This window comes from Centroberyx affinis, unplaced genomic scaffold (genome assembly GCF_046629955.1).
Source record: "Centroberyx affinis isolate AG114_WGS23_722 - 3 ecotype Tasmania unplaced genomic scaffold, CSIRO-AGI_Caff_v1 ptg000645l_1, whole genome shotgun sequence".
NCBI lineage: Eukaryota > Metazoa > Chordata > Actinopteri > Beryciformes > Berycidae > Centroberyx > Centroberyx affinis.
In genome coordinates, this window is record NW_027279271.1 from 164,800 (window position 1) to 292,893 (window position 128,094).

The 128,094-nt window shown below is 44.7% G+C and overlaps 4 protein-coding genes across 7 annotated transcripts; 1 reads left to right on the forward strand and 3 right to left on the reverse strand.

Annotated features, from left to right (window-relative positions):
* Positions 1 to 4,398: 4,398 nt before the first annotated feature.
* desi1a (desumoylating isopeptidase 1a) lies at positions 4,399 to 10,326 on the reverse strand. Its single transcript, XM_071518940.1, has 6 exons — positions 10,236 to 10,326; positions 9,723 to 9,744; positions 8,707 to 8,776; positions 7,095 to 7,204; positions 6,034 to 6,156; positions 4,399 to 4,489 (listed from the first exon to the last, which is right to left on the reverse strand). The coding sequence occupies exons 1-6, from the start codon at positions 10,324 to 10,326 to the stop codon at positions 4,399 to 4,401; spliced, it is 507 nt and encodes a 168-aa protein (XP_071375041.1).
* Positions 10,327 to 11,336: 1,010 nt separating this feature from the next.
* flii (FLII actin remodeling protein) lies at positions 11,337 to 31,534 on the forward strand. Of its 4 annotated transcripts, none has more exons than XM_071518934.1 (31): positions 11,337 to 11,443; positions 13,076 to 13,186; positions 14,606 to 14,677; positions 14,930 to 15,010; positions 15,803 to 16,050; positions 16,879 to 16,982; positions 17,305 to 17,480; positions 18,156 to 18,313; positions 18,932 to 19,016; positions 19,406 to 19,559; positions 19,783 to 19,910; positions 20,383 to 20,490; positions 21,078 to 21,182; positions 21,492 to 21,671; positions 21,856 to 21,938; positions 22,205 to 22,279; positions 22,576 to 22,659; positions 23,070 to 23,241; positions 24,037 to 24,144; positions 24,379 to 24,570; positions 24,844 to 24,942; positions 25,479 to 25,568; positions 25,700 to 25,839; positions 26,097 to 26,319; positions 27,206 to 27,360; positions 27,526 to 27,586; positions 27,730 to 27,858; positions 28,409 to 28,515; positions 28,797 to 28,902; positions 29,113 to 29,178; positions 29,344 to 31,534. In XM_071518934.1, the coding sequence occupies exons 1-31, from the start codon at positions 11,381 to 11,383 to the stop codon at positions 29,476 to 29,478; spliced, it is 3,798 nt and encodes a 1,265-aa protein (XP_071375035.1). In that variant the 5' UTR covers positions 11,337 to 11,380; the 3' UTR covers positions 29,479 to 31,534. The 4 variants fall into 4 exon arrangements, with proteins under 4 accessions (XP_071375035.1, XP_071375033.1, XP_071375034.1 ...); XM_071518932.1 differs by having other exon boundaries at positions 19,406 to 19,553; positions 19,780 to 19,910; XM_071518933.1 differs by having other exon boundaries at positions 19,406 to 19,553; positions 19,780 to 19,910; positions 20,386 to 20,490.
* A 3,895-nt stretch (positions 31,535 to 35,429) lies between these two features.
* Positions 35,430 to 67,626, reverse strand: llgl1 (LLGL scribble cell polarity complex component 1). The gene is made up of 24 exons (XM_071518931.1): positions 67,546 to 67,626; positions 65,059 to 65,156; positions 51,733 to 51,814; positions 51,498 to 51,658; positions 50,752 to 50,898; positions 47,816 to 47,978; positions 46,864 to 46,999; positions 46,415 to 46,469; positions 46,119 to 46,273; positions 45,738 to 45,958; positions 44,611 to 44,678; positions 43,818 to 43,992; positions 42,090 to 42,194; positions 41,243 to 41,535; positions 40,476 to 40,626; positions 40,231 to 40,369; positions 39,801 to 40,114; positions 39,524 to 39,715; positions 39,331 to 39,403; positions 38,679 to 38,793; positions 38,313 to 38,377; positions 37,200 to 37,335; positions 36,802 to 36,884; positions 35,430 to 35,776 (listed from the first exon to the last, which is right to left on the reverse strand). The coding sequence occupies exons 1-23, from the start codon at positions 67,624 to 67,626 to the stop codon at positions 36,806 to 36,808; spliced, it is 3,204 nt and encodes a 1,067-aa protein (XP_071375032.1). The 3' UTR covers positions 35,430 to 35,776; positions 36,802 to 36,805.
* Positions 67,627 to 69,443: 1,817 nt separating this feature from the next.
* Positions 69,444 to 110,861, reverse strand: myo15aa (myosin XVAa). The gene is made up of 64 exons (XM_071518926.1): positions 110,779 to 110,861; positions 110,207 to 110,270; positions 109,918 to 110,027; positions 109,387 to 109,461; positions 105,281 to 105,371; positions 105,088 to 105,093; positions 104,075 to 104,178; positions 103,890 to 103,953; positions 103,560 to 103,673; positions 102,895 to 103,056; positions 102,606 to 102,719; positions 97,330 to 97,388; positions 96,601 to 96,724; positions 96,276 to 96,371; positions 96,040 to 96,171; positions 95,769 to 95,894; positions 95,490 to 95,567; positions 95,129 to 95,286; positions 94,677 to 94,722; positions 94,459 to 94,583; positions 93,290 to 93,407; positions 92,926 to 93,101; positions 92,262 to 92,346; positions 91,944 to 91,997; positions 91,706 to 91,787; positions 89,654 to 89,784; positions 89,066 to 89,161; positions 88,209 to 88,444; positions 87,579 to 87,769; positions 86,902 to 86,974; positions 86,145 to 86,336; positions 85,743 to 85,855; positions 85,182 to 85,276; positions 83,643 to 83,784; positions 80,743 to 80,807; positions 80,486 to 80,614; positions 80,309 to 80,384; positions 80,057 to 80,207; positions 79,809 to 79,902; positions 79,458 to 79,578; positions 79,145 to 79,260; positions 78,917 to 78,976; positions 78,122 to 78,197; positions 77,792 to 77,907; positions 77,569 to 77,687; positions 77,223 to 77,364; positions 76,998 to 77,109; positions 76,738 to 76,812; positions 75,879 to 76,081; positions 75,540 to 75,664; positions 75,255 to 75,315; positions 74,978 to 75,050; positions 74,466 to 74,539; positions 73,943 to 74,025; positions 73,528 to 73,658; positions 72,903 to 72,997; positions 71,851 to 71,928; positions 71,396 to 71,492; positions 71,129 to 71,289; positions 70,902 to 71,035; positions 70,466 to 70,599; positions 70,161 to 70,294; positions 69,736 to 69,876; positions 69,444 to 69,545 (listed from the first exon to the last, which is right to left on the reverse strand). The coding sequence occupies exons 1-64, from the start codon at positions 110,859 to 110,861 to the stop codon at positions 69,444 to 69,446; spliced, it is 6,993 nt and encodes a 2,330-aa protein (XP_071375027.1).
* Positions 110,862 to 128,094: the final 17,233 nt, after the last annotated feature.

Consider the following 128,094-nt stretch of genomic DNA (forward strand, 5'->3'; position numbering starts at 1 on the left):
CAGGGCCTATATAATGTAGAGCCGCCGAGTCGCCCCTTCTATGTCACGGCGGGATTTGTCAGCGCAGCGGGAGGGCCCGGCGTGACTCAGTGGAGTTTTGTCACTGAGGTAGTGCCGCGCTAACAGCTTCCGCCCCGGCTCCGACGCTACCCTTGGCGTCGGAGGGAAGGTTAACGTTTGTCAGCCGTCACGCGGGCCGCTCGTAATTCTGCTGCCAACCGAGCTGATTCAGCTGCTTCCCCGCAGAGAGCGAGGAGAGAAAAGGCCCGCGCGCAATTCATTATCCGCTCCCGTCTCAGGAGGAGAGATGGTCTAAAGGCCGCCGACCGAGTCTGCTTGACAGCTGTTTGCAGATGGACAGTTTTGCTCCGAAATGAGATCATACACCATTTGGAAAGGTGATACCTGCTTTGACAAAATGATTGATATCACAGAATGAAAAAAATGTATTCATGTTGAAAGGATGGCAGGTAACCTAAGCCTTTAGCCTGACAAAATGATAGTGTAGAGACAAGATATGGTATATTTTTGCAATAAATGATTGAATGATGAAGTTTTATTGTTGTGAACTTATGCCAGATGTGGAGTACTCCAGAACATAAACACTTGGATTTAAAGGACAAGTTAGCTGAACCAGGAGGCAAAACATTCACTCAATTAATGCCAGCAGGCTTCTGATATTCAAACTATTTTAACTTATTCTCACTGGATTATAGGCCAGAGGTAAACTCACATTCTCAGAGCTTTAGTGATACACCGGTAACATTTAAAGGCAATGTAGATTAGGGAAATGTCAAGGATTTTTTTCATTATGTCCTCTCGCTCAGGCTTATCATCATTCCTCATTGATTTGGTCCTATTTGTCTGTTCCCAACTCGGATGAAAGCATTATTTTCTATTCACATTGCCTCCAAAAGTTGCCAGTGAATTTTTCTCTTTTAACCTTTTAAGTTTCCCAGGGAGTATTGCTGAGCATGCATGTATTTTTTTCAGCGATACCTCATTCACACCCAGGAGCTGCCCAGTATATCATCAGTTGTCTATTGCTGGAGCAGCTGGGGGCTCAGTGCCTTGCAGAGGAGCATCTTGATAGTAATTGTTAATAGTAAGAAGCTGTTACGACAGCATTACTCATTCACTTTCCTGGATCAGATTTTCATTGTCAGTCCTGGGATTTGAAATAGCGACCTTCAAGTCAAACCCCACTACTATACTGTACTACCTCTCCATCCACAACATGCATCACTAGAGATAGAGCAACAGTGCCTATTGGTGGATGCCTGAAGAACTGCATTAAAGCTACAATCCAATTATTGGTCCAGTCCAGCTCACCAGCCAAAACCTTCACCACGCACCTGGCATCTCACACATCTGAAACATCTTAAAAACTCTGTGGGTGTGTATTGGAGTCTATGCAACCGTGAACGTGCATGTGCTTGCTGGCATGGCACTGTCTGTGACTGTGTTTGTATCACATGTCTCCAGGCGGTGAGATTTGTGACCTTTGTAGTAACACTAACAGAAGTCATGCACGTGTATGACTTCAGACTTGCACATGAAAACATGGTGACAATGGCCAGAGGCCGATTGAAACCGTCCAAATAACACCAGAGAGGGTAAAATTTGCAGTCGATGGCTTTATGTGTAGATAGAATTACAAAAACCAATTCCACAAACGATAAAAACAATATGCATAAACCTAACCTAACAGAATTAAATGACTGAAATAAAGAATAACATATTATTCATTAATATCTGTTGCAATTTCACATTACAGGTAGCAGCCAGCAATTGGATTTAAATAATAAACAGTAACATACAGTAGGGAAATAAGGGGTGACTTGTGCAATAATACATTTCAGTGGTCAGGTTAGCTTGTCATTTAGTTGGATAGAAGGCTGTTGACAAATACAGGCCCAGGCCCCAAAATCACCTTATCTTTCTGGCTTCTTAAAGGGGAATCCCTCCGCAACTTCACCTTAAAGCTGTTATTCTCTGAAAGTAGACCGATTCCTAAGAATTTTAGGGTTATCTTTTTGAAAACGTAGCCTACTTTTGCAGGACAACACGCTGAAAGTTCATGTTGCGTTAGTTCCCCTTTAAGATTTCCTGTTTTTCTGTGCTTTTTCTTTCATCCCGCACACCTTGTTTTGGCAGGGATATACTCATAAGGTTCAGGGTTACTGGAGACGCACACCCAGATACTTTAGGCGAGGTGCAGACTTGAAGGCGTCAGATGAAAAAAATTGAGACGTTTTTTCATCATATGTCTACAAATGTACCATGCATTAGCTTAATCAGGTATACTGTAAAACATGTGATCTGTCTATGCATTATTTGAACAGCTATGTGTTCCATCTGGTGGCACACAACCAGAGGCATTGTAACTGTGAAAAGTAGAGGCTGTACTAAGCATTACTGGATCCAGACATGGCGATGGTCCAGCATCTATAATTTGTCACTTACTATGATGTTGTTTATCCTGTAAGATTTGCTATTGCTATATAGTAGTTTGACTAGAGTTAAGAATTATAAGGGTTATATTGTATTACAGAGTCAGATATTGATCTTTACTTATATGTGTGTTATGGAGCTGACAGATCCTTATTAGTTCTAATGTCTTTCATCTAATATGTGTTGTCAACAGAAACAGTGTAGCCAAGCAAAGGGAAGTGAAGGCACAGAGGTGTATATATCAAACACACTCTGGTGGCTGTTATAGGATTCAAATAGGTCACTGTTAAGTTGACAGTACACAGGGCAACGTTCCCAGTCAACATTGCCCAAGTAAGTTGCCCTGTGTATAGTCACCTTTACAGTGAAAAAAAGCTGCGGATGTGCTCTAATTTAGAATGACTTTGATGGCAAACCACTGGAAAATGACAGCAAACTCCTGACTAGATCAAGAACAACAATCTGCAGGCTTTCAAGTGCATGGTTCAAATGCATGCTTTCAAATTATGGTTTCCAATTTCGCGTTCCCAGGCAAACGCCACCTCCTCCAGGCACATGACCTCATGGCACCGATCATTTCAGAGCAACAATGTTTCGGGGGGTGGGGGTGGGGGGTGCTGATCGTGGATCGCAGATTGCGCATCCTGCATCATCGCAAAGTAAAACAGATCTAGGATCAGCACTCCTCCTCTGGGGCTGAAAACACAGGTCCTATGGAACCCATGGTGACTGATCTGCCATACAACAGGGCTGTGGTTCAATTCAGTTTGAATTCAATTAAATCAGAGAGAGGATTTAGGCTGACATATCCAGCCTATTGAGAAACAACTTAGAATGCTGGGAATTTAGCTTGGAGAATGATTTTACACCATTGTGCCCGCCATACGCACAAACTTGTTATCTCCTCTGTCATTAATAAATGATGCAGTGTTTACTTACATGCAGAAATAACTGAATTTATGGTGAACTGACCACAGCCCTGATATACATAGATATAAACCCTAGAGAAGACATTATGACTTATGATGTCCCCTCTAGTCTTGTAATCTCTATGCTGTTAGGCATCATTTAGTACATGGCTACTGTATGTCATATCAACAACTATAGGGAAAGATAATGTAAGGTCAGTAGGCAACCACGAAAGAGTTGAACTAAACTCAAAAAACAGAAACAAATATTCCAGGTACAAAAGCATTGCTGGTGGGAGATAATCTACCAGCTACCAAATAACAAAAAGTCAAAACAAAAACAGAAAAGTACAAAAGCAAAATGATTGACATTAATAGACCCGCTGAGATTCAACCCTCCATTAACCCACATCCATTGAAAATCAATATAGTAATTAAAACATATCTATGCAAGGGCGGACACTCAGGTTCATCCCATTGTAGTTGGCAGCAGACGATTCTCACATAGACAGCTGTCTATCATAAAAAGACAACCACATCATATGATGCATCGCGGCTATTGTGTGAAACCTGATATGGTATTAATGAAGTTATATTGATCGGATATCTCACTTCCCTCCCGATAATAAGAGCCAACATTCAGTGGAGGAAACAGTGTTTTGTCCACAACTTCACAAATTCACCAGCCTCTTTCAATATTTACCAACCAACTACATTTTAAGGAGAAGAAAGCATCTCCACATGATGGTTGGTTAGCTGCCAAAGTGACTGTTTGAGAAACTGACAAATTTACCAGCATTTGGCCGGTGGCTGGTGTTACTTTCCCATCCTGCCAACATGAGGTTTGGAAGGCTTAACTGGCCAGTCCGTGTCTCAGTTACAGCTTCCAACATTGCTATATGCTTCAATACCAGTGTGCAATACTGTTATAATAACAGAGAAAAAGACAGAAAATATGAGTTCCAGACTTCTTCTGGCTGTCTGACTACAATGGAAGAGACCTTGAGAGCGCCCTGTGACTTCGGATGCACTTCGTTTAGTTGTTTCTTCCCCCGTTGATGACGTTCCCCCCGGGAGGGGCGATGTGGATGGAGTCCAGGATGGGCCGGAGGATCTGGCCAAATGGCCTACAGGGAGGGAGAGGGGAGGAAAAAAAGAGAAGGAGAGAAGGTTTGATTCCTTTTTTCAGACTGAAACATGTTTTGGCTTAGCTGCCTTAAATCCAAACCTTATTCAAATGTGGCTGCATGTGTATCATCTGCATAGTGTGTGTGTTACTGATGCAGGAATGGATTTATTACTATTACTGTATAGCAGTGTCTCTCCTACAACTGAAGTGACAGGACAGGCCAGCTCACCAAACAGACCTGTCCTTCCACTTAAAAGAATTTAATTTGTTTTGGCTCTAATAGTGCGTTTTAGAGTCACAAGCTGTAAATGTTTCAGAGACTTCCCAGCTGCCAAGACAAGGAGGAGGAAAACACAATAGTGCATACTGGTAATACAATACTTTAAGCTTACTTTTCCACACGATATTGCATTGTGCTGCCATGCATGTGAGCATCTCTTCAGACAGTTATGTTAACTGAACTGTCACGTACTGTATAGAGAACTTCTCAGGGCAGCTTATGGAACATAAGCACATTTCACTGGTACTACAGTGCAAGTGCCAAGCTGTAAGGACGATTAATCTAGGAAGGTTGTATGCTAACTGCAGGGGTAGCAAAGGTAATAGTTGCCCATTATGCATCTACCGTATCCTACTGTGTGTGTGTGTGTGTGTGTGTGGGTGTAACTGCGTGTGCGTTTAATATGCTTTGTCTGCATTCTCCTTACCTGTTTCTGTTCTGTGCAGCACTTTTAACAAGTGCAAGCACTGTAAAGCACTTTGGAACAAAGTGTAAGAATTTGTGTTTAAGTGCTCTATAAATAAAGTTGACTTGACATTAGGACTACAGCAACTACTGCTGCCTGTTTTCTCTTAAGTGTAGCAAAGTCAAACTGAATGGGCACATTGTAGCAGAAAACTATCAAATGACTGGTGGCCAAACCATTCCTTGTGCCGTGTGACAGCTGAAAATAGAACAAAATGAGTTTTCAAAACAGTTTGTCTGCTGTATGGTGCGATACTGAAGTATTACTGCAGCAGTGTGCAGGAAAGACTAGAACTTGACCGAAATACAATAAATCAAGTTTGTGATTCATCATGAAGTGCAAATAAAATTCAAAATTTAAAGAGAGCATTTTGAAGCTAGAATGAAGTTGAAGTTAGAATGTTTCACATTTTGATATTAATTCTTAAGTAATGTTAAGTTAGTTAACCATCCAGGCAGTGAAGAAACATGAGGAGAAGTTTGCATAAGTTTAGAATCTATCGTTTGTGTGAAGTCAGTGTGACAGGCAGCCAATCAAGAATCTGCTTTGATTTGATTGGCTCACTGTCACAGAGAGTGTACGGTGGCCAGCAAGGACAAAGTTTGAGAACAGGCAAAGACCAAAAACTGTGTATAATAAAGGCATTAAGTGAGCAGTGGGTGACCCTTATTGATTAAGAAAGGCCAATTTTATCGCCATCTGATGCATGTCAGATACTAACTTCGGACCCTGACTGCATCTCTGTATACTCAGTTAAACCACAGGCAGACTGAGACAGACTGAGCCACACACTCACGTGGAGAGGACTTCAGATGGAAGGTCGGTGATGTAGGAGGGGATGGGCCTGCCTGTGAGGAACTGAGCCACCTCGTTGGTGAAGGTGTTGCAGTTGTGCTCAAACAGCCGATACCTGTCACCTCTGAAAGAAAGAAAGGAAATATTAATGAATCAGATAACAGTTTCGGAGCATTGTGAAAGATAAACCTATCACTCACCTAGACTGAACTGGTCAGAATTTTGAATTTGGCGACAAATAACCCTTTGAAAATTAGACAAAATATATCCAGACTCACTCTTTCTTCAAGCATTAATAGATACTGTAAATTCAGTGAAACTCATAATCCATCATATATATAACCTCATTTAAATGGTTACATAACGAACAAATACCGGTTGCCAGTCCTGTCTGCTAGGGGGCAGAGCGAGGGAGAGGAAGATTAGTCATCAGAGCACAGGCCGAGGTCGAGGTTTTCAGTTTTATTTTTATGGTGAATATGAACAACAGTTATCATTGTTAAAGCTGTTATCGCCTTCACCTAGACAACTAGTATCTTTCCCCTCTGAGGGAAGGAGGAGAGAAGGCCACCACTAGTTCACAGTCACCAAAATATTTCTTAGACTGTAGAATTATCATCTTCATCTAAATCTCTTTTTAAAATGCACTTTTATAGACTTGTAATGGTTCTGATGTTTTGCTCACTTGTCCTGTTTCTAATGTTTTTTCATATTTGTTTTAAAGTCTTTTTGTAAACTACTTTGTAAACTAAGCTTTTAGATCATTTATATATCAATAAAGTCTATTATCATTATTATTATTATTATTAGTAGTAGTAGTAGTAGTAGTAGCAGTAGTAGTAGTAGTAGTAGTGGTAGTAGTAGTAGTAGTGGTGGTAGTAGTAGTAGTACTAGTATTAATAGTAGCAGCAGTAGTATTGTTATTATCTGATGGATGAGAAACATAAGATTAGACTTTAAAATGGATTTAGGGCCAAAAATCAAATAAATGGAAGCAAATCCTGTGCAGGCAAATGTGAGTTTGTGTATGTGTGTGTGTGTGTGTGTGTGTGTGTGACCGACCTGTATGTGCTTTCTCCCAAGGAAGAGAGGTAATCCATGAATATCTCCTCTGACACCTCAGTCTCTCCCAGCTCCACCACTGTGTCTGGAGGGCCGAGCATCGTCCCACCCTGACAGACACACACACACACACACACACACATACACACACACCATTTAATGATCATCTAAAATTATGAAAATGTCTCTCAAAACTAAAACATTATTCAAGGACTATTCAAGGACCCCCAGTAGTTACTGAGGAGGCAGGCAGGAACTCCATTACACAAAGAAAGATACATTCAGAAGTCCAAGGATCAACTGAGCTTCAATAGTCTAATGTTTTTTTAAGACAGAGGAAGTCAATTTATTGATTCGAAGCGGGGGAGACTAAGGAGCTCCAAAAGTGCGACTGCTATTGATGAGCCAGGAAGGCTAATAAAGTCCAACTCCCAATGTTGCAAAAGTCATTGCAGAGCCGGGATGAGCCTTATAGAATATCTATGACCTGTGCTTCCTTCTGCCTCTCAATAACCAAAAGTCAACCAGGGACCTCCAAGCACAGCACACACAGTTCAATATACTGATAACATAAGAGTGGACTGGGTTCAAACACTCTGATTAAGTAAATCAATGAAACGACAAACAAGCACTAGGATCTCAAGCTATTCACTGCATACTGACACACTAACACATCCATTTCTAGAGCCGCCATTTTACACCGACAACCAACAAGCATACAGGAAGAAATCCATCGTAGAAGAGGAAGAGAGACCAATTTCTCCACTGACAGCAACCTCAATAGACCAGAATGCAATGCAGCCACAAGACATGTTGTAGTTTTGACCAGAAATAGTCTCGCTCCACTATAGCTACTGCTCTCTCCACCTACATGTATAACCCACAGCTGAATGGAACAAGTTCAGGCTCGTTCTCTGGGGGCTGACAAAAGGCATTCTGGGAAATGTAGGAAATCACTAACTGAAGAGGAGGTAGACGAGGAAGGTTGGGGGAAAGTGGGTTCACCAAAGAAGTAAATAACTCTTGCATTGAACACCACAGATTGATGATATCTAACAGTGTGAGAGTATCTGAGGGTGGATTTTTCCTTTAAGTACAGCAGTGCCATAATGCACAGTGCATCACTCGTGTCTTATTGCTTATTTATTATACATGTTTAGTGCGATGAAACAATGTCTTTTCAATGATTTAGTGATTTTCCAGGAGGCCTTCTAATGAACAGTACACCTCAAAACAATGAACTAGCAAACCTGGTGATACATTCAGTCTCTCCTCATCACTTTCACCTTCAAGATGCATCAAAAAGCAACAAGATCGGCACTTTCTTAGAGTGCCGGGAATCAAACCAGCAACTTCCTCAGGTGTTAGCGGGTCTCTCTACCTCTACCGTTTCCAGGCATGATGCGGTACACCCGTCTAGAAACTTTGCGTACCTTGGGATTTTTTCTGTCTTGCGGAAGTGGGCCACAGCCTCAGCACCGAAAAGTTTGAAACTCCCTTGCCTGCCTCTACGTGCGCAGCAGCGCGAGGTAGCTGGCCTACATTTTCGTCATGGGCTCGTTTGATGAAATATGGGAAACGAGAAGCGTAGATTCCCTCGTGGCGGTCTTACCGGCGAACAGCTGGAGATCCCCACCCCTCCGAAGAAGAACTCGTCTCCGTACACGACTATGGCCGTGTGCCTGGAAGAGGAACACAGCAATATCGAGAGGATAAACACAAGTCTACAAAACAACTCTTCAGTACAGTAGTCAGTGTTTGCAGTACAGATGCTACTACAGTAGAGGCACTTAAAGGAAAAATCCACCCTCAGATACTCTCACACTGTTATACATCATCAATCTGTGATGTCAATGCATTCTAGGAGTTATTTTGTGATGAAGTGTTGTAATTTACTTTTTTTGGTGTACCTACTTTCCCCTCAATCTGCTTCCTCTACTTCAGTTATTCCTACATTTCCCAGAATGCCTTTCAACAACCCCAAGACAACAGGAAAGAACTTGTTGCACTCAGCTGTTAGTTTTATGTGTCGCTCCCCTTACTAAAAAAGCAACATGTCTTGTGTCTACATTGCATTCTGGTCTATTGAGGCTCCACTTCCAGTGGAGAAATTGGTCTCTCTTCCTTTTCTTCAATGGATTTCCCCCTGTTCTCCCTGTATGATTGTTGAATGTCGGTGCAAAATGGTGAGTCTAGAAAGAAGGAGCTGTTCGAGATAGTGGAACAATTTTCTGCTACCAAACTTCATTGTAGCTGCGAAAATATCGCAATGTGACATCACAGCATCTACATTTGGCCAGTTATCCGCAGGCGTAAGACAAATACACCACCAAACAACAAAATGGGCCCAGAAAAGTACAAGGAACATCTCCAATATCTGTTTTTAACACTGTTGAAGTGTTTTAGTGTGGATTTTTCCTTTAATCCCTGGTTTCTTAACCTCTGCGTTGGGACCAGAAATGGGTCACTGGCCTATTTCTGATGAATCTGCACATAACATGGGAAGCAATACGTTTTCATCATAACCCAGCAGGACTGACTTTTATTAAACCTCTCATTTAGGTCAAGGCCAATAACCCTGGACTTACAAAACCAACAGTAATAGTCAGAAGGGGGGTAGATTCATACCAAATGCCGTCCAGCTGCTTTCCTGTAACAAAAAGGAGTATTGGTGAGAAGAGAATAGCAAATCAATGTGTTATCAGCTAGAGACACTTGCAAACAGGTATACAGTACAAGTGGTCGATTTGCATTGTGTAAAATTACATAACATCCACATCTAACAAGTGGATGCATTTAACAGTTTGTGCACCCAGGATGGACGTCAACACCCTTAATATCGACCATATATCATCCTATGTACCTGGCAATAAAATGCAAATCAATCACATTAATCACAATCACTATATAAATGCAGTCCATTTACAATCTTTTTTTTTTTTACATCATTTGCATAAAACTTAACTGGACCGTGGCCAAACCATAGTAGCCGAGAATTAGGCCTATACTCTACACGGTAATACAAGTAAAGCGACTTTACGAGGCACACACAATGGAGAGAACATCATCACCCGGTATTTGTCGTTATCAAGTGAAATGTCCCCAAGGCCAGCGGTGGAAGAGATTTTTGATGTCACTCACCTAACATGATGGGACTGAGGCTGCGAGCCATTCCTCTTGACAGGTCGTAAATATACAGCTGTACACTGTATCTCGTGGCATTCTTGTCCATAATGTAAAACCCAAAATACAGCTGTCTTTTTTTCTGTTAGCTGGCGAGCTAATGTTTGCTAACGGCACAGCTGACAGCTGAGAGAGGTCTTCTCTGGTACCAGTGTCAAACCAACCAGAACAAAAAATACACCATATAAGAGTTCCGGTTATAACTTTCAAAATAAAGGCCTTATTAACAAACGTGTTACAAACCTGGTTACAAAGTACTTGAATAATACTTTTATTTTGAAGGAGAACGTTACATTTCCGGTATTATTCTGGCTATTTCTAATTGGCTTGACACAACTTGGTCGTGTAGCACTGATTCTGACACCGGCTTCCGTGGAATGTGTCACGACCAAAGAGGTTGTCACAACGAGATAAGCAGTTCAGTATCTCGGCATTTTTCTACACAAATAACGTCGTCAAACATGAATCTTATCTTTCATAACCAGACACAATGGTTCCTTTGTGTGAAGCAGTACGACACAAATTCATCGAAAGATAAAAATGCACATCAACCTCGGCGCCCCCAAGCGGCACCTCGTTGTGTCCGATATTATAATACTTCATATGGTCTGTCTGTCCCGTTATAGAGAAGGAGTTAATTATTTAATTTCCTTCTTTTCTGTCGCATTTGATCGTTTGATTTGACGACGTTGGACTTGTGTAACTGGGTACATTATAATCGTGTGTAAGGCGGAGGTTCCAAAAAGGATAACGTTATAGATAATCTGAGTGCTAAAACTTTGTTACTGCTCTCAAACTCAGCTGGTGGAGTACCCGACAGTTTGGGGGTGTTTCGGTAGCAGCTGGGAGTGGACTTTTCTACGCAGCCACCAACGACAGCCTCGGAGTAAAATACAGGAGAAGACAATGACATCATAGCCAATCAGAGTCGGAGGGTAAGGACCATGCGCAGTGAGTGAATGACATCACCAACTTGAACCGTTCATGTCTGGTGACGACGTGTCCTCTCCTGCATATTTTCACAGCCACCAGTCAACCCACCCTGCTACTTCCAGACCAAAATAGACTGGCGAGAGCGGAGCGGCTGACATTCTGAACCAGAAATGGCTGCCACCGGAGTTCTCCCCTTCATAAGGGGGGTAGACCTCAGTGGAAACGACTTCAAAGTAAGGATTTTAGGCAATATTATTGGATTTAACATCGATAGCTATGTAACAAACACTAAACTTAGCTAGCTAGCTAAAGCTAAGCCCAGTAAGTGGCACAGGACAACACAGCGACGCTAAGCTAACGGCTGAGCTCGCTAAAACATTAGCTTACGAGTTTAGCTCACTAGCATTGGGCGTTAGCCAGTTGTCATATGTGTGACATGACTAAAGTAGAGTCAGTCATGTCTTGACCACAAGCGTCCTGTCCGGCGTTTATCGGAATGCTAGTTCTGTTTTTTGGGAATTGGGGTAGCTAGTTTATTTAGGTTGCTTGCTCATGTTTGATAGTTTTGGGTACAATTAACGTTAGCTGTTATTCTAAAGCCAGGTTAGCTAATTCAGCCTTATTGTTGGCTAACTCTGGTTATCATGTCTGGGCTACAAGTCAGAAGCCCTGTGTCAGAAGCTATCTTAAGCTAGACATTTAACCAGTCAGTTTTATCAACGTTTAGATAAAGTCATGTCCAAAAAAAACACTACAGGGTGTTTTGGGTGGCTGTAGCCAGCTAATGTCGTCATATTTTTATATTTTGACCCACATAGCAAGCTTAGTTTGGGAGACAGGAAAAGCAGCCCTGGCAGCAATGACAGCTGGCATGATTTGGCATGTATCTGAACTGAACTGACAGAACTGTTTGTGTACTGTGTGCATAGCTGCCATGTCAGTACCACAGCTGTACAAGCAGGGTGGGGAGTAACTTTTTCAATTGCTAGCCATCAAATGGCCGGTGGATTCAAAACACGTTTCAGTGTAAGGTGGCATTATTTAACTTGCCGACATTTTATTTAGATATTAAGCACTGCAGTCTGGTTAGTTACCCAACCTGAGCAAGACAATGTAACGTAAGAGGCAAAACATCACAGCTGGCTAGATGTCTGCTGTCTAGCTAACTGACTGAAGTTTGCCAGATTTGTGCTGTCACACCCACCCACAATGCCACTGAAACCAGAAAGAGGGTGATGATGTCATCTCTAATCTTGTATTGACACACACACACACACAAACACACACACACACACACACACACACACACACTAAATGGACTATTCTCATTCTTGTATATTAATGAGGTTAAAATAGTCTGTTTTTGTAAGATATTGGATTGATGTGCCCTTTAGACTACCTGTTGGATTTTGTTGACATTTTAGAGCAAAGATAGAGTTTACAGTTGAAGGGCAAAGCTCTTTCACTTGGAGTAGTTATTTGCTGGCCTTACCCCTAGTGGTTACTGCCAGTTGCAGTTACACAAATCCCCATCTTTTATGAGTAACGTCTAGGAGCTTATGTCAATATTCCAGGCTCAAATTATTTGATAAAATAACTATTGGCACTATTTTCTGTAGGCCATGTCACCTGGGTTCAGTTGTCATAACCCCACCACCTCCACCACAGGCACAGAATATTGTTATTGGTAATGCTGGCAGTTGTTTAGAGTACATCTCAGCAACTTATTTCACACTGATATATTGAGAAAATATTGTACATAGCTTTGATCAACAAAGTCACTATCAACATTGCTGTTGTCAGATGTCATTCTCTGTCCTGACAGTTGTCACTTTTTCCCCTCTCTTGCTCTTCTGTCTTTACAGGGCGGTTATTTCCCAGAGCATGTCAAGTCTATGAGCAGCCTGCGATGGCTGAAGCTCAACAGAACAGGACTGTGTTACCTCCCAGAGGAGCTGGCCTCTCTGCAGAAGCTGGTGAGACTCTCAGTCCTATTTGCTAATTATTAGCTGGGCAAGGCACCTCTATACTTGGGGGGACTTCAGTGTGGATTATAATGAATGAAATGTCTGGGGCCTGGTCTGCGATTATACAGGCTTCCTACATAGGTCTTCAAACTCTGGAAATGTGTGGAATAGTTATGGATATGGATGGGTAATTTTGAAGTCTTAAAGTTTTACAATTGGGCATAAAGCCTAGATAGATAGATACAAGATGTAAATATGATTTAAAAAAAAGAAATATGAGGAAAACCTTGTTCAGTCCCAATAAAAACAGGACTACACATTTTATGTAGTTGCAGACCCACTGTCATTTCAAACACTAGTACGTTTGTGGCTGCTAAGATTTCACCACACTACCAAGCTTTTTGGCTAGTGTTCAGCTATCATTTGGTGGTCCTAATCTATTCTAAAAAATCTAGGAATCTAGCTGGCAAATCAGTAATGTTGGGATCCACAGTGAAAGTCCACAGTGCCGATGAATGTTGAGATGCACCAGCCACTGTGGGCTTTCAACAGAAAATACTTTCCTGCCCCGATAGGGACCATGATAAAAGATGATGGCCAGTATACATACAGTTTCAAGGAAAAGTACTGATCTATTTGTCAGGATACATAATCACACAAGGAGTCAGTTGGTGCCTGGAAAAGAAAACCTAGGAAAAAAAAGATAAAAATAAGAGCTTAGCAGAGAGGTCAAAAGGATATTTTTTTTTTAATTCGGTCAGTCAGTACCCCACTCTATCCCCGTTATCAACCTAGATTTATCCAATCCAATGTGCCATTCTCCATCACCACACTGCTGAAGGCAGTATTGTCCCTCTCTGATTAGTCAAAAATATACCAGTGTTTCCCCTTAAAAGTTTGAGTCATGGGGAGGAGATCATACCAGCAATTCGATGCATTCCAGTTTTATCAGTCAAACTTGTGAAACCCCACCTGGCTGAGAACACACACACACCCCCACACACATGCTTTAATCCTGAATATCTCTGATAGGATTATCTAATCTAAACCTCCTAAATCTGTGATCAGCAGGCCATGGTGAAAAGATGATCTCTATGCTAAAATGCTTGATCTTACATGGTGTAGATAAATAAGATTAGTCTGCTATCTCTGTTAGCCATCACAGTGTCCGGTGTGTTTACCTGAACATCTGCCTTGCATTTTATCCTGTTTGCAGTGAGATAATACTGTTAGGAGATAACAGGGCATTAGTGCAAGTGGTACATTTTACAACACAGTTCAGTACACCTTGTAGGGCATACTTGTGTCAGTGTGGTTTTAGATAGTGTGTGTGTGTGTGTGTGTGTGTGTGTGTGTTTGTGCACTTGCACTTGCAGTGCTCTGTGTATCTGTAACTGAAACCTATCTGTGTTTTTCCTCCCTTTTCAGGAGCATCTTTCAGTGAGTCACAACAGCCTGACAACCTTACATGGAGAACTGTCCAGCTTACCTAACCTACGGGTAACTCTCTCTCACACACACACACACACACATAAACATACCCATAAGACACATGGAGATATTGGTATAAACAGCATTTTCTAGACTATTGGTTTTGATTGAATGCTTTGACAAGCTCACTTGGGTTTTCTGGCCCAAACACCGTTCTGTTAACTTGTGTTGTCTTTGTGCAATGTTGCAAATTTCTTAGACAAATCTATAATCTACACCAAGATATAATAATGTACTAAATGTGTTTCATTATGTGTGCAGGCGGTCGTGGCCAGAGCCAACAACTTGAAAAACTCTGGAGTCCCAGATGACATCTTTCAACTGGACGACCTCTCTGTGCTGGTACACAAATAAAATTTTATATGTCTTCACTCACCAACTCTGTCCCCCAGTGTCCCCTTCTCTCCTTACCACACCCTTGACTTCCTTGCAGCCCGCCTCCACTTATCCAACAACACCCTTTCCTTTATTTCTTATGCTCCAGTGCCTTTATTCTTTACACCTCTATCTGGCCTTTCCTGAACCCCCTTCTTTTTCCATAGCCATACTTCCACTGAGGTGACTCATTGCTGTAATTGCTTTTCGCCACACTAGTATATTTACTTTGCCAGAGGGTACGGCAAGGCACAGTGAAATATGCGTAGGACAGTCAGCAACTTTTACTATTGGCTGCGCCATTATTCTCCTGCCAAGCCATGCTCGATAAAGCAAGGTCAGTTTGGAAGTGTGTTGGCTTTTCAGTCAGTTTCCCAGGTGTCAATTACAGGATCAGTCCTTAATCCAGTTGTATAAAATAGGATCGTTCCACTTTAGAGACCCACAACAGGGGACCTATTTATTCTGTTCTCTCTCAGTTAACCCTTGGTGCAAGGCTTGATGGTATAAGCTGTACATCTGGCTACTGTGTGAGACTTGGAAGTGATTCAGACTATTTAACAGAGGTCCCTTATATGTGTAGCCCACTTTTTCTAGTGCTTGTATGTATTGTTTCTCTTTATACTCTCACTTTCTTTTGATCCCTCTTATTTAATTCAATTTGAAGCTTTGTCATCCCGAAAAATAAATGTGTTATGCTGACAACAAAAACACAGTGGACAGGGTGTTCACCCAACACATTCCCTTCTTGTCCTTCAGGACCTGAGCTACAACCAGCTGACGGAGATCCCCAGGGACCTGGAAAACAGCAGGAACATGCTGGTGCTGAATCTAAGCCACAATGGCATCGACTCCATCCCCAACCAGCTGTTCATCAACCTGACAGACCTGCTGTATCTGGACCTGAGCGACAACAAGCTGGACAGCCTGCCGCCCCAGATGAGACGCCTGGTCCACCTGCAGACACTCATACTAAACAACAACCCACTGATGCACGCCCAGCTGCGGTAAAGATGGCAGGCATGGGGGGGAATTCCCCCCTTAAGTGCTTCACATAGGGGGGATTTATACACTTTTGGGGGGGGGGGGGGGGGGTCCGTCCGTCCGTCTGATGCAGCGCTTCCGGCCAGTCGTCCCGCATTCTACACTAGATTTGTGGGAATCGATGAAATTATGTGCAATACCCGCAATCCCGCACTGAAATTCAGCCCCTGAGGAAGTGACTAATACCACCACTAAGAAGAAGACATTTATGTCCTCGGAGTTTGCAGTTTGCTGAAATTATGTTAGGTGATTGCTGGGCACTGCAGTCCTCTAAATACAAGGAATATCCTGCTGCTATTTGTGTGAAATTGACTAGTGCAGCTTTAATAACCCATATTTATGAACTGCTACAAGGTTCTAACTTGTTATTATGTGCTTGAGAGGATCACATCAGTGAGAGCTGAGCTCTGTGTGTTGGTTGGTTGGTTGGTCCGTGTGTGCGTAATGCTCTTTGCAATGTGCAGTACTTAGGGGAATTACGATATGTGTTCTTTAGGCCGTGCAGAGCCCTGTGGGCCCTGCATAATGGAAATGCAGTGTGCACTCATACACCAGGCAATAAGGTAGAAGTCACACAGGAATGAGCCACCTGTAGGTTGGTGCCCAGTATATAGACATACTAGGAAATAGATCTGTGATTTTGTAACTGTTATAGCTAAGTCAACGCATGAATTAAAAATATTTTGTTCAGCAATTCTAGGTTAAAACTTAATGGTAAATTGAGTTACAAAGCAACATTGTACCCTTGTTTTTGAGTGCTAAGTGTCGGCTCTGTGTGTGTGTCTGAGCAGCCAGCTGCCAGCCATGGTTGCACTACAGACTCTCCATCTGAGGAACACCCAGAGGACCCAGAGCAACATGCCCACCAGCCTGGAGGGACTGACACACTTAGCAGGTAACACTCATACGCACACACACACACACACCATTCTCTATATACATCAGCTTATCTCTCCCAGGCCACTTGTGTAACAACCTGACACATTTTCCAGCTTGCCTTTACCTCTTGGCACACTTGGCACAGACCAATACTTTTTGTTCAGATATAGATTTTCACAAATGCATACTCCTATATGTATCGTCACTCTCTCTGTCTCTCACTATCCCTGACTCGGATACTAGACCACCAGCGACACTCACACACTGTGATACACTCCTTTGCTTAAACGTACAAACACGCTTATATGCTCTCCCTCTCTTCCTTGTCTCTCTCCCAGATGTGGACCTGTCATGTAACGATCTGACTCGGGTGCCAGAGTGTCTGTATTCGCTGGGCAGTCTAAAGAGACTCAACCTGAGCAGTAACCAGATCTCAGAACTCTCCCTCTGCATCGACCAGTGGACTCAGCTAGAGACACTCAACCTCAGCCGCAACCAGCTCACCTCACTGCCTGTAAGGACGATGCATCACACACCTGTCTCTGCAAAGTACTTCTTCTCTAATTACCAGTGCTGAGCACATATTTTGGGGAAGTTGCGTAACAGGAGTACTTGCAATATTAAAAATTGTGAAATGCTTTTTCTGTGTTAGTGTCAAGCCCCATCCTCCGCTCACATCCTCTCCATTAAAATAGTGAATGAAAGAATATTGGACTGTAGCTCTTTAGTGTCCAGTGGGAATGATGCTTCCTGCTCTGTTCTCTTTCAGAGCTGTAATGGCTCCATTTCAGTCTGCATGGCTGTCTTTCTACTACTACTGTCTATTGTTTTGTTTTTTATCTGCTAATCTTTCCTACCTATGATCTTTATTCTTTCTGCACATTATCGGGCGGGAGGGTGGCCTAGTGATTAAAGAATACATCCTATAACAACAACACCCTAACCCAAACCCTAACCTCTTTTTGTTTTGGATATGAGCATCACCTAAATGCCTAAAAATTTAAATGTAAAATATCACGTCTGCCCACTTCTCCTTTATCCCTCTTTTAGAGAGCAATTGCTAGATTGGTTAACAGAGTGATTTACTAATCTGATGGGCTGTGTAGCTGGAATACTAGATTTTTCCTACATTTCCAGTGCAATTTCTGCAAGCTGAAAAAAATATCTTTGTTAATGTGTCTCAATCCAGTCTGCAATCTGTAAGCTGTCCAAACTGAAGAAGCTGTATGTGAACTCTAACAAGCTGGACTTTGACGGGGTTCCATCAGGAGTGGGCAAGCTGGCCAGCCTCACCGAGTTCATGGCTGCCAACAACAACCTTGAGCTCATTCCCGAGGGGCTCTGCAGGTGGGCTTAAAACACACACACGCACACACACACACACACACACACACACACACACACACAAAGATTAGCTATACTCTGATTGATCAGCTGCCAATCATCAAAACATCCAATTTTCATTCTACATTGTTAGATTGGTAGTCTCTAAATTGGCTGATCATAAGAGCCAATCCTCTGTTATAAAAAACACTGACATTTAGCTAATGGCAGGTTTTAGCACTACAGTCAATTCTTTATTCATCAAAGGAAATTGCTATAATGGTTGCCTACAGCATGTCAACGTTTGATGGTAGCTTTGGCCATGGCCTTGTACATGGCATAGCATAGGCTAGTATTTATAACATGACAGGGTTTCTTTTTTTCCCTTATAACCTTTATAGACTAAAAAGAGAATAGGTTATGCTGCAGCACTTTTTGATAGCAGATTCCCTCCTCTAATATGCTTTCTTAAAAAGCAGTGCCCATATAAAGCACCATTTTCTACATTTCACGCTGCCGCATTGCACTGCATAGGTTGATATTGGTATTGGCTGATTCTGTTTTCTTACATATTTTATCACTGAAAGCAGCACAAGAATATGAGTTTATGTGATTACAGTATCTCCTTTTGTTGTTGTCTAGGTGTGGTAAGCTGAAGAAGCTGGTGCTGAATAAGAACCGTCTGGTAACGTTGCCTGAGGCCATCCACTTCTTGACTGACTTAGAGGTACAGTACTAAACCCACTCACAAAGTACATGCATAATACTACACTCAAGCTATCTTAACAAAGAGCATTTATACTGGGTTAATGGTGGAGCTGATTTGGATTTGATTACTGTATAAAGATGTCAAGCCTCAGAAAAGGAGGATTAAAATATCCTGGTTCTGACCCACCTCACAACCTGGTAGAAAAGTAGGGGAAAAGCTCTACCTTACCTGGCATTTGTTATATGTAAAGTAAAGCTAGAGAAACTGACTCGAGACCTTTTCTGAAACGTTGGGTTTCACTATTCAATTGTGCATATATTGCACTCAGTAAAATCTCAAATTTTAGAATTGGTTCTCACTGCCCACTGCACACACAAACTGTTTCCCTCTAATGCACCTCTCTGTAGATCCTGGATGTGCGTGAGAACCCCAACCTGGTGATGCCTCCTAAGCCAGTTGACCGGACAGCAGAGTGGTACAACATCGACTTCTCCCTACAGAACCAGCTACGGCTGGCCGGGGCCTCACCCGCTACTGTAGCTGCCGCTGGAGGAGGTGTGTGTGTATGTCTGTGTGTGTTTGTGTGTGTGTGTTGGTGCGCACGTGCGCATACATGTATAATTGTGTACATTAATATGTTTAAGGAGTGTTACATTTTGAGCCAGTGCCTCTGCTACTATCATAAAGCCAATGCGTGTGTTTGTGTCTTTTCTGGAGACTGAACTCTGTATCTTTATGTTGGCAACTGTGTTAAAATGACTGTGTTTGTGCGCATGTCAAGGAGCCAGCCCACGTGACCCCCTGGCGAGGAAGATGAGGTTGAGGAGGAGGAAGGATTCTGCTCAGGATGACCAGGCAAAGCAGGTGCTGAAGGGCATGAGCGACGTCGCACAGGAGAAGAAGCACATGGAGGTAAGCAGAGAGATAATGGAGGAAAAAGGAGAGTGGAAAGAAGGACCAGGAACAATAATCACATAGAGGTCAATGGTTTCCATTTATGCAAAAGGACATGGCAGTATCAGTGTCAAGGTTAGGGATTTGTTTCCTACTGGTGCCTGTCGTGCTAAAAATACCTGCAGTCATGATACTGTAAGGTGCTTTGGATAAAAGCGCCCACCAAATTGGGGGATTGGCTGTTGTATCACATTATGTTTGTTTTATTTCTGTTCCTCTTAATGCATCCATGGTTTATGCAGATGATGACACTGCTCCCATGACTTTGTTTACATTCAGAAGTTTTACCCATGCAATAATGCTTGACAATTCCTTGTCATGGTGTTTGTAAGATATAAGAAGAAGAGTCAGGAAAGGATCAGAAGAGGAGTATAGACAGAATAGGGTGGTTTTCTGTTTTATTAAACTAGAATTCTGTTGATTTTTGCAGGAGAATGGGGATCTGAAATATGGCGATCTAAAAACACGGCGCTGGGACAAGAGTCTAGAGAAGCCTCATCTGGACTACTCTGAGTTCTACATGGAGGACGTGGGACAGGTATGTGTGTGTGTGTCAGTGACATCTATTAATTGCCAGGATCTGATGTACCTCTCTGTGGGGGTATTTAGTGTGAGTGCCTGTGTATCTCTGATGTGAGAGGAAAGGGGAGTGGGTCAGAGCAGGTATGTCATTGGGATTGCTCCTATCACAGATTGAATGTGGCCCAAAATGCCTTCAGGAGGATCAACAGTTATTGCTGTCATTCCAGAAAAGTAAGTTTAGGCACATAGTCGAAGTTTCAGTCACCTTTAAATCCATATGAATGGCTCTAGCCTGAAGGGTAAAGAAGCAGTAACCAGAATGTTGCTGGTTCGACTCTTTGCACCAGCTAGGATAATTTAGATGGGGAAAGTGAATGAGGTGTGATGCTTTCCACTCCCTGATCACATCAATCCCATCAATACAAGACCATGGCAGCACTGGGCAGCTAATACCCCAGGTGTGCTTTTAGTCAACCAGCAGGGTTATAAAAGTGTTCAATTCAAACTTAAAAACAAATTGTAGTGATTGTTGATATCTTGGTTCAGGTTTTGCTACCTGTCTTTGTTCAAATGTCAACATTTCTGTCCCACTTCTCCCTACAGGTTCCAGGTGTGACAGTGTGGCAGATAGAGAACTTTGTTCCCATGCAGGTGGAAGAAGCTTTCCATGGCAAGTTCTATGAGGCTGACTGCTACATCATCCTCAAGGTAACACATCAAATCTACTGTCACTTAGATAATCTGTCAGTCATTACTTGGGTTTGCATGGATTCAACTTGGCTGGCGTTGGAATGTCTTATGTTTTCTTGTTGGTGCCAAGTCAAAGTTTACCTTTAACACATTTCACATAGATGCTGCGCTGTTTGCAAGCTAGGGAATTTTAGATGTTTGTATGTTAACTACAAGACTTTATCCAGCCTCTTTCTCCTACTGATCTTACTGTCTCCCTCCACTACACCATTCCCCTCCTCCCTGTATCCCTCCATTTTTCTCTCATTGTTCTCTCTCCCGTTGTAGACCTTCCTGGATGATAACGGAGCGCTGAACTGGCATATCTACTACTGGATTGGCCAGGATGCCACGCTGGACAAGAAGGCGGGCTCTGCCATCCACGCCGTCAACCTCAGGAACCTCCTGGGAGCCGAGTGCAGGACGATACGGGAGGAGATGGGAGATGAGAGCGAGGAGTTCAGTGCCGTACGTGGAAACATACACATGAGCAAAGATGTCAGGGTGCACACAGACATACAGTACAGACAGATACTGGATACTTGGTGAAAGAAGAGCAGCTAACCAAGAATCCTTCCCGGTTTATGCAACTGCTACATGCTGTTCTAATTGACAGTGTCTCTTTGTCTATATCTGCTGTGTTTGTGTGTAGGTGTTTGATAATGAGATCTCCTACATTGAGGGAGGAACAGCCAGTGGCTTCTACACTGTGGAGGACACAACCTATGCTGTTAAGTAAGATGAGAACAGTTTTTTCAAAAACCTATTCCTGTTGTACTCTATTTGCCTTTTATCCTTTTAAGCCTGTTTATGAAAGTCGTGTCTGACTTTTTTGTTCTTTTCTTTTTCTTTATGTAAAATCTGATTCTTGCAAATTCAATCTAGAAGTATTTGAGCATCCTGTTATTTCAGCTACTTAGTCATTAGCTACATGTCTCTGTTCTGTTAAAGATTGGTCTGAAAGCTTCCTTACCAGGTCTTAACCCCTGCGTGTTTTCCAGGTTGTACAGAGTTTATGGCAAGAAAAACATCAGGCTGGAGTCTGTACCTCTGAAGGCCTCCTCCCTCGACCCACGGTGAGAAACACACCTGCACACACCCCCCCCCCTCTGGCACACACTACATGATACACACTCGCATGCGTACTCTGGCACACCCTCCAACACACCCACTCTGTCCCTCACAAGCATGGATCTCTCCTTATTAATTGTCTTTGCATCCCTTTCTCTCTCTGTTTGACATACACACTGCATTGATTCTGGATTTTCTGTACTTAATTTTTATACCTGTTTTCTGATGTGTGTGCCTGTCTCGCTTAGTGTGACACCGAGAGTGTTGTGTAGCTAACATCCTGTCCTTCCTTCCCTGATAGTTTTGTCTTCCTGTTGGACACGGGGCTGGAGATCTTTGTCTGGAGAGGAGCCAATGCTACGCTCAGCGGGACCACCAAGGCCAGGTAAGCGCATAGACACATCACACTATTATGATTTGTGTTTTTTTTCTGTTGGGGCCAATCATACATCTTCGCTATGTAATAAAGTTTTGTACTGTTAATCATTAAGGAGCACAAACATTTTGTCCACCTAGCTACCCTCAAGAACTTGACTAAGAAAATAAAAACTCAAAATTGTTACATAGAAGCTACAGAGCTGAGGAGGAGATACTAAGCGTATTTTATTGGGATTCATTCCTTTGTCAATTGTACGTATTTTTTGTTGTTCTCGGTCATATTGACATTTGTGTGTTTATTTTTCACAGTTAGGTCTGGGTTTAGATTTAAGGTTTGGCTTAAGGCATGATTCCAGATGAGAAGTGCAGTAATTCAAACCTGTGTGTTTGTGCGTGTGCATTGTTCTCGTCCCCCAGGCTATTTGCAGAGAAGATCAATAAGAATGAGCGTAAGGGGAAGGCAGAGATCACTACCCTGGCACACAACCAGGAGCCTCCAGAGTTCTGGGAGGTACTGGGAGGACAACCAGAGGAGATCAAGAAACACGTACCAGACGACTTCTCTCCTATCAGACCTAAACTATACAAGGTAAACTTTAAAAATAACATTCTTTTACAGTAATGCTACTCCATACCTGACAGTATCTTCTGAATTGCAACCGATTATAAAATAAAGTCCTAGTTATTAGATTAGTTTATGGTGGACTAGATGCGATCAGTGTTGATAGTAGGTGTGGAGAGGGATGATTCTGTGATGCCAGGATATACTGTTGAGCTTTCTGGAGGTGTCATACGCCTAAATCAACGAAACATCAGCAATAACAGGCGCCCACTTGAGAACCGCCCCCATCATCCAAGCTAATGGTAGGTACTCACCCTGAGAGAGAGTTACAGCAGTAACTGCGTATTTATAAGTTGTCCATAATGACGTACATGGGATGGGCATCTCATGGAAAACGACTTCAACTTTGAATTAACTGAATCACAATTAAAAAGGCAACTACACAGGCTAATTGTATTAAGTTGAATGCCATTTAATTGTGTCAGCTTTAAAAGAGGTCTGATCATCCTCATTTTTATATGTGCATTTTCAAAGCTACATGAGGTAACTAACAGTGTTTCAAGGCCAAATAGTCTGTGGTGTAATTGCACGTGCATTGGTCACATAATTGCAAAATTATTTGATGTGGCAAGTGGAGCAGTCTCAAAAATCATGATGACAAACCACAGTGGCATAGGCACAATGATCACAAGTCGAAGCTCGCAGACAGGGATACACACTTGACAGCGTAGTTGCTAAACCACAAAAATATGAGTTCCAAAATTACCTCAGAACTGAATCATCACCTGCATTGTATGTTTGTTTGTCGTTGTTTGTGTGTAGGTGGGCCTGGGGCTGGGCTACCTGGAGCTGCCTCAGATTAACTACAAGCTGTCAGTGGAGCACAAAGACTGCAAGGTCAAACTGGACACCATGCCAGAGCTTAGACTGGTAGGTGTATCTGCTGCGTAATCACAAGACAGTATGGTTTTATTGTGAAATAATGACACAAGGATGTGTTTAAAATGCAAAGCAGTGCAGACTGCAGGTCAGTCACCAATGTGCCTTTTCTCCCTATTTCCCTACCTCCCTTCTTTCCTCCTTCTCATCCTCTCTTTCTCTTTGCCTGGCTTCCTCCTTTCCTCCCACTCATCTCTCTCTCCTATTTTCCTTCCCTCCCACCAGCTGCAATCTCTGCTGGACACTAAGTGTGTGTACATCCTGGACTGCTGGTCTGATGTGTTTATCTGGATCGGGAGGAAGTCTCCCCGTCTGGTCCGAGCCGCTGCTTTGAAACTGGGCCAGGAGATCTGCTCCATGCTGCACCGGCCCAAACACGCCTGTGTAACTCGCAACCTGGAGGGCACAGAGTGCCAGGTAACAGCATACAGACAGAAAATATACAGACACACACACCACCCTTCATGCTGCACCAATCACACCTGTGCTATTTTTGCTGGTGTGACCCCTAGACTATGAACAACCTTCCTGAAAGTGTTGGGAAAGCAGAATTCACTGCTATATATAAAAATCAATAAGATCCACTTTTACCCTATGGCCTATGTGTTTTACCTGCATTTTTGTAATGTGCTTTTTCACTTGAGCACATATTAAACCTTCCCTTCTCTTCTCTTCTCTTCTCTTCTCCAGGTGTTTAAGTCTAAGTTTAAGAATTGGGATGACGTGTTGAAGGTGGACTACACCAGAGCAGCTGAGACTGTACAACGGAAGGACAACCTACAGGGCAAGGTCAGTGATGTGTGTGTTTGTCAGGAAAGGAATGTGAGAAATGAATACGCTTGCTCAGATAGCAGGCCACCAGCCAAATGCTAGTTAAACTTTATCTTTATCTAAATGCACTTTATCACAACCATTGTTTAGTGGTCCTGTTCTGTTCTGAACGTCTAGTTAGCTATCAAAATAGGTCAAGTGTCTCACAAAGTTTGAGATTTACCAGTGACACTGTGGTGTGTAGTCTAAAAGCTGTGTTTGCTGCCCTTGTAGGAAGTAAACAGTTTGTTGATATCAACAGGACTAATACAGATAAATAAAGGTTAAATAACACATTACGAGTTACTATTAAATCAATGACTCATCTTAAGGCTGTTGCTCACAATACAGTCATGTTTTTGAGGATGGGATCATCTGCGTTTTTGAAATATTGACTGATGTGTTTGAGAATCAAAGCCCTTGTACTGTATGTGTGCATTTGTGTGGCGTGCAGGCATAGCTGCTTGTGTCTGGTGAGTGCAGGAAGTGTGTTTTATCTGCGTTTTCTCTCCCAGGTGAAGAAAGATGCGGAACAGAAAGACCAGATGAAAGCTGACCTCACAGCTCTCTTCCTTCCCAGGCAGCCACCCATGGCCCTCACTGAGGTAACACACACACACACACACACACACACACACACACACACACACACACACACACGGCCTTTCCATATAAATCATTATGAGTGAGTTTCTGCGTGAGTTTCTGCTTCTACAGAATGACATTTTCTCTCTAGGCCGAACAGATGATGGAGGAGTGGAACGAGGACCTGGATGGGATGGAGGGATTTGTGTTGGAGGGCAAGAAGTTTGCTCGTCTGCCAGAGGAGGAGTTCGGACACTTCTACACACAGGACTGCTACGTCTTCCTCTGCAGGTAGGTGTGTGTGTGTGTGTGTGTGGGTGGGTAGGTGGGGTGTTCAAGCAGGGATGAAAGGTGGGGTGGAATTGCAGCTCATTTCAGTTCTTATGCATTTCAGCTGAATAAAAGAGTGTGTCTGTATGTCTCGTTGTATATCTGTGTGTGTGTTTGCAGCGTAGAGACATAGAAGGAAAATGACCTTAATTCTGTTCTATTATTCTATTCTGTTGTATCATTCTGTTGTCTGATTATTTCCAACTGTGCTTCCTTAGGTACTGGGTGCCTGTGGAGTACGAGGATGATGAGACAGAGAAGAAGGGGAAGAAGGGGGGCGGAGGGGGCGAAGGAGAGGAGGAGGAGGACAAACAGCCGGAGGAGGACTTCCAGTGTGTGGTGTACTTCTGGCAGGGCAGGCAGGCCTCCAACATGGGCTGGCTCACCTTCACCTTCTCCTTGCAGAAGAAGTTTGAGAGTCTGTTCCCTGGCAAACTGGAGGTAAGGGAAATAGATTTGTACACAAACACACACAGAAAATAAAACCAATTATAGGGGAGATGTGTTATTTTTCTTTGGCACACATACTCAAACTGAATGTGGGTGAATTGTGCTATTCATTTATGCCACACATATATACACACACACACACTCTCTAGCCCCTACTCCTTTGAAGCAAGGTACTTTCATCTACCTGGAGATCTAAAACATTTGTCCTTGTAAGCTAGAATTGAGATGCAATGGCCTTTTGTTGTACTGAAAATATTTAGACTTTTTATGAAATGCTCCTTTGGGTTTATTTATCTAACAGTAAGAGGACTAGGTGTTCAGATGTGACAAAGAGGCTTGCCTGTGGGTGAAGTGTAATTTATTTATTTTCATTTTACCTAAAATCTACAATGACAACCATATTTTAGAATGCAAAAACACCTATGATTCACAAGGGGAATGTGTTAAAGAAATTGTGGGGAGTGTCTGCCTCATTCTTCCTCTGTCGAACCACGCTTTTGATGTCCTTTTTTATATCTAATTCTAAAGATTAGATTTTGTGAGATCATATCACTGTATGTCCTCACTTGGCCTGAAAATGGCTGTTATGCCTCTCCTGTGGCTGTATTTATGTAAATTTGTCTGCAGTACTTTTTATCTGCTCCTCCCCTCTCTCTATCCATTGCTTGTGTAGAAAGTAAAAGTGTGTTCTTTCAAAGGTGGAATCTCAATAGAGTAGTCAGGTAAACTCAGTCGTATGGAGATGAAGTGGCCGCATTGCATCCAGAAATATCTAGAACTCTAATCACAATATGAGCCTGACCACTTCCATATGCGGTTTTTGAAAAATCATTGCATTGAAATGACAAGTGTAACCATAGCGTGTATCTCTGTTTAGGTGGTGCGTATGACCCAGCAGCAGGAGAACCTCAAGTTCCTGTCCCATTTCAAGAGGAAGTTCATCATCCACAAAGGGAAGAGGAAACAGAAGGCCGACTCCGCCCAGCCCTCCCTCTACCACATACGCACCAATGGCAGCGCTCTCTGCACCAGGTAGACACGCACCACATATTGTCAGGAGCACCAGCGCTCTCACAAACAGTGGGCACAAGCATCAGTTTCTGTCCTCTATAGAAGTCTTCTTGTCCCTCTCCTTAAAATCTCAAAGTTCTCCATAACCTTTTTTCCTTTTTTTTTTTTTGTACATCTCTCTTTCAGAACCATCCAGATTGGAACAGACTCCAGCAATCTCAACTCAGAGTTCTGCTTCATACTCAAGGTGGGGATTGCTTTATTTTGGTAGCTTTCTCCTCTGTGTCCCCCACTACTTCTATACTGTCTGAATATGGAACAAAAAATGTCCTCTCTCCTAAAATAAAAAAAAGACTTTGGCTTCTGTGTAACAGTATGTGTTTGCTGCAGGTACCATTTGAGAGCACAGACAACCAGGGCATCGTTTACACCTGGGTGGGCAGAGCTGCTGACCCTGATGAAGCCAAACTGGCGGAGGACATAATGAACAGCATGTTCGACGACACGTACAGCAAACAGGTAAGGGTGTGTGTGTGTGTGTGTGTGCCTTTATGTGAGTATAAGAAATTCCTATAATCATCTGTATTCATGCTACTATTCATTTACTAATCATTCTCACAGTCAAAGTGGAATTCCTCTTAGTTATTCTCACTTAGTTTCCCCAAAACCTTATAGGCTGATAAGGATTGGAAGTGTTTGCGCTAAAGAAAGGAGACAGTCAAGGCTAAATACATCCTGGCTTTGTCTGGAAGTCCCTTTAACCAGTTTGTTATTTATAGGACTGACCGCTTCTCTTGTGAAATGTGTATTCCAGGTTCGAGACAGATTCTGTAGCCTATGTGTGATGTTTCTCTCTCATTACAGCTGTAATACATTTTGGCCGTGGTGTGTGTGCCTATTATATGAATTAATATTGAGGTTTCTTCTGTAGAACCCCAACAACTTTGTGTATGTGTGCCTGCAAGTATGTTTTGTCAAACCAATCAATAAGTAAGACAATCAGTCAGTTTGCCTGTAAAGAGACCCATTCTGCCTCTGCCCTCACCTGTGTATGTGTCTTGTCTCCTAGGTGATCAACGAGGGAGAGGAGCCAGAGAACTTCTTCTGGGTGGGGATTGGTTCTCAGAAGCAGTACGACGAAGACGCAGATTACATGAAATACGCTCGGCTCTTCAGGTGAGTTGTGTATGGGACATCAAAACATTTAGAATGGACTGAAAAGCTGTTGAAATCAGCATTCTGGACCGGCTATTTCACTGGAACATTTAAGATGGCTGCCATACAAGTTTGAATAACCTCAGACATCAGTGGAAGTGTCTTTCTTTCTGATACTTTGTGACTCTCCAGGCAGGACTGAGTTTCACCCAGAGGTCACAAGTTATTAGTTAAAAGAAATGTATGTATTAATAATACATTATTAATACTGTTCTCCCTCCTCCTCCCTCTCCCTCCCTCAGGTGTTCCAATGAGAAGGGTTATTTCTCTGTGTCAGAGAAATGTTCAGACTTCTGTCAGGATGACTTGGCCGATGACGACATCATGCTGCTAGACAACGGCAAAGAGGTCATTATTTCTCATAACTACACTTGGGTTTAAATACTACTACTGCTAACAATAATAAACTGAATTCATACTTAGAATTGATTTGATTGAGTTGATTGACCTGGCCTTCTGCAATGTAATCAATTGCATTGTTTCAGATTCTGTAGTACAATATTCTTCAGTCAGTCTCTCACTCACTCTACCTTTCTTTCTGTCTCCCTCCTCTCTCAGGTGTACATGTGGGTCGGCACTCAGACCAGCCAGGTGGAAATCAAACTTAGTCTCAAAGCCTGCCAGGTAAATAAGAGTGTATATGTGTGTGTAATATATGTGTGTTTGTCTGTGTCTCTCTGTGCATGGTTGTCTGTCTCTATGTGTCTGTTTTTCTGTTTGTGTTAGGTTTCTGTTTATGTGTCTATATCCAAATCCCGTTCATTTCCTCTCCTCTCCTCCTCTCTCCAGGTTTACATCCAGCACATGCGCTCCAAAGACACCGAACATCCCCGGAAGCTGCGACTGGTCCGGAAGGGAAACGAGCCCCACTGCTTCACACGCTGCTTCCACGCCTGGGGAGCCTTCAAGACTCCCCCCGCATAGACACACTCTCTCTCTCAATCTCTCTCACACACACACACACACACACACACATATTCGCACATACAGACGTTTCGCTGCCATGTAGTTTTCTACCAGTAAGAAAATGATGTCTATGCCTAGCCCAGCTTTACCTGAAGCCCTGGCCCTCCCCCCCCCCCCCCCGTCCTGCTCAGCGCTACTGTTCAACAGCCTCTTGCCCAGCAGATTCAAAACTCTAAACATCCATCTTGGTGGAATCCCCCTTTAATTTTCTCAGTACAAGGCAGTTTGTTTGGTGTCAGCAGCCTAGAGATAACTAGAGATGGGGGCAAGAGGCTGTCGGCTGTCTCTCTGCTTCCTGTCTTTGGGACAGACAGAAAAAAAAAACGTCACATTTTTTTCTACAAGCGTTTTAGCAGCAGCAGGCCTGAATACTATTGTCGACCGAAAGAAGAGATTTATGTTTGAGATAGGTCTAAAAGGTGTACAGATGTTTTATAATAACGAGTCCGAAGGGAGGCGAGTGTGTCCCGCTAACATATCGCTCTGCCCCGCCGGTTTCACCCGGCTTGCGCAAGGACAACGCTGCACTGCATGGTGGGTAGTTTTCATCGGAGGAGCGTCAAGTTCTCAGTCCTCCCAACTGCGCGGTGCCGTTTTTGCTCAAGTCACGTGAAGTCGGCTCTGAGGCAGATACTAAGGTTTTTAATCATTCACGTGTCGTCATTGAGGGACGGAACAGGAAGCAGCACTATCATTGTTTTTTTTCTGAGGAAATGTTTGTCTATATATTTTTATTTGTCTTTTCTGTCATCATGAGGAATATGCTTTATGAGTGTGTTTACCCCCAGGCGCCTTTATTGTCCCGCAGTCTCAGTTCGGTCATCCTTCTCACCTCCTCTCCAGCATGGCCACTGATCTGAGTCAAGCTTCCCAAAGAGTGTCTAAGGCTAGATTTACACAGGAAAAGGGAAATTTGACTTTAAACCCTCTGTGAAAGCTGTTATTCATTACCGGCTAGATTTCTGGAAAAACACATCTTGGTCACATAGTGTTAAAAATCAGACTTTTTTTCCTATGTAAATAAGTCCTTGTGTTATGATCATCTTAGTTTATTTTTGTGCAAAGATACTTTTGACTGGGATGGGATAAGCTAGATGGAAGTTAAACAGTTGAAGCGAGTGTTTTTACTCGTCAGTGGCCCTGGTCTGCAGAGAGGAGGACAGGATGCCAGTTTTGGGGCGGAGGGACAGAGCCTTGTTTTACTTTAAGTTGAGGGACAGAGCTGTTTTAAATGTGCAATCAGTAAAGCACGGGAGAGACCGAAACTTTAGTACAAATACTGTTTTCTTTCTTCTGTCTACGTCACAGGCTGCGTTCAAATTGTCAAAATGATTCCTTCTTGCTTCTCTGTTGCCTTGGAGAGGTAAGAAGAGCTGAAGAGTTCTTTTCCAAAACTCAAAATAATCCTTTTTGGAAAGAGAGTTCATTATTCTATATCAATCATTTTACAAGAATAGGTGTCTTTTTTTTCAAATGGTGGATATCTCACTTTGGAACAAAACTCTTCAGTTTTTTTTTTTTTGACAATGCGAATACAATCCTAATGGGAGATCTTCTGCATCATATTAGAGACATATCTTCAAAATACTGATCTCAGATCAGTATTTTGTTTTTATTACTAATGCTTAACCGTGAGTTATGATAGGTTAAACTGATTCTAGATCTGTGCTACCAGGGTGATCTTTCAGAGTACATAACTGCTGCGGTGCTTCTCGTGATCATGTGACCCCCATAGTCTGCAGGGATTGGTCTAAGCACCTGATGATAGAAATAGATATGATAGAAACCAACTATGTATTTACACACAGCTGCAACAACCATCTTTTTTTTTTTCTTTATACTGTATACTTTTATTTTGGGTGAATTGTATGCCTGTTAGTGTGTTTGTTTGCTGACTGAGTCACACACACATGTATGTTTGTGTGTGTGTGATTACGTGCACATGCTCCTGATGCCACCTGCAGATGCTTTATTTATGTATTTTATATGAAAAATAAAGTCTCACGTCACTAAGCGCATTGGTATTTTGTTTTCATGTCATGTTAGTAATCACCCAGTGATTATAATTCAGATCTAAGTCCATAAATTCAGTTTTCTGCACACTGCCAATGGAGCAGCTGCAAATTGCAAATTGGTACGGCATGTTAAGTTTATTTACTTAATTTGCATAGTGAGAAAAACAAAGTAATAAAATACAGAGAAATAATTCAAATTTGTCAAGGTTAGACTAAAACACCAAGAGGATTACAAACAAAAAATCAAAACATCTAAACAGAACATCATTTATAAAATATTTAAAACTCAACAGCCTTCATGCAGAAAATTAAACCATAAGGGGAAACTAGACTGTGGTGGAGTCGTGTGTGTTAGTGCAATTAGATCTGAGGCTTGACTCATATCTGCTGTATACATGACAACAAACTGACCACAAAGTCTTTCTATGAATGAGGTTCCAGTACACACAGGATTATCGCACATGATGATGTCACACTGCTGATTTAGGAGTAGACGGCTGAGCTGCTTGATCAGTTATCCATGATGAAATCCAAACATCAAGTAAACCAACATCAAACAATCCCAACAGCACCGGACTGAAGTTTCTTCACAGCCCAATATCAGATTAGTTTCAGATTTGAGATGCATATAAAAGTCGTATAACTCCAAAACACACCAGAAACCAGGAATGGTGGAAGGTTGGGCTTGGGGCTAGCAACCCCAACCCGTGAAAACATCCATGCTACAGAAACGTTGATGAAAACCAAAAAATCCCAAAGTCTTGGATAGGAAGACTCTTCAGTTTCACAAACTAAAGAGAAAATGACGAAAATAAACCTTCAAATAGTACAGCACTTCTACAACATTTTACATCACATTCTCCAGACCAAGAAAGGAAAGGACATCATGATTTTAATGGGAGACAGGAACGCGAAGATAGGAGGAAACAATGATGGTTATGAGCTGATAATGGGAAAGCAAGGGCTTGGGTCTGACCATCACCTAGTCACAGCAAGGACCCAGCTGAAACTGAAGTGCATGAAGCCCAGAGAAAGAAGAGTCCAATTCAACCTACAGCAATTTCAAGATATAGGCACATTGGAACTATACCAAGTCACATTACACAACCGGTTTCAAGCACGACAAGACCAAGACCAACAGAAACCCCAAGATCACTGGAGGAGATGTGGAAAGGTCTGAGGACCATATGGAAGGAGACATGTGAAGAAGTGGTAGGGAGAAAAAAAAGACAAAAAGCAAACCCTGGCTATTCATAGAAACGTACAAGAAAGTGAGTGAGAGAAGGGGGAAAAAAAAGGAATGCACCAATAATCATGGACCATAACCAACTAGAAGAGGTAGACAGTTTTACATATCTTGGGAGCATAATTACTGGACCGAAGGGCACAGGACCGGAGAGGATGGAGGGTTTTCGTTGCTGGCCTATGTTCCTTAGGGAATTCTAAGGCCTAACTACTAAAAGTCATATAAAACATATCTGATTCTATCTGTTGACAGCAATGAAAAAAAAGATCTGCGCAACACATGGTCAGAAAATCCAATTTATGCGTGTGGAAATCGTCTGTAAATGCCATCTCACATCACATCTGGGAATGGTATTTGATTTGCTGGTGACATTTTCCTCTGTCAGGAGACTTGAGAAGCTTTAAGCAGTTTCTCTCTTTTCCTCCATGATAAAGATTCTGCCTTTTTTTTTTTATTGTGTCCAAACAAACCACACAGCACACAAGTCCTTTAGAGAGAGTAAATACTTTATTAACATTCACAATTCTCCATCAGCCAAATGCTAAATGACCCAATTAAAATCCTACACACACAAAAAAAAAAAAAAAATCAATGACATAGTAGAAACAAATTCAACATGTTTGTGGAATCATAAGGTAAATCGTGCCAGCTGTAGCATGAAAGGGTTAATTATGTGTGTCAAGACCCCAAAAAAAGCTAACAAAAACATATAAAAAAAAAAAAGCATTATCATCTCGACTCGTATCTGCTGAGCTACATTAGTTAGTAGTGAGGTCCCTTTTTTATTTTTTATTCATTTTATTTTTTTACATGAGGTGATCAGAAAGCATGGAATACTGAGTGGTTCCTAGGCTACGACAGGTTCTAGAAGGTTCTAACGTTCTATTCCGTCGTCGGCTTGGCGTAATAAACCTGTCTCTTTACTTCAAGGCTGTAAACCTAGATATAGATATATATTTTGATTTTTTTTTTTTTACACAGTAAAAGTTAAAAAAAGGGGGTTAAAATATTGGGGATCCAAGCTTTTCCTCTGTATCTGGCCAATATTACCCAGAACGCACCGCTTCACAGAAACTCCCTTGGGTGTATCTTGATACACATTATATGACGCTTGGCTTTCAGACCCACTTTGCTTCTTCTGCGACATTTCCCTGAGCTCCCCCCCCCTCCTCCCTCCAACAGTATCTGCATGATGTGAAGGCAGCGTTAGCGGAGGGAGGACCAGACAATCTGAAAACAGCCTTCATCTCAACTACGTCCTTTACCTTCATCTCCTCCTCTTCATCTTAGCTCTACTGGAAAGGAGCCGGACAGGCAAAAGCAGATGATCTACGATTTTCTGCAACATCTCTTTCCACCAATCCCGATTGGGCAGGAAAGCGGGATGAAAACAGATCGCAATGAACTCTGAGCTCACTGGTTTCTATAGTGATCACTTCATTTGACATAGTCACAGTGAGTAGCTTCCTGATCTTAAGCCTCCCCAGGAAGAGTAGCCAAGGAGGGGACAGTGATGTCACCCAAATCAGACATGGGTCATGTGACATCACTGGCCAGTCCTTCTCTCCTCTTCCTCACTTTCCCCAATTAGATTCCATCAGACCTGGACCAATTTGGCCACCACTGATTTTGCCTGGCACACAGACTTCAAATTTACAGCGAGTAATAATGTGTTTTGTGCCTAAAATTTAAAATCAAGATATTCCAAAAAGTGTCAAAAATATGATTCGACCCCAGTCTGATGCAAATCCCCAACAGACCTACACAGCCACCTCCTTCCCTTCCCGGTTCCCTTCCTTTTGAAACCAGTGTGTCCCAAACAGTAAACCTAAAAGCTCCACTCCTGTCTCTTCTTCCCTGCCTGTTACATCTCTGCATTATAAAACCCCTTTTCTTTCCCCAAAGCCGTACAAAGCAAACTTAATAGAGCGTCAATCTTTTCGGTACAAAACACCTTCATTAGCGCGGCACTTAGCTTGTTCCTTCATGAGATGTTTTGTAATACCGAGAGAGCAGAGCGACAGCTGGGTAACCTTGGTGACGGTGTGCTTGTGCGTGACGGCAACAGATTGCCTTTCCGTCTCGGAAGCGGAGCTAATTCTAGGTGCGTTTGATTTCTGTCGCCCAGGAAACGGGCGACAGAAACCAGACCGCGCCCACACAGGACACTAGGTTAAGGCAATTCAACTGCCCCCACTGGCACCTAGGCTAGGAAGAAGAGGAATATTACAACGTCCGATGCTCAGCGATACTCAAAATATTTCATTTTGCTAAAAAGAGTCTTGCTCTCTCGAACGCTACGGTGTTCCCTTTCAGTCTCGGTTCATAAACAGGGGGTGGGGGGTGGGGGGGGGGGGGGAGTATTAACAAGGGCATTTAGCATCTGAGCACCGATTCCAGTTCCGACCGCGGGCGAGACCTCGAACGCACCGCGAACCCGCCCCGACGCGGCACCGTACTTCTGTTAATAGAAAAATAAAAACACAGAAACGTCACCGTTAATTTCCCCCATAGCGGAAAGCAGCAGCCCTTTCCTAACAGGCCGAGGCGTTGACCCCCCCCCCCCACCGGCTGCCTCGATTGGGTGAGGAGCGCCCGGTGACCGTGAAGTGTGTGTGTGTGTGTGTGTGTGGGGGGTCACCGGTGGGGGGGGAAGGTGCAGGAGGTACGACGACACCACAACGCCGTGAACGCCAGCTCCCGGTCCGCCCAGAGCCGGGCTGCAGGCTCTGCGTCTCAGGGTGTGTTAGGTGATGTCATGTTTCCAAAGTGGTTATATAGGGATTTAGTCCTTCCTGCGGGAGGTGCCACACAATAGTTTTTCCGTTTTAGTCTTTGTCCATGTAAGGGGCTTTCCTGTGCCAGGGGATGAGGGGGTGGAGGGGGGTATCCACTGCTGTTCTGTCCATATGTTGGTCTCTCAGTTAGTCTGTAGTCCAGCACTGTAATTCCATCCAGTTGTGCCGCTCCAAACCACTTCACCCCCTCTGTAACACTTCAGCAACAATGAAAGGACACATTATGAGCAACAACCATCACATAAGACATACTATATTTTCACCATTTCCAGGCCTGTGACTCATTTTAAGTCCCACGCCATAATGTAAAAAAAAACATGCTTTTGAATGAAATAGTTAACTGGAATTGTTTGAGTCTAGACCTAGGTATAACTGACCCAGTCTATTATAAACAGCCTACAGAACAATGAAATATCAGTAATACTTCCATTAGTAAAATTCTGGTCAAGTGCAGCACAGTGTGTGTTAAGGCGTGTTATCAGACAGCACCAGCAGGGGGCAGGAGAGAGTTTAAAATGAACAGCAGACAGTAACAGAAGCAAGGAGGAGGGAGACATTTGCATCCATCACCGCCTAATGTATGACTCATGTGAGGGCAGGGAGTAGTTGTGAGCTGATCGGTGCAGTTAGTACAGACTAGCGTGGGTAAAATATTCCACCTTATGTATAACTCCCCTATCACACTGTTATCATTAGACAATGTACAGCTAGCAAAAAGCTAAGAATAACCCTGAGCAGAGTCATGTAGCGTGAAAAGCTATACGTCTCCCATGATGGAGCCGAGTTCTGCTTCACTGGTCTTCCAGAGACAGAGAGGAGGAGGAGGAAGAGGAGGAGGAGGAGGAGAGAAGGAGGATGTTTTGAAGACACAGAGGAGGGCCTGCTGCTGGAATGCAGCGCTCAGACAGAGCAGCTCTTTGAAGTTTGCACACTCTGGACCAGCTCCATTAGAAACAGGTGTCTGTGTGTGTGTGTGTGTGTGTGTGTGTGTGTGTGTGTGTGTGTGTGTGTGTGTGTACTGAAGAGTACGTGTACCTACTCTCATATATATCCACGTGTTGTGTGTGTGTGTGTGTGTGTGTGTGTGGAGGAACGTGTGTGTACATTAAACCACTTGAACAAGTAATTGTGCTTCCTACATGCACCTAATCTCGTACACCTGCGTGTGTGTGTGTGTGTGTGTGTGTGTGTGTGTGTGTGTGTGTGTGTGTGTGTGTCTCACCTGTTCAGTTGATGAGGATGCCAGCGGAGCGTCCTTCCTCCTCTTTGATGTTCCTCAGGTTATTCTCTGCCTCGTCCACAGTGCTGCGCACACACACACAAACAGAAGCAGAGATTAATTCAAGTCTTGGAAAGCAATCAAAATGTTTGAGAATAAATGTTAAATCATGCTGTATGTATGTATATTTAGGTATGTGCATGTTTATCAGCACAAGACATGCATCTGTGTGGCAGTAGATAAATTACAGGATCTTTTTCTATCCTGTTGGTCCAAATAATATTCATCCTTCATTAAACTGCTGTCCTCGCTTCCTAGAATTTGAATGGGATGCAGTGGAAATCGTATGGAGACGGCTATTAATTTCCCCAATTCAATAGGTGTGCGAGTGTGTGTCTTACGTTAGAAAGTCCCGGACGTCCTCCACGGTGAGCTCCCCGGTGGAGTCCAGGGTGAGGTCGGCGCAGCTGAGGGGCGAGTCCAGCGGGGTGTCGAGGAGCGGGGAGGACAGGGTGCTGTGAGGCTCCTCCGTGTGGCCTGGGGGGGGGGGAGAGGGAGAGGGGCGCACGGTCAGGGGGTCAGGGTGCAGAGAAGTGGAGGGGTAGGCGGGTGGGGCGGTGGGGTGTTTTTAAGGGGTCCAGAACCAATTGGGTTGTAAGAAGATTCGAATTGGCCGCCCCAAATTATTCCCAGAAATGGAAGATATGAAATGAGTGAATGAAAACAAAACACTGGCAAGCGGTTTAAAACACAGTATTTTCACTTCAATGGTTCAAATGTGGCTCTTCCTCTGCTGGCACAACTCCCTCCTTCTCTCATGCTCCTTCTCTACATATGAAATCTATAAAAACACCCTTTCAAAACAGGTCAAGTCCTATCTGTCTGTGTTCGCTTTTGCAGGGGAAGAATTCATAACCAAACAACTTGTGGCAGAGGCGCCATTTTAAATGAAAAGCATTTGTCAAGTGGAAGAGGGAGACGCTAAAAACCTGAGACATCTGAGAGAGAGAAGGTGAATCCCTTGCCAAGTCTTTTTAATCCCACCTATTTTCTTCCTTGTAAAGACTAATTTTGATGTGTGTATGACATATTTCTAAATGGAAAAAGCATTAAAAAAGTGAAAATATGTTGTCGAGTGTCTCAGTTGTCGGGACGGACTGCGAGGTGACAGGCCCGCCGGGACGTAAACAAACCCTACTCCGGTCGCCGCGGCAACCGCCGTCTCCTGCCAGGCGGGCAGGAGCGGCAACTGGGGCATTCTGAATGGTTGCCATGGAGACCGGAGGGGAACCCCTACAAGGCCTGCTCAGGGTTTAAGAGAGGTTCAGAGAGAGCGAGAGAGAGAGAGAGAGAAATAAGAGGAAAAGAAAAGCAAATGGGGGGAAAAGAAAAGGAAAGGGGGGAGGAGAAAGAGAGGCAAGGGCAAAAAGAAAATAAGAGAGAAATAACAAAGCGGGCGTGTGTGTGTGTGTGTGTGTGTGTGTGTGTGTGTGTGTGTGTGTGTCGGGACCTACCCTCGGCCTGACCCGTCTGGTTCTTGTGGGTTCCGTTGGCCTGGGGTTGTGCTGTTGTACCATCGCTTAGGAGACACATGGGCACCCACCATTAATAATAATATAACAATAACAGTGAAAGTGATATTTCTTTGGTTTCACATGCAGCTTAGTGCCTCAGCTTGGTGGTTATCGTGGAGAAGGCCTTCGGTATAGTAGGAAACTGGAATCTCCTATGTGAAGTTAATGCAAGTTCTGTCTCCAAAAAAACTCTTGAAATGAAAAATCATCTAACAATCACATCTCTTGATAGGTATGATTGCTTATTGACTGTGTGTGTGTGTGTGTGTGTGTGTGTGTGTGTGTGTGTGTGTGCGTGCGTGTTACCTGGCAGGTGTGGGCTCTAGCGGTCGGTCCAGGTGAACAGAGCAGAGTGGTTCGGTGAGGACCTTGGCAGACAGGGAGAACCTCTCATACTCTGAGGGAGAGATCAGGTAGAAGCCTGGACAGGACAACACACACACACACACACACACACACACACACACACACAAAAGTTAGACTGACTTCCTTGTGTTTTGTTTTGCTGTTGCACTGTTGATCAGTCAGATCTACGTAGGTCCTATCTACGTCCTGTGAGATATGCTTGTGATGAACTTGAACTGAACTCTACTCAAACACACAGACACTTTAGCGAGTAAGTGATTGATGTCACTGTGAAAAACTTGTTTCCTTTTCCTAGGACACCATGGTTGCATCCTGGCCGGAATTTAGCATTCAGCATTTCACAGTGGATTGCTTCACAGAGTATGCAATGGGCTTCACTGCCTTTGTTTATCATGGCCCAGCCCGCCTACTTTTGAACAGTCCCTCCCCGCGTTATATCTCGCCCCAGCATCCTGTTTCAGCCTAAAACATCTGTGACTTGAAGTGTGTCAATGAGTGAGATATTTGATTGCGTAAGAGAGCGAGCGAGTGAGTGTGCCTGCACTTGAGTGAGAAGCGGTCGTGTGTTTCCATGGAGTCTTTTTCTCCTCACCCTGTCCGTTCTTGGTGAAGACACAGGACGCGATGCCGCTGATGTCTTCTTTACGGATGCAGTCATAGCGCACCTGAGGACACAAAATGGATGTCAAATTTCAGAGCATCATGGAAATAAAATTTGACGGTACCTTTGACTTGTCTCTCTTTCTTGCAAACACACACACACACTCGTACTCCCCCAGCCCTACCTGTGGTCGCAGGCCGGGTATGTTGAAGAGGTGCATGTCGCCCAGGTTGGTGAGGCAGACCAGTGTGTGTTCGCTGTAGTCCTCCTGGGCTGTGGAACTGAAGACCGCCAGGGCCACCTTCCTCACCCGGCAGCCTTCGTGGGCCGTGAGCTTGAACTTGGTCTTGGCGCTCACCTTGGGCAGAGAGAACACCTGGGGAAGAGCAAAGATTCAAAACCTTCATTGTCCATAACGGACTGCGATCGTGCCTTCGGGTTTCTTTTTTTCCACCCTTCACCTTGAGCTGTTCCTCGGAGGCGATGAGCACAGAGTGAGCGTTGGTCATGTCGGGCGCGGTGGCCAGGTCCTGCGAGGCCTCGTACGGGTCCGGCAGCGGTTTCCCCCGGCCGTCCAGCACGCAGATGGACACCACGGGGGCCCGGTGCATCAGCTGGATCTCCTTGCCCAGCACCGCCTCCGCGCACGCGCTCCCCTCGCCCGCCCCGCCCCGCTCGGCCGCGCGCCCCGAGCCCACGCCGGGCACCTCCAGGGCGTAGGCGTACACGCTGCCCGAGTTGGTGCCCGCCCACAGCGTCGGGCCGTGGTGCGTACCTGGGGGACGGAGAGACACGGTTACATACGCATACAGATTATCGAGAATTAAGGCTGTGCGATTAGAGGGCAAATTCCAGGCTCAATTTAAATTCCGAACAAGAACATGAACTCACCGTCTCGTAGGAAGGTGTCGGCAAAGCAGAGACACCGGACCACTCCGGACAGAGAGTCGTCCGCCGACCGGGGCTCTATCCTCCGCTGTACCGGCGCCACTTCCTCCTGCTCTGCTAGGGCAGCGTTGGCCTCCTGGACCTACACACAACACACACATACGCAATTCATTCCAGTACTGCATGTTTTCTGTATTCTGCCAGAGAGAGAGAGTGAGAGATGGAGAGAGAGAGAGGGAGAGAGTTACCTTGCTGGTGGGCGTGGTGATGGTGCGTTTCTTCCCGGACACCCGGCTCTTGCGGATGCGTCTGAAGCTCTGCCGCAGGGACTTCTTCAAGGACTTGACTCTGGACAGGGGACCCTCCATAGCCAGGGAGTCATTAGGGTGCAGGGTGCACCTGAGGGGAGATAGAGAGAGAGGTGGGGTGTTGCTTTTTGGATCAGATATGGTGAAGTTCTCAGACAGCGATATCCTATTTCAGACTGGTATTGGCTCACTATCAGATTATCAGTAGGTACATTCCTATCTGAGAGCTAGCAAGCCAATGAGGCAATGTGATGTGCACCAGGTTGTACATTACTAGTGTAGTGTGTGTGGCAGTGATGTGATCAGAACACAACATTTGAGGAAATAAGCGGAACAATAAAGCAGGAACACAAATCATTTTTACATTTTTATCATTTAACTGACGCTCTTAACTGAATTGGGTTAAGGGTGCAACAGCAGAATAATCTTAAATTCCTACATTATCAACATTTCATATTCATTGCATATTCATTACTTATCAATGAATAATAAGGACTGCAAAGGTCAGAGCCATAGTTCCCCGACAATACTGTTGCGACCATCGAATGATCAAGTAAGGGAAAAGGGCTAGGAAAGGAAATAAAAATAAGAGCAGGAGAAAAACAGCGAAAAACCACGTCCCAATCGTGTGTGTGTGTGTGTGTGTGTGTGTGTGTGTGTGTGTGTGTGTGTGTGTGTGTGTGTGTGTGTGTGTGTGTGTCCCTCACCTGGCCAGCACGGCGTTGCGCCTGTGGTAGTCGAACAGGCCGAAGCCGTGGCTCGTCCCGAAGGCGATGAGGTTCCACTCGGCGTGCAGCGTCACGGCGGTGACGGAGGCCGGCGGCAGGCACTGCACCAGGGCCAGCGGCTGGAAGCCCGGGGGGAAGGGGGCGGGCTTGAGGCGCGGCTCCAGCCGGTCGTGGCCCTTCCAGGTGAAGCCCTCCCGGTCCTGCAGCAGGTCCACCACCGACACATCCACCAGGTGGTCCGAGCGCTCGTCGCTCAGGCCCAGCACGATCACCTGGAGGGGCGAGAGAGAGGGGAGTCAGTCACGTTTTTTTTTTTTAAATTCCAGGGCTATTTTTTTTCTCCACATGAAACTCAGGGAGATGGTTTGGAAACAATGAAGAGCCATGCAAGAGTGATGGCAAAGAGAGACAAAGATCTGTGTGTATGTACAGTAGGGATGGGACGATATAGCCAAAATTCAATATATTGCAATACAAAAATGTGAAAAAATACGCATCGTGGTGCAGAAAAATGAATGGTGATATCAGCTCCATTTTATTCTGCTGTAGTAATCACAAATGAGATGCTTGACCATCACAATTTCACAAGCTCTCCATCCAAATTATATTTGCACTTTGTAATGACATTTTTAAATGGTTGTTTATATTCTAGCAAGCCAGTGCCATTGCCAGAAAGATTTGTGTCTCAGAAATAAACAGAATTCTGCACAGTCAGACTTTGCTGTCATTAAACTGTTGTGGTTGTATTGAATCCTGAAGCCCATATCGCATCATATTGTGAGATCAGCATATACAGTACATGCATGTAGTGTATGTACGGCTTTACCTGTCCAGCAGTTCCAGCCACCACCAGCTTGTTGCTGTATTTACACAGACTGATCTTCTGGATGCCCAGCCTGGGGTCATCGCTGTACGGGTCAAAACAGCCCACCTACACACACACACACACACACACACACACACACACACAGGTTAGCTGGAAAAACAAAAATAAAGCTAAACACAGGTTTCTTTATTCGGACCTAGTGAAATTACATGGACCACAGCAGTCCTCCAACATGGCACATCCTTCAAGACAGTATCTAAGGAAGACACACACATTCTGGTCAGGCAGAGGAATGTCAAAATGCCCCGCTGAAGACGCCCTCCCCTTCCTTCCACGGCCTCTCTGTTTTCAAAAACTCTACTCGCATTCTCTTCTCAATGCCAGGGCAATCCCTCCTTCCCTCATCCATACTCAGTAAAACATGTACATTAATCACACTCACACACACACACAGTAGGAATTCCAATAGAATCCCCTCTCACATGGGAGCCGTGTCTTGGCAAAACAAGGAGGAGGAGAGTAGGGTCACTCACACACACATGGAGAGAGAGAGAGTGGGTTGAGGGGTCTGGTTTTCATTACAGAGGAAAAAAGGGAAAGGCCCTTCATCCCATATGAGGGCCACATTCCTGAACATGCAGCCCCGTTACCCCGGGTTACAGGAGGAAAGGTGGGAGAGAGAGAGAGAGAGAAAGGAGTGAATAGGGAGAGAGATAGAGGGAGGATCGTAAAAGCAGTGGGAAAACAGGCATAATAGGTGTGTGTGTGGACACGGGAAAGACTAATTGCTTGTATTTTTCACTGTAAAATGCTTCACTTCAGATCAGCTTATTCTATACCCATTTACTCTATCAGCGTATTCATATATAATGGTATAGCATCCAGGTGACCCACCTTAGTGAAAGCCAAAAAACAAGGGGAAAAAAAGGAGGAAAAAGTGACAGAACAGGCGCCTTCATTAAAAAGTAACTGGAATTCAGTGTTTGGAAGAAAAAACACCACATCAAACGGTTACTACACACAGTAGTTTTTCACAAACATGTAATTCTGAGGTACTTGGTTTAAAAAAAACTGCAGCCACTGTCATGATACCAAGTTGATATCAATTACCAAAATAAGCCACAGCTATATTTCATCACCAAAACCATTTAAGTTCAAGTCAAGTTCATTCAAGCCACTCTAATCCCACTCTGATCCCAAATGCTTTATGCTTTAGCTTGGACGTACACCCCGATATTAAGAGACGAGTACAACTGCTGCAGCAGTTTATTTAAATATCAATCAAGTGAAACGCTTCGTGAACGATCTCCCGTTTCCTGCCGAGGCTGCGGGCCCGGCCGTATCCCCCCGACGTGAAGTTTCTGTTTCTCGAGGTTCAATCAGTCCATTTAAATGCAATTCTGAGCAGAACAGCGGCCATTAAAACAGAATCAGACTGCGGTTCGTTCGGAGTCGAGTTTTTACAAAGGGAACAATGGGGTGGGCCTGTCTGAAACACCAAACACATGAAAACAATCAGATGGGAAAATAAGGCCACAGATGTAGTGTTACACGACTGACTCTGACTGTGTGTGTGTGTGTGTGTGTGTGTGTGTGTGTGTGTAAAACAGACTGTTTTCATTCCCGCAGCCTGTAAAAAGAGATCCCGTGCCTGATCTCGAGAGGAAAGATTTAACTCTGTCCTCTTCCTCTTCCTCCCCTCCTCACGTCAGCCCCGTCGGTCCTCACCTTCCTGAAGGGGGGCCACTCCTCCTCCTGCTGCGCGTCGGGGTCGTTGCCGGGGTCCTGGGGGTCGTCGCTGGGGTCGCAGTCGGTGTGGAAGACGCTGGCCGTGCTGAGCTTGTACAGCGGGGTGAGCGCTACGCCCGACGCGTCCCAGAAACGCACGGTGCCGTCCTCGTGTCTAGGAAAATGATATTCAAAGATACAGTTAAATCGAGAATTAAACAGCAGCGGGCCTTGATGTTCAATTCCTCATACATCTGATTTTGATTTTGGATGACTGTTCATATCTGTATCTGATGAAATGACACTCGAACACCGTTCAGTTATGGTATGTGCCTTTGGTATTTGGGTAGACGCTTCAATCCAGTCAAAACTCAATCAAGCCGGCTGTTTTGCTTTCTTTTCATAGTTTTGTCTCGTCCTCCATGCCAACGCTGGCTCAGCCAAGCTGCCGTGGGTGGCAAAGTTATGACAACTGCTTCAGATGAACAGTGTAAGGTTTACTAATTGTCATGGCAACGCTGATTCGAGTGTTCCAATACTAGTCGTGGGGCTTGGGATTCTATTCGGTACCACATATCCAGGTGGTACAGATCGGAAGTGAAAAAATGAGACTCCGTGCAGCTTTTTGCCGTTTAGATTTGCTGATTAGAAAACTTCACATCCGTTATGTGAGAGAAAAAACACAAACAGGCTACATTCATACTTCAGCTGAAACTGTTGGACCTGTGTGTGTGTGTGTGTGTGTGTGTGTGTGTGTGTGTGTGTGTGTGTGTGTGTGTGTGTGTGTTTTTACCCAGTCAATAGCAGCTCCTGTTGTTTGGGTGGAGGCGCCAAGTTTTTCCCTCCACATATGGGCCAACTCTGCACAGACACAGACAAAAGAAGTCAGGTTGGAGAAAAGTTAGGACTCCATCACTTGGCAACGCTGCAAGAGAAAAATTTTACATATTATACTTGACAGCGCAAACACATGTTTCCTACCCCTCTGCTTTCTATCACGACCCCAGCTCAAAGTTCACTAGCCTTGATACGCACAGGCATGCCTACATGCGCGCACACACACACACACACACACACACACACAGACTCTGGACTCCGCAGCTCACAGTTCTTCTGGTCTGCTTGCTCTGTTCTGGTGCCAGCCTCTCCGGCTTGGCCTCACGTAGGCAAACAGCAATGATATACGAGTGTGCCAGCTGTGAATATGTGTGTGTGTGTGTGTGTGTGTGTGTGTGTGTGTGTGTGTGTGTGTGTGTGTGTGTGTGTTAATCCGATGTGCCTCTGATCAAACAGCTGATCTAAGCTACAAAGCCCTTGCAAAGCCTTTAACTGCCCACACCTGCTCTTACAGTTAGCAGACTACCAGTAGACTGATGGTCAAACTCCAGTCCAGTTTCCTCATGGCTGACTAGCTTCCAAACTATGAGCTCAAGTGAACTAGTACATAAGTAAAAATTAAACTTAACTGCAAATAGACAGCAGTTACAAAATGTAAAACGGATTTTGATTATTGACCTACAAGGATCCACTTACTGCAACTTCCCTTATGATCCATTTATATGGCTGCAAGCCTTTTGGCTTGTGGACAGATCCAGACTGATCCAGACTGAAGACCGTCAGCTCCACAGCAGCTGAGCTTTGACAGCTTCACTTGGTGGTGATTTGATAGGAAGCCAAATAAGACCCAATTATCTATTTCTATCTCTGTGCATGTGTGTGTGTGTTTGTGTGTATGAACACTGATCAGTGTCAGTGGCTACGTTTACATGCATGAGTAACTTGGCTATTGGCATTACTCTGGCTCAGGTCTCATCCAGGACAGTTGAACCGAACCGACTCCATTCTGTTAAATGTGTGTGTACACGTGTCTCGTCAACCCGTCCTTCACAGATCTGGCCGGTGTCTGGCGGTGCGTCTCACCCTGTGCGTGTGCTGCTGGCCTTGCTGGGCCTTGCCGGCGTTGACCAGCCTCTCCCAGAGTTTGGGAGGGACGCTGGAGACGTGGCAGGAGCAGGTGATGGCCGAGGAGTGGAGAGGGGCCAGGTAGGGAGTGGGCAGGGAGGGCCACCCGGGGGTCTGCAGGTCGATTACGACCAGCTCCTCTTCTAGTAAAACCACCAAGGCCGACGGCTCGTCGAACTCTGTGAGAGGCAGAGACGGGATGAGAGGATGAGAGGATGTGGACATTCATACATAGAGGATCCTCCAGGTATTTTTAATTAGGAGTGGTGATGCGTTTTACCTCTTTATAACACCTCACTTATACAGTTAACCCATCTTTGATGTTGGCCAGCTCCTCACCTTTCTCCTGCTCTATGCTGTGGACAGTGAAGAAGTCAATGACTCTGGATGTGAAGTCGAGGGTGACGTGCTCTTTGTCCTGTTGGATGGTCAGACAGTGGCGGTCCCCGTAGCTCGCCCTGGGCATCCCTCCACTGTACAACAGCACTGCAGACCTGGAGACACAGCGGGACAGAGAGAGAGACAGAAAGATATGCAGAAGTTGTTTGTCGTTTGTGTAAAATGCCGCAATTTTAATATAACGAAACACAAAACATCTCTCGTGAGGAGTGTGTGAATGGGAGTTAGACACTCACCCTGTCTGTGTTGTCCTCCACAGGATCTTGTTGATGGCCTTACAGGGGAATGGACCTGTGATAGACAACCATGAACTGTTCAGTTGCAAAATAGTAAGTGACGATTTAACAAGACTCTGAATGTTTCACACTTCCAAAAGGCCTTGAGGTCTAAACGGAGAACGCATCGAGAAGACGTAAGGCCAATCTACGAAGGAGAGACACTAAACACATGAAAAAGGCAGAGAGAGAGAGGCATTGAGAAACAGGAACAGGCATAAAGCAAGACGGATAAAGATTGAAAGAGGGAAAGAGAAGTAGTAAAACAGAGGAAGGACTAATAAAGAACAAACAGAGACAGAGCATTTAAATTTGTTTTTTTTCTCTAATTTAAGCCTAATATACAGTAACACTGTTTTGTGTGTGTGTGTGTGTGTGTGTGTGTGTGTGTGTGTGTGTGTGTGTCTCACCGTATGGGATGGTGGAGGACACTGGCTGGTGAGTGTAGGGGTTGCCGCTGGTAACAGCCCACACGGAGTAGCCCCCGTCGCTATGGGAACTGACAAACGAGTTTCCAGAACGTTCCCACACCAGGCTCTCCAGCTGCTGCAGGGGGGTTGACACACATACAATAATAATATTGCACAGGTTCAACATAGTATGAAGACATTTAAAGTTACAAAAAGCATTGTATCTTCTGCACAGATGTGCACACGTACACACACACACACACACACACCAATGAGACTAAGTCACATAGCTGCAGAATCTCAGGTTTTCCTTTCAGTAAAAAACTTCCAAAATCCCCCTGGCAAATTTATTTCTCAAAAGTAATAAAAAATAAATAAATAAATAAAAAAAACAAGACAAAAATTTAGACAAATCTAGCTACTTTTTCGGACCGTGGGGAACAACATTAATGTGTTTAAAACATTTGGCGATAAATCAATAGGGCTGATGCCGATGCAAGAAGTTAGAGTCTAGCGCCTTTTTGAACTAGCTACTTTCCTAAGAAGAGAGTTGGCAACATTGTTTGATCTCTTGCGTTAGTGTTGTGTACATGCCCTTCACTTATTATTCCTACTGGGTAAGAAAAAGATAAAAGCAATACACTATTCATAAGGAACCCTATATGTAAATCATAAAGCCTTTATAGATCACAAAGTGCTGTTTTCTTTCAGATCATTTCTCCATTTAAGCAAGGCTATTTCTCTGCAACTCTTCTGTAACACATTCCAGTGAACGTTGATGCATCATGAAGGCAACTTAACAATCAAAAGAGAAGAACACAGTATAAAACTACATAAACTTCTGATAAAGTACATAAAGTTCTTGGCTAATTATGGCACAATCGTGCCAGTATGAAGGTTTCATCATTGAGGTTAATCAATATGCACTGAACTTTGTTGTTTAACCAGGTACCTGCTTGCCTAGGAAGAGGTGGTCGGCGTGACGCGCGCTCAGATCCCATAGGACCACCAGGCCTCGGCTGTAGCCGATCAGAATCTTCCCTGGCTGCTGGGGGTGTTCCTGAAGGGATTCCACTGGGCCCAGGGACTTCCCACATCTGTAGTCCTCTGGCAGGCTGAAACAAACCAACATTACCCATAATCCTGCACCTGTAGCCTTCAGAGGGCTGAGAAACAAGATGATCCAATCCAATCAGGTTTGACATGAGAATCCTGTCCACGCTTTATTGTCCCCCAGGATCAAAGTGTGTGTGTGTCTCTATCAGTCTCCTTCCATTCATTCCTTTCTTTGTACGTTCGACACAGCTGATCGGATTTTGGTGAAACTTGGGGAAATGATGCATCTCACCCCCGCACTCAAGCATTCTCAAAATTAAACTGATTGGCCCAAAGTGGGGCGCTACAATTACAGCTCAAAACAAGGTGATTTATTTGTTTCTGACTGGCTATGGAGGTGGACTGCATAATTTATGAGGGACGACACGTTTTAATGTTGTTAAATGGAGGAAAGATCTATGGATAATGAGAATCCAGTTGGGGAGTGAGAAGCATCTATGCACCAAAAACTCCCAAAACCCAAAGCCAAACCCAGAGTTCAAACATGCATGCCTAATGAATCAACACAGAACACAGGCCATCTGTCAGTCTGAAACTAGAGTTTTTGGAGTTTGGCGCAGGCTGCTCTTCTAACAACAACAGCAACAACAACAACATCATCAGGCAGGAGCTGCACTATCTGAACTAGACATTCCTCTGAGGCAGCACTGGAATGTAGAGCAGGACACACCCTCGAGATGTCAGAGGATTCCCTACAGCGGGAGAGACGGACGGGGAAAAGAGGGGAGAGAGAGGAAGACAGGAGAAGGAAGGGGAGAGAAGAGAGGGAGACAGAAGGAGGACAGAGGGAATGAAAGGGAAGGAAGAGAGCGAATGGAGGAGGAGGACGACGAGGGACTGGAGAGAGCGGTGCGGCTCTCTGGGCACTTGGCTGCAGATGAGGCAGAACCGACCCCAAAAGAGATAGCCAGGCTGCCTGCCTCGAATTCAAACACACACACACACACACACACACACACACACACACTTGTAACTGGCGTGGTAGGGCTCACTGAGGAAGATCCTCTCCGGAAGCAGAGAGGCAGAAACATTCCCTACAAAGCATTCCATTGTCTCTCTCTCCGTCCACGAGTATTTTTAGGGAATCCGGCATCCTGCTGCAGAGCCCCGGTGATGAGCCTGTGTGTGTGTGTGTGTGTGTGTGTGTGTGTGTGTGTGTGTGTGTGTGTGTGTGTGTGTGTGTGTGTGTGTGTGTGTGTGTGTGTGTGTGTGCTGGAGATTCGGCTCAAACGCTTCCCCGACCGGAACACCGCGTTTTGGCAGCCAGCACAAAGCCTCACTGTGCAAAATCTCCCCTCCTTTACACACACACACACACACACACACACACAGCCTTATCGGAGCCCTTGTTAGGCCTCAATTCTGCCCACTTCCCTAAACAAGCCTGGTTAATGAGGGGTTTGGCCAACCAGTCAGACACTCGCACAGTGGAACAGAACAGAAACACAACAGGAACACTGCCCGTGTTTACCAGTGCTGACAGTCGAGTGCAGCAAGGAAGGCAAGACCAGGAACAAAAATACACTTTTCTGGCATGTACTACTTCACCTGCATAATTTAAAAAAAGACACCACTGGAGACGTGTGGCATTCAATTATGTTTGAACATCTAATGATTAAATCTAATTTCCCACAAAGGAAGAGGTTACTCAGAAAACAATTTGTTTTGCTTTAGCTGCACTAAAAACCACACTAAAGATTATTTTTCAAAAAGCAATGTTTAGAAACTTGTTAATACAGTGTTGAAGATGTCTCCAGCAATAACGAGTGTCAAATTTGTGTTTTACATTCTACTCAAGCATGTACTTTCGTTGCATACGGAAAACTTTATTTCATTATGCAGCTTTCTGGTGTATATTTACATGATAACGGCACATTGTCACTTTAGCCTGAGGAACTATGTCCACGCTATGTGAGGCTCAGAATTTAGTCCATGCATTTCCATGAAAAGTCAAGTCTACTATCCCATGGTATGTTGCTCCACTTCACTGCTGGACACTCACACATGGCTGCAAGCTACCACAGTGCATGAATGCACATAGTGGTAGGGGCTATATGTAGTATACTGTCTGTCTGTTGTATGTCCTGAATGTCTGCTGCCACTAAAATATGAGCTTCCACTGTCCCTGTACCATGTGTCCCAGCATGCATTCACCAAGACGCATTTAACTGCATCTGTAGTAGAGTTCCTCACCCACAGCAACTCAGGAAAACTTGTATCACTCAGTTCAGATTTGACTTTGAACTGGGAATATTATTCTTCGCTTTTATTGGATCCTTCTCACTCTCCTTCCTCCCCTCTCAAAACAGCGTCTGGGAGATCTGAGCGTTCTCATGGTCCCCGAACCACACGAGCCTGACCCGCCTACTGCTGCTAGGGGTCAGGAGGGATATTTGTCTGTCTGTGTGTGCGTGTGAGAGTGTGTGAGTGAGTGAGTTACTGACATGCCCAGCTGGAGGTGTGAGTGGAGGAAACAGGAGTGTTTCATGTTAAAAGGAACACATACTGTGCGAGGGAGGTGGGGAGGAGGGAAAGAGAAAAAGAATGAGGCTATAAGCTCACTCACAAGTGGCTTATAGACTGAATCAAAAAATATGTTGAATATTTCAGCGTGCACAGAGTAGATCTCCACAACTACAGTGATTCATCAACAGCGCCCAATGATATCTAATGGCACACACATGCATTCACATACGTACACACAGCAGTTGAGGTGCTCTGAAAAATTGCGTTGGTAAGTGTGGACATTGACACACACACACACAGTCTCACCTCTGCGTGACCTGGTCCTGGAGCAGCGACTGGCTGTCCTTCAGCGAGAGGCGGGGCAAATCCAGGAAGTACACGCCCCCGCCCTCTGTGCCGACGCAGAGCAGGTCACATGACCTCAGCAGGAGGAGGACGGTCACCCGAGTGGCACTGGGGAGGAGAGAAGGGAAGGATGACAGACAGATACGGATTGAGTGAGAATACAGGCAGGTGGAATTAGGGGTACAGCAAGCAGGTCAAGGAAAACAGATAGCGGGGCACGCAAATTAAAAATTAATTGGAAAACAAAAAAACTGGAAATCACAGTATTTACTACAGCAGTACATATTTTTCTTCCGCATCAGGGAGTTTGAGACGGAATCCCTGAATCCCTGGTGTAGAAATCAAGATGTATGTTGGGAAAAAAAATCAGATTATGTGCTTTACGCAGACATCGTACGCGTCAGCATCTTATTCCCAAATGAAAAATTACAGTGAAAAAGCTGCGTCCACATCTATTGCAATCGCAATGTTCAGCAACAAAACTGCACATTAAGCACTTGAAGCCTTAATGGATATAGAGGCGGCTTTCATTGTCATTCTCCAACAGACAGTTTAAGCACGATTTCCCATACAGATAAGAGGGATAGAAATGAGTGCAGTTGCATGTAGATCTGCCGTGGCTTGAGAGAAAAGATCCAAACTGATAGAATAAATAAAGAATAGACGGATGGAGTGAAAGGAGGAGTGCGCAGGGCCCCTTCGTGTACCTGCAGCTCTCGATGCCCGGCCTGCCCGGGAGGCTGTAGCCGCCCACTTCCTGGAGACAGACCGCGCCCTCTCTCTTCGCCCCGCCCACTTCCCTGGCCGGCCCGGCCGCCAGCTCCCACAGGTGGATCGTGTTGTCGTCCAGCAGCGACAGCAGGCGGCCCTGACGTCGCAAGAGAAACCATGAGTTGTTGCTTAAAAGAATCCGTATGTGCAGAAAAACGAGGAGGAGCTTACCTGTCCGGGCAGGAAGTGCATCTGTGTGACGGCGGTGGTGTCTTTGTGCAGTCCGGTGAACTCCACGCCCGGGGCCCCGTAGCTGAGGAGCCCGTCAAGGAACACACAACACAACAGTGACTTGCTCTGCACCATTTGCATGGCAGCGTATGGGTGGAGAACACACAGGAAGCGGCCACATGGCAGAAACAAACACGAGCACAGCAGGGTCTTGATTCCAGTCTACAAGGCAATGTTAACATTGATTAAGTGAGCTTAGCTACTTCTATACTGGGAAACAATCTGTCCAGTTGTGTCTCACTAGTACCTCCTGTCGAGTTCCTAGGTGTGTCTTTAATACATTATAATGATAAATGCATGTAGCCACTGTCAATAATCAATGACACAATTAGGCCTTTGGAGCCGTCTCACAGATGTGCCATGCTCTCTCTGTTGACTGCTGGAGGCTTTTTGCAGCATTTCAAAGACTTGTTGTCGTCACAGCATCTTGCCGAACTGTGCCGCGGCTGTATGAAAAGGAGCGCTCACTATAAAGAATACAGCGCACAGAGAATATCACACGGATACACACTTCTATTAAGCCTGTTTACCCGTTTCTTTTGAAATATCACTCTCTCCCTCCCCATTCAGCTCTCTCTCTCTCACTCACTCTCTCCTAGGATCTCTCCTAGTTGCAGCCCAGTGTAGCTGAATGGGTAGAGCATGGCACCAACACTGCCAGGGTTAGAGGTTCGATTCCCGCTGGGGCCGCCCATGCTAAATATATATGCATTCATGGTAGTGCGAGATGCTTTGGATACAAGAGTCTACCAAGTGCCAGATGTTATTTCTGGGCGTCTGGGCAGGTCAAGGGCTCAAAGTGGGCCGATCACAGAAGCTTAAGACATATATGAAGAACACTGCATGCACACACACACACAGTGCAACATCTTGGCCTCCGAGACAGCAAGCCCCCCCTCAGCATCAACATCATCAACACATTAACCGCAAACCAGAAAACGACAAACACACCCCGGCAGGCAGAAAGGAATATTTTAAGACATTTCTTGTTTCTTCAAAACGTATTCTTCCGAGAGACGGAGAGACAGAGAGAGAGACAGAGAGAGACAGAGAGAGAGAGAGAGAGAGAGAGAGAGAGAGGAGAGAGAGAGAGAGAGAGAGAGAGAGAGAGAGAGAGAGAGAGAGAGAGAGAGAGAGAGAAGTGCGAGACTACGAAGGTAGTTAAACTGGTAATTCTGTTGTAAAAGAGGGGAGACGCACTGGTTTAGTGTAATAGCAGAGGAGAAATTAGAACACTATAGGCAAGCTCATAGCAATTACAAACACCAGATGACGCAGACGCTCAAAACCACGGCTGTGAGTGTGTGTGTGTGTGTGTGTGTGTGTAATGAACGGCAATCTTCACAGAATCCTCCGTTTGTCAGCCCAGTAAATGAAGCAGAGCTGATAAAAACACAGGCTCCACTCGAGAACTGTGACGCCATGTACACAACGACTAGGATAAATTGGGCTAAACTGTGAGTTAGCACACACCCGCTAGCAGCTATACACACACACACACACACACACACACTCTACCGACACACTTTACTGCGCAGCTTATATAAGCCTGTAGGCATGTGGATTTAAAAGGCATAATAAGAGGAGGAAATCTGGGGAGTTTTCTTGTTTGTTCGTGACAGTGTGTACAGAGCTAAATTTCCTCATCTATGAGTTGCATTCCTTCCATCTCTATCTCTTCCTCTCTTCATCCATTTTGTTATACCTCTATCCGCATCTCTCCTTTCTCTTTATCCCCCCCTCTCTCTCCCTTCAGCGATACCCAGGCAACTTAGAAGGGAAATTATACTTCCTATATTCCTTCATCGCCCACTTTCCTTCTCCCCTCCCTTTCCACTTCGGTCTCTTCCTCTAACCTGGAGGGAGGATTATACCACTATTCCTCCTTCCTATGCTCCATCCCTCTCTCCCATCCTGCCTTGATCCATCCTCCCCCCCCCCCCGGGAGGTCCAGAGGAGCTTTAATACAGACATTCCTCCGTCCTCCACCTTTCCTTCTGCCTCCTCCCCGCCCTGCCGTCATTCCCAGGAGGCTCAGCTGAGCAATATACCGGCACTCCTCCCTCCTCTCCCCTCTCCTCTACCTCCAGCCTTCTCCCTCCTTCATTCCTTCTCCCTCCCCTCAAAATCCCTCAGCGCTCCATCCTTCCCCGCGCAGATTCCCCAGGGGGCCCGGCGGAGCGTTATACTAGCATTCCTCCGTGTTGTCACTTCCCGTCCGCAGGTTTTATTCGCCGCAATAACACATGCTTCAGACGTGGGAGGAGGTGGAGGTGTGTGTTTTTTATGTGTGTGTGTGTGTTGGAGAGGCACATTCACTCACGGGCCAAAGCACCTCAAGTGGGAGGCGGAGGATGACGAGAGGCGAGAGAGAGAGAGAGAGAGAGAACAGCAGTTTTCCCTCCTTGTAACTTCAGAAGTAAACTTGAGTAGTAACGAGAGACCGCAAAAATCGCGAGGAAAAACTGTTACCGTTAAGGAGATGAGAAGCGCAAAGTAAGACGAAGCGCGAGGAGAAACAGTTCTGCAGCTGTTGGAAAGATGAGAGAAAAAGAAAGTGAAGAACGACGGAGAAGCGGCGGGGAAAAAAAGAAAGCTGCTGCTGCTGCGCGGGGAAGACGAGAGTAAGAAAGCTGAGAAGGAGAGAAAGTAAGTGAGAGAGGCGTTTAGGGAAAATCTGAGTTCTACAGCCGTGTTAAAAAGATGGACTGAGAAACAGATGGACTGCGGCGGTGTGTGTGTGTGTGTGTGTGTGTGTCCCAGCCTTGTCCCGATTACTCACACAGCTCATTCATCATTAAAAAAAAGACAGGGATTTGGTCTCCCATCCTCTTGCTGTCTCCCTCCATCCTCACCAATAGATCCACACAGCCTCTCTTTTCCTCCATTCCTCCCTCTACCTCGATTCCCACTCGCACTTTTAAACAGTATAAACCTTTCCCGTCCTCTTCTCCTCTTCTGTCTCTGTCCCGCTCGAGCCAAGAGGAAATGTGCTGTAATTGTAATCGAAATGAGAGCCCCGATTTTCTCATTCAAACCACAGTGAGGATAAAGGAGTGTAAGACCTTGTGAATGCTACCTGGAATTGAATTTAAGACCAATTTAAAAACCAAAATAAGGACACGAAACCAGCCTATTTGCAGCTAATGAAAGTTTAAATGGGCAATATAAGAAAAGGGACAGCAGGAAATTATTTGGTAAGGAACATGAAGTCCAGTTGCCTTTAGTGATGCATATTGTACTACTATCCCTGTTCTGTACAAATCTAAGAGAGGACATACAGTGCAAAGAAACCCGTCACTGCACGGTGAAAGAATAAGACCTCTAATGACTATTTAGGACCTGCGGACACTCTGGAACCATTTCTAAACCCGAAATCTGAACCTTCACACTTGGCTGGTCCGTACCAAGCATACTACCTCTAACAGGGAACAGGCCACAAACATCTCCGATTTCAAATTTTGTCATTCCATGCGACCCCAAACAAATTTATTTGGCAGGCAGCGCAGATCTGAGAAAATATTGTTTTGTGTTTGTAAAGCGGGACGGACCAAGAGGCAGGACAAACTCAAGCCAGGTGTCTATGTCCAAAAACATTGAGATCCTGAAAGAAAGAAAAAAAATACAATGCACCCCTGCGCTAGATGGTCCACCGATCTCTCACACACACACACACACACACACACTCTTCCCGGCCCTGGATATGTCAGAGAAGACAGCTGGTGGAGGGATTCCCTGGTGGTGATGTCATCACTTCCTCGCTGGGGACAGCTGTAGATGGAGTCCCTCTTGCTATAGCCTCACTTTGTGTGTGTGTGTGTGTGTGTGTGTGTGTGTGTGTGTGTGTGTGTGTGTGTGTGTGTGTGTGTGTGTGTGTGTGTGTGTGTGTGTGTGTGTGTGTGTGTGTCCTCTTGAGTTAAGCACTAACCCCAGCTTCACCAGGGGAGCTGCTCAGTGGCCAACAGTGCAAGACTTCAGTGGATACTGGGCAGCTCCCTGATTTGAGTGTGTGAATATGTGTCACCCTCCCTCCTCCTGTAGCTACTCTCCTAGGCTGTTACTTTAAATGAGAACACATATTAAACTCACCCGGACTCTCACACACACACACACACACGGCCTTGTCAGTTTGCCTCTAGTCCATGTTGACCTCCACTAAACCATCGATTAGCCATGCACTCTTAGCCCAGAGTCCTGTTTACTAGCATTAGGGCTGGGCATTTAAAGTCATTTTCAGAGCATTCACATGATCTTTTTTATACAATGGAGACGGTGGCTAACACTTTATGCAAATGAGCAACCGCAGACAAAGGAGGAAAGGACGAAAAACGCAGTTTGGAGCGACATGAAAGCAAAAAGGAACAGAAAGCAACAGGTGAAAGAACGGCCTTCATCATTTTTGTCACTGTGTGGCAGCCAAACTGTAGTAGCACTTTTCTAGTTCTCAGCATCAAGGGTTTCTTAGAAGTTTTTCCTGACCAAAACATCCAATTACCTGTATCCAAGTCATTCTGATGCGCTCAAGCAACACTAATGGGGACGTCAACAGCAACTGAATTCCAGCACGGGGAAATCAAATAAGTCAAATAACCAAACTGGGCAGAGATGGAAGGAATTGGGCACAGATTGCTTGGAAAATGATTGACGGAAGTTAATAGGCTAAATAATCAAAAAAGTCAAAAGGAAGATGAAAGCTGAAGCTAAACCTCTGTTCTCATTACTCTGGGATGTGATTTTTTTTTTTTTTTTTTTTACATAACACTCCCATTCATTTCTAATGGGAGACAACTGATTAATCATGCCCTTTTCTAACATGTGTGCAAACATGCCACATACACACACACACGGTGAAACGGAATAGCCTTATATCAGATATAAGAGACCCGGATAAAAAGAAACACATATATCGGAGATAAAAAGGAACAGCCGCAAATTCCCAGGATGCCTTACCAGGAACATCAGATTCTTCAAAACCCAAAACGCTCACTACTGCCACAGAGAGACTTGAGGCCATAAAACCATCAAAACAGAGGCTAACGGCCCGCCAGTCACGGAAACAATGACTCAAAAGCAGTAAATACATCGGCCTCCTCAACACAGTGTGGAAATAAAGATTAAAACATCAATAAAAAAAAAAAGTATGAAACGAACCACAGAGACTCAATAAGACCAGTGAAAGAGACGGTCAATCAACTCAGCAAACCCATGGAGGCGTGCATATACGGGCTTAGTGGATACGGTTTGGAAATGAATATTCAGGGCGATCCTTAGTATCATAAACGGTTTAGAAACAATAGGCTACTTTAAAGGCCAGAGGAATGGGAGACAGGAGACGCGGATTAGCCCAACCCCCCCCCCCCGCCTCTAATTCAACATGGGAGACTTAAATCTTGGAGCAACCTGTTGAATGACACAATGGCATTACAGCGCTGATCTGTGCGAGGAAACCTGCGCGTGGTAAAGTGTGTAACGTGCAAAGATTCGCCGCGTTGCTCACCAGAGAACCCTGAAAAAGGCACACAATGGGGGCCTACAGTAACTCATAATCACTGAATCACTGTCTCTTCCTCGCACACACACACACACACACACACACACACACACACACACACACACACACACCAGTGTGATTGCCCGGCGATGCGGAGAGGGAGCGTTAGCGAGGATAAAGCGATTTCACGGTCTGAATACAGACAAACAGACGGCATTGTCCTCCACGCGGACACACACACACACACACACACACACAACAGCCAGCGAGCCCGCTAACGCACACACACACACACACGACAGAAGATAGGGATGGACAGGAAGCAAGGATGGATAGCTGGACCGAAGGATGGATGGAAGAGATGACCGCAACCCCACACACACACACACACAAAGAGTGAGACAATCTAGGCCAGAGAAGAGGAGAAGTTTAAAACAAAAAGAGCAAGAAGAGTAAAGTGAAGTTATGACTTTAACGTTTAAACTTTTGAGTCATTGTCCCTTGTGTTCTTTTCCTCCAGCTCTCCCTCCTCCCCAGACGCAAACAAACACGCACACACACACACACAAACTCGTCAGACGTCTGGCAAATGGCAGTCTATGACAAGACAAGCCAAACAACTCCACCCACCCACTAGAGAAACAATCCTCTCCCATTTGCATCCTCCCCCCTCCACCGGTCCCCCCTCTCCCTCCCACACTCCCCCTTTCGTTCATACTCATTCAGGCCGTGCTCTCCCCCGGTCGCTGGTGGAGTCACACTTGAGGAAGTGGGCATACTTGACTCTCAGCAACAAAATACGACCAAGTTTTTTTAAAAAAAGCCGCCATCTTTTTTCCCCCCCTTTACTCAATTTACTCGTATCGCCTTTCCTCCCTTGTTCCATCCTGAAGTCTCCCTTTCATTCTTCTTCCTACTCCTCTTCACTCTGATTGCCGCTGCTCTTTTTATGCATCGACATATGCCGATATCAGTTAGAGACTGGAGGATTTTCATTAGGTCCTTGTTGAACTCGGCATGTCTGAAATGCCTGTGGCACATAAGTTACTGCTCGTCCTTCAGTGCTTTTTCCATTTCACATTTCCCTATAGTTCAACTTGTGTGTGGAAGTGTTTTGCTTGCTAGTAAAAGATTTATTTCAAGTTCCCTGGTTTCCTGATGAGGTAATTCATGTCATTTTACAACATTTAGATCGTCTAATTTAGGTTTCGCGTTTCGTTTGTTGGCCCTGTTCCTTCTAAATGGGCTTAATCCTTTGTTGAGTATGTAGCGTTACCGTTGTAGGCGTTGCCATTAGCAGTGATTGTTAAGTTATTGTTCTGAGCTAGTACTGGAGATTTGATTTTATTATTAACTTGCCAAGACACTCACAGCTGGCAAACATGTAACTAGCGCTTTAACTTGTTACCTCGTCATCTCTCCCTCATTCGCTTCTTTTTCTCTCGACCTATTCCCCAATTTTTACTGTCCCTAATCCCTACTCAATGATTCAAGTTTTTTTTGGACACACAACTTCAATGGATTTGCCAAGAGGGCTAACATTTTCTTGCGTTTTTGTACTCTCCAAAATTCAACTCCTGCACCACTTCCCTACTCTGTTTTGTTCCCCTACTCTCCCATTCAACAGCCCATCCACTCTGCCCAGCTCATTAAGACCACACACCCTTCACCCCTGCAGACAGACAACTTGTTGCCGAGTGGGCTAGTGTGTGTGTGTGTGTCCGTTCATCCATGAGTGTGTGTAGGTGGGGGGTGGGGGGGCGCCCCGAGGAGGAAGCTGGCATGGACCGAGGGCTGCGGGAAAGAGGAGGGTGAAGAGGGTGAGCCAGAGAGAGAGGGGAAGAGTGAGAGGAATTTAAAGGTCCCGAGGTCTCCCCGGAATATCAATGAGGAACGACTGATAGCGAGGGGGACCGAGTGACAGAGAGAAAAAGAGAGAGAGAGACGGAAGGGGGAGGGGGTGGAGAGAGAAGGAACGAGGTGAGGAGAGACAGAGAGAGATAGGAGCGGGGCGAGAAAGAGAGCCGGCGGCTAACAGAGAATAAAAGGACCAAACGGAGTGTGTGAGAGAAAGTAAGAAAAAGTGAGAGCGGCGAGGAGGCGGCGTGTGGTGGAGAAGAGAGAGAAAGAAGGGGGGGGGGGGGGGGGGGGGGGGGCAGAAGGTTGGGAAAAGGTCAGAACGAAAGCAAGGAGAGGACGAGGAGAAGAGAGGGAGGAGCAATAGAGGGTGAATCAGAGTCTGGATTGTCAGCTGGCTTTCATCAGACTGACTGAAAAAGAAAATTTCAAGACTCTACAACACTAGAAACATGCTTTAGCACATCGCTACCTGGCAATAAGATGCCTATCAATTGTCTTCAGCAGAAATGACAGAAAAATGTTCACTTTATGGGTGGAAATTTTACATTTCTTCAACCATGCCAAGAATTGTCTCTGCCAATTAGACTGACGCAATGCAAACCGCAGGCTACACAGTAGAACATCAAAACTAATTGATGTGACTTGGTACAAAACAAAAGCTGGGAACAGTTGGGGGAGAAGGCAGGGAAAAGCGGTATCTGAATTTGCAAATGAAAGAGAGTGGGGTAAAAAAAAAAAAAAAGTACACTACCAAACAAACAAGGCCCAATTGCCTTCACCACGAAACTAGAGAAAAATATTCACTTTATGGGTGGAAAAACACTGCGAGATTCCTTTTAGATTTCTTCAACACATTAAGTAAACGCAGCTGTCCCCAGTCAACTTTGCAAGTCACTGTGTGACCTGAGAAGGAACTTAGGAAATAACTCATGTGAGTTTTTGTTTTTGGACAAGAAGAAAAACAAAAAAAAAAGACAAGAATTTTCCCCAATTAAACCATCCTACAAAAATTTAAGAATTGGGTCAAAAATCAGCATCCATGCTTTCCTTGGCACCGTTGTCCTCTGATTTAAGAGTTGGCTGGGTCAGTAACATGGTGCTTAATTGGCTCAATAAATCTACAGTTTGGTGTTTCTCCAACTCTACAATACAAAAACACTGATGTGTTTTTCAGTATCCTCACTGTAGCGTTAGCCATATTCCCTCTGTTGCCTCATAGTGTTTTTTTTTGTTTTTTTTCTTTCCTTCAATCATAAAACTCACATTTCAGACCACACACATACACACACATCTCAAATTCACCAGCCACTCTTACTATTTTACCAACCAACTGGGTGTTTAGAATAGAAAAGGACCTCCAAATGATTGATGGTTACCTGCCAGGGAGCCCCCCACACACACTATGACCTGGCTTAACACTGGGCCGTAGACAAGGGACTACTGTACTGACCAGAACAACCCGACCCAACAAACTATAAAGGATTCAGGAGATAAACAAACACACAGATTCAGGTCAAGTGTATCTGTACAGCCCTTAATCACAGCTACAGTCTCAAAGGGCTTCACAACACACACATAATGAAACAATAAGTGAGAACCATGAATGAAAACGACCCCCCACCCCCAACCTTAGAATCTCTATTCATTCACAATTCACCATTCGATTCACAACTTGCCCAGACTGTCATGACTCACTCGCTCGGTGCCTGTTATCACACACCCAGCAGTGCAGCTTGTTATTCTGCAGAAGCGGAGATTTGCCCAGAATTTCACAAGATCGATTCCCGCTGTGCTACGAGTTTTTCGGGGAAAAACGCAACCCTATGACATCAATGAGCTAACCAGTGGTCTAACCATTTTATCAAGACTAGAAGAGGATCTTTCAACGACGACTGGGAGTAGTTGAACTCACCAGTCACGGCCAAAACTGTCTGGCATTTGGCTGGTGACTAGTGTTTGAGTTTATGCCCCCACTCTGCCAAAGATGGTTGTAATTTATTCTAATTGAGGCTACTCTAAATACGTGGAACACACCAACGTTAACAGCAGACTATGCATCATGCACAAAGGACCTTATTGTATTATAAAACTTGGAAAAAAGTAAATAAAAGTAATCCAAAGCTTTTAATTTTCGGATTGTCTGGTGCATGTTCAAAGCAGAGCTGCATATTGAGACATATTGAGCAATGCGATCCGATGAATCGACGCGAGGCAGGGTGACCACACAGTGTGGTGTGTGTGACCAACAGGATGTCAGACAGACGGAGAGGGAGAGCTGACAACTGAACACACACACACACACACACACACACACACACACACACAGATCAAAGCGCCACCGTGTTTGTTTGTGTGTGTGCAAATATTAGCTCGTCCTCTGCCTGCCGAATGGACGATACTAGAGCTTCCCAAAGAGTTTCGGTGTGACTCAGCATGTAATGGCACCTAAATAAAGTTGTTTTATGTGTAAATGATATGTGCATTGTGCTGATGTCAGACGTGTGTGTGTGTGTGTGTGTGTTACAAACAGGTATGTAAGCAGCATTTTGTGAACTTTTCATACAGTTTGACCAAACAAAAGCAGATGCCCCGACATGCTGAGCTGTAGACTTTTAAAACCCCTCCGGTCTGCGAGCAGCTCTCATCCCAAGCCACTGCACCGGTCGCCCTGGAAACCAATTCAAAAGCTGCCTTTATTAAGACTAGACTCAGCAACAAAGCTCTTACTCACCCAATCTGCACGCACACACACACACACACACACACACACACACACAGAGGGGAGGGTTAACCCAGGGCAGCGCAACATGCATTCCACGACGGGAGCCTGACTCCCCCAGATCACCCCACCGCCCCCACACATGCTCTCCACACACACACACACACACACACACACAAAACTCCACACCACATTGTCCCCTTCCCCTTGCCGAGCCCCAGTCTGTGGTCGAGGCAGAAACTCTCTGGGCGTAATATGACTCTGTCTTCATAAACAGAGAGAGAAAGGGGAGAGAGAGAGAGAGAGAGAGAGAGAGAGAGAGAGAGAGAGAGAGAGAGAGAGAGAGAGAAAAGGGAGAGAACAAGCGAGAGAAGCTCACGCAAGAGGCTGAGAGGGAGAGCATGTCGACTTGAGAGGGAGGAGAAATCGTGCCGAGAGAGAGGGAGAGAGAGAGAGAGAGAACAGAAGTTTAAACAAAAAAAGCACCAAGGATTTTGCCATTTTCCACTCCATCTTTGTAATTGGGTCAATAAACGCTACATCTGCTCTACCAAACGTTCGACTTCAACACTCTCTTTTTACTCCTCTCTCTCAACTCCTGAACTGCTGCTGCCCCTGAACACACACACACACACACACACACACACACACACACACACACACACCGCCACTCTGGCCGGGCGTCAGTGTGTGCGAGTGGTCTAATCTCTGGTGGGGAGAACCACACATCTGGCACTACTGGCTGGAAATGTGTGTGTGTGTGTGTGGGTTACGAGCAGGTATGTAAGGAGGCACCCCTAGGTCAAACCTGAGTCACTGGATCTGCAGGTTTATCAGGGATCATTGACACAAACAAACACACACACACACTTAATGTACACTGAAAATTAAGTCTATCGTGTGTAACTGATGACTTCATTTCCAAAACGTATATTAAAGAATTATGGATCTAGCTGGCAAAAGTGTCAACCCAAGCATGGTGTTACCGTCTATCCCTTAAGTCAGGGTAAAATTCCATGACTTTTTCTATGAATTTTCATAACGTCAGAGAGCCTCCATGACCTAAAACTGTTCTGCCTTAGTTAATGTTATTTTTTATTAAACCGATCAACAGTCTGGTTTCTACTACAGCTGGGCTCGCTGTGGAGAAAAACAGATGAAAACCACCATCTAATGCAATAAATGAGTCAAGCGAGTTGTAAAAGACAGTCTGGTATTTTCCTGTCAAGCGAGCCATTTGTAAAAATTCCCTTGTATTCCCTGACTTCCCCAGAGAATTTACCCAATTCCCTGGCCTTCCCTATCTGGAACACGCCTCTATAAATTCCATGATATTCCAGAACATTTTTGTTTTGTGGTATCGGTCATTTTGTAAGAGTAGGTGTCGCTTTTATTCAAATGGTGGATATCTAATTTTGGAGCAAAACACTGAGTTTTTTTCCATCCTCCTTCATGTCTTTCACACTCGCTGGCCCTCATCGCCTCTGTGTGTGTGTGTGTGTGTGTGTGTGTGTGTGTGTGTGTGTGTGTGTGTGTGTGTGCGCGCCTCCACCTCTCCCCTCCTCCGCCTCCCGCCGTGGAGCAAGTGCCTGGTACTACCAGCCTCTCTCTCACTCTGAACGCTGCAACTCAAAGAGCTGATTCTCCAGTCACTGCATCAGCAGAACACACACCCACCCACACAGTGAGCCTTCCTACACACACAGCACACCAAATAACCACACGACTGCAGTGAACGTACACTACAAACACTGACAAATTTGATAATATCATATCTTGCATTGCAGCACATACTATACGCACTCACAGCTGAAAGCACAAACACGCAAAATACAACACATCCTTTTGTGAGGATGAGGAGGGACTGAGCTGAAGCTCACCTGCCTCATCGATTAACCATGATGAAATCCAAACATCCAAGTAAACAAACATCACCTCCCGACAGCAGCAGAGCAATGGACTGTGGGCAAGCATCCAAACTGTCCATCCTGCTGTCTCTGAGCAAGACACTGAACCCCCACCAGCTCCAGACCTGCTGTTCTGTAGCTGACCCTGACCTCTGACCTCTGCCCTCTGAATAAAAGAGAATTTCCCCATAGGGATCAATAAAGTGTCACATTCACGGGAGTGGGAGTCGTGTCATGCGGACAGTGCACGCGACTCAAAAAAGGTGGAACTTTTCGACACAACTGAAGCGCTGAGCCAGATGCATCTCAGGCGCCAAACCGATACTTATTTCCATTACAGCTGTACTGAACCTTCCAGCTCATCCTGCGCTGCTCGGCGGACGGAGCCTGGCACCGCCGCTGCCGGGCCTGGAGGTTAGATTCCCACTGGGAGCAGGCTAAAAAAAAAAGCGCATGCACTCAGGGTACTCTGGGGGCACTAAGGATAAAGAGGCTCCGGCAAGTGGCGTATGTCACCCATAAGTGCCGTTTGAGGATGGCAGTTTGAATGGGAACGGGAACGACAGCTCTGTGGTGCAGACTGCGGTGCCCTACTGAACTGATGTTATATAAACGGCACTGCTGCAGATAGAACTGATCAGTATCTCCTCGACATTTATAAAGCTGCGGGGGAGGCGCTACGGCGAGGAAGCCAACACCGCTGCTTAAGGAAATGTCACAGAACATTTCAACTTCAAGCACAAACAAGTATGGGCCTAGTGTGGAGAAATCACAGTCAAATCCAGAATAAAAGTAATGAAAGTAGTTTCTCGTGCTACAACCACAAATAGGATCACAACAAAAATGTGCATTAAAACAAAACATCCCAGGTAGAAAACAGTTAGAGGAGAAACTCTGACTTCTGTTTCCTACAAAGCGACAGAGAAAGACGGCGCTGTAACTGCACTGCAGAGCTGATGTGGAGATAAACAGAGCGGCACTTCAAAGACACACACACACACACACACACACACACACACACACATCACATCACTGCAAGACAAGTCTACCAGCCACCGCTCAGAGGTTGTTCTACAGCTTTCCTCTCCTGAAAATCACAGCCGGCTGGTAAACTTGGAAAAGGGGGCCGGTGGATTTTGGGATGCATTATCTATTTTCCCGACCTGCAGATGCTTCATGGAGTTAACTCTCGCTGTGTTTTAGGAAACACAGAATATTGGAGCTTGTGAGGAGAGAGAGAACGAGACAGAGAGAGAACGAGTAAGAGAGAGAATGATAATAAAGGATACATTTTGATGGCTCCTGACTTTGTGCCGATGGCCATGAGCTGCAGCTTGGGGTCAAAGGCCAAAGCACTGGGCTGGTGGGGGAATCCATGCTCCACAGTCTGAGACAGAGACAGAGAGATAGAGAGATAGAGAGAGGTGGAGAGTGAGAGAGAGACAGAAGAAAGAAGTGGAGATACAAAGAAAACACTAAGATTATTTTTCTCTTCCCTTAAAATACATCCTTCTACAATGTGTTAGAGAGTGTGTGTGTGTGTGTGTGTGCGTCAGACTGTATAGCCAGTGAGGCGTCTAAAAGGGAGGACTCCCTTAATAAAGTTGGAGTAAAGTTCTTAAAAAGCGGTGATGGAAGCAGCATTGCTTTATTGCAGTGCTCTGCAGGCCTTGTTAAATGGGATTAACATAAATTCACAGCTTTCCTCCTGCCCATGTTAGGAGAAGAGGGAGAGACAGCTGGGAAAGCAGTTAGGGCTACAGGGGGAGAAGAAAAGAAACGAGAGCAGAGAGCCGAACCTGCTTTAAGGAGGTCAGGGGGGTCTTAAACTTTAGTGGCCAGGAACCCCCAACTGGGGACGGAGACCAAAAAACAAAATCTAGGAATGAGACATTTAGCCTCGCCCCAGGTAAGATGTAGAACACAACCATAACTGTTTTATCCCTAAAGCATTTGTCTGTCTCTCACACACACACACAGACAGACAGACAAACAAAGCCACATCAAAGCAACACACACACTCCTGTTGAGAGACCACCTCTTTGACAGTTGAGGCAGCTGGTGCCAAACTTGTTTGTGTGTGTGTGTGTGTGTGTGTGTGGCTGTCACAGCGATATGGACAGTCCATGGACTTTGAACATGCTACATCGTTCAGCCCACCTGAACACAGTGTGACAGTGGATAAACATACATCTCTCTTATAAACACACTTTAGACATGCTTCTACTTAACTTGTTTTTCTATTATGTATATTACTTTGTCATGCATCCTTCCCTCCTACTATAATTACTTTTTTTTATTCCTGTCAAGCACTTTGTAACTGTTTTGCTAAGCACTAGGCTATATAAATAAAGTTATTATTATCATTATTATGCGTGTCACCACCTACACACCCCTGCTGTTGCTGTGCCATTCTTGTCTCCTGCCAAAAAGGGAACCCCCCTTCAAAATATAAGAAAATAAGTATCTTGATTGTATAAACCCTATGATATAGTTTATGCATGCATTTCTACATAATCCTGTCAACTGGGATCATATGTTGTCATGCCACCCACTGCTCATGTTCAATTTTGGCTTTCAGCACCAAACCTTTCGGGGCTCCTGCTCTCTGGACCCTCTGCTGTACTTTGAGTGGCACAGTGTGCAGACACACAGCAGCCTCACCTGACCACAGCTGAAGGCCACTGGTTCTCAACTGGTTTTGCTTTGCGCTGTATATCATCTTAGACCTTGTCAACTGAGTTGCAGTCCGACCATAAGATTATCTGCAATTGTTATATGATATGCACAACTATCAATACATTCCTTATTCCTGACAAATGGGTGCTGCAGCCTACTTTTAGGCCCCCCCCCCCCCAGTTTAGCAACAGTGGTCAAGGTGACAACACGCAGCTCTCTGAAAGCGGATCTCAAATTTGTTCATGCCAGGAACTCCTAAATAGATTTATGCACTGGCCAATGAGGGAAAGCCCTCTGGGAATGTTAACTCAGCTTTCTGAGATGTGCGTAGAAAGCTACAGATTTACATGGGTTGGTTTGTTTCCATGTTGATGTGGAGCCAAAGTTGAGAAGCATGAAACCTGACACTCAATAGAAATGCTTTCATACCCCAGATCCTCCAAACAGAAACCAAGAGAGGTCTGGGCTCTCAGCACCTCATCTACAGCTAGGAAAGACCTGCAAGTCTATACAAAGTATCTAGTTTCTGTTGGCACTAGTCTAAACCTGTGAGGTGAAAATGATAGTGAAAATTGCCCCTCTGACTCTGCAGCTGAATCACACACTGAGTGCCATCTTGATCAATATGCAATATGGGTCACACTCACATGAAGCTGCACTGCTACAACACCACTTAAAGTAATCTAGGTAATCTCTAGCCTGGTAATCCCTATCACTCCCGTAATCAGTTGTTGATGCTGAATTACAGCAGTGCTGAGTCTGGAGTAAGTTTCGGCGGTTGTTGTTTAGTTTGGACTCAGGCCCGCTTGGATGAAAACCAATTAACACGCCGTGAAAACAATTAAGACAATTAACCGCCAGACGGCATCGGTTCCTCCTGCACCGTCCGTCTGCCCTGCGCTAAAATCCATCAGCTTTGCAATCTGTAATTCTGTGTTTGTAGGATAGAAACAGAAACAGAGAGCAGCAGCGGGGGAAATGCTGCAAGAGTGCTCGAGTTCAGATGTGTTCCCCTTCAAAAAAAAAAAACACGGCTGGGTTTAGTTTCGGGGAGCAGCAGAGGAGGAACCCCCCCCCCCTCCGTCCCGTTACTTTACCTTGTTGAAGGCGAACAGCTCCTGTTTTATCTTCTCTCTCTGCGGGTCCGTGCCCTGCCGACGAAACCTGAACTTCATCATCTTGAAGCCGGCCGAGGGGAGGGGGGGAAACAGGGGAGGAAACACAGCCGAGCCAGGGAACGGTGAAATTCCTCGGCGGCAGGAGAAGCGGTGCGGTCGGACGATGCTAAGCTAGCTAACCAACTAGCCCATGCAGGCTGAAAGCGGGGCTGGCAGGCTGCGACGCTGCTGCTGCTGCTGCTGCTGCGGGGCTGCGGCTCTCCTCCCTCTCTCTCCTGGTGCTGTTTAGGTCGTGGGTCTGACCACAACCCCCCGGTTCACACGAACCCCGCTTGTGTCGTCCAATAAGGGCGAAGAAATCTGCGAGCAATTATGCAGAAACGCCCACACGGCCCAGCGCTGTGGAATGCGATGTTGGATTTGTGGCACGGGACGCGCCCGCATGGTCGGAGTTTCCAACGTAACGTAGGATAACGTAAACTGATATAAATCGGCGCACCCCGTATGTAAAATTAAATATCGTCAGAGTTTGAAGCCGGGCCGCTATAAAGATAACTGACAAGTTGGCCAGCCAATAAGAGACAGGAATTTATAATTAGGCTCTTCCAGTCATCAATTCACAAAAATGAATAGATTTATATTACAAACTTTTATTATTCATAGTCATAATATTTCTTAATGTACAATATTATTCAAGTACATTCGCTGTGTACAATATTTGCAAACAAAAATACATTTCATTACAATCTGATCATCATCATCTCAGTCAGTGCAAAGTATTCAGTGATGTGGCCTGTGAGTCCATGTTGTGCCAAAATTTGTTTCCCAGAAAAACTTGTTTCCCCTGGCACGTCTTTCCCTTGATTTCACAAGCAGGGAACAAAATAAGAAAATCATTTCAATTTTGTGGCTTGTTTTCCTATTGCTGGCTTTCAAACTGTAAAACAACATTTTAAAAACATCTCAAGGTATTCCAAAGAATGAAAGTAGGTTCCCAAAAGTAATAGCTGCCTCCTAATGAAGGAGCTCTTATAACTTAAACCCACAAGCGTCCATTGATTCTGCAAGGAATCCAGGCTATACATTAGTTTACTTGACATTTTTAAGCACTAATTCCTAATAATGTCCTTAACAAAACAACAACACATAAGGACAAAATGAGGACACACCACCAGGGAAACACATTTTTTAGGGGAGACATATTTTGGCAACAATCTACTGCAGAGGTTCTGAACCGTTTTCAAAGCAGGACCAAAACTATTTTAATTCGATATCGCCCCGGGGCCGAGGCTAATCAAATCATACTAATCTTCTGAAGTGGGGACCCACCGCAAAGAGAACCGTGACCCATTATGGGCTTCGGCTCATAGTTCAAGAAACGCTGGCGAATAGGTTTAGATGCTAAAGAGTACAAGGCCAAGGCAGAGCAGGATGTACAGAGTTCTGGATATAAACTTCCAACTAAAAAAGATCTGTATCAAGTGTCGAGTCCTCACATTGCATTAAAGACACTTGCATGCATTTCACTCAGTAGTGTGTGTGTGTGGGAGAATATGGGCGTGTACTGACTTATTGGATATACTGTGATCCTACTGTACCATCCTGTACATGTCAGTGTTATTTATAAGACTGATAGAGGGGTGAACTCTATACGCCCTGCTCTACTATGTTAATGAGGTCGGTATAAAACTCTACACTTCAGTTTTGACTTTCATAATGCTGTACATCCATCACTTATAGAAACATTATTGCAATTAAATTAAAGTCTATATCAAAAATATTCTATTTTTGAAATAGAGGTAGATACAAAATATTTATGAGGCATGAAGATGGATTTTGTGTGCGTGTGTGTGTGTGTGTGTGTGTGTGTGTGTGTGCTATAGCAGGGTGATTTCGCTCGGTGGCAAGGTGAGTCTCTTCTCTCTGACTGACAGCAGGTTCTCCATGTGCATGGCAATGACCCGGCACAGCTCCAGACCCTGGACACACACACACACACACACAAATAACATGGCACAACTAAGATAAAGCACTGGATCAAAATGCACATAGACAAATTACATGTTTCATATTGTAAGTGCTAATTACCTTTATTTATCTCTCTCTCTCTCCCTCTCTCTCTCTATCTCTCTCTCTCACACACCCACACACACACACACACATACAGACCTGCTCCAGCTGCAGCTGTATGATGCGCTGGGTGAGCAGGTCTCCTATCATGATCTCCACATAGGGGTAGCTGGAGCCTGAGGTGGGTCTCTGGGTACGAGTCGACTGCACCTCCTTCAGAGGGAAACGCACCATGGCCTCCTAATCACACACACACACACACACACAAAAAAGTTTTAAGATTCTCATCTAATTTCCTTTTGTGTGTGTTTTGTGGGTCATCGGATCTGAACACAATGTAAACAACATGGATGTACAGGAGCAGACAGGACAGTATCACCAGCAGATGGAGACAAAGGCTTTATTTTGGAATTTCCCCACTCACATTTTCCCCAGCCGGTCCAGGGATTTGAACTGGCAACCTTATGCTCACAGACTGGATGTGTGTACGAGTGCATATGTGTGTGTGTGTGAGAGCGACATACATGAGTATCCTTGTTGAGGAAGTGCAGTCCGTTCTGATTGACAGACAGGATGCACGGGGCTTGGACGGAGGCGGAGCTCGAACTCTGGATGTAGAAGAAGGAGGAGCCGAACATGGGGAAGGCACTGACGAGACCTGAGCGAAAACACATGACGGGTCAGCTCTAATCCGCCAGCACATTATGGAAAACAAGCAGGATTGATGAATAATGAAGGACCTCTATGACAGCTACTGCTATACATGCATTCTGTGAGTCAGTTTCACACACACACACACACACACACACACACAGAGCTGAGGTCTTACCTAGGAACTGTGCGCGGGCCTGGTACGGGTTGAGGGGCTGCACCTGCTGCATGTGCTGAGTCGTCATATTCAGCCAGTGCTGGGAACCCTGTTTGCCATAGAACTGAGGGGGGACACACTCCTGCACCTCGCGGCTTTAAACACACACACACACACACACACACACACACACACACACACACACACACACACACGGAAAAAGGCAGGCATACACTCAGAGGCTACATTAATATGTTATACATGTGCATGCTTGCTTGTGTTTACTGCATAAACATGTGGAAGTGTGTTTGCATATTTTTGCGTATATAAGTATGCGTGTGCAGCTTGTCTTACATGAGTGTGCAGTTTGAGTTAAGGTTAAAAAAATATGGATGGATAAAAGCAAATATCCAGCAAATGCCATATGTAATATGTGTATTTGTGTGTGTTTATTTACAGGGTGGGCAGGTAGAGGGTGTCCTTGGCACGGTGCTGTAGGGCGGCCAGCCTGGCGACCTGCTGCAGATGCTGTTCACTGGGCATACCCTGAGGAACCACACTCAGCAAGGCCTTAAGGTAGTCTGGCAACACCTGGGGACAGAGAGATGGAGACAGTGAGTGAGTGAGAGAGAGAGAGAGAGAGAGAGAGAGACAGAAATGTAGATCCCTCCATCTGGGTCCTACCTGGTTATAGTGCATGGTGACATAGAGTTCGTTGTCCAGCTTGAGAGCCAGACTCCAGATGACTCTCCTGAACCACAGACTGTAGTTGGCGTCCACTGGCTCCGCCTCGGTGGCGATGTCCAGGATGTACTCCCGCTTGTTCAGCGGACGCACGTTCTGACCTACACAGACACACACACACACACAGAAACACAGAGTCTAGCTGTTACTTGTTTAAGACTGTTTGCATTTTAGTTCTTCAGTGTGACAGGACAAGATCCTTCTCACCTCTGTGTGTGACCACAAAGATGGCGTATTCATCCATGGCCTCCACCCTGTGCTGGTCCATCTCATAGCAAAGCTCCTCGATGGCATCCAGCGCCACCTGAAACAAACACATCCGTTCAGCATCATCATGCGGAGCCACAGATGCAGCCTCTGTTTTTCCTTCCTAAAGAGCAGCTTGAAACCAGTTCTTTCACTGCCTCTCCTACTGTTTTCACAGTCATTCTACTGTTCCTGTGTTCCTGTCACACTGGTAGCATGGTGGGACCAAGCCAAGAGCCTGCAGTCAGCTCCACCAATCAGAAGCTAGCTCTGTCCAAGATGTGAATCATAGTGAATCATTATTGTGTTGAATTTGGCCACAACTGTTCTTGGCCCTGTGGGCTGAGCATGTATGCTGCTTTCCCTTGGGAATCAATACAATAGAATTTCATTGGATGTGTGTGTGTGTGACTCACAGAGCAGGTCTTGATTTTCAGGTGCCTCTCGATCCCACCTGGCAGCAGGAACAGCTGTCTCTTGGAGCTCCGCCCAGCCTGCACACCAATCAGAGAGAGAGCAGAGTGAGAGACCTGCAGCCAGACACCAAACAGCTGGAGAACAGGACGGGCACCTGGTACCCTCCCAGTCATGTGATGGGCTGACACCAGTAAAGGAGTGTACTGCTGCAATCAAGCACATAAATAGCCGGCAGCAGCAGCAGCAAAACAAACTCACACCTAAGCATGACAGATGGAGTAAGAAGAGGAGCATCACTGCTGCTGAATCTAGTTGAATTTAGCTTATCATAGTTAGAAACCCTATAACTTTACCCTATTCACATTTTTTTATTGGCTCTTTGGAAAAGAGAGTGCTTACTATGCAGACTGTTTCTCCTTGTAGCAACTGATAGTGTAATAACTATCACATTATAACATTATCCAGTCATTATTATTATTATCATAATTGCAACTGATGATGTGATAATAATATTGACAATAATTTAATAACTTTTAAGAATAAGAAGAATGTAATAGCTTGAGTTGTTACATTATTAGTCAATATTATTATTCCATCATCAACTAAAAATCACCACGGATGAAGGAATAATCACCAGTCAATGTACTAGTGATGTAATGTTATTGTGTTTTCTAGGAAAAAAAAACAGGTTTCATTACATTTTCGACCCATTTAGAGACATTTTTATTACATTTTTACCAGTTATTTCATCATCCAGCAGTTATTATATTATCAGTTGTTATGTTTCTATGTCATGTGGTTCTCTGTTTGAGCTGTTGGCTGGTTTTCACCGCTGATTCAGAACAGGCAGGTCAGCAGCCAGCCGCCGGGAGGCCCGATTTAAAACAAACACAAAGAACACCCCCCCACCCAACTGGCAGCCCTTAAACGAGCGCGCCCACAGAGACCAGGAGCCAGGAAGATTGATTGTTTGAAAGAGAGGCTGGAAAGAGCATTGAGTGGTTGAAGGACAGACTGAGAAGAACACTGATTGGCTGAATGAGAGACTAACCAACATAGCTTTTAGCTCCATGCTGTTGGGGTATTCCACACGTCCGCCATATTGGAACGTCCTCCTCAGGTTCTGCTCACACGCCTTGGCGATGCCTGTCAATCAACAGCAGCAGCCAATCAACACTCGGATCACTGACAGTAAGAATCAGATTGATGTTGATAGACTGATGAACATGTAGGTTGTTGATGGGCTGTAATGTCTATTCAGTGGATGGATGTATGGATGTATGGATGGATGTATGGATGGATGGATGTATGGATGTATGGATGTATGGATGTATGGATGGATGTATGGATGGATGGATGTATGGATGTATGGATGTATGGATGTATGGATGGATGTATGGATGGATGGATGTATGGATGTATGGATGTATGGATGTATGGATGGATGTATGGATGGATGGATATATGGATGTATGGATGTATGGATGGATGGATGGATGGATGGATGGATGGATGGATGGCTGGATGGATGGATGGATGGATGGATGGATGGCTGGATGGCTGTATGGATGTATGTATGTATGGATGGATGGATGGATGGATGGATGGATGGATGTATGGATGGATGGATGGATGGACAGAGAAATAAACAGCCAGTTAAACACAGCATTGTCTACCTTGGAACTGTGCCCCGGGGCTGTCAGAGGCGTCCTGGAGGAACTTCAACACAAAGGGCTTCATCACATCAGAACAGCGGTGGAAAGCTGTCAGGATGTACAGCAGCCTCCAGCCTCGCTGACAACTGTCACTACAGACAACACACACACACACACACACACACACAAGCACACACACCAGCACAACAACAAATTTAAAGCACCCCTATGGACTGCTATAGAACACTTTATTACAAACTCTGTGACATCATGCAAGCTGCTCGCCATAACTTTACTGGTACTCAGTACTAGTAATAGCAGTTTAAGTCTAATGTTATTTAGGACGAGTATGTAGCTTCTAACCCAATCAGCAAATGTTTCTAAATGACACTAGAAAATAGGTAAATTCCACATATATCATGTGGAGGAGTCTTACGGTTTGGAGCTGGTGTTGGCAGTGACCTGCTTCATCACCTGGCAGTACACCTCATCCTTCATCAGGCCATGGTCGGCACTTAGCTAGAGGATTTATAAGCACACACAACACACACATGCACAGGGATATGCACGCACACACACACACACACACACACACACACACACACATACAAAATTAAAATAAAGCTTAGGTGAAAACCGCATGAAAAGCAAGAAAAGCTGACTCAAGGTTGAGCAGGTTAATTTAAAATTGATATGAAAGGCACTCTCATCCCAAGCATACGCACACACATACACACACACACACACACGCACACACTTCGTAAGACCATTCTCAAAGGCTACTAGCAGTAAATAGGAAAGGAGTTTGTTTAGGTCTTATTGTGTGTGGTGGAATTTTTACATAAATGCATTATGTATGAATCAGTCTGTGTATCCTTATTTCAATATTTTTGGCTGTGTGTCTCCATATCAAATGTGTGAAAGAGAGGATGTGTGTGTCTGTGTGTGTGTGTGTATACCCTCAGTATAGTGGTGACCAGGTCCTGTTCAGTCAGACCTTTCAGTGGGAAGTCTCCCATGAACTTCATTATGGCTGAACAACAACATAGATAACATGACATAAGATAGGAACAAATAACATTCAGAAAAGAAGAGAAGACTCTGTTGTATGTCTTTCTTTCCCCCCCATCCTTCCCTCATTTAAAGGCTCAATCCATAACCAAAGCATGATACCTCTGTTTTCATTGTCACCCCAATAGTGGCCTTGTTTACATTGTGATTTATTTGATCAAAACCCCTTTTGTAACTTTCAAATTGAGCTTTTGATATGAGAACAAGAGCTAACATTAGTTTTAAATGTATCGTGAGAGTATAGAAGGTGTTTGTTGACATTTGTCCCAAAAATGCTGTATTTTGTGCTATAACAGTTAACTAAAGATCTAACATAAAAATGTCTGTAGCCCCTTCCTTTCTCTCTTCCTTCTCTTTTTCCTTGCTGTATCCCTCCCTCCCTCCCTTCCTCTTCTCTCACCTAAGAAGATGTCAGCAGCCACTCTGTTCATCCCACTATCAGAGAAGTCAATCAGAGACTCCTGGATCGGAGACTGGAGAGAAAAAAAACAAAAAAACATAACCGCATAACAAGGAATGAAATGTTTCTTCAAGATTCGAGTCCTTATAATGTGAAAATGATGAGAGTAGGGCATCAACAGTAAATACTTCAAGGTCTATTTTGCAGCAGTCCTAAGCAGCAGTTAGGACTGCTAACAAAAGATATGATTCTATAATTCTATTTTGAGGCGTTTTACCTTGGAGAATTTGACCATGTCAGCAGGCTCCCTGCCCTCCTTCCCCTTCTTGGCCTTGGCACTGTAGACAGAAAACACAGGGACTAAACACAGGCAGCTGTCACTTCAACAGTTAGAGCTGTAATGATTTAAGGACAGCAGTACTAAGTCGTGTGTGACTTAAACGTCTTATCCTGATAGATATAAGGCTTCATACAGTATATTCAAATAATCGATTCAAGTTTTCATGCAGTGCAATGTGCAGTGTGTGTGTGTGTGTGTGTGTGTGTGTGTGTGTGTTTTGACCTCCTGTTCCTCTGCGCCTCTCTGAAGTACTTCTTGGCGAACTCAGCCATTTGGTACTGGCTGCCATGCAGAGGCAGATCCTCCAGGTCTGCATTCACACTGTCCCCATACATCTCACTCACCATCTGACACACACACACACACAGACCAAAAAAAGCTCAGCAACACAGCCACTTACCAAAACACCAAAGATGAACTAAATTATTCCAGCACATATAAACAGGCTTGTTCAAATATTTTGTTACTAATGCTACAACATGGACGTAGTAAATAAGACCCAAGATCTATTTTTGGACTATATTCTGTCCTAATATGAATAAACATCTTCCGGTTCTGTACCTCTGTGGAGCGGTCCAGCTCGTGGGCAGCGATCGCCGAGCCCATCGCCACAGCAATAGCGGCGGAGGCCGCGACCCGTCCCTGTCTGTCGCGAGGCTCCGCCCTCTCGGCGGGGAGAATCAGGAAGTCTGGAGCGGCCACGGGACGGACATAGTCCCTGGGAAACACTCCCGACCTGCCGTACACAGCTCCGAACCGCCAGCCTGCACACACACACACACACACACGCAGATGCAAATACAAAACACACACAAGTATTACACACAAACCCCAAAAATCTCTCACGCAAAACACACTACAACACAAACTGCAGCCATTCTGTCAAGAGCAAATCCATGACGTGCAAACACAACAAACTCAGTCACATCTTGAGTCACTCTATGGGGGAAACGGGAAGTCACAGGTTTGAATCCATAACTGGAGTGAATGCAAAACGCCATTGAGGATCCCTTGAGCAAGGCACTTAACCCTAAACAGCTCTAGTGAAGCTGCTAAGTGGCCAACAGTAGAAGAAGACTGCAAATGTAATGGGCAGCTGCATTGTGTGAATGTGTGTAATTGTGTGAATGTGAAGCTGGGAATTGCTGATGAAGGTTTTTTCTTTTTTTTTACAAAAAAGTGTGGGCAGCTCACATTAATCAAAGATGTTTTCTTTTCTTAATAGGACAGTGGCATGAATAAGAAGTTAAAGGGGAAACACAGAAGTTGAGGCTCTATAACAAAGTCATAGAGTGACAATACCAGTCTATTAACACAGCAAACCCAAACCAAAACAAGACAGTAACAGAATACCAAACAGCAAAGCCAACACACACACACACCCACACACACACAGGGGCAAGAACCCTCCAGAACCCACCAAACTCAGGTGTGTCTCTCTTTAGCTCTTCCAGAAGCATGACCTTCTTCCTCACTATGCAGCCGTAACATTTGCCTGAACACACACACACACACACACACACACGCATAAAGCACAGAGAAGCAAAGACATACATGGCTCCCAGCAGCAGACAAGCAGCTTTGACAGACGAATAGTCAGTCACAAGTAGTAAGATATCACTATGCCAGTCCTCAGTATATGTGTGTGTGTGTGTGTGTGTGTGTGTGTGTGTGTCTCACTGGACTCCAGCCCCTCCATGTGCTGCAGTCTAATGATGTCTCCCTTGTGGAAGCTGAGCAGGGTCCTGTCGTCTGTAATGAAGTTCCTCACCGCCACCATGTACTCCGAGTCCTGACCGGAGAGACCTGACATGTTTTACCACTGCTGCAAAATATGTGTACTGGTGTCGCATTTGGAGAGAGAGAGAGAGAGAGAGAGAGAGAGGGAGAGAGAGAGAGAGAGACCTTCTTGAGCTCGGTGAGGAAGTAGTCGATCATGTGTTTGACCTGCGGCGCCTTGGCAGAGAACAGGATGAGCTTCTCGTTGGTCAGGTTGAACTCCAGCATGTTCTTAGACGGGATCGACACAAACAGGATGTCCGAGTAGCTGCGCAGGAAGTGACACGCAAAGACCAGGAAGTCAAGAATAAAGGCTCAGAGAGAAAGAGAGGTCAAATGTCAAAGCAATCACTTGGGCACTTGAGGGTATGTTTGGATGCATTTGTATGGGTCTATAGATGCAGAACTCTGTGTGTGTGTGTGTGTGTGTGTGTGTGTGTGTGTGTGTGTGTGTGTGCGTGTGTGTGTGTACCTGTAAGGCCTCAGTACTCTGAAGTAGTCTGAAGCGGCAGTGCTGCTCCTCACCATCTTCAGCAGCTTGATGCCTCTATGAGACACAGACAGCACCTGCACCCCTGTCCCCACACTGCCCTGGAACACACACACACACACACACACACACAAATCCTGGCTGCTATCACTGCACTTTGCTCCGTGTCGAACTCGCGACTCGTACATCAAGAATCGGAACTCACAGAGGCCGGGAAGAGGCGGGAGAAGTAGATCTCCCAGGAGTCTTTGGCCATGGCCACCGCTGTCTTCTTCACGCTCTCATCCTGCGTTCCTGAAGTCTGATCCACGCTGTTCTCCGCTGTCAGAGAGAGAGAGACACACAGGAGAGAGAGAGAGAGGGGGGGGGGGGGGGGGAGTGATGAAGACAGAAAGAGTAGAAAGAAGAAAAGAAGAGATCAAGCCATCACAGCACTAACTGAAACATCATGAGTGGTGTTTTAAGGATGGATAGCTTCAGCATTAGTGTAAAAGCTCTACAGGGTCTATGTGCATTTATATTAGTTTTTTCATACCAAAGAGAGCTTTCATCTTCTGCCTCTCCTCCTGGGTGATACGGATACAGGCCTCAGAGAAGGTATCATGGACAATCTGCAGAAAACTCACACATTCAGACATATGCAATCTGCTACAGTGGTGCTCATTAATCATCATGTATTGCTACTGTAAATGACTATTAGCGTTAAATTAAAAAGCAGCGTAGAGCAGTGTAGCAGAGTATAGAGCAATAATACCTAAGAGGGCATTTTTTGACTAATTATGTTTACAACAGTGATGATGCTAAAGTCGAGATTGAAGGTGCTACATGTAATGTTTTAGCATCAATAAATCATTTCTACAGTCATTCATTTGAGATATAAGTATAATTATCATAAACAAGACCATTGCCAAGAAGATGGTCTGCCCCTAGCAGCCTCGAGACACTGAGAAACACACCACCAATCGTCTCAACCATGGTCTCATTTGTTTACAGTAATTATACCAAGGGATCACAATGAAACTAAAAATGATATATTGATGTTTACAAATGCTACACATAGCACCTTTAATGACAGAAGCTGATCAGGCAGTTGCAATCAAGGTCCCTAAACTTTGGAACGATCTGTCTGTAGAAATGTGATTGGTAAATTTGTATGTGCACTGTCTGTATGAAGCAGGATAAAAGAATGACCTCTAATTAGTTCCTTTGATACCACATGAGTTAATCTATTTTTGATGAATCATGGCTATGGGAATTATCAGCACAGTTGAAACACTTCTTTGACTAATCTGACTGCTTGAAATCACCCATAGTATAAAATGGCAACAACCTGTTTGAAGAGCAGGTCCAGAATTAGTGGGCTGTTGAAGGTCTCTTTAGGGTAGAACACCTGGAGACACAATATGATGGACAGCGTAAATATGTATGTAAGTGATTATTTCGGAATACAACCAATCCACCAAGAGAGAAAAAGAGAAAGATGCACATCAGGGCTATATGTATATGTTTGTCTCTGTGTGTATGTGTGTGTGTGTGTGTGTGTGTGCACAAATCACACCTCTTTCCTCAGATATAGTTTCCAGGGGACGTTGCTGTAGGTGTAGTGCTCTTCACTGGTCCTGCTGTGGAGTTGAGTCTGAATGATCTCCTCCTCTATTGGCAACTCTCTAGACACTGGACAGACGGACACACACACACACACACACACATACACACACACACACACACACACACAAATGTCATGACCTATGTCCCCTTCTTTTTTTGCAAATGCATGTGTTAAGTGAGCAGGAAACTAGAGATAGAACATTCTGCAGTTTAAAAAAAATCTTAGAGGACATTCCCTGGGGACTCGCACGTAAAATGTTCACCTGGTGGAGGGGCGGGGCTTATGTCGGAGGTAGATGGTCCAGCGGGGCGTGGCTTGGTTGTCTTGGTAACCTTAACTGCTTCCTCTTGTTTCGGCTGGGAGGACGGAGGTTTCCTCTGAGTCTGAGAAAGGAAAGAGAGTCAGAAATAGAAAAAAGAGAGATGAAGACAGAAAGGAGGGAGAAACAGAGATTGGAATCATATTGATAAGGCAGAGTTTATAACATTTAATTTAATACTGAAACACAGAGATGAGACAGAGGTGTGGTAAACTAGTAAGCATACTAAACTTGAACAATAATCCTTGGTATATTTGTGTGTGTGTGTGTGTGTGTGTGTGTGTGTGTGTGTACCTGTGGTTGTGGTGGGTTGGCCATCTGGTCTTTAAGGATCTCCATAGCTTCATCATGGGGATCTGGCTTCTTTGTAAACTTTCCTTCTACTTTCCTACACACATACACACACACACAGACACACACACACATACATGGGCACACGCAAGCAAACAAAGATAGAGAAAGAGAGAGATAATACCACTGGAATGTGTGCAAATGATACTTACATGAGTATGCGTGTGTGTGTATGTGTGTGTGTGTGTTACCTGTGTGTGGCAGGAGGCCCGGGGGGAGCCGGGGGGCTGGGAGGCTGGTGCTGTTTGATGATGTCTTTGATGTCGTGGCTGGGCTCCATGCGCTCTGCGTTGCTCACGCTGGACTGGACCACGTCTTCAGGAGGGGGGCCCTGCGTTGGACCTGGAATGTCCCACAGCCTTTAGACCTCAGATCAAGCACACATACTTCCAAAAAAACAGGAGTACAATATTGCTGTGTAGTGTTCAGAGTTCGCGGCGTACTAATTTGTCGCTGTGATTGTTTGCGTTGAAGAGGGGCGGGGCCGGGCTTGTACGGCGACTCTGCGCTCTCTTTGGCCTGCGGAGAGACAGGGAGAGAGTAGGAGTGATACCAGTTGATATGAATTCAGTTGTGGGAATCATATGGCCGTTTTATATGTGTGTGTGTGGTGTACTCACAGGGCTGGGCGTGCGGGACTGTGGCGGGGAGTGTATGTCGGAGGGGGACTGGGGGGCCGGGGCGGCGGGGGGGAAGGAGGACAGCATCTTCTGCTGGAGAGCCATCGCCTGCATGGTCATCTGCTGGGCCTGGGACGCACACGCACACACACACACACACACACACACACACACAGTTTCAGCAACAAGACAATATACCTTAACGTTACTTTATATTCCTCATATTCCTCATTTTCCTGCATTTTGTGAAGACAGACCAGAATGATGGCTTGCTGGTTGATGATGGCCTGCTGCTGCTGGGCCAGCACCGTCTGCTCTGATCCTAGACACACACACACACACACACACACACACAAACACACATAAACATCGACGCCCTTTAGCAGACGTGAAGAAGAAAAAACGGCAAAAGCACAAACCGCACACAATCCACTGCAAAGACCCTTCCTTCCGCTACACAAACCCCCACGCCGATGAGCTTCGATTCACACGCTTTGGGATTAAGACGGTAGATTCAGGATTATGTAACTCCACCACGCCCCCCAGCACACGGAGGGCCACACATGCCGACAAACCCAACGTCCGGCGTCGGTTGTACCTGGCACGCCAGGCATCGCGGGTAGGCCGGGCAGCACGGGCACGGCGGGGAGAGGCACCATGGGGGGCAGGCCGGGCACCGGGGCGTAAGGGGAAGCGAGGTCGGCGGCGGCGGCGGCGGAGGGTGCGGCGCCGAGCGGGGGAGGAGGAGGGGTGGCGGGCGCGGCGGGAGGGGTCGGCTGGTAATAGGGGTGCTGGGGCCGGTTGTACTGGTGGTACTCTTGCTGCTGGTGCTGGTGCTGCTCGTGGTGGTGGTGGTGGGAGGGGATCGGCATGGTGGGGATGGGCGGCATCATTCCCCCCGCGACGGGCAGCACTGGGACAGCTTGGGGAGCAGCAGGCGGGACACAGGGTTAGGGACTGGAAAGCAGAGAAAACCTAAGGTCCGGGGGTAAAGGCTTAGAGTTTTGTACTTTGGGTGTAAAGCAATGCAAGTTGGAGGTTTGTTGTACGAGTATTTTTGTAAGGACAGAATAAAACTCAGTGGAAAGAGGAAAGAAACTAAGGGAGCAATGATATTAGAGACATTCGCCCACTCCAGATATGATGGAGGTTCCTCCCTGACCACAGCTACTCTGAGTCCATCTATGGCCCTCCAAGTGGTGTTAGTCTGTAAAACCTGCAATGAAACCAGCCTCACCCTGCTTTAAGGAGCTATTACTATTTCATTAGTCTGGGTTTCAATGGAGAATTTTAGTGTCCCATAAAGGTCTAAATGCTGTTTCAGAGGCATTTCCACTACTAAGAGTAATACAATATGGGAAACACTATCGGCAGCTTCAAGCCAAAAATTCTGAATTCATATCGGCCTTGAAAAAACCCATATCGGTCAGCCCTTGAGATGCATGGCTTCAGGGTTCACCTCCCTTTAAAAAATAAACTTTAAACCCATGTCCTCCAGAAACAAAACCGCATAGCATCTTGTTCTGCATACCGCCCAATAACGAAGAAATAATATAATATTTGACAATCCAGTCTTAGGGGTTTAGGGTTAGGGCTGAAGGTGATTGCTATGGTAGTAACATAAAACTTTGACACCTGCACATTCACAGACTGAAAACATTCCCAGCATAGTTCCCAAAGACAGAATGAAGGAGGGCGGAGAGAATGAGATCGAGGGGGAAAGAGAGAGAATTAGAGCTGGAGGAGTGAAAATGAGTGATGGAGAGAGATAATAAACACTGAATTCCAGATGTGTGGAGAAGTGGAAAGGGTTTGGATTGTGAGGTAAGACACGCAGGAAAGAGTGACAGAAAAACAGAGAAACAGAAAGACGGAATGAGAATGCGTGTTTGAGAGAGAAAGAGAGAAAAAAAAGAGAGAGAATGGGAGTGACGGACGCCTATAGAGAGTAAATGAGTCATCTGGGGTTACAGTGAATGGCTGTCCATGCATTATCCATGAGGGGGGACTGCTCATTACAGGCTCTAAGCGAGAGGTTGAGGTTGGAGAACTGTACACCTGAACCTTTTACACTTCAATCCTGTTAAGTGTGACTGAGCCAGTTTACTCTTCGGCTTCATTTACCTGCAAACAATATGGGCATAATTACAGTAAGCCTGCAATTTCAGCAACTGCGTGTAATTGTACTGCGATGGCACATAACACATGCAGTAACATATAACTATGAACGTTAGCCAATCATTGTATTTTCCTGGTAAATAGCACAGAAACATTTTAAATCCTTTTTTCCCCACACATTAAAAACAGATATTTGGTGGATTATATGTTATTTTAGTAGATTTGTAATATGGGACCTGAGGTGGGAGAGCTGTAAGCTTTTAAATCGCTTCTTAAAAGTCATTTTTATAGAGTTGCTTTTGTGTAATGACCTTTTGCTCTTGTTTCTGACTTCCCTTTCATGATTTCTGCCTTGCTTTTATATTTCTTACCTTGCCTTTATCGCTTTTTCTGTTGATTTTATCTGTTTATTTTTACCGTGGTAAAGCACTTTGTAACTGTGTTCCTTCTTTCTTTCCTTCTTTCTTTCTTTCCTTCCTTCCTTCCTAAGTAACCGATATGGTGTTTTAAACCTTTATTCCCGTACTTGGGAGTAACAAACGTAACACAGCAAACGATAAATTGGGATATGTTTAACAAGAACTGTCATGTCGGAGTCTGTGGTCGGAAAACTGCGGCCCCTCAGACACTCAACTCTTTGCACTTTAGACCGCAACCCTAAGTGTTCGTCTGAAACTCAGTGTTTCCAGGATCTGACGGCAGCTCTACAGGGACAGAGAGAGGGCAGAACTATTTATCAGCCAGAGTCTAATGCTGAGTATTTAAGACCCACTTAGAACAAGCTGAATTATTGATGTGGGGGCGGAGAGGGAGAGATGGAGGGATGGATGGAGGGACAAAAGAATGACTTGCATCGATAAATGGAGCAAAGCGTGAAATAAGAGAGGGAACGATCGCTGGTTGAACACACAGGAAAGAAAGACACAAAACTGGACGATAAACTGCTTTAGACAATTTTTGCACAAACACAGATATTAGACATAATAGACACATGGTAAACACACACTTAACACACACACACACAAACACAGTGTTTCACCTCCGGGGTGTATTCCTGGGGGAAAGGGCCGGCTGGGGGCCCCCTCTCCTCTTCCTCCTCCTTCTCCTTCTCCTCCGCCTGCGATGCCCACACCTCCTCCTCCCTTCATCCTCGCCGACAAACTTCCTGCCTTCTCCATGTCCTGGCAAACAGACAGCAGAAGGGTGAGAGGAAAAGACAAAGAGAGAGAGAGAGAGAGAGAGAGAGAGAGAGAGAGAGAGAGAGAGAGAGAGAGAGAGAGAGAGAGAAAGAAAGAGAGAATGAGTGATTTAGCAGAGTGGAAAAGGATGAGAATGTTAATGGATGGTGAGAGATCGAAGTTAGAGAGACGCTAAGAGTAGGGGAGAGAGAGAGAGAGAGAGAGAGAAAGAGAGAGACTAAGGGAATGAGGGAGAGGGAGTGTACTCTATTGGTTGATCCAGACCCCTTCTGAGGGAGTCAATACAACTGTGGGAACTGAATACTCCCAGGGGAGTACCGTACACACTGGAAGAGATGCTCACACACTCACACACACACACACACACACACACACACCCTTTGACCTCACACAATCACTGATTGACTATACAGGGACAAACTCATACACGCTTTGCCTCGGCTTGTCTTTAAAGTAACAATCTGCAACATTTCCATATAAATAAATGTCTGTTTTGCTACTCTCTATTGCTGATATAAAATAAAAGCTTTTCCATTTGCAGTTCTAAACGTTTTATATTTCTGGCAGCAACAACAGCAATTTGTTTGGAATAACAAGAAGAATAATAAGAATAGTTAGCATGAGCAGCGATAGAAAAGAGAAACTCAAACTGCATCAATCAGAAAATCCAAGCTCCGCCCACACTGTTTGATTGACAGGTGATCTCTGGGAAGTGCAGATCAAATAGATCAAGCTGTGAAGCTGTTGCCATACAATAACAGTATTCTGTGAGACTATGCTGCCTGCTACTACAGTTTAATACGGTAGGTCACTCAGTAACCTAATCACCCCCCCCCCTGCCAGGCGATCACGTCTGCCCCATTCATATACGAACAGTCGCACCGGATCACATGTTCCAGCCGTCCGTCAGCGCCGCGCTTCCATTCACACTCAGACGGCAGATCGGGTGCAGCGGGAGCGTGACGCGACAGGTTGCAAAATGGAAAGTTTAGTTAGGATAGCACGGTTTGAGAGTATAAGAGAGAGAAAAAAAGTGTGTGGATTATTCAAAATTGATGCTTTTGCAATATTGCTCTTTGTCAAAGTAAATGATGTGAACAGAATTACTGAAACTGGAAGAGAGAGGAAGATGGAGGAAGAGACACAGAGAGAGAGAGAGTGTGTGTGTGTGTGTGTGTGTATGTGTGTACTTGTGTGTTATCCTCGCAAGAAACAGCTTTAGAGTTTTAGAAAGACAGATAGATAGACAGTTTTAGACCTAGAGAGGACATTTTTGCGTAGTAAAGTCCTCATTTCTTCTACAGGGGTGAGTTTAGGGTTAGGGCTTGTGTGCATGTGTCTTGTGTGTGTGTGTGTGTGTGTGTGTGTGTGCTACCCACCATGCTGGTGTCTGACAGTACAGGGTCAAACAGACTGTCCAGGTATCGGTCCATTCCTCTCTGATTCTGACCGTCACTGAAGGCGTCCGACTCCACTGGACACACACAGCAGACAGCACGTTGGCTTTAATCAAGGTTACACTTTTCAGTTCTAATTGTTTAACATGTAACAAGAAACTATAACTCAGTCATTGAAGCAAGATTTGATTTTGTGTACAATCATGAATCTCAACTGGTTTTATTTTGGGACTCATATTTGAACCTTGCCTTTGTCCATGAAGTATAGACACAGTAGTATAGGAATAAAGTAATAATAATAATACAGTAGGAATACAATATACTATGGCACTATATATTCCTACTACTACTACTATTACTGTATATATTCCTTGTATTTAGTACTATATATACACTTTATAAGTATAAATCTTATCATCTTGTGACTTGACATCTTAGACCTTAACCAAGCAGCTGGGAAACACTGGTATACTGTAGAATACTGTGTGTGTATGCATGTATGTGTGTGTGTGTGTGTGTGTGTGTGTGTGTGTGTGTGTGTACCATGGCTGTAGTATCCGTCAGAGTCAGGCAGACTGTAGGCTGGTCTGCTGCTGCTGAGAGGAAGGGAGGCAGGGAGCTCCTCATCTGAGTCGAAACCACTGCCAAACAAAGTGCTGGAAGAGAAGAGGAGAGGAGAGGAGAGGAGAGGAGAGGAGAGGAGAGGAGAGGAGAGGAGGGAAGAGAAGAGATGAGAAGAGAAGAGAAGAGAAGAGAAGAGAAGAGAAGAGAAGAGAAGAGAAGAGAAGAGAAGAGAAGAGAAGAGAAGAGTCATCTACTTTGCAAAGTACTTTCTCTGAAGTAATATCTACTTTACTCTCTCTGAGTTTGTTCATCCATGCATGCATGTTCTGTGTGTGTGTGTGTGTGTGTGTGTGTGTGTGTGTGTTTGTTCTCTGCACTCACAGGCTGGCATTAGCCCTGACCCTGGCAGGATCCTCAGCGCTGATGATGAAGTAGCTCTTCTGCTTGGGGAAGTCAACCGGAAGCTCCAGGTCTGCGATCAGGTCCATCACGTAGTCGTGACCCGCTAACTCCACCCACTGGCCGTGCTCCTTCATTAGAACCGAACACCCCCTCCACCAATCTGACGCACCCCTGCAAGACCACGCAGTTCAAAGACCTGTTAATGTTGTACTCAAAGCATTTGGAGGCTTTCAGTCCAAAATGCTAGATATCCTTTTTGGGAAAATGTTGCTACTTGAAATTCATTAGTCAATATTTTGAAATTACAGATGATTCTACCTGCCAAAACAGAATTGTTTTATGAGCAAAGGTCTTAAGATGATTCAAAACTTTAGTAGCAGGCCATCATGTGCTTTACCATCATACAAACAATTATTTTCTAAGAGTGAGTGTCAATTTTTTTCTAATGGTGGATATCTCATTTTGGAATTAAACTCATTCATTTGTAGGCCTACTGTATAATTCCTAATATTTTCATACTTCTGGATCTTTCACAGTAAAAAAATTAAAAAGTTTAATTGAAATTGGGGATACAACTCTGGCAGAGATGGGTAGGTTTGAATATGCAAGGAAGAGAGAAAATGGGGAAATGTTCAAGAGTTAAATACATATTGAATACATTAAGATAAATAGGACATCGCCATCTATGACCAGCTGGATCATATAACTGATTAAACTAAGTGTATAATGTTTGTACCTGTGGCGCAGGATGTCTCCTGCTAAATCCTCTCCACTGGTCCAGGAATGGGCCGGACAGAGGAATGACACTCCTACAGAGAGACAGAGACAGAGAGATTAACATATATATAAAGAAAAACAAACAAGGTGTCAAACTGTTTTTTATTTGTGTCTTTGGAATCAGAGCAATTCTTGGATGTTTGAAAGCAATACTTTAATAAATCTTGCCATTGAAAGACCCAGAGCCTTGATGTTCCATCACCTGATCCTGACCGGCAATAAATAATCAATGATCACAGGCTGTAATCTATCCCACTGAATAAAAGTGATGCCAGCAGTCCCTGCCACGCAATTCTCCTTGCTTTTCATTGAGGTGTGTACTCATTTATAATGAACTTTTTCAAACTACCTGACATTCATCCTGCATTGTGTTTTCCTTTGCTTATTTGAAAATAAAGTGAGTGTGGTTAACAAGGAGATTTAGGCAGTTCATCCAGACAAAAGGGAGTCCAGCAGTACTCCTCATAGGAAAATCATACTGGATTGTACTAGTTGTCATTTATTTGTTTGCAATCAACTTTTGGAGTAAAGAATTGTACACTAATGTTAGTTTTTCATAGCTAGTTTCATGACTAGTGTGACATCAGTGGCTCCTCCTTCCCTACATCTCCTAGAAATAGGCAAAGTGTGGCTCACCATCAAAGCAGTGCACCTGCAGCACCATGTTAGCCCTCTTCCTATTGGCTGTCCACTCCAGCAGAGACAGCGGATAGGTCCGCGCCGTCTCGGGGGCGGAGCCTGAACCTAGCTGCGACTTCTGATTGGCCTGGATGAGTCGGTGTTGCATCAACGCCTGGCAGCCGTCAGGGGCGTGGTCAGACACAAACCTGGAGAGAAAAGGACAAGTCAGCTGTCTATGTACTGTGAAGCCCCGCCTCTTTTTGTGGTTGATGCCATGAATGCTCTTCTAAAAAGTTAAACTGTTCTCAACTTCTTTTGTTTTATATGTACTTATTCCTTTACTACCCAACCCAATGTGTGTGTGCATGCATGTGCGAGTGTGTATTTCTATTAGTATGGCTTGTGTACCTACGTGTTAAGTAATAATTTCTTTTTTTTTTAAAGATTTATTTTTGGCATTTTATGCTTTATTTGAGAGATATAGTGAGAGAGAGACAGGAAGGTATGGGAGAGAAAGCGAGGGGAGGACATGCAGCAAAGGACCACAGGCCGGATTTGAACCCGGGTCGCTGCGGGAAGGACTAAGCCTTATGGTATGCGCCCTACTCCGTGAGCCACCAGGGCGCCCCAGTAATAATTTCTTACTTCAGTAGGTGTTTCTCCATCTTGTGCGACGGGGAGAAGGTGCAGACACACGCCAGCAGCAGCAGCCAGCCTCGCTCGGCGTTGTCGGGGTTGACGTTCCTCCACACCTGATTGACCACCTGGGCCAGGAGCTCGTCCCGTACCCCTGGAGACGACAGGCTCCTCTGGATGATGTAGTTCCCAAACAGGTTCTCCTGCGCCCCGTTCAGGTGGGGGTCCCCCATGAACCTCAAAACCTAAAGAAAACACAGAGAGGGAACCTTAGAATAAACTCTGTTCAGGTTGTATTGCATCATATTGCATCGTGGCATCTTGTGTTGTACCTTTGTGTTGGAAATTTTAGGAATACAGCTGTAGAATAAGCCTCAATTAAAGGTCAAGATCACCAATATTATAAGCAATATTACAAACAATAGTAAGAAGTGTAAGAGTTAGATCCATGGAGTCCTGACATGCAATAATATTTCTGTGACCTTTGAATGGTCATGCAAGAGAGAAGTGCTAGGAAAAGAAATGTTCCAGTCTGCTAGACTAGCTAGCATTCTACTGTACTGTATTGAATTGCATGATATCAAAAACCCTGTAACTCCAATCTTGGTGATTTTCATGTTTGATGATTCAAATCCGGGACTAGCTGGTAAAAATCTGGGCAGGGAAAGCAAGTCTCTTCATCCAATGGAGTGACTGGAAGGTTAAGTGGAGTAATTGTAGCAAAAGTGGAATAATAGGAATAAAAGAATATGGTACTACTGGACAGCTCCCAGGTGTGAATGTGTGAAACTGTATGAATAAAAAGTAGTGCAGTGCTGATAAAGAGCATGAATACTAAATAGAGAGTTCACAAAAGAGCAGGTTACCATGATGAAGAGCTCCAGAGCTTCCACTCTCAGGTCCTCATCTATGCGAGTCAGAGGTGACTCCAGAGGGGCCATCAGCATCCCAAACTTTGGTTCCTACGGAGACAAAAGAGGGCTAAAAGTCAGAGTTATCGTTCTATACATTGAAATCTACACATCTTGTGTCAATACTGCAGGATTTTTACAACAAATCTACTTCAGGGTGAATTCACAGCAGCAGCAGTGTAGCTCAAAACATTGATGCAAGACAATGTGTTGAACCCTGAATTGAGTTTAGAGTGTTTAGGTCCTGCCAATAGCAGTCAATGGGGAAGTTTAAGGACTTAGGTATAGTTTAAAGAGAGTTTTAGGTGGAAATAGGTGATTTGAAGGGTCATTTCGAGGGAATACCTCTCTTAAAGCAGCACAAGGGCAACTTGAAGCGAATGTGTACCTGCTTTAAGGGGATATGTAAGAATTTTACAGGACAGTTTTATGAGGATACCCACACACAACTGTTGAAGAGGTAGTTTAAAGGATTTTTTACATGTTTCAAGCAGATCTGTAGGGTTTGGTTTAATGGTTTAAGTAAACGTATGCACGTCTTACCCTGAAGTAGACCTGGACGTAGCGGTAGTAGGGATAGTTGTTGATGTCCAGCGGCAGGGTGAGCTGAGCCTCTTCCCGGATGTGAGGAGCCTGGAGCAGAGCCAAGCAGTCTGAGTGTAACTCCCTACCGGCTGGAGAGAGACGGGTGAAGGGAGAGAGAGAGAGAGAGATAGAGAGAGACAGAAGAGGGGGAGCAAGAAGAGTCAACCAGTATCAAAACAAGGTAAATATCGTCCTCTCTGTGTCTATAAATGTTTAGTTTACAAGAATGTGTAACCTGAAATTGTGAGATAATTCCTTCTGCGTGCAAAATAGTTGGTGTTTCTGTTTGACAGACATTCCTTTAACAAGAAGCCCAGATCCTGATCATTTATAACAGAGTAGTCGGAAATGTGTTTGTGGTCCATCGACAGGCTTTTCATTCAGTGTTACCAGGTTGTTGAATCAACGTAAGTAATAATACGTATGGCAAATTCGAATTAGTACATATATAAATGGATAACTACAACACATTGCAAGTAAAGCAAGTAAGACACAAAAAGAAAAAGTAAAGTCTTTTTTGTTTAACTTTCAGCCCTAATTAGAGTTTGTTACAATGTTGGTTACATGATATCTAATAATAAATCCATTGCGGACTGACTAGTTTACTCATATTCCAAATAAAAGGTTCTTCTATGGACACCTCAACAAGATTAGAGCAATCTAACTTGCACCGATATGATTGAAACTTCCATTATATTTATGTATTTATTTCCAAAATTCTATTTAACATAGTGTCAGTTCTGGCTAACATGTTGGAGTTATTAATTAAGACATGACATAAAAAATAAGTTTGAGTTTGAGAAATTGACAAAGGATAGCACAGTTCATTAGCGATTATTAACTGTACAAAATCATTGCCACTGGCAGGTCCACCTCCACTGGTTCACGATGGTCATCTGATTGGTACTCTGATGGGCCAACTTCTATGGGCACACAGCTATCATGTGAGAGGCTGAAGTGTGGTGGATCAATCTCCATGGGAACACAGCCATTAGACGGCAGGTAAAACTGTGATTGGTCAACCTCAGTGGGAAGACAGCCATCAGACGGAAGATAAAACTGTGGTGGGTCAACGGCCATGGGAACACAGCCATTAGACACCAGGCTGAACTGTGATTGGCCTACCTCCATGGGAACACAGCCATTAGACGCCAGGTTGAACTGTGATTGGCCAACCTCCATGGGAACACAGCCATTAGACGCCAGGTTGAACTGTGATTGGTCAACCCCAGTGGGAACACGGCCATTAGAAACAAGGTTGAACTGTGATGGGTCAACCACCATCAGAACATAGCCATTAGATGCAGGGTTGAACTGTGATTGGTCAACCTCCATGGGAACACAGCCACTAGATGTCTGGGTGAACTGTGATTGGTCAACCGCCAATAGAACACAGCCATTAGACGCCAGGTTGAACTGTAATTGGTCAACCTCCAACCTAACCCTAACCCTCCCACCTCCCATGGCAGGTTAGCCCACATCATATAATAAAATACAGAATAAAATGGTGAAAAAAATATAGAATACAACATATAATAAAATCAACAAAAATATAATGTAAAGATCCAAATACCAAAAAAAAGTATAGCCTAATAAAACACAGAGCAATAAATATGATATGAGGGGAAACAAATGCATAAAAAGTGGTAATGACTATATTTTTGAGGGTGAATACGCTGCAAATGCTGCCCTGCGACATGTCCATCAAATGCCCCTTGGAAATCGTGAACTTATTGTAGCAATAATGCATGACAGGACAGTTTTTGCTGGGATCATGGGTACAATGTCAATATGCCTACTGTAGGTATGAAGTGAAGCTGATAGCATCAGCAGCATACAAGTCCCCATGATCACAGTCGAGAGTGCTCAAGGGTCTAATGGATTCCATCAAGGTGGCGTACATAATAATATAAGGAGAATGATCAGCATTGTTGGAAAGTGGCTTTGCTGAAACTACCATTGTATAACATAACACACACACACACACAGACACACACAGTCATTACACACCTCCTGCTGCCTGCAGCAAGGCCCCCAGCTCTGCAGGGATCGGCAGGTGTGTGACATTAACCACCTCCCTCTTGGTCAGCTCCTAGAAGAGAAGGGCGTGGGAAGCCATTACTGCTTTTATTTGTTCTGCAAAGTCAATTACATCCGTCCATCTATCCGTCAAAAAGTTTCCCTTCAAAGCTCAGTACCAACCTATACCGGCTGGGACCTTGTAAATCCCTACAAGTTCGCTTCTTACCATCTCTCTCCTCCTCTTCTCCGCCTCAATCCTCCTCCGGCCTTCTAGCCTGAGCTGCAAACAGATCACAGCAACCACATACTGAACATTTTCCTCATGAGTTCACTGCAGAACCATAGAAATGACAAAGTACTAGGACCAAATCTAGGACACTAAGACCAAAATTGTGCAATTTTTTGATGTAGCTGAATATTTTCTACAGTACAGCATACACAATGAGTGATTTCCGTAGGCATGAAAGTGGGTTGTATCCCCTTACTTAAGTCAAAATATGAAAGAATAGAAAACATCCTCCTTTTTGAAGCAGTTTCGATGTACCTTGATGTATCTCTTGCGGTTGATGTACATGTGGACGAGAGAGCGGAACCGGACCAGGCTCTCCCTCATCCTCACATAGCGCTTCCTAGAGGACAGAGAGATGGGGTTGTCAGCTATATAGACTTCAACTTGCTGTTAACACGTTTAATTCTAATAATAATACCATTCCCTAAGAAAATTCTAGTTTATCTATGTTCTGCCTAAAAAGATAGAGATAATTACTGAATATGCCTATCCTTTATTGTACCTTATTCATCTGTATAGTACCTTATTTTATCCTGGACTATTATAATATGCTTTGGCAACACACAAAACTACCTCAATACTATCTAATGGTGCTGATGCATGCTAGTACAAGTGAAGAGTTTCATTTCAAAACGCTAGGTATATTCATTTTGTGGGGAAGAAATCATCACCTTAACTTTATCATTCAACAATTAGAGAGAAGGTACCCACTGTCCTTTAAAAAGCACCATCATGTGTAAGTATAATAATACATAATACAATTATATAGTATAATTTGTCTGCCAATCAATCATCTTGTAAGAGTAGGTGTCACATTTTTTCAGTAGATTCAGGTAGATATCGTTTTCCAGCTAAACTCTTCCATTACAAATCGGTTAAAAGGTGAGACACAGGCCATACTCGCGTACTGATGTCATACCTGGTGAGGAAGCCTCGACACTGCGCCTGCAGCCCGACGATCTTCCATCGGAACGCCAGGAAGCGTGACCGGACGAAGTACATGCGGGTGTAGCGCTGCAGGGTGAGGGCAGCGAGGTGACGGGAGCGCTCCCGCTTACACTCCAGCAGCTGGTAGATGTCCTCCTTCAGAAACAGCTGCCATCCACACGCACACACACACACACACACACATACAGGAGGTCAAAAATTGGAGATACAGCCAAACTCACCCACAACCCAATTCTCACTCAACACCACAACACCACAATTTACTTGCTGTATTGCTGGTTTACTTTCATTTGTGAAAAGATAAGTGTGATGAAACAGGCAGAGGAGAATCTCACCTTGGTGACTCCGACAGCGAAGGCTCCTGGTCTGAGTGGACACAGTTTGCTCAACAATATCACACAGTTCTCTCCATTTGGTGCCGGAAGCTCCTGTAACCCCACCAGGGACTTATACCTGCCGATAACACACACACACACACACACAAGCATCCGGATACTGTACGTTTAAACATAAGAGCTATTAGAGATGAATATTCCACAAGATCCTTGGATGTATTTTTGGGTTTTGGCGCCATCTTCGGTGCTAAGCTGTCATTGCTGTGGTGTTTCTGCACTGCACTTCCAAGTGATTCCAGTGTGTCCAGTACTGTGACGTCTTTCTCCTTGATGTTTCTGTTGATGCAGTTTGAGTTTCTCTTTTCTTTGTCTGTTCAGCCATGGTGGCTATCACTGCTCATGCTAACTACCCAGTTATTCTTCTATTCAGTACAAACAAACCACTGTTGCTGCTGCTGGAAACATAAGATACATCACATCCTGTGCAGCAGAGGATTTTTCCCAGGTAAAACCTACTCAACACTGGGTGTTTAGAACAGCAAAAGTAAAAGCTTTCATGAACTCACTATAGGTTGAACCACTGTAGTGTTATATCAATTAACAAAAAGTAGCAAAATTAACATTTATTTACATGAAAATGTCACAGATTATAACTTTAACATTTGATCACTTCTGGTATAGTACAGAAACACAGGATTATAAAAGCATACACTGCAATCAATAGATATGGATGGATTTAATATTAATAATGTGGCTGTGAATTTTCCAGTGTTGAGAAGTTCTTCTTTATAAAAACCAGTGTTAGCAGAGCAGGAAGGGCAGGGAATGGCAGAATAATAGGAATAATAGGATCTCTATCCCTCTGGATCCTGATAATATGTATGCTATCAATATGTGCGTGTGCTGTGTGTGTGTAACACCTGGTGATATGGTTCCTTCTGTGTAAACTCCCTCCTAACTTTAAATCCCCCTGCTTCATCATTAGATCCTTCTCATTCAGCAAGCGTGGATAAGACAGAGTGTATTTAACCGCTGTGGTTACGTGATGCTGGTGAACAGAGGGTTCACGGTTCGAGCCAGGCCAAAGGTAAGCACCGGACGCGAAGCGCCTGCCAATGGCCACTGATTAACACTTGCATTACACATGCATGCGGAAGTGTGTGTGTTACCTGAACAGGAAGACGTCGAATGGCAGCCGGACAGGATATCCCTCTCTGCGGATCCTAATGGTCTCCAAGACACCAGAGTGTCGCAGCTGGCCGCTGACCAGTTCACTCTCAAACACACCTGGTTCCTACACACACAAACGTACATGTAAACAGATTGAAAACATACATACATACAGATCAGTGTCATCTAGAGAATAATAGGTTGTGTGACCACCTACCTTGTTGTTGTTTGGCTTAATACAGCGAACAAAAAAAGGGTTACACCTGAAAGAGAAGAAGATAAATTAATAAAATTGATGAAAAAATGTATTGTCAGCATCTATCCTCTGCCTTTCTTTCTTTCTTTCTTTCTTTCTTTCTTTCAAATTCAAACTTCTAACTGAAGAATTTATTTTCAATATGCTAAACATCCATCTTGGAAATAAATCCATTTCTGACATTCATCATTCATTATCTCAAAAATATGGAGGAACTGGTCTGTAATTTTGTCAACCCAGCACCTAAGTTACATATTCTTAAGTTAAGTACCATAACGTTTTTGTGTCACGTTTTTGAAATGGTGGATATCTCAATATGGAACAAAATAATTTCTGTTCTTTCTGTTTTGTTCTCATCCATCTCTCTCTCTCTCTGTCTCTCTGTCTCTCTGTCTCTCTCTCTCTCTCCTCACCTCTCCATCTTCTCCACCAGCTCCAGTAGGGACAGCTGGAACTTGGTGCTGACGGTGGGAGCTTGGTATCTTCTGGTGACGGTGCTGCTCTTCCTCACGTGACCCCCCCTCTGCTGACCCATGACCTCTGCGTGAACCAGGAAGAGGTTTGACACCATCTGGACACACACACACACACACACACACACACACACACACACACACACACAGGTTCACATGCACATGTATACACACAGTGATTTCTTATGATGCAATACACAACATTAAAGATGCAGTGAGGTTATTAGATGATTAGATTATCTTCAAGGGTAACATGGCCTTCTGTCTATATGTTTGTCTACAGATGCTGCTCTCCTCTCACCTTGTTCTTGCTCTGGATGAACAGGTCCAGAACATCCTGTCGGACCTGGTCGTAGTTCTTATCCAGGAACTTGTAGACCTGAGGATTTCAAAGCAGCATCAACATCACAAATAAATGGAAAACCTTCCACGGAGCAGTAGAGGATTCCTTCTCTTCCGGCTTCTTTGCGAAATGAAAAGACTTAGCTTTGTAAATGCAATGTAAATTTAGCATAATAAGCTTTGAGGTACCCGTGGTGCAAATAAAATCCAAGCAATCAGCCAATCAGCAGCTGCGTACCTGGTAGGTGACCCGGCCAGCAAAGTGCTTGATGGTGAACTCTGGGAGGGGCATCTTTGGCTTCTCGTACAGTGGGTTGCTGCCATGGTGATAGTGACACTTTTGGAGGAAAGTGTGGTCTGTTGCCTGGCAACAAAGCAACAACCTATCGATCAACAATGGCCAAACTCCATTCAGGGACTATGCAGAGTCTAAATTACACTTTAATCTGTGTGTGTAAAGCACGTGTGTGCATGTGTGCATGTGTAGGTCTCCCCTCTCCCTTCCCCACCTGAGGGAAACAGCTCTGGTCATCCAGGATCCTCAGTATCCCATGAGGCTTAGCGGCGATGAGGTCGATGCAGGGCTGGTTGTCGCTGAATAGGATGTCCTGCCAGGGGATCTGTTCCCTGCTGTACTCCTCCTGTATGGGAATAAAGTACAATACAATGTAATGTAACAGTGAAGTGTGCGTGTGTGTGCGCGCGCACGTGTGTGCACGTGTCCGTAGGTATGGCGCCGACTCACCTGTTCTTCCCTGAACACGATCCTGTTGAAGAAGAACTGCAGGTACTCGTTTGCATAATTGATGCAAAGCTGCTCAAAGCTGTTGAAGGCCAGATCCTGTTGTTCCCACGCACGCACGCACACACACACACACACACACACACACACACACATAGCTGGTGATTCTTTATGTCTCATCTTCATCTCTGAAGAGTGATTATTCTGGAGTCTCTCTCTACTGTGTAATACAAGAAAGCAGTGATACGGCACTGGAGAGACAGGTGCCAGGATGATAGGATTTTCGCTCACTGCTCCAAAAGTTACGTTATCGGCTGTGGATCTTTACCTCAAATCCGTAAATGTCCAGTATGGAGATGGAGAGGGTGTGTTGGCTGGGGTAAACCTGGGCGTTGATCCTCTCTGTTAACCAGTGGAAGAGCAGCGAGTACAGGATCTTGGCAACAGCATCTCTGGATGGCAGTTTTACATGTATTGACAGACAGAATGTGGGATAGGAAGAAGGATAGAGGATTGGAAAAATGAGAGCGATAGGAGAGGAACTGAAAACATTGAATTGAAAATGAATACCTCTCCATGTCACAGCTCACATTTATTATTGTTATACATTCTCTGCGTGTCATCACAGGTTAAGGAGCAGGACAAAGTCTCTTTCTGGCTATTGATACAGTGAAGAGGAAGAGGAGCAGTGAAGAGGAGGTGGGGCTAAGTGGGAAAAGCACACTAGTGGGGTACGCACTTGTCCCCCTCCTCCAAATTATAAGCCAAATGTAAACACCTTGCATTTTTCTTAGCCTATCATGATGTCAGCCATGTCAACTGTTACATAATTGGCTGCCTTCACTGTCAACAAACGGTAAGAAGATGGTAAGAATTAATAATTTTGTAATGTTAACAGGCAGAAAGAGAGTTAACTGTAACCAACAAATACCCAGATGTTCCATTTCTATCTATGAGAAACACCGGTGAATGTACACAAACACATTTTTAATAGGAATAACATATGAAAACAACAAAAAACTCGCAGTGCATGTTGGGTATTGTAGTTGTCTCTCACCTGGCATCAACAGCACTTTCCACAGTCAGTGGGGTGTAGATCTTCTCTCTCATCGTCTCCTGTGGAGAGCAGGGCGGGTTAAACAATACCAGCACCATTTGCATTGATCACTATGTCACAAGACACTTTCTATAGAGCAAGGGTTAAAGATTTCGCCATCCGGGTGCCTAGGCTTAGGAACACCCTGCCCAGAGAAACTAAGGCTAGCCAAAATTAGTATCATCTTTTAAATCTCTCTTCAAAACGTACCTTTGTGTACAGGTTTTTGCATGATGTCCTGTTTTGTCCCTCTGGTTTTATGTTTTATTTCATATTTTACAAGTTATGTAACTCTTTTATTCTCGATCCTAGAGGTCTCTCTCCCTCTCCTCCTCCGATCCGGATCTTAAATTTCTATTCAGTTGTTTAATTGCTTTTTGTTTTGCTATTTCTGCTATCTTTTGTTGTCTATTGTAGTGATTCTGTAGAGCAAATAACGTTATTATTCCTATTCTATTCAGCCCCAAGATGGTGAGTCTTGTTCTTCCACCTGGTTTGAAATTAACATGATGTCGTACTCTTATTTTGTAGGAACCCAACCTGTTACTGGTGACAAACAGACAAAAAGTCTCTCCATCACAAAGTCAGCTACAACTGTGCATCCTTGAGACAATTTGACCTTTTCACTTCTTCCTTGCAAGCTAACACTCCAGCTCAGGTACAGTATGTGTGATACTTGCATAATCGCAGCTCATTACCACATATTCTGTTACACTCCAATTAAAGTGTTAAAGGAATTAAAGCGATCCTGTGTCTTCAATGGGAAGAGCATGGCACCAACACTGCCAAGGTGAGGAGTTCAAATCCCATTGGGAAAATATATACACTTACGGTACTGATGGGCGGCTTGGATAAAAGTGTCAAATTGTATATGACAAACCTAAGTATAATGCCTTTCTTTTGTCTTCCTCACTTCTTTTCCTTTACTAATCCCTCCCCCCTCTCTCGTCTCCTCCTTTCCTTCTCTCCTGCCTTCCTACCCTCTCCCCCTTCCCTTTCTTCTTCTACTCTTGTATTCATTGACGCAAGTGTCTGGGTCTTAGGGTCCGATCAGATAAAGAATGCTTTGCGACTTGAGCCCTTCTCTTCACCAAATGCACTAGATCATCAAACACACACACACACACACACATGCACACACACACCTCTTCCAGTAAGAGGAAATGACTGGGCACTACTTCTCCTGTTACATAGGAACCATAGGAGCCACCTCTCTAATTAGAAACTCAATTATACAAAAGGGCCTTGCTTAGTGTATATGTATGTGCGTACGTGACAGACATAAGGCGTGCCATGATTAGATGCACTTTAAATGTATTCCTCCCTTCTCTCTCCCTCTCCCTCTCTGTCTCTTTCTCTCTGTCATCACCCTCATTCCTTGACAGAAGCATCACAACACTGTCAGGACAGCTGGAATCTGCTTCTTCTACTCAGGAACACAGGATATTACACAATCAGAATGGGATCCATAGAAGAATGTGGATGGATAAGAAATGAGAAGAGGAGAGGTAGGAGCAACTGCAAAAAGGATGATTTTTATGGCATTTTTGTTGTTTCTTTAGCTGCTATGTAGTAGATGGAGTGACAAGAGAGATGGGAAATACAGAGGATGACAAACTACAACCTGGATTGGATTAAAACCTGCAACATTGTCAATACATCCCACACATCTCAATATACCTGACCCCTCTGGGCCATCAGGACGTCCTGCAGCTAGAAAGGATTAATGCAGCCAGGATTTTGGTTTGTTTGTTGTTTGTTTTTGTGATACTCCATCGATTCCTGCAGGGAAAATTCCTGTTTTGCTTGCCCCCCTCAACAGGGAGGTCAAAGGTCAGGCTCAGCTACAAACCAGCGCCCCTGGAGCTGGAAGGGATTCTCGCTCAAGGACACTTCAGCAGAGTGGATGTTTGCTGTCATGGGGAATTGAAGGATAGTCTTCCTACTCAGAAAAGGTCAGGACCAACGTGTGCCATAGCTATCGATGAGTATAATGTTATAATGATGCAAGGGAGGTTATAGTCAGTTCCGGGAGGTTTCTGTCTCATCACCCTTGCAATATTTTTTGTAAATCGAATGGAATTCCCTCTCTAGACAAGCGCCCCGTTAACGACGACGCCTCCTCACATACCACCAGGAGACTCTGCCTGAAGCAAAGGAGCACAACTCAAGGATTCATTCATTTTGTGTGGATGTGAGAGCGGCATCTCCTCTACTGATTTAATAAAGGAGACCAAGACAAAGACAAAGAGACAAAGAGAAGCCAGTAAATGGAGAAGGACGAGCCATGCTGTTGGAGACTACAGTACGCAGTGATGTTATCTACAACTGTTTTTTTAAGTGCTTACTGGTGGTGGTTATTAAAGTTCCCAGTCTGCAGCTGTGTCAGCTAATGGGATGGATCAAGATAAAAGGAAAAAGCCTGGTGGCGACGGACATCAGGACACAAAATCACATGGAAATCATAATGGAAACTAGAAGGGCACTCGGAGAGCGCAGACCTCCGCCAAGGTTCGTGCTATTATTGCTTGTTTGTGAGTCGGATCCGGATCCGCTCCAAAATTTAATGGGTTCTTCCTTGGCCCATGCTACACCCTTCCATGAAATTTCGTGACAATCGGGCCAGTAGTTTTTCCATAATCCTACTAACAGACAAACAAACAGACAAACAAACAAATGGCACCGAAAACATAACCTCCTTGGCGGAGGTAATAATGAAGGTGGGGCAAGAAAACATGAATTTCTATTAGCAATTGTGTGTCCAAACCTTAACTCTTGAAAACATTACACTAATGAGTTATATCCCTGAGGGCAAGAAAAGATAGCGATGCATAGCAGCTGGAAGCATAAAAATTGAAATGCAAACAAAAACAAAGTAAAAGGTCACATCCCTGAGGCTAGTGTGCTTGCTACTGCTGCGTGCTGCTATTCATGAGAGGCTAAACGATCCACTACACCAGACTGTAAACAAAAGGGGTCAAGGGATGCCCTCCCTGCCAGAATAACATATTTCTCTAGCAAGTGTGTAAGCACTATGTATGTGAGTGTGTGTGTGTGTGTGTATGTATGCCTGTGTATGTGTGTATGTATTAGGGTTGGGATGATATGCTTGTATCACGATACGATTCCATATGCAATATGGGCTTCACAATTCGATACAACCACGATACGATGCAATAAATAAAAGTTCAATGACAATAAAGTCTGCACAAATCTTTCTGGCAATGGCATTGGCTTGCTAGAATGTAAACAACAATGTAAAAATGTCATTACAAAGTGCAGATAATATAATTTGGATGGAGAGCTTGTGAAATTGTGATGGTCAAGCGTCTCATTTGTGAGTACTACAGCAGAATAGCTGGAGCTAATATCACCATTCATTTTTCTGCCCCATTGCTTATCTGTCACATTTCTGTATAGACCTTTTTCACAGCAGCCATTTTGACGTGTCATAGCAGGGTAAACACAGGTGTAACTAATAACATTAATGATGGCCCTGGCACTGGAACACTTAAATGAAATGGAACCATCATTAATGTTATTAGTTACACCTGTGTTTACCATGCTATGACACGTCAAAATGGCTGCTGTGAAAAAGGTCTATTGCGAATTGCTGAATTTCGATATATTGTCCCATCCCTAGTATGTATTTCCAGTCTGCCTGCTTGTTTGTGTGTGTGTGTCTGTGTATGTGCATGTAACAGTGTAACACAGTACGTGATATGCCCAACTAACCGATGTAGGAAAGCCGACTTATTACAGTCACATATGTAGTTACATTATTAGTAATTAACGTGATACCTTATAATGTCACCTGTGATTGTTTTATAAGGCGATTCTGTTACCGCAGAGAAACAGAATCAGGATGTGGATTCATCAAGTGTCACGCAGCGGGTCGACTCGGCTCTACATGAGGTCAGATTTGAGATTTGTCTTTCAAATCATAATGAATGAATGAGGTCACAGGTTAGCAGTGAGACACTTGACACATACAGGAACAGGTAACTGAAATCCGAGACACTGTACTGACAGGCCGATGTCTAAACCGGAATGGAAGAGGTGTCAAGGCGGATTAAGCAACACCTTGCTTCCATTGTTGGGAAGAAGAAGCATGTTGCAGTTTTTTCATATTATAAGACTTTGAGTTCAACAAATACACCAAGTTGTTAGGAGATCGGTCCTTTGGTCAACTTTCCTTTTAAGTGACGTGAATCTAGACACCAAAATCATCCATGTGTCCCCTGTAGATCATTGCTCAATACAAAACATTTTAGCATAAACAATGTTGAGTGATAGTAAGCCACTAGCATTATCCAAAGTAAGAGGACAGACCTTTTAGTAATAAAAAGTTGGTAGCGTTTTCTCCAGGTTTAGTTTTGGAACTATTTTAGGTGAGTAACCATGTATTCATCCACTGCAGTGATTCTTGTGATTTTAGCTCTCCCATCGCCCATCACCTTCACTTCCTATAGAAACAGGAAAAGTAGTCCCTGGAAGTTCAAAACAGTATGCTATTTTTGTATCATATTCCATGTAAATTTTATCATTCTCCCACACAAAACTGCCGGACTTGCCCACCTGTCATTTGAGATTACTTACCTTTTAGATTTGGGGCTGCTCCAAGTTGTCATTTTCTCACTTTTGATACAATGATAGTCACCTACAATCACTCAACACAGTGCATGCTAAACAGTTAGCATGGAGCATCAGAGCGAACAATCTACCAGGGACACATGGATGATTTCAGAGTTTATGCTCTCCTCACTTAATGGATGAGTTGGCCAATCTCCCAAAAACTTGGTGTATTCCTTTAAGGCAGTGCAAGTTCGGGGTGGCATAGGGACACAGCCAGCCTGGCTAGTGAAGGTCCCTACAGCGTCCACCAGAGGGAGCCAGGCAGAGAGACAAGAACACCTCTCCCTCTCTCTCCCTTTCTTTCTCTCACTCTCTGTGTGGGGATCAACCGCTGGGTCTCTTTTGTGTCGAGGCAAACGACACTGAAGGCGATACAGTAGCTTGTAACATCAGCATATATGTGTGTGTGTGTGTGTGAGAGAGAGAGAGAGAGAGAGCGAGAGAGTTGGCACATTGCCCTATTACCTGCCTGTTACCTTTAGGTTGACTTGAGGTCACACCTGGCTATAAATGTATGGAGAGTGAATGATGACATGACAGAGAAATTTACCTGTGCAGAAACAAAGTATTCACACACACACACACACACAGTTGATACTGACTGTGACTTTGAAGGTGATGGATTTCTGTAGTCCCTCTGGTGAGATCTGCAGCAGCTCTGCCACCACTCTGATCTCCTGAGCACTCACTACTGATGCCACCTCCTGGCCATCAGCCTGTAGTACAGCACCGAGAGAGAGAGAGAGAGAGAGAGAGAGAGAGAGAGAGAGAAAGGATGAGAAAGCAAGACAGAGGGTGAGTTAAGGAGCTTGTACTAAAAGGTTTGTGTTAGGAAAGATGAAAGATGCTAAAAGATAAAAAGAGAAAGAATCATAACAGAGGTAACGTTACCTCATATCTCTGAAAGTAGACGTTGCCCAGGTGCAGTATGGAAGAGAGAACTCTATAGATGGCTGACTGGTCATCAGAGGTGAAGTGGAGGATCTCCATGGCAGCCTGCAGACGCAGGAAGTCCTCTGCGTCATTCTTCCCTGTTATCCCACAGTTCCCTCCCTGCATGGTAAGAGAGAAAGAGTGCAGTGGTTAGGACAGGTGAAGTGTAATATCCTAATGTGATCTGCATCGCAATATGAGTGGCCTGAAAAGTCATTCTCACAACTTACTTTTTTGGAGTGATTTTTAGGGCTTTCCCTTTGACTCCTACAGTTTTAGCAATCACATTACCATTTTTTTTAAACAAACCTAATACATGCTATCTAGGCTAGATTCCAATAGCTAGCTAGTGGGCCAAATATATTAGCCTACCTTAAAATGTGAACCTATATTCCTCAATTGTTGATATCCATTAATTTCTCATACGTTTTTCAGTGGGATATCTTACACATTTTGGTACAATTTTGGTAGGACAGAGCTGGGTTGTACTCGCTCTTCCAAGTAGAGTTTCCCACCTTGAGTGTGAAAAAAATGGCCACCGTAGAAATAAGATCTACTAGTGTTAAAGTAACTCCTAAAGATGTGGTGGAGGATATTTCCATTGTGTTGCACTGATCCTCTACCTGGTTGAGGTAATAGTAGGTTTCAGCCCCTTGAAGATAGAAGGCCTGTTTCTGCTGCGAGGAAAGACCTGCCAGCATCTCATAGAAGATATGATAGTTCCTCTCATCTTTGGCCTACAAGGGGAAACACACATATACATCAACACACCCATATATATATCTATAACAGTAAAAGATATAAAGTGTAAATGGTATTTCCTCTCATTTTTACCCTGGAGATGAAACACAGACAATATCTATAAAAACAAAAAGGCAGTGCAGTACATAAAAACATAGGAGCGTTCCTCAGTGTGTTCGAAGTGTGTGTGTGTGTGTGGGTGTGTATGTTACCTGGAAGACGATACGGGACTTCTCTAGTAGATACTGAGAGGTTATGGCACCACAGATCACATCACTGGATAGAGAGAGAGCAGAGAGAGTGTAAACACAAAAGAGAGTAAAATTATAGAAAAGAAGATGATAGAAGCGAGATGGGAAAAGAGACCAACACCTTTCTGTATTTATTTCATACTCACTACTCCAGAAAGACCTCTATGTATTTCCCGAAGCGACTGGAATTATCATTCCGTACAGTTTTGGCATTTCCAAAAGATTCCAGGAGAGGCGCTGCCTCAAGAATCTACAGAGCATTCAAACGTACAATTAATCAACAATAATTATCAGCTCAGTGACAGATATGAAATGGAAATGGGTTAGCGAAACAAAAAACAAACCCTCACAAGCAGTTGAAAACTTCAAGCCAGAGTGAGTCTATTAATTGTCTCACCAATATCTAACCAGGATGGGAAAACATTGTCCCAAGCTGATGTTAAAATGTAACTTTTTTTGACATAAGCCTTTTTACCACCGTTGTTTGAAGAGTCTTTAAATGCAGGTCTGTAAGCTTAAATATTAAGATTGTTCTGTGTGTTTTACATTTTGCTTATGGCAAAAACAATTTAACACTAGCTTGAAATATTAAAGTCACAATGAAACAGCATTTTGAGAGCATCTTGCTTCCTTAATTTGATGTATATCCTGTTGAAACAGGATGTTGGGGCGGGACAGGGAGGGATCATTCAAAAGTGTAAACCAATGGGAGATCAGTTAGGGAGAGAAAGGCAGTTTTATTTGATGGGAGTGGATCGGCGGGATTGATCAAAATTATTATTGGTTGGAATTTGTATGTACGCCTACTGGTACAGCAGTAATGGGAATATGTTAATATATATATATATATATATATATATATATATATAGGTGTATGTTATTTTTCATTTCATTGTGACTTTAAGGACTTAAAGGAGTCTTTTCTGTGTCAAAATTCCAACTTTAGTCAAATGCCCATTTATGACACAACATTAGTTGCCCTGGACCCTGGTCGTCCAGATGATCTAAGGGATGTGATGACAGTTAATATAGCAAGGCAGAAAAATGAAAAACTCTGATGAGTATTGTCACACACCACAGCAAAACACGGCAATTCTTATGGCCATATGAAGATGAGTTGTAAAATGTAAAGCACAAGTCATGCAGGGAGCCCCACTACCTCAATCTGTACCCAGGGAGAGCCACCAGAGATACACAGACAGAAATACAGAGGCATTAGTCATTGTTCAAACGATCTACAATAGACACATTTGTATGTGTGTAAGCGTGTACATTTGCAAGTATACATCCATTCCTGTGAGCACTAGTTTGTGCATGGCAGCACATGTGTATGTATGTGTGTGTGTGTGTACCTGTTGGGCGACATTTTGTTTGTGGTGTATTGCTGCAAGGTAGCGAAGGACCAGTTTGGTGGCCTCTGTTTTCCCAGATCCACTCTCCCCACTGAAACACAGTAACACACAAACAGGATAGCCCCCATCAATATGACATTTCTTTTGCATGTTTTAATATGCAAGCAAATTGTGAGAACCAGTAGCTGATAGTCTATGCTTTTGTTGCACATTCAACAAAAGCATAAAAAGAGACGATTTCACATGACCTTTCCATTACTTTTGCAGACTATCTATACCAGTCATCCTCAAAGTCCGGACTCCGGTCCGGATCCGGACCGAACCACAACTGTCTCCGGACTCTGAGCAAATTATACTTTTCATATGTATTATTTGTATTATCTGCGAGACTTCGCCGCAACGCAACGAGTCAAAATTCTCCGCTTTCTCCACTGCAAGCAGCGCTCTGACTGCCTGACTGCTCCACTGTCTGTGTGAGGACGTCTACTCTGCTTTGGTTTGGTCCAATCACATTCAGCGTCCCGTCATCTCCATGACAGCGGTGGGTCGCGGACGCGACGTCATACTGTAGAGCCACACTTTTTTTTTCAAACTTTATTTTTACAAGAGAAGAGAACAAAGACCGGTGTAATGAAGTTGACAGCGCAGCTCGTTTCGTCAGCAGTTAGCTACTAGCCTAGATTTGGAACGTGAATCAATCTAAAATGGCGTGTTCAAAGGTGGCCAGCCTACAGCAGTGAGTCTGCATTCTCAACAATGAACACGGTGAAGAACGAGTACCGCAGCCGACTCACCCATGAACACTTGCATCAGTGTCTCTGCCTGGTCATCACACCTTTTGTGCCAAAGTTCAAAGTCTTGGCAGCAGACCAAAGGTGCCACTTCTCTCATTAAGCAACAGTGTTTGACACAATGTACAATAGTTCTGGACTTATTTGGACTTTGATTCTTAGGATGGTTTGATTCACCTTTGGTGGCTGGGTGTGTGAACCGGGTTTGGGGGATGGGGATAATGGGGAAATGGTGATTTGTAGCTTTAATTTAATTTAATTTAACATGTAATTTTATATTTTATTTAATTTAATTTTATATATTTTATATAATTTAATTTTATATTATATATATTTTATATTTAATTTTATATTATTAATTTAATAATTTAATTATAATTCGTTAAAAGCTTGACTGACCTTAATAAACGGACCTTTGTCTAATTGAAAATTTTCTTTGTGGACCTTTAAGATTTGTATTTGAGTACCCCTGATCTATACGGTCAATCCCAGGCACAAAGCTAATATTTCTTTAGCCCAGCAGCCATAGTGGCTGGGTGGAATCCAAAACTCCTACAAACCCAAAATTGATTTTTAGAATAGAAAATTTCCACATGATGGTTGATTACCTGTCAAAGCAGCTGGTAGAGTCAACAAGCTTACCAGCCACAGTCAAAATTTACTAGCATTTGGCTATAGTGGTTAGGGTTAATGTCCCATCCTGATCAATCCATGAAATAATAGAACAAATACAAACATATCCAAGTGTTTCTGAAACAATGGAGGCCCATAACAGTTTATGCACCTGCTTCTTTCTGGTCCCCTCACAGCAAAGGTACTAGTATGCTTTAATGATCCTGGTTCCAAAAGGCAGGACTAACTTATTCAGTTTGGCTGCCATGCTGAAAATATATTACAACCCATGCCCTACGTGATCAAAGCACTGGGTAATCCAGCTATTCTGATGGCAAACTGTTAGCTAATTAAGGCCGAAGTGTGAACATTATCCGCACTGTGAGCCCCACTCCAGAAGGCTTTTATTGATCACTTACGACAGACATTATTTGATCCTTCTCAGCTCCCCAGCTTGGTGCTTGTGGAATCATTGACTTAATTGACTGTCTATGTGAGACTGGGCTAATCTTGCATTAGGTAAGGCTTTGATTCCACTTTTCCGTTAAACCATCTGAAACGCTCTCACTCACACACACACACACACACGCACGCACGCACACACACATATACTTTACTCCGCACGAACCCCTCACCACTGCCAACAGCTTAACCCTAAATACCACCATTATGTCTGCTGGCCAAAGGGGGGCAGAGGTGTGTGTGTGTGTGTGTGTGTGTTTAGGGACATTGGCACCTTGACCACATTCCAGCATAAGGTTTCAACTGATGGTCTGGTTAGCCAAAAACCGGGCCATTACTGGTCACCGAACACCAGCCCTCAGTTACCCCTCAACATGCACACGCACGCACACACACACGCACACACACACACACACACACACACACACACACACACACTCAAACACACAAACAGTTTCACAGACACTCAGAGACACAAATGCACACACAAACACAATTACACAATTGATACACAAGAGTGCATGTGCACGCACAGACACACACACACACACTCACACACACACACACACACACACATGCTCGGACACAGACACACCACTGAGACATGATCTGCTCCTGGCCCAGACCTGGCTGGGCTTTCCTTACAGGTGTCTCCTTCCGAATACGGCTAGAGTGTTCCAGGTGTGTGTGTATGTGTGTGTGTGCGTATTTCATATGCATGTTTCTGAGTGTTTCTAAAAGTATGTGCCTATGCGCAAGTGTGTGGTTATATATGTGTACATGTGTATGTTTGCATAATGTGAACGCAAGTGTTTTCGCATTTGCTTATCTCTGTGTGTGTGTGTGTGTGTGTGTGCGCACTCCTCCAGGAGATCGGTTCTGACATGCAGCGAGGCGCCTGTGACAGATGGATGGAGCACGAGAGGAGTGAGGGATGGTTCTGGGTTAAGTTGGCTGGCCGGCGGACTACAGACAGACACTCATGAATTTACAAACACTATTCCAACTGGAGACGGAAACCTGACTGACTATCCAAGATGCTTCATGGACGCTGTGTTCAACAAGGTTAAATCATTACAGAACCTCCGAATGGGAATATTATACAATGTCATTTGATGCGGGATTGGATATCTCGAGGCTGCACATCATTTTCATGTAAAAATTCACGCGTCTTCTCAGCCCAAATCACAAAGCGGGGCTGCAACAGTGAAGAGCATCCCATCCCTTGTAATTGAGACCCTCTAACTTGCTCTACTTGTCTAAATTCAGGTGTAGAGTATGATTACTGGTTGGACATCTCGGCACACAAGAAGTGCCAAAACAAAACTTCACAGCCAAGTACAAAATTTCCTCCTAAACAGCAGCGAGCGAGCATTCCATTCAGGGAAAGTTGAATTCACCAATGATAGTTTCACCTGCTGTGAAAACTATCTGCAACCCCACTAACCACTAAGAAGAAATAATTTAAGTCTGAGGAGCGTGAAGTTTATTGACATCAGATTACGCAATTTCTGGGTACTGAAGTCCTTAAAACGTTCAAAAATTGAAACAGTTATCTACCACTTGGAGCCACCAAGTGTGAAGTTGACCAGTGCAGCCTATCCATGGTGGCCATTTTGAACTTTCGTCACACCCCAAGTAACTCCACCTGGAAGATTGGCTTATATATAAAACTAACATTACTTCATCACATACAGTAAGTGAGGACTATCTAGCAGTTAGTTACTAGCTAGCTAACTTGGCTGTAGTAGCTAGCTAGATTCTTGAGATCCATTCGTTTCTAATACATATTACAGTGGGGAATCTGTGAAATTATAAATGTCCAACATATGATGTGCATCTTGGTACACAAAAGTCAGGCAGAGCTGGGCTGTACTTGCTCTTCTGGGTAGTTTCCCAACCTGAGCGTGATATAAGTTCAAAATGGCCACCGTGGGAATAAAGTCTGTAGCCCATAGTCAGTTACCTGTCAGACCTGTCAATAACCTGTCAGACTGTAGTGACATTCAAACCGATCACTTATCCAGAAGGTAACAGTTGAAAACACATTAATTCAGTGAAATGCAACACTGAATAACCTTTGAATTTAAAAGGTTCTAGTTTCCTGTTCTTTGAGGCACTTACTAATTTCAGACAGTAACTCTGTTTACTTATTTTATTGTTGTGAGACTGATTCCATAAGTTATAGAGGAGGAAAAACACTGGTGAAAATAAGCAGATTATAGAGAGTCTGCCTCTTACCTGATTATTATGACCTGGTTGTGTTTGGCATCCATCATTTTGGAATAGGCAGCGTTTGCTATGGCAAACAAATGCCTGCAGGAGACAAAATAGCTGCATTAGGCTATCAGGAGTCTTGAGAAGAGAAAGCAATGCACTTGGCCCTAAATATTCATCCTCTCTCCTTCCTTCCTCCCTTCCTACCTACCTTAACTCAACCATTCTTTTCTTCCTTCCCTTCAACAATCATTCTTTCCTTCCTTCCTTCCTTTACTCCTTCCACCCTTTTTATCAGTTGTCTTTCATTGGAGGAAATGAGGAGTGTTGAAATAGGACACGATATGTAATTACTAATACTTTGTGATAAACATTAGTCCATATTGTGAAATTGAATCACGCAAAGTTAATAATTCTGTTGTGTTTTTTAAGATGCTGATGCTGTTATTTCTAGCTTTCATCTAGTTACTTTCCAACTGTCCCTGGCTTTCAGGATTATTAATGCATGGGTGAAACTGAATTTCTTATCGTAGTTAGAGAGTGAAGATGTCTTACGGGCGGGTCTCTCCCAGAGCGTGACCCTTGTAATGCAGCACCATGTCTGTCCCATAGATGTTGTACATCATGTAGGGGTTCACAGACACCAGAATACTACCTATGTATGTCTGAAAGAAAGTGAGGAATAGAAAGAAAGAGGGAGGGAGACAGAGAAAGAGAGGCAGAATTGTAAAATACACATACAAACACTCATATTCAACTCATTGTATAGATTTATAGAGTCAACAAATTCTCAATGCGGTCCTAAGGTGGCTATGTGTGTTGTGAGTGCTACTCAGATACTTACATAGATCAGCTCCCTCTCAAACCTTTGCCTCAGGTTTTGCAGGACAGCCCCTTCATGCATCTCCCTGGACACAGAAGCAAAAAGACAGAGGTATTTAAGGCTGTTAGAGAACTCAACAAGACCTCCGTATCAACAGTGACAATACCACAGTGACTCTTGTCCAAACTGCTAACAATCTCAAGCCTTAGTGCACTGCACTAAATCCAAATTTCACCTTTTAAGTCTCCTCCAGTGGCTGCCATTGGTTGTTCATATCAATTTCAAAACCCTATTGTTGGTGTACAAGGCTGCTAACTGAGACTGCAGTTTTTTAACTTAAAATTATGACTAGCCAAATAGAAAGGCTTTTTAAACTAATTTTCGGAGTGCCTTGGATCTCTCTTTTCCACGTTTTACTGTTGCACTCACTGTAAGTTGCTCTGGCAAAGAGTTTACTGTCTAAAATGTAAAATGTAATGTAAATGATGTGTAATGTAAATGACGTTCACAAGACTGATTATATAATGAGTTAAGCAAATTTGTGTGTGTGTGTGTGTGTGTGTGTGCGCGCACATGTGCTTTCTGCTACTTACTCTAGCTGTGTCATATCTTCCACTCCATCTTCCTCTCGTTGGTCCTGGTAAGCCATGGTGGGCAGGCTTCGGATTGAGTACATCTAAAATAGATACAAACATACTCAGGGCTGAGGAAATGATGGATGTATTGTACAATACACATTATACTCCAACACACAAGGGTTCATACATAAATACATGCACACATACACACTCACACATGGAAACACCCATTCTCTCTCTTTTGGATTATCTCAATCTTGACTGCAACAGTTAACAGAGCTCATGTTCTCCCTCCTCTCACCATATCTTTTACACAATTTACCCTATTCTGGACCTTGTGCTCACCACCCTGTAAACTCATTCCAGTCATATTTTCTGCTTTCACAAAACCCTTGTACACATTGCCAGGTTACCTTAATAAGATAGCACCCCTCTGATTAGCCCTCCCTGCTGAAAACCAAGTCCTGCCCCAGGTTTCGACCCTTTTAAAACCAAAGCTTGATAGAATAGATTATAAATGCAAGATTACATAATTTCACAATACTTAATTTATAGTTCCCAAAGATATACTTAGTTACAATGCCTAGTTACAGCATTACCTGTCACATAATCCAAGGACTTTTACCTTGTCATACCAGTGACCCTGTGGTTCCCCCTCCCTGCTGAGAATCCACTGTCCTGGTTCCTGCCCCTCCTGTCTCATCAGGCCCTGGGGATCAAGCAGCTCCCCCCCCCACATGTCCATATCATGACCGAAGGCTTCTATCCCAGGGCCCTGCGCCCAGTGCTGCCCTGGGCCGGATCCCTGGACTTGGGGCGTCACTACAGCATATGAGGATGGTAGGCGGTAAGAGGCCCCTCGGAGGTGAGGGTTCTGCAGGGCATTGGACAGGTCAAATGAGCGGGGTTCGGGGGTCCTAGGGGCACCGAGCCGGGTCATGATGTTACCATCAGGGAGACGGTAGTTTGCTCCACGGAGACTTGGGTTCTTTGACAAGGCATTGGAGAGGTCAAGCGAGCGGGGTCCAGGAGTGCTAGGGGCACCGAACCTGGACATGAGGTTACCATCCGGAAGACGATAGTTTGCCCCACGGAGGCTTGTGTTCTTTGACAAGGCATTGGAGAGGTCAAGCGAGCGGGGTCCAGGAGTGCTAGGGGCACCGAACCTGGACATGAGGTTACCATCGGGAAGACGATAGTTTGCCCCACGGAGGCTTGTGTTCTTTGACAAGGCGTTGGAGAGGTCAAGCGAGCGGGGTCCAGGAGTGCTAGGGGCACCGAACCTGGACATGAGGTTACCATCGGGAAGACGATAGTTTGCCCCACGGAGGCTTGAGTTCTTTGACAAGGCGTTGGAGAGGTCAAATGAGCGGGGTTCAGGAGTGCTAGGAGCACCGAACCTGGACATGAGGTTACCATCGGGGAGACGATAGTTTGCCCCACGGAGGCTTGTGTTCTTTGACAAGGCATTGGAGAGGTCAAATGAGCGGGGTTCAGGAGTGCTGGGGGCACCAAACCGGCTCATGAGGTTACTGTCAGGGAGACGGTAGTTTGCCCCACGGAGGTTTGGGTTCCTTGACAAGGCATTGGAGAGGTCAAGCGAGCGGGGTTCAGGAGTGCTAGGGGCACCGAAGCGGCTCATGAGGTTACTATCGGGGAGACGGTAGTTTGCCCCACGGAGGTTTGGGTTCCTTGACAAGGCGTTGGAGAGGTCAAGCGAGCGGGGTTCAGGAGTGCTAGGGGCACCGAACCGGCTCATGAGGTTACTATCAGGTAGACGGTAGTTTGCCCCACGGAGGTTTGGGTTCCTTGACAAGGCGTTGGAGAGATCCAGTGAGCGGGGTTCGGCAGCAGGCTGAGGACGGGTCACCAAAGTTCCGTCTGGTAGGCGGTAGGTGGCGGACCGGAGGCTCTGGTTTCGGAGAGCGTTGGAGAGGTCAAGGGAGCGTGGATCAGAGGCCTCAGCAGAACCAGGTTGCCTCAGCAGGGATGCGTTTGGGAGTCTGTAGGAGGCACCACGTACACTGGTGTTTAGCATAGCACCAGAGAGGAGAGGCCCGGAGGAGGAGGCAGAGGAAGACGCCTGGGTTTGGTTCCGAAACATCAATGAGGAGCCGTCAGGGAGCCGGTATGATGCCCTACGCATGTCTGCATTTAGTAGAGCACCAGAGAGCATCGGTGATGAGAAAGATGATTCTGCAATCTCACCGTACTGCTCCACCTCTCCTGGCTCATTTCTTGTTACCAACGTTCCATCTGGCAGTCTGTACGTAGCTTTACGTACGTTAGGGTTTAACAATGCAGAGGAAAGCATAGGCGAGGAAGGGGAGGGTGCAGGTGTGGGCTCTGTGCTGGTTACCAGTGTGCCATCAGGCAAACGATATGTGGCCTGTCTCAAACTTGGATTGAGCAGGGCAGAGGACAGCATGGGCGAAGAGGAGAGGGGGGATGGACCTAAGGTAGGCTCAGCAGGTTCAGTTCTGGTGATCAGTGAGCCATCAGGTAGTTGGTAGGTGGCCTGACGTAGGCTGGGGTTCTGCAGGGCATTGGATAGCATGGAGGGTGAAAGCGTCCCACCACCACCTAAAGCTGTCACTGGAGGCTCAATCGGACCCTGGGACATCATCAAAGTACCATTTGGAAGCCTGAACCTTGCCCCCTGCATTTGAGAGGTCCGCAGTGCACCAGAGAGGAGCGGGGAAGCTCCTCTGATGCCTCCTTGTTGTTGAGGAATGGTGACAGGAGGAGTATGAGAGATGGGGGAGACAGGGGAGAGGTGCCGCTGAAGAGGTGAGACAAAGGAAGCGCTCCGTAACTGGGAGGTGAGCATGGCAGAGGACAGGTGTGGGGAGGAGGGGATAGAGGGGGCAGGTGAGAGGACAGGAGTGTAGAGGTTGGCGTTGCGCTGTAGTGGAGAGGAGAAAGAGGCACTGCGCAGGCTGGGGTTCTGCATCAAAGCATTAGATAGAACTGGAGTGGAACCCAGGCCCACCTGCTGGCCCACCTGTCCGTCAGCTGACATCATCACCTGCCCACCTGGTATGGGGGAGGGACTTCTCTGCAGAGGGGAGGTGCAGCTTGCGTTCTGCAGATAAGGATTCTGCAGTGCACTCCCCAGATGAGGTGATGAGGGGGGAGGAGGGGGGAGATTTTGGGGGTAGACTTCATGCTGTACAAAGGGGGAGGAGGGCCTCTGTACGGGAGAGGGGTAAGCAGTGGTGGAGTAAGGAGAGGAGGGATGAGAGAGAGGGGGAAAAGGAACACCTCTAACCTGAGGGTTTTGTAGCAATGGGGATGGGGCTGGCTCCATCATTGCGTAGTCATACTGGGTGATATCCTGAGATGGTGGGAGGGTTCCAGGAGGGACATTGGGGTGAGGCATTGGGGGTTGAAAAGAAGCTGGCGCCAGACTGTGGGGACTCATCCCCAGATTCTGGGCACTCATAGCCCTGGAGAGGCTTCCAGCAGGGAGATTGGGGTGAGACATTGGGCGTTGAAAAGACGCTGGTCCCAGACTCTGGGGAGTCATCCCCAAACTCTGGGCACTCATAGCCCTGGGAAGGGTTCCAGGAGGGAGATTGGGGTGAGGCATTGGGGGTTGAAAAGAAGCTGGCGCCAGACTGTGGGGACTCATCCCCAGATTCTGGGCACTCATAGCCCTGTGGGGCAAGGGGGAGGGCGGGTGGGAGAGATGGTGCATGGGTGAGGGTACACGGGAGGGCAGAGGTGATGTATGCCGCAGTGGTCGTGGAGATGGAGGTCTACTCTGGAGCCTACGCACTGATGGTTGGGGAGAAAGGGGGCCACTGTGTTTCAAAGAAGGCTGTGGGGAGACAGGAGGCATTGAGGGAGGTGCTCTGAATGACTGCCTACTTGGAAGAGAAGGCTGGTTCCTGGGCATGCGGACCAGTGGCTGCCCCCTGCCTATAGGTCTGTGGAAGCCCCCTTGCTGAGTACCAAATCGCTTGGACTCCCTGAACCCTCCAGGCCGGGACCCTGTCCTGGCTAACATAGGGGGTCCAGCTACAGCTCCCACCTGGCCTGGGGGTGGCCCTGGGCCACTATGGATAGAGGACCTGAATGGGGCAACATTTTGAGTAACAGGGGGTCCATGTCTGCTGCGTCTCTTTAAGTAAGGGTTAGCAGGGGACGGTTTAACGGCCCCCATGGGCACATGACTTCGACCTCCAGCACCACCTCTGAGCCTACGAGTAGAGGAGCGGCTAGGGAGAGGACGGCTGGTGATACGTGAAGGGGAAGGAGAGGGGGAACGATGAGGAGAGGGGGGACGGAAGGCTCTAGGGGGGGACTGGGGTCTGTCAGCAAGAGGGGGGCTACGTCTTAGTTTTGAGGGTAGGGGAGGGGAGGTTGGACGCATCATCTTGGATGCTTGTTTTCTACCTCCAAACAAACGGGGTCTGGTAGCTGGGAGGTACACTGCATCCGGAGGGGGCTGCTGTCTGAAAGAAAGTCTTGGGGAGGGAGGGGGGATCGGTCTCTTCCTGAATGACCCACGGGGCGAAGCTGGGGGACTAGCTAGTGGGGAGCGGGGGCGACGAGTTGAAGGGGCCCTGCTTACTCCTCCTCTCCTCCCTCTGGGGAGAGAAGGCTGGGCTCTAACGGATGTCCCTCTCCTGGGGAGCTGTGGAGAAGCAGGAGGGCTGGCTGCTCTCCGCCTGCCCAGCGGGGAGGGAGGCCTTTTGCCTGCCATTGAGGCCCGGGATGTTGGCCCTCTCCTGGGTAAGCGAGGGGAAAAGTGGGGGTCTGGCTGGAGATCCATGTGGTGTGGTGGGAGGCGGGGGGAGTGAGGGGCCATTGCCCTAGCTGGGGACCTAGGCCTCAGAGATAGCTGTGGAGAAGGGTGGGGGCTCATTCGTCTCACTGGCCTTGGGGAGGCCATTGGTGAATGTATCGGTGAGTGCATCAGTGGGGGCATCTGTGGCTGCATTGGTGGGCCCATCGGTGACATTTGCCCCATCTGGAACATCTGGGGTTCTTGGGGGAGGAAGGGTTGATACATTGGAGAGGCAGGCTGTGGTGGGAAGGGAGAGAGGGAGAAGCGACTGGGGGAGACAGAGAGAGGAAGGTGAGTAGGCTGAGAGAAGCGTTCCTGTTGAATGATCATAGCTGTGGGAGAGGGGGCTGGTCTGGGAGGAAGGGGAATTTGTTGTTGGTTCATGATAGGGTGGTACTGGGGTTGCACTGGAGGATAGAAGGGGAAGGGTTGCTCATATTGTATATCTGACATCATATCCAGATCATTGAGGGCCAGACTGGGGGAGGAGGCACGAGAATAAGGGGAAGGAGGAGGGAGAGTTTCCACCTCTAATCTTTCTCCCCCAAATAGCCTAACCTGGGGCCTCGGGAACCTGAACTGGTCTGTTGAAAAAGGGTCAACAACCGGGTAAGACAGCTGCTCCTGTCCATATAGATATCCTGCCTCAGCTGGATCTAGACCAGCATCCATGGGGAAAGGCTGCTGATAGGGATTATACATAGCAGCAGGGTCTGTATATCCCAGCATTGGGTCATTATACAGGCCTGAATCAACATTATAACCAGCGTACATCATGCCATAAGGGTCTGACATCCCATAGCTATAACCCATCTGGTGGTCAGAGTAATCTCCATACAGTTCAGGGTCATATGGGTCATAGAACCCATCCATGCCGTTACCATAGTAACCGTATGGGTCTGCCTCCATTGCATACAGCATTCCATCATCGCCGTAGTAATATTCCATCTCTTCTTCGTCGTAGAAATCATCATACTCGTCACCGTAATAACCGTAAGGGTAACCATAGTAATCCACTTCCTCGTCACTGTAGTAAAACTCGTCATCATCGTAAAAGTTACCCTCATCGTCATAGTAACCATATTCATCTTCCCATTCGTCATCATCATAGTAATCCATGTCCTCTCCATAAGGGTCATATGGGTCATAGGCCAAGGGTCGTCTAAGGAAGCCCCTTGGCCTCCGCTGGTCATAGTAATCTTCCTCATACTCGTACTCATCGTCATCATACTCATCATACTCGTCATACTCATCATAGTCGTCGTAATAGCCTCCCTGTCTCCCCCTGGGGTCCCTGTTAGCAAATGACAGCCGCTTTCGCCCCCGCCCTCCTGCCCGTGCCCCCAACCGACCCTGGCCCTTAGCGGTCAGGAACCTTCCTGTGAGCCAGTTAGCTGCCCCAGCCATCCTCCCTAACACCCAGCTTTTACTCTTAAACTCTGATTCCGTTTTCTTTTTCCCAAACATGCCTTTGAACTTCCCTCCCAGTCCCTTTGCCTCTGTGACCATTTTCCCCTTCCCTCCTAAACTGGACAGATTTATTGTCTTTTTAGGAGGTGTGCTTTCTTTTGCTTTTTCATCTTTCTTATTAAACAAGCTGAACTTGGATGTGCTCAGGCCAGATAGGCCTGACAGGCCTGGCTTTTTGTCATCAGCTTTGGGTTTAGCCCCAAACCCAAACAACTTGCTGGTGCCTAAAAGTGGTTTAGCACTGCTGGGTGGTTTCTTTTTCTTGGAGATTCGGAGGAAGAGACGGGAAGTGCTTTTGAGGTTTCTCTTGGGGTTTGCTTTTGCCGGCTGCTGTTTAGGGGGCATCATGCCAAAAAGAGAAGCCTTCCCTGCGAGGCCTGTGAGGGCTTTGGAAGCCGGCTGCTGTTTAGGGGGCATCGTGCCAAAAGGAGAAGACTTCCCTGTGAGGCCTGTGAGGGCTTTGGAAGCTCCTTTGAGGTGAGACCTGGGGTCTGGTTTCACTTTTGCTGCTGCTATGCCTTTCTTCTGTCCCTCAGCAGCGAAGCCCATCATAGCTTTGGAGGCTCCTTTGATGTGGACATTACTCATCGTTTTCAGGTTTACTGCACCCATCCCTTTCTTTGCACGTGGCTTCTCCTCCTCTTCCTCATCCTCCTCATCATCATCATCGTCCTCAGATGGAGGTGAACGTTTAGGAGGGGGCTTAAAACCCTTCATAGCCATGGCCTTGGAAGCTCCTTTCAGGGCTGCTTTCCCTTTCCCCTTATCTGCTGGCTTCTTGGTTACTACCTCTTCTTCGCTGTCTTCACCCTCATCCTCTTCGCTCTTCACCTCCTCCTCTTCCTCCTCTGACCCCTCCTCTGACTCACTGACAGGTTTCTTCCCCTTTCCCTTCTTCCCATCATCCTTCCCTTTTCCTTTAGATGATGGCTCCTCTTTCTTTCTTTCTTTCTTGTCATCCTTTCCTCCTTTCCTTGGCTCCTCCTTGCCTTTCTTGGCTGCTGATTTTGAATCGCCCTTCTTAGGCATGCTGTCTCAGGGCTGAAACCATTCTAAAGTATGACAGGAAAGGACCAGTGCCCAAACCGGGCTAAAGCGGGTCAGTGTCTGTGTCAGTGTTGATATCAACCCGTTCAAGATGAAGAGTCCAGACAGTAGAAACATCCTCTTATCCTCTATTTTTTCCTGTCTTTTCTCCTATCTTTCTCCTCCATCTGATCCGTCCTTGCGACACCCCAGAAACACACACTGAAACACACTCTGTCCCCAAGTCAGTTGTTCTATAATGCACACTGACACAAACCCAAACCACAGTCCACCAAAACACGATCCAGTAATGGAGTCGGAATCTCAGCCATCAGTGCTCGCTCGCATTACAGTACTTCTTCAAGCCTCAGCAAAAGAGCTGTTGTCTGTGTAAAAAGAGACGGAACCGTGTCTAGGGGTTTTAAATAAAAAAAAAAACTAAAAAAAGGGTTAGGGTCATTTAATTAAAAGGTTGTATATAAAAAACATTACTGTCATTGGTTATATTGTCTTTCTGTGTTACCCACTTGTTGCATCTGGCTCACTCACTTGTTCAGCAGTGAAGTCCTTAAAATAATATAATCCACCATAGCAAAAAAATACTAGCAAAATCCCGGTATTGTTCCTCTTTAAACGTTTGTATCTAACTTTGCAGGGTCACAGGGTGAATAAAAGACCCTACTATCCCGGTGACGGTGTCTGTGTAGTCCTTTGTGTGTCTCCCATTGTTGCTGCGTCCTGTGAGTCCGGCGGTGAATCCTCGTCTTGGCCGCTGCACCAACTTTGGCAGGACGTTCCCCCCACAAGGAGAGCTGCTGTGTGTGCGTCGGCGCGAGTCTCGGCCTTCAGGGGTGTCCTCCTCTGTGTCTGCGTGCGTGTGTGTTGCGTCTGTGGGCCGTATCCGCCCACATCCACGTCAGCTTGCCTTTGTGTCCTGCTGCAACCTTCTGCATCTCTCTCTGGTTACTGCGACTTCATCCGTCCCCTGTTCACCCCAGCCCGAGGCCTCGTCATATCCTCAGTGCATGTGTGTGCGCATGTGAGTTTGTGTGTGTCTGTGTGTGTGTGTGTGTATCCTCAGTTATAGTTGCAAAGGGCACCTTAATGTATCAGCTATACTGCCTTGGGGTAACCCTATCCGCAGGCTCGCTCCTGTATGAATAATGCAGGCTGGCTGAGCTGTTGCTAAACTGTGTCTGAGAGGCGAAGCCACGCGGAGCCAAAACACGCAGCAGCACAGGCCAGAGCTGAGAGCCCGCCCTGCAGCCAGCAGAGAAGCCCTCTACCCTCTACTGTACATGCACACATGTACTCGATTGCTAGTTAAATACACACACATGCATTTGACAACATACACACCTTCCTATGTACACAAATACAAACATAGATGTTTGACGCACAAAGATACACAGATCATTTTCAGAAACACAGACTTATACAAACGTTGTATATATGCATTTATTGTGGTGCTCATATGCAAGCATGCATGAGTCAACACGCACATAATACACATAATACAGGCATTAGAAATGACTAATTTCTCTGAACTAATTCAAAGTACTACACTTTAGCTGCTATTTAATTTCCAGCAAGTATCCACTTAAGTGACTGTCTAAATGTGAAATCATCCCAGAGCACTCAGCCTGATGTAAAGCTTGGAAAAGAAAACAAGACTCCATCCTTCCCATCCTTCCGATTTAAGTGTTTTTCCCTTTTTTGTTTTGATTGAATGTTTACATGCTCCTCTAAATGCTGAGATTGTTTCCTGATCCTAGTGGCCGTGAAACCCATTGATAACTTTTTGTGTAAGTTAATAAATGGGTTGATATGAAACTGAAAATGTTTTTTCATTCCTGGAAAGCTGACATTTTGGAAATTGTGTTTTAGTCTCAATCCATGAATTGACCGTTGCCATTTACTAACTATAAAGTCCATCGGAATTAAGCTTCTATATGATAATCAAAGACAAACCTTTTCCACACTATTTGTCTCGTCATCACCATGACTGACTCCCATTCCTGTCCCCTACACACACACACACACCCACACACACATATACACACATCTCTCCCCTGTCGGTAGTAGTGCATGGTTTAACGTGGGGTTCGGGGTGGTGCGGGGCGTGACAGCATTACGTAAATGGCTGATGCTAATTCATTGATGATGGGCTGATGTTAATTCATTGATGATGGGCTGATATTCCAGGAGGTCATCTCGGTGGCAGATATGAATGTTTAATGGCTGCCCTGTGTTCAGCCTACGCAGCATGGATAAAACATTCATCGCAGACGGCTCTAAATATATCGCACAGGGTTAACCCCGCCCCGGCCTGATCCCTAACCGATACAGTATACACATATAGCTTAGCGTCAGGGGTTAACAGCCAGACACTATAGAGCAGACAGAGGATAAGGGGGTAAATAGCAAAAGAAAATATGTCAAATGTGACCATGTTCTGATGAATGCAGGATATGAAAAGTAAAGTACTGGGAACAAACGGTGATGTCATTTTTTAATATGGTTTAATGTAAGCGCCAATTAGAGTCATAATCAAAAGCTGTCAGCCTTTCCTTTACCTCCCACTCGTTATTTGATGTGAAATGCCTATTACACTGAAGAAAAGTCAACAACAAAAAAGACTTGCTGTCCCAAGTCATTTGCCTCTGCTTACACTTCATTATATACATGTACTATTCATTTATAAGAACATTCAAACACACAAGCTGACCTATAACTAAACAGGCAAGAGAAATATACATGTATGTATTATCACTTGATGAACTGGAACTTAGTGCCATTTTGTGGGAATCTTACAATATCATGAGTACATATATTTGTAGTATGGGTGGGCCCCCATTTGTGGCATCCCATATGAACTATGTGCAACACTGTAAGTCCATTAAGGCTTTTCTCAGTTTCATTTATGTCCCATTCTTTTCAATGTCAATAAAAAATGATTCCAAAAACCTTGTATGCAATCAATGTTTGTGTCCCTATTGGGTTCTATATTAAACTTTAAAGAGGTAATCCGGGGGAAAACCCTGTTTTTTTGATTATGGTGACATCCTTGTTGCTCAGCGCTCATTGCTGTGGTGTTTCTGCAAAGCACTTCCCAAAGATCACCTGTCAATCAACCTGTGTCCAGTACTGTGACGTCTTTTTCCAAAGAAGCTGTAAGGCAACCACAACTTCTCCAGCATGCTGCCATGTGTCTTAACCAGGATTATGAAGACTGAGCACATAACACCTGTTCTTAGATCTCTCCACTGGCCTCCACTGAGCCGTAGGATCGATTTCAAGATCTCGCTCCTGGTCTACAAAGCTCTTAATGGTCTGGCTCCGCAGCACATTTCTGCTGCTTTCATGCTTATCAGTTAGGAACCAACCAGGTCTGTCAGGTCGTCTGGCACTGATCCTGAGAGCAGCAACCAAAGCTTGTAAAGCAGCTTTTAGCTTTCATGCTCCTAGTCAACAGAATAGTCTACCAGATTATGTAAGATTTGCCATGCCCATTACACTATTCAAAACCTGTCTGAGCACTACGCTTTACAGCATTTGGTTAATTAGAATATGTTTATATGTGTGTATGTGGATAAAATTGTGGATTATGACTTTAATTCACTAAAAATAGACGAAAGATCCGTATCGCTTCTATCAATTACAGTTAACAGGTTCACCTCCAAGTCTACTTTCCACCGATTAGAGTTGGACAGACCGATAGCGACGACCTCAGACAGGATCTGAGCAGAAATCTGTATCACGTATCCCCAGGATCACCGACCATGACACAACTAAACTGTCTGCAGGCTGCACAGCAATAACAACAACAGTTGGTATCGTCTAACTACAGACAGAGATAAGGCTAGAGAGACAGAGGACAGGGTGGACAGGGGTTCAAAAGTTCCTCCCTGTTCATCAGATACACACATAGTGGATGGCATTGGTCACCAAAAAGAGAGAGAAAGAGAGAGAGAGATGTAGTTGATATGTGTGATATGTATCTGCTGTCTGGCTGATGTGGTCTGTTGACTGAGTGAACTGCTAATGAATAGAGCGCAGATGACGGAGATGGAGGAGCTGGAGAAAGAGGAGAGGGGCGCTGGGCAAAGGTAAGGAGGGAAAGAGAGACAGAGAGAGGTAGAAAGAGAGGGAGAGAGAGAGAGAGATGTATCTGCTGTGGTTTGGCGATTCAGTGAACTGCTGATGAATGAACTATGGATTACAGAGATGGAGGAGTTGAAGGTAGAAGAGATGGAGTTGGAAAAAGGGATGGAAGAAAATGGGAAGAGACAGAAAGAGAGAGAGAGAGGCACTGAAGGGAACTGTCATTGATGAAAGGATGTGACGGAGAGGAAAAAGAGGGCCTGAACGAGAGATGGAGCTAGGAAAGAGAGAAGGAGAGAAAGACGATTATAGAGAGAAACTGGAGATGGAGAGAGAGGAGGGATGATGGAGAGAGAGAACTGGAGGGATGATGGAGAGAGAGAGAGAGAGTGAGAGATGAAGGGGAGAGTCTCTTCATCTGCGTGCCAATCACTGACAACCGGCTTTCAGCAAACGCACTCAGCGACACGACGCTAATAAAGGAGATCACCTGGCCAGAGCACAGCCAACAAGCTCATTTAATGACCGAGAGCAGGCACACACACACACACACACACACACACACACACACACACACACAGACACTCTCTCTCTCATAATGGAGATTGCATGTGATCACCAAATGCAGGATGCACTACAGTATTAATAAAGTAAATCATGTGGAGAGACTAGTGATTGACAGCTACATTCACATACACACACACATACACACACACACATACACACACAGACTGGGGGATTGGAAACACATACTGCATGCGCACACACACACACACACATACATACTCACACATGTGCATGTACAGTATACACATACATACAGATTGGGGGATTGAACCAAAATGTATGACACATACACACACTTATGCATACAGAGTACACACACACACACACACATTCACTCACACACACACACACCTGACCAATCGATGATGACAGACTGGCAACGATTGCTCTTATGTGACTTACAGTTGAGTGCACCAATAAAATAAATTCCTACATCACCAACATTACAAGCAGCTATATTCAGATAATATGTCTGTGTCCATAGAATGCATCAGTATACTATCATCCTCACTCTAAGACCTAAAGGCACATACATAGCCTATATGTTTACGGTGCTGGAGTCTCAGTCAACTGTAAAACACCAGGGGAAAGCACACACAGATGACAGCTGATCTTCACGCTTAAATCATCATTTATTTAACAAAAAAGCCGCACAACACCCAGAATAATCTCCCTACAATGATCATGTATGACAGAGTAATGCTGGGTAAAAAGCAAGGGGGGGAAATGTAATGAGAGAGAGAGAGAGAGAGAGAGAGAGAGAGACACAGAGACACAGAGCGTCTTTTCAGACAGAGAAGGAGAGACGGGAGGATGAGGAGGCTGGACTCAGGTTTCCTGTAAGCCTTTAAGCCCTATTCAGGTCTTAACCTTCACCCAACGACTTGACAATGGAGAGACGCCAGTGGCGACAATCACTGAAGACCTGCCTCAGGGGATCAAACAGCACTTCATCAGATACGAGCCCACTGTACAAAGACCTGAAATAAACTGGTCAGTTGCTATTGACCTCAGAGGTAGAAAGTAACTAAGTACATTTACTCAAGTACTGCACTGAAGTACAATTATGAGGCACTTGCACTTTACTTGAGTATTTCCACTTTCTTCTTTTCCTCCACTACATTTCAGAGGGAAATCTTGTACTTTTTACTCCACTACATTTATCTGATGGCTGCAGTTACTAGATACTTTGCAGAATAAGGTTTTACATGCAAAACATACATAAACTCCCCACCAGTATATGGAGCAGTTAGACCTACAACATTAAAATACTTCTTACAGGTTAATGCATCATGATTTAACACTCTGAAATAGACTGTTCTTTAGAATGGGTATTTTACTTTTGATATTTCAGTACATTTTACTGCTAATACTTATATACTTTTACTTAAGTAAACTACTACTAGAAGTATTTTTCCATTATGGTATTGCTGCTTTTACTTAAATAAAGGATTTGAGTACTTTTTCCACCACTGATTGACCTTAATGTATTTGTGGCATGTTACAGTTGCATTTGAATAGGACTGTGTCCTCATGATATCAAACTCAGATATGTTAATATTTACACTACATTTTAAATTTTAGGTATTTAGCTGCTGCACTTATCCAGGCTGACTTACAATGAGAGCAATAGAAGTGTAATTCAATTCCTTCAATTCTTAGATCATCATAAAGAAACAACTAATAGTCAGAAAGGGCAATTTACAAAATTAGGCATATTTTTTCGGATCAGTGACATAGCAGTTATGGCCTTTCAAAGTTTGAAAATTGCATCTTCAATTATTGGCATAATACACCTTTAACTTTTGTCCAATCTGTGTATTTTTTTAAACCACCAGAACACAGTGCCAAAGGCATCATCCATCCAAGTTCAGTCAACATCAGACCAGCGGTATCTGAGATAGAAATTCAAAGTTAGAAATCTTGCCCTTGAATAATAGCACCCCCGTCAGGCCAATTAGTGTATTTTTGTAAGTGCTGTAACACTGTGCCAAAATGCATCATTCCTCCAAGTTTCATCAGCATCAGACCAATAAGCAGGTATCAGATCAGTGACTTGCTCAAGTTGATGTTGATGGACACACTGAATATTGTGGAGCTTAAAACCATGCCCTTCTAGTTATGAATAGTTCTCTCTACCCTCTCCTATACCACCCTGGACCACAGCCTTAGTCCCATAATAATATTCATATTATCCTAGAATGATCATGTAGGTTATGAGAGAAGTTTTAGGAGAGGAAATAAGAGAAAGAAGAGCTAAGGAGGGAGGTAGATCTTTCTTAGATCTTGATTTACAGCCAGCATCTTCTCATCTATGGACAAGGTTCTCTCACCCAGGATACAGATGAGAACTTTATTGTCTTACCCCTGATACCACATTCATCAAAATATAATACTCATTTAAACCTATGGCACCCACCAGAAGTAGGCTTGTAGCCCATTTTTTGTCATTGAAATGAAAATAAATCACTTAATTGGAAACATTTGAATGTGTAACACATTTTCTTAGTGAAATAACATATAGGTGGTTTTGGTCTATGGATCATGTTTAATGCAGGCTACCTGTATTAACCTTCTTGGATAAGCTTGAAGTAGGCAGACTTTAATTGACTCTAAGCAGAATCAGCCAAAAAAGAATTATTTTTTTTTTACTGTAATGCTTATTTCCATTCAACAAGTTGGAGGCAAATGTAATAGTTGACAATCCATGATCAGTACAGTGGAAACAGGATTCCACCGTTTGATATTGGAATATGTTGATTTCTCTTAGCTCTATACTCAAAGCAAAAATCCAAGCAAAGCAAGCAACTCCGAGCAAAAAGCTGAAAATTGCATCAACTCACTCCCAGTTTCCTTTCAGTTTCCAAAAAGGGCCCCTGGGCTTCTTGAATATTGCTGGTATAAGCCCTCTCAAACTAAAACAAGCAGAACAAATAGAGTAAGAGAGCAAAGAAACTAGGGTAAAGCTCTGCTGCACAGGCTACAATTTCATCTTTATTCAGCCAAACAGAATCTGTATTACATGAATTACCATATTCCCTCATGAAATGCAGGAAATCTCAGAAATGTTCTTACCTTCCATGCACTTTTGGGAGAAGAAGCTTTGAGCGACAGTGGTAGAGATGAAATAAGATGAGATCTGATGAGTTTCTACATATAGTGGATCTGTGTAGAAGAAGACACTGAATCCTCGGATCTTCTTAAAACTCTTGATATCAGCGAATATCCATCAAAAGGTCTGATAAACCTGTCGCTGTCTGGAATAAAAATCTACTTCACTGGCCTTTATGATGCTGCACTGACTCCTGGTCCTGCTCCAGACCCTCTGTGCTAATGTTTTATAGCCCTCTGACCACACACACATACACACACACACACACACACAGACCGTCTGGACACACAATGGGCCTTCCGTGTAAAACATCCCCTCTGTTGCTTAAGTGATGCTACAATGGGTGAGTAAAGAGAGAAAAGAACTTGATATGGCATATGACCATTCTTTACATCAATCCTTGCATCAGTGGTGGTGGGATTGTGTTTCTTGATAAACATGCTGCCCTCGTCCTCCTGTGTGTGTGTGTGTGTGTGTATGCGTGTCTGTGAGTGTGTGTGTGCGGAGGAGCCCATCCACCCTGTCCCCCTCTGCGTAAGTAAACAATTGGGCAGGTCTATTGTTTGTGAATGGTTGGATGACACAGACGCACTCACACACTCACACACACACACACACACACACACTACGCTATCATCATCCCACACTGACATCACAGCGGCAGAATCAAAAGAATGATTTGCTACGAAGCCTCTGCAGTGACAATAGCATGAGACAAATTTGTGTGTGTGTGTGTGGGCGCCTTATCAGAACTCCTCACATACACGCACCAGACACAAAGAAAAGGTGGCGCGCACACACACACACACACACACAAGGCACACGCACGTACAGCTGGTGGGCAGAGCTTAGTTAAATGTTACCCTAATTTCCACCGCAGGGCTTACAATGGTTTATGAAATACTCATGTCACTTATATGTGGAATAAACTCAATGCCATATAGCTAAATGCTCAACAACATGTAATGCCTCAGGTCCTTTCATGTTCTTTAGTCCTGCCTCTCCATGTGTACATCACTGGGCTAAATTATCCCTTAGGCAAACAGCATCACTACTTTATAGATCCCACGCATAGAAGCACAGAATACAACCGGTCCACTTGTTAAAGGCCTTAGGAGAGATTTCCACAAAGGCAAACTGAATCCACCACAAACATGATTATCCACTCAGATGAGTCTGGTAAGCCCTTAGCTTAGGCAAAAGACAAAGGTGCATATACATATAGTCAGTACACACACACACACACACACACACACACACACACACACAAAAAGAAGCCAATCTATCTATTTGTTCATAAAATCCCTGTATTTCTATAGAATATATACGTCCACACTCCACATGTGGGTCTTTTGTAAGAGTTGGCACACTTTTGTTTTTGTGAAATCAAGACTTACATATCTTTATGACATCAAAGCTGTTTTAAAATGAATTTTCACTGTGATGTAATTTTGTGCTCGCTTGGGTTGACGCTGAACTTGGTCACCTCCTGCATGTCGTTGTCAATCAAATGCTTGCTGGGATATTATTTACTGAGCACCCTCTGATGTCTAAATAAATCTGAAGTCAGTAGTTGACCGCATCAAGTATTCAGCCTCACTAGGCATATTATATGTCCTCGTATCACCAGGGTGACAGAGAGAAAGGTCAAGGTCAATCAATCAAACTCCATTAAACACTGAACATTATCTATGGGTATTTCAACACCTATGAGTCTCTGTGATCAGCTCAATAGATATGAAGAAACCAGATGATGTCAATCCATGTCGCCACATGTATGCACCTAATCCACTGACATAAGTGGAAGTGTACGGACACCAGCCCAGGCAGAGAGGCAGGGGGCAGCAACACCTAAAGCTGTTCAGCCTTCAGCAGGGTGACAAATGTTATGTAATGAGGAGGCTGAAGCAGAAGAGGGCAGAAGAGGCAAATTAACCAGGGTCCTAATCAGGGTGGGACATTAACACGCTCCTGAAATGCTGGTGAATTTCGGCTATGGCTGGTAACTTTTCCTACTCTGCAAGAGGAGAGGAGAGGAGAGGAGAGAAGAGAAGAGAAGAGAAGAGAAGAGAAGAGAAGAGAAGAGAAGAGAAGAGAAGAGAAGAGAAGAGAAGAGAAGAGAAGAGAAGAGAAGAGAAGAGAAGAGAAGAGAAAATAGAAATAGAATCACTGAACTTGATTTACATGCAAATAAGAGCAGGGAAATGTGCTGTACTTGTCCTGTGCTAAAAATCCTGCACTGTATCATTTCAGTAGA

Excerpts from the sequence above, each read along its gene's own strand:
- desi1a (XM_071518940.1), bottom strand. The coding sequence starts at position 10,326 with ATGGACAAGAATGCCACGAGATACAGTGTACAGCTGTATATTTACGAC. Across the intron at positions 9,745-10,235 it reads CCTCAGTCCCATCATGTTAG|GAAAGCAGCTGGACGGCATT; the intron begins GTGAGTGACATC and ends TTTTTGTTACAG. Across the intron at positions 7,205-8,706 it reads GGATCTCCAGCTGTTCGCCG|GGTGGGACGATGCTCGGCCC; the intron begins GTAAGACCGCCA and ends TGTGTCTGTCAG.
- myo15aa (XM_071518926.1), bottom strand. The coding sequence starts at position 110,861 with ATGTACTCAATCCGAAGCCTGCCCACCATGGCTTACCAGGACCAACGA. Across the intron at positions 79,261-79,457 it reads AAGCCCCGCCCCTCCACCAG|TGTCTAGAGAGTTGCCAATA; the intron begins GTGAACATTTTA and ends CCGTCTGTCCAG. Across the intron at positions 74,026-74,465 it reads TGGTCACCACTATACTGAGG|CTAAGTGCCGACCATGGCCT; the intron begins GTATACACACAC and ends TAAATCCTCTAG.
- flii (XM_071518934.1), top strand. The coding sequence starts at position 11,381 with ATGGCTGCCACCGGAGTTCTCCCCTTCATAAGGGGGGTAGACCTCAGT. Across the intron at positions 15,011-15,802 it reads TGGACGACCTCTCTGTGCTG|GACCTGAGCTACAACCAGCT; the intron begins GTACACAAATAA and ends CTTGTCCTTCAG. Across the intron at positions 19,911-20,382 it reads AGGAGAAGAAGCACATGGAG|GAGAATGGGGATCTGAAATA; the intron begins GTAAGCAGAGAG and ends TGATTTTTGCAG.
- llgl1 (XM_071518931.1), bottom strand. The coding sequence starts at position 67,626 with ATGATGAAGTTCAGGTTTCGTCGGCAGGGCACGGACCCGCAGAGAGAG. Across the intron at positions 65,157-67,545 it reads AGCTGTTCGCCTTCAACAAG|ACTGTGGAGCATGGATTCCC; the intron begins GTAAAGTAACGG and ends TCTCTGTCTCAG. Across the intron at positions 40,627-41,242 it reads CGCAACGCCGTGCTGGCCAG|GTGCACCCTGCACCCTAATG; the intron begins GTGAGGGACACA and ends ATCTCCCCTCAG.